The sequence below is a fragment of the Esox lucius genome, chromosome 20, assembly GCF_011004845.1.
Source record: "Esox lucius isolate fEsoLuc1 chromosome 20, fEsoLuc1.pri, whole genome shotgun sequence".
Taxonomy (NCBI): Eukaryota; Metazoa; Chordata; class Actinopteri; order Esociformes; family Esocidae; genus Esox; species Esox lucius.
In genome coordinates, this window is record NC_047588.1 from 13,504,427 (window position 1) to 13,626,322 (window position 121,896).

Consider the following 121,896-nt stretch of genomic DNA (forward strand, 5'->3'; position numbering starts at 1 on the left):
TTCTGCAGCATTTGTTGGAAGGTAAGAAGAGGGAAATCACTACATAGTGTGTACAGCCGAAAACCAGGCACAGCAGATTTCTTGTGTAACCGTCTTTTCTAGTCACCGTCTCACGCCTAGTAAGTCCGTCATAAATAAACAAGGCCGATTTAGCCCCCGCCTCCCTCCAAATCTATTTGAAGATGCGTCATTTAAAAAAATAAATAAATCATCTCAAAGCAATATTTTAATGTTTTGTTTATGCCTTTTTGTCTCACAACTTGTTTCAGAGTACCAAAATGTGATTTTTTTTCCCCCCTCTGTGTTGTGCATAATTGACAATCAAAAGCCATTTCCCATCAAATGATATGAATAGAAAAAAATTAAATCAGTGTTTTTTGCTCCAAGATTAAGAACACTGCTTGGACCTGTTTTCGAAGTGTTTTACAGTTCTGTGCAGTAATACATTTAGGTTGTTCTTGAATTAAACTACATTTTTGTAGATGCTTTCTTTGTTAAAATGGATTTGACTTCATCATCCGGTTCTGAATTAAGTTGAAGGTTTATTACATACTAGAAAGAAAATGTACCATTATGATGACATTGTGCCACTGGTGGGATTATTAACACCAGTGAGAAAAACACTAACAAGAAAGTCTAGGTAAAATTGAATTTTCCACAATGGGAGCCTCCTCAAAAAAACAACAACAGGTGTAGATCAACAGATAAATGCAAGTAGGAGCAAAATAATTTAAGATAAGAAAGTAACAAGAAATACACACACAGTCATAGGAACAACAGATAATAAAGAATAAGGAATACACACAAAATGATGATCTTGCGCCGGTCTAATTAGTGTCTCGCCTCGGTCGAGCAAGGGCCCGCTGCCCGTGGAGGTTCAGGACCTTGGAGAGCACACACCAAGGTAGAACAAGGATGAGAGGTTCTGGAACATTCTCCAGCCCCACCCCTCCAAACCCGCCTCTCATGAAGGCAGATCGGGATGACTACAAGATCAAGACCAAGGCGTGGTAGTGGGTCTACTGGTGCTGCCCCTCTATGGAAGGGACTGACCTGGATTCCAGGTCCTGCTAGGCCGAAGAAGTCGGACAGAACCCGCCCTGCGTATATGACCTGGAGAGGAGGATGATGACACAGACCCAGAAGGTGAGTGGCCACTCTTACCTAAACCTGTGTGATCTTTTCTAGCAGATCGCCCGACAATGACCTTCAATAAGGAGCAGCTGGAGGATGACTTGTATGAATCAGTGCTTGAGACAGGTCCTTATGGCTGATGTTTGACCACATACAGGGAAACGGTTGCTGGCCGCCTACTTCCTGGTACGCAATGGCGTCTGTCTTTTTCCAGACACAGCGGCACTGGCCCACACACCCCCTGGCTGGACACCTAGCGGCCAAGAACACTTGAGAGAGTGAGGGAACAGTTCCATTGCCCCGGAATGGATGTCGGGTTTTTCCTAACCACTGTGCTTCAACACTGTTGTTGCTTACACCTTTGAGCAAGCAACAACAAGCTTTTCTTTTTTTCTTTCAGACAATTTGATCAGCAGCTAATCGTTTTACCAGCTATTTTTGTTTACAGAAGCCCTGCTCTACACCTCGATTTACTATTCTCAGATGGGTGGTTTGAGAGATTCAATGAAACCTTGAAGAGGATGCTGCATCAGGTGACAGCAAAGGACTGCCGTGGCTGGTACCTGATGACCCTGTATATGCTTTTTGCGCTGCTTGAGATTCCCTCCAGCTGGACTGTGTTCTCCCTTTTCTAACTCTTGTATGGATGCCGACTCTGGGGACTGCTCGATGTAGCGAAAGAGGACTGACAAAGAGGACTGACAACAGCTGCCCTTACTAACCGGACTGGTCATAAAGAATGTGCAAACCTGCCATTCATCTTGCATACCTATGCATCCACGACAGCATGGTGCTTTGGACATTGTGCTAATCCATTGTGCTGTCCCAGTTGGACTGGGAGGAGCATCCCGTTATGCTCATCAGCAAGAAGCTCAACCCTGCCGAAACCAGTTACGCAGTCATGGAGAAGGAAGTGCTGGCAATCTATTGGGTCATACATGAGCTGTGTCCCTACCACTACTGGATAGGCATTTCACACTGGCCCATTGACCTCATGGGGGACCTGGTGTTTCTGGCCCTGCAGGACTCAGACAGTTTTTCCCAGATGTGTGCCCTCTGGGCAGCGACCCTGAGCCACTTCCTTTTGCTCTGCCCCTGCTTCACTATATTTTAATGCTGTTTAAGGGAGCAGGACACAGGCACAGGGAGAACAAAGGACTTTAATGAAATAATTAAACTAAAACTGAACTCTACAACAGAAAATAAAGACAGGATATGAAAATCAGAAAAGGTTACACTGTTACGAAATCCAAACAATTACCTACAACACACATGAGGGAAGGGCAAACTTAAATGGGGACAGCGATCAGGAAGATAGATGAGGGCAATAACAAAATTCAACAGGTGTCCATGCTCCAAATGAGAGAGAGAGGGGGACTCACTCAACCTATATACTGTATCAATCAATGAATTTATAAAGCCCTTTTTACAACAGCAGTTGTCACAAAGTGCTTTTACAGAGACACCCGGCCTTAAACCCCAAGGAGCAAACCACAGTAATGTTGAATTTCAGTGGCTAGGAAAAACTCCCTAAGAAGGTCGAAATTTTGGAAGAAACCTAGAGAGGACCCAGGCTCAGAGGGGTGACCAGGCCTCTTCTGGCTGTGCTGGGTGAAATATTACGAGTACAAATTGTAATAATTATTAAATGCATGTGAGCTAAATCCAGAGTCAATTTAAATTTAGACCAAGTCAGAAGCATGACCAGATGGACAAGGACAGGGACAACATGGGGGAGGGAGGAGGTGTCAGCATAGTGGCAGCTGAAATCGTCAGGTATCATCTTGATCTGCAACACAAGCAGGAGGACTTTGGACAGGGACAGCAATGGGCCCCCCAAACCAGGTACTTCGTAGGTGTGGATCAGGACCTCATGTCCTCCTACGGTACCCATCAGGTTGGGACACACCTACTCATTCAAGGGTATTTATTTAGTTTTACTGTTTTCCACATTGTAGAATAATAGTGAGGACATTAAAACTTTGATACAACACAAATGGAATTATGTAGCAACAAAAGAACAGATTCTTTCAAGTAGCCAACATTTGCCTTGATGACAGCTTTTCACGCTCTTTGCATTCTCTCAACCCCCCTGGACTGCAATTCAATTAACAGGTGTGCCGTGTTAAAAGTAAATTTGTGGAATTGCATTCCTTAATGCGTTTGAACTGATTTGTGCTCAAATAAGGAAAGAAAAACAACAGTCCATCATTACTTCAACACATGAAGGTCTGTTGATTTAGAACATTTCAAGAACTTTGAAAGTTTCTTCAACTGCAGGTGTGAAGTCTTATGAGGAAACTAGATCTCATTAGTTTAACCAGAGTTCATCAGGGTCACCAGCCTCTGAAACCAGCAGATAACTGCACCTCAGATTGCAGGCCAAATGAATGCTTCAGAGTTCAGACACTCTCAACACCAACTGTCAATATTAACAGTCTCAACATCAGCTGTTCAGAGGACACTGCGTGAATCAGGCCTTCAAGTTCAAATTGCTGCAAAGAAACCACTACTGAAGGACACTGATAAGAAGAGACTTGCTTTGGCCAAGACACATAAGAAATTGATATTAGACCAGTGGAAATCTGTCCTTTGGTCTGATTAAACCAAAATTGTGATTTTTGGTTTCAACCACTGTGTCTTTGTGAGATAGAATGGGTCAACAGAAGATCTCAGCATGTGTGGTTCCCAGTGCAAAGCATGGACGAGGAGGTGATTTATTTAGAATGCATCTCAACCAGCATGGCTACCACAGCAATGCACCATCTCATCTGGTTTGTGCTTAATGGGACTATCTATTTATTTTTCAACAGGACAATGATCAAAAACACCACCAGGGCTGTGTAAAAAGAAAAGTGGAGCTCTACATCAGATGACCTGGCCTCAAACACTGAGCTTGAACCCAGTTGAGATGGTTTGGGATGAGTTGGACCGCAGAGTAAAGGAAAAGCAGCCAAAAATATACAATGTGTAAGTCAATAAAATCAGTGTATTGATCAAGAATTGAAATACTTTGACAAGACACTGTATGTGTTTCTAATTGTTCTAATCATTAAAACAACTACACCAATACACATCATTATTGTGTGCTGGTGTAAGTCACTTGGATAGGCCCAATAGTTTTTACAAACTATTGTAACCCCTCTGCTCCTCTTCTACTGGAAATGTCCCCCACACTGTCTGCCTCTCCATCATAGGTTCCCAGGGTTTCAGTTGCTTCAAACCCAAGTTCTGGAATGCACATCCCCCACACATTCAACATGCATCAACAGTTCTCTAATTTATAGTTTTCCACAGCGACAAACATGTTAAAACAGGTTCTATGAACAAGAAACTATTTTAGTTTTTGTTAAATTCCAGAAGGAAGACCATTTACCCGAACTTATAGTCTGTTCCATTCACACTTTTTTGGGGGGCACAACACTACACACTACTCTCTTTGTAAAGCGCTATTGTCACCATGTTTTCATGTAGACAACACCGCCATTCAATAACTAAACTTAAATCATCACAGTTCTAAGACTCTTGACACAAAGTTGTCGAGGTATAAACACTAACAAGCATATTTAGACAACAAGCAATCAGGATGTTGGCATGAGTAAAAAGGTCTACAGGTAAGCTCACCTGTGATTTGGAACAATGGATGACAACATCAGAGAGAGAGGAAAAGGAAGAATGAGAGCAGGTGGATGAGTGAGAGGAAGAAATGAAGAATTATCGCTAATGAGATTCACAACACAGGAACTGACCATGTTTTTGTACATGGTGTGACAATGAGGGAGCCATTTCACTGATGAAACTGACTGGAATGAAAAGGTACATTCCTGTAAACTTCTGACTTTTGTGCTGACTAACCCTTTTTCTGTGAATGTATAGTGGGGAGAACAAGTATTTGATACACTGCTGATTTTGCAGGTTTTCCCACTTACAAAGCATGTAGAGGTCTGTCATTTTTATCATAGGTACTCTTTAACTGTGAGTGACGGAGTATAAAACAAAAATCCAGAAAATCACATCTTTAAGTAATTAATTTGCATTTTATTGAATGACATAAGTATTTGATACATCAGAAAAGCAGAACTTAATATTTGGTACAGAAACCTTTGTTTGCAATTACAGAGATCATACGTTTCCTGTAGTTCTTGACCAGGTTTGCACACACTGCAGCAGGGATTTTGACCCACTCTTCCATACAGACCTTCTCCAGATCCTTCAGGTTTCGGGGCTATCACTGAGCAGTACGGACTTTCAGCTCCCTCCAAAGATTTTCTATTGTGTTCAGGTCTGGAGACTTGCTAGGCCACTCCAGGACCTTGAGATGCTTCTTATGGAGCCACACCTTAGTTGCCCTGGCTGTGTGTCTCGGGTTGTTGTCATGCTGGAAGATCCAGCCACGACCCATCTTCAATGCTCTTACTGAGGGAAGGAGGTGGTTGGCCAAGATCTCGCGATACATGGCCCCATCCATCCTCCCCTCAATACGGTGGAGTCGTCCTGTCCCCTTTGCAGAAAAGCATCCCCAAAGAATGATGTTGGGATGGTGTTCTTGGGGTTGTACTCATCCTTCTTCTTCCTCCAAACATGGCGAGTGGAGTTTAGACCAAAAAGCTCTATTTTTGTCTCATTAGACCATATGACCTTCTCTCATTCTTCCTCTGGATCATCCAGATGGTCACTGGCAAACTTCAGACGGGCCTGGACATGCGCTGGCTTGAGCAGGGGGACCTTGCGTGCACTGCAGGATTTTAATCCATGACGGCGTAGTGGGTTACTAATGGTTTTCTTTGAGACTGTGGTCCCAGCTCTCTTCAGGCCATTGACCAGGTCCTGCCGTGTAGTTCTGGGCTGATCCCTCACCTTCCTCACGATCATTGATGCCCCATGAAGTGAGATCTTGCATGAAGCCCCAGGCTGAGGGAGATTGATCGTCATCTTGAACTACTTCCATTTTCTAATAATTGCGCCAACAGTTGTTGCCTTCTCACCAAGCTGCTTGCATATTGTCCTGTAGCCCATCCCAGCCTTGTGCAGGTCTACAATTTTATCCCTGATGTCCTTACACAGCTCTCTGGTCTTGGCCATTGTGGAGGAGGAATAACTTTTTTTTGTTTAGCACAACTTTTACTTCCTTGACGTGCTAATTGAGTCATTCTGGAACATTTATCAGTTCTTAATAACGCAGAATATCTAGTTAATATGAATAATAATTCTAATAATAGAAATAAAATAAAATACATTGTACAGTTTTCAGGGCACCCAATGTGCAGTACATCAAAACAGGTAATGTACATTAGATCATCAAATCAAGTACATTAATTAAAGGAAGAAAAACAAAACAGGTATGTTGACTGAAGAAAGTTCCCCAGTTCAGTTCTTTTGCAGTACTGAACTGGGGAATAGTTATAGCAGTGAGGAGAGAGGATGAATGAGGTCTTTAGAAGCCAGATATTTTGGTGGCTGTGTCCCTAAGGATGTTTATTGACCGCAGATAGTCAAGGCACCTGTTTAATTCTCATTCTATGCACGGGCAATTTCCCTGTCACTGCCTGGGGCATTGATGGTGACCAGATACCAGACAGATGTGCCCTATTCTGGCACTCCAACACCACTTCCAGCATTATCTGATCCCCCATCATGTTCAGAACCGACCTTGCTTAGCTGTTCAGGCAAGCTAAGAGAGGCTGCAAAAGACAAGACAAAAGTTTCAAGTTTCAAGGTTTGTTTGTCAAATGCACCGAACAACACAGCGTCATCCTGCACAATGACATTCTTGTGACATGGCACCCGACAACTACGTAGTTAGAGTTAAGAAGAAAAAATATATATATTTGCAAAAATATAGCCAAACAAAAATTAAAGCAATAATATACATAACACTGTACACTAGCAGCAGTTTAAAAAGAGAACTGTAAACTAGCAGCAATCTGGGTAGTAGAATTGAATATTATGTATATGGCAAGTATGACAATAATATACATAACAATGTAAACTAGCAGCAATTTGGTAGAATTATTCAATATTATAGATACATATAAGTGCAATAAGCTTATGAATGGTTGCATAGAACCCTACAGAATTAAGAAGAAAAATATCTATACAGCAAAAATATAGCAAGAAGATAAAAAAATAATATACATAACACTGTCCACTAGTAGCAGTTTAAAAGAGTACTGTAAACTAGCAACAATATTGGTAGTGGTATAGAAATTATAGATATGGCAAGTCTGGCAATAATATACATAGCAATGTAAACTAGCTGCATTTTTTGAAAGAGTAGGATGGGGGAGTATGAACAGTATGGTAGAAGTATTGAGTATTATAGATGACTGTAATATGCTTAGGAATGTTACATGCAAAGGAATATTCTAATGCCCATTAAATGTACCTGAAAGTTCTGGAATGTTTGTGTGTGATCAGTATGATCATGGATCAGTGTTGTTGGTTGAGGAGCCTTATGGCCTGGAAGTGCGTGCCCCGATGTTCCAGTAGCGTCTAGCAGACGGCAGCAGTGTGAACAGACCATAGCCTGGGTGGCTGTGATCTTTGATGATGTTTCTTGATTTCCTCAGGCATTGTGTATGGTAGATTCCTCGCACAGAAGGAAGATGGCAGCCTATGATGCGCCCCACAGACTTCACCACCCTCTGGAGGGACTTGCGATCCGCCACGGAGCAGCTGCCGAACCAGGTTCAGCCTGAGAGGATACTCTCAGTGGTGCAACTGAAGACACTGGTGAGGGCTGTTACAGAGATGCCAAATTTCTTGAGTCTCCTCAGGAAGTATAGTAATTTTTTACCATACTTTTTTTTTCGAGTTCGCTTGTCTGGTTTAAGTGAGGTAATCCTTGATGAGCACACTGAGAAACTTGAATTCAGAGACTCTCTCCACTTCATCTCCATTGATGTGTTTGTGGGCATGACCCCCCCCCCCTGCCGCTTCCTGAAGTCCACGATCATCTCCTTAGTCTTGCAGACATTGAGAGAGAGGTTGTTGTCCATGTAGCCATGTTCCTTACCTCCTCTCTGTACGCAGTCTCATCATTGTTGGAAATGAGACCCAGGATTGTTGTGTCATCTGCAAATTTGAGGATGATGTTGGAGGCCACGCAGTCATCTGTGAACATGGAGTACCGGAGGGGATTGAGTACCCAGCCCTGGGGGGCTCCAGTTCTCAGGGTCAGTCCAGAGGAGATGAGGTTGCCCATTCTCACCACCTGGTGTCTGCTTCTCAGGAAGTCCAGGATCCAGTTGCAATGGGAGGTGTTAAGTCCCAGGGTCCTGAGCTTAGGAACAAGCTTAGCAGGCACATTAGTGTTGAATGCTGGGCTGTAGTCCACGAACTGCATCCTCATGTATGTGCTGCCTTTTTCCATGTAGGAGAGGACAGTGGGTGTCGTCAGGTCGATGGCATCATCCGTAGATCTGTCCAAGGTATCAGAAAAGGTGGAGTAGATATGTGTTCTGACCAGCCGCTTGAAGCACTTCATGATGGTGGAGGTCAGCAGAGGTCTGTTTGAAGTAGGAGGGGACTACAAACAGAGACAGGGAGAGGTTGAATACGGTGGTGAAAACCTCCGCTAGTTGGTCAGCGCACCCCCTGAGGACACGGCCTGGAATGTCATCCGGCCCTGGTGACTTCTGAGGGTTCACTTTTTTTAAAACTCTCCTCATGGGTACCGTGGTTATGGACCGAGTGTAGTCATCCTGGTCCTCAGCAAGCCTCACCAAAGCAAATGTTTTGGTCGCCTCAAACCATGCACTGTTTAGTCTAAGGTTTGATGGGCCACAGGGATATATACAAATAGGACAGACCTAAGCTTAGACCACAGGCTGTAGACTTTAAACATTATTTAAAAGCTGTGGTTTTATAAGCGTTTTACAGTTCACAAATGCTAACACACATTTCTTGAATATGTACTATATTTTCCCCAAACTTTAAAACACTTCTCAAATCTCACAACTTATTGACAAACCCCAGACTAAATATTATAATATAATATATTATCTGGCATATAAGTGAAACTTTGCCCTAAAAATGTATACAAAAGTAAGAAATACACTGACACTGTAGCACACTGAGAGGAATTGAAGACTATTATAATAAGTTATTAATAAATCAATAACCATCACATATCTCAGAATTCCTCTTGTGAATTTTGCACTTTGGATGGTATTATATTTAGAGAGAATGATGTACAGGAAATACACAAATACCATAATTGTTCATTTTGTGGGTGGGTTTTGCACTGTAATTCACCAACACATAAAATTCTGCCCCATAAGACAAAAGAGAACAAGTCATTGTTTTTGGACAGGTTTAGGGTAATAGTCATAAGAATATTTTTGTACTGTATTCTGCCTCATCATCCTGTATCACACCTTGGCCAGAGATGTGCATCTACTTCGCAGGCTTTATTTTCTGACTCTTTGTATACCTTGAAAAATACATGAATTATTTTTCTTAATATTTCTCAACATATAAGGTTGTTCTCAAACAACCATGATCACAATGGCTAGTTCTTGGGACTCAGAAATCATGTGTGGTCAACCACCCTCAGCTTGTATCTCTAAACAAAAAAACTGAGGAAAGTGAATTTTGCAGAAGTTCTCAAGTTTGTGCGATTTTCCAATTTTATGTGCTGAAGCATATACAGTGGGGAGAAAAAGTATTTGATACACTGCTGATTTTCCTATCATATGTACACTTCAACTGTGAGAGACAGAATCTAAAACAAAAATCCAGAAATTCACATTGTATGATTTTTTTATAATTAATTTGCATTTTATTGCATGACATAAGTATTTGACCACCTACCAACCAGTAAGAATTGCGGCTCTCACAGACCTGTTAGTTTTTCTTTAAGAAGCCCTCCTGTTCTCCACTCATTACCTGTATTAACTGCACCTTTTTAAACTCGTTACCTGTATAACAGACACCTGTTCACACACTTAATCAAACAGACTCCAACCTCTCCAAAATGGCCAAGACCAGAGAGCTGTGTAAGGACATTAGGGATAAAATTGTAGACCTGCACAAGGCTGGGATGGGCTACAGGACAATAGGGAAGCAGCTTGGTGAGAAGGCAACAACTGTTGGCGCAATTATTAGAAAATGGAAGAAGTTCAAGATGACGGTCAATCTCCCTCGGTCTGGGGCTCCATGCAAGATCTCACCTCGTGGGGAATCAATGATCATGAGGAAGGTGAGGGATCACCCCAGAACTACACGGCAGGACCTGGTCAATGGCCTGAAGAGAGCTGGGACCACAGTCTCAAAGAAAACCATTAGTAACACACTACGCCGCCATGGATTCAAATCCTGCAGCGCACGCAAGGTCCCCCTGCTCAAGCCAGCGCATGTCCAGGCCCGTCTGAAGTTTGCCAGAGACCATCTGGATGATCCAGAGGAGGAATGGGAGAAGGTCATATGGTCTAATGAGACAAAAATAGAGCTTTTTGGTCTAAACTCCACTCGCCATGTTTGGAGGAAGAAGAAGGATGAGTACAACCCCAAGAACACCATCCCAACCGTGAAGATTGGAGGTGGAAACATAATTCTTTGGGGATGCTTTTCTGCAAAGGGGACAGGACGACTGCACCATATTGAGGGGAGGATGGATGGGGCCATGTATCGCGAGATCTTGGCCAACAACCTCCTTCCCTCAGTAAGAGCATTGAAGATGGGTCGTGGCTGGGTCTTCCAGCATGACAACGACCCGAAACACACAGCCAGGGCAACTAAGGAGTGGCTCCATAAGAAGCATCTCAAGGTCCTGGAGTGGCCTAGCCAGTCTCCAGACATGAACCCAATAGAAAATCTTTGGAGGGAGCTGAAAGTCCGTATTGCTCAGTGAAAGCCCCGAAACCTGAAGGATCTGGAGAAGGTCTGTATGGAGGAGTGGGTCAAAATCCCTGTTGCAGTGTGTGCAAACCTGGTCAAGAACTACAGGAAACGTATGATCTCTGTAATTGCAAACAAAGGTTTCTGTACCAAATATTAAGTTCTGCTTTTCTGATGTATCAAATACTTATGTCATGCAATAAAATGCAAATTAATTACTTAAAAATCATACAATGTGATTTTCTGGATTTTTGTTTTATACTGCTTTGTAAGTGGGAAAACCTGCAAAATCGGCAGTGTATCAAATACTTGCTCTCCCCACTGTATGTGTCTAATTCTCTTAGGTTCCCAGCTATTTTTCATAGTCACATTCAAACCCAATTTTTCCCTGTCTTTCACCACTTGCTTTCTTGTTTGTTGACTATGAAATGCAACCAGAGTGGGACGCCTAAGAGAATGCACAACAAATTTGGGGTTCCATGAACATATCTGTACTTTTCAAGAATTAACATTGTTTACCCCTTGTAAATTTGGTTAACTTGCTATGTCATGGTTCAGTGAAGTTTTACTTCCCAAGCTTGTATTGACCATTGAGTAACAAGGAAAAGAGTGACACCTAACATGGTTTTCTCACACTGCAATAACTAACATGGAATTAATTAAATATGCTTCAATAATATTCTTGTGTGAAATACAGTTACAGAAGTCTGATAAGACAAGGACATGGAGGATAATTACAACATCAGATACCTTTGACATACTATATTTTAAAATGTCTTCCTTTCTAAAAGCTTGAAAGTTTCCCTCTGCTTTCTGCCAATAAAAGTCTGTTATTTTATTACAGGAGCAACATAAATAAACTTGATTTATATGAGGTCATAAACCAGTGCATCCCATAACCCGCCACTGCTATCTACACACTAATTACAACTCAAATCATAAAAGATCAGAAGAAAATGTAACGTAAAAAAACTCCACATCAAATTAAGCACTATTTTGATGATGACCACAGATGGAATGATACCTTTAAAGTTGCTTTTAATGTTTCAGTAGACATCATGGACATCATGGATTATCATAGCAAATATAGGTGTACAAAAGCTAATTATGATAATTCAAATTTGGACAGGATTAAATGTAACTTCTCTGGTGCCACTTTTTTTTTTTTTAAATGTACCTGTTTGAAAAACAAAATATTACACCTCAATCATGTCAACACGTGCGAGTAAAATTAGATTAGTAAGATTGAGACTAATTTTACCTTCTTTTTTTTAAGTGTGAAAGGTGTGGAAATTATTTTACATGTTCACAGATAAGATCATAATGTAGCTTAAAGTCATAATTTGTTTACCCCTTGAAGTCAACGTTAATGTAATCTTTGGCAGATGCAGGATAGAGATCTAATAGACTCATCCCACTGCTTTTCACTGCCGGTGGAACCAATTCTTCTCAGATAAAGAAGTCACATTAGAGGGATGATCAGACAGAACGTTACATGAAAATCAAACTTGAATATCTGCCATTAAGATCACAAAAAACAACAACAACAACCAGCAGACACACTAAGGAGAACACAAAAGATTTGCAGATTGCAGAGGAAGTTAATCTTCTGTATTGTGTCTAATCCTGTTTAGAGGTGTAAATACCAATCCTATCCTCCACCTACAAAGTACCATTTATTAATCAATCTTTTGTACAAACTCAAGCAAAACATGATGGCTTACTTCAACTCTATGTAAACTATGTCAAATAGGTTGAAGAAGACTAGTCACGTTTCCTGTTGCTTAGACGTTGCATTCATCAACCTTTGGTTAAGTTCCACATCATCAGTCATGTCACTGACTGACAAAACATCTGTCTAAGCATTGAAAGATCTCTCAGGCAATACCAGCAGTGTAATGTACCTTACATTTATGGTGACTTTTAATGCAAGTTAAAGTGGAATTTCAGCCCTTCAACTGTGTGTGTCCACTAAAATGTTATTAAAATAAAAATGTTGTTTGCTGTAAATAAAAAATACCAAGCAAGGCTAGTTTGTTAACTTTTTATTTATTTGATATTTGGAATCATGCACCTACTGTATGTAAAACATGTACACATAGCATTTTGTCACTAAAATGTCACTAAACCTGTGAGAAAATAATTTGTACTTGCAAATCAAAGTCTGTGGCAGTATGAGCTTCACAGCGACGGCAAACGGAGAAACCCATGAGTTGACAGAGCATAGCTTTTTTTGACTGATGAACTGAGTGCTTGGTGTGCGCGTCACATTTTCTTTTAACCAATCTGAGTACATCCTGGAGTGTGCAGCGCCAGTGTTTCAACTCTCGAATCGAAGCAGAGGAGGAAAAATCTGTTGGCTCGGTTGGCTTCTCCTACCTCAGTTTTCAATAGTATAAGCCTTTTCTTATATTCATTGAACTTGACAATGCATTTGTAAAGTGAGAAAAACACACATCTTTGTAGTTGTAAATCTTTTACAAATCTTTTCTAGAAATCTTTTTAGAAATCGTTTCTACAACTACAAAACTAATTACAATTGCAAATATTTTTTATGCCTAAAAGCACGTCACTATGTTACTGTCATAGATTACGTCTCAAATAATAGGTTTGTCAGCTTATTGAAAGTAAAAAATATATGCTATTTAATCGATCTTACCCGTTAGTTCAAAGATTTGATCAACACAGAGCAACTTAATGATCAAAATTAATTGAGCTGCTTAAGCTAACAGCTAACTAGCTAGATAGAACACACTAAACTTCAACTACTGCCATATATGCTAGAATCTGGACTTGAAACCCAAAAAAGGATCATATTATACACTCGCTTCAAGTAAGGCTTGGGCTGATTTCAAGGTTTGAATGTTAACCTAAAAAGCATTACATGAACCTGCTATAACTTATCTTTCAAATAGCTGGAGGCTTTCTCCAGCAGGGTTCCCTTTTGGGAGAAAGATCTGCCGGTCAATGGGAGGGATTCAGACTCAACCACAATAAGACCACACACAGAAAGTCTTAAGATTGGGCCAGGTTTGTGAAGATGAACGGCTTCGTGGCAAAGTGGTAATTGAAATATATTGTGTAGTCTACAGGACAGTTCAGAGGCAGTCTGTAGTCTACAGGAAGGTTCAGAGGCTGTCTGTAGTTTACAGAGAAGCACAGAAAGGTGGTTGTATGTAGTCTACAGGACAAATTGGATGTAGTGTGTAGCTTATTGGACAGATAGTAGGTAGTGTGTAGAAAGCAAAACAAATCTTAGAGAAGATGCCTCCCTCATTATCTCAGAAATGTTGTTAAGATACTGAAGGCAGATACTGATTATTGTTTTGGACATATTCATGAAACAAAATGTAATGAACCAAAACTTAAAGGCAGCAACTAATTCCCTTGTAGCTGCTCCCTATATAATAAGGTGTTTCCCTCTGCCCTAAATGGCAAAACTGAAAGAGTAAACATCTGAGACACATTTGAGATTGCAGTACTGAAAACATTAAAGGTTTTTTCACTGACGCAAAAGTGCCATTGTTTTTGCATACGTGACAGTATGGTCTAATCTTCCTTTTATTTGTCTGTTCTGTTTCCAGTTATCTAAAACAATGATCAGCTGCATGTATCCCACAACAAGGTTACTAGTAATACTTGATTTTTCAGTTTTTCAGCACTTTGGACGTCAGTGGCCTTTCTAGGCATAGGCAGCCTTGCCGGTCACCTAGGGTGCAACCTGCAGGGGGGACCCTACGGTGGCCGAGAAGTGCAAAGCAACATTACAAGAATGAAACACTTTTACAAAGCCCGACACAAAATTACATTTTGGAAAACATTTTTACCTACCATAAAACACAAATACATGGGCTAAACAAATTGACATTTTAGAAAACAAATTAACATTTTAGAAACCAAATTAACAAGATGCAAAACACTTTTACCAGTCCCGAATCAAATTTACAAATGATAGATTCTTCACGGAAAGGGAATGTACCACATACCGGAAGTGACTAGGTGAAAGCGGGTGATAGGTGTTGCTGGTGAGCGCGGTCAATTCGTGTTGTCGTATGAAGTTGAATGAAGTTTGTGGTGACCGAACATGGACTCCGGCCGAGGAATGTTTTGCCCGTTTGTGGCAAACACATAACGCGATTCTGCTTTGCGTGTGGACGTTGTTTGGAGTTTTTAAAGGACGTGGACCAGACGGAAACATTGGAGAAACCGGAGTCACTTGTTAAGTGTAGCAAAAGGCTACCTACCTGAGGACATGTGAATAAAAGTCAGTAGTTATGCTATTGATTTTTCAAGAGGCTACAGTATATATATTATAATTTTTTAAAGAAAATGACAGATCGGTTCGCTAGATAAGACCCTCTTCTTCAGCTGGGGTAGTGCACAGCCCGTCAAAGCTCTTCAAAGACCTTTAGAACGGCATTGATTTGGACTGCAAATCTAGCGAACCGATCTGTCATTTTCTTTAAAAAATTATAATATATATACTCAATCTGAACAATTGCAGTTAAAAAGTATAGGAATTATAATTGTTTTTAGAAAATGATCGATCGTTTTGCTAGATCAGCTGGGATCGTTCACCAGCCCTTTGAAGCTCTTCAAAGACCTTTGGAACGGCATTGATTTGGACTGCAAAAAGTTTGAGTCCATTGAAGTCCACTATTCGAAGAAACATCCAGACATGTTTTCCTCAAAAAACATAATTTCTCTTCCACTGAGGAAAGAAACACATGGATATCTTGGATGGCATTGGGATGAGTAAATTATTAGGACATTTTCATTTTGAGGTGAACTAATCCTGAAAAAGTTGTTAAAGATGCACTTTAAAGTGCAGTTGCTTAATTTGTTTCTATCTTACAGTATACATGTATACTGTATACTATATATGTTATATTATATGTTTTATATTATGAATATAGTGTTCATGTTCAATTTGTGAATTGCTGTTTTAGATAAAGAAACAATAACTTTTGTTTTCTATACTAGAAAGTGTAATAAATACTTTTTACTATGATTCATTTACTTCACACTTAAATTTAATATTTATATTAAATGTAATACACTGCTGCCTGTCTGAACACAATTCAGTGTTTCACCACTAAAGAAAAAAACGTTTTGATAATTTCATAGATGAGCCATTTCTTTTAGTCTCATGTACAGTTCTGATGCAGACTCCCAGTTCTCAGGCTTCTGTAACTGATTGTGTTCCATGGCAGAGTCCAGGTACTCCTGCATGTTTGGGTCCCCACAAGGAGTCATTGACAGGCTAGCCTCAGTAAGGGCATCCAGTTCAGCCTGTTCAATTTGAAATCCACAGTCTCTGGAGCCAAACCTATGTTAAATAGAATACATAATTTAAGTTAATGTTATATTAATACTTTGATCTGTTTATCACCAATGTATCACCTGTGTGGTAAGTAGTAGAGTTCATGGGGCACTCCTCCTGGACATGCTGCTGTTCTGGAAGGGCGAATCCTGTGACTGTTCCACAATTTCACACACTCATCCAGGTCCTTCTGAAGAACGTCACCGAAGCAATACCTCAATAGGCACTGATGCTCATGGCTCCCGTTGAAGTATCCAGCATCTCTAAGGTCTGCAAATAACCAGAACTGAGACCTATAGAAATGGATAAAATGTTCAGTTATACTTTCAAGTATATACATGTTTGAATAATAAAATCAAAGTTTAGTTGTAATGATATTTATGGTCTGTGCATCTTTTGGTCATTCAATTTTCTTTTTCAGAAACAATTACTTTTCCTGAAGGGAAGGATTTGTTTTACATTTTGTATTGATCTTTATTGTGCTCATTTTTCATCACTCATTCCTGAGAAGAAAAATCGAATGACTAAAGATACAATGACCCTTTATGAAGACAACCTTCCCTTTCTAAATATAGACCACCAGGACTCAATACACTGGTTATTCATAGAGGAGCTGTACATGTGGCTGGACGCTCCAGAGTAGTAGTCACTGTGATGGTGGCGTAGGGTACATTGAATTGCAGCCATTATGCCATTCTCAGTGCCGCAATCAGTCCTCAGTCTCATGGGGATGACAAGAGGTTTCGCACACATGACATGAAATAGTGAGCAATCACTGTTGGGTTGTTATTTGTTGGTCCACATTTTAGCCACAATACTTTACGTGAAAATCCATCTATGCATCCCGAAATGGCCAAACCGAATGGCTTAAGTTTGTCATAACCATCTGCGTGCCACATATAGTTAGGTCCCATTGAGTGATAGGTTCTTCTTGTAAACCTTCTAAGTGCTCTGTTCTCACACCCTCGAGGATTAAGCTCCCGGAGGAAATTCATCACATCATCTCTCTTCACTCGAAGATTGTATTTTTGTTTAAGTACTTGCCACATCAAGCGGTAACCAAACAGTTGTCCAGGTCCACGAAGTTCAGATCTGATGGCGTTACGCATGGCGTTTGGAGAGGAATAATCCTACCTGCGGTACAACCCTGCTTCGTTCAGTTTACTTTTAAGAGTCCTCAAGCTGATGTTTACACCATGTAGACTTGACATCATGTCCAGGATTACAGCGTACGAGTGGCCCTCGTTAAAATAGTGAACGCAATGATGCAGTATGTTTGGTGTTTCCGTCTGGTCCACGTCCTTTAAAAACTCCAAACAACGACCACACGCAAAGCAGAACCGCGTTATGCTGTTCATGTGTTTGCCACAAAAAGGGCAATACATTCCTCGGCCGGAGTCCATGTTCGGTCACCACAAACTTCATTCAACTTCATACGACAACACGAATTGACCGCGCTCACCAGCAACACCTATCACCCGCTTTCACCTAGTCACTTCCGGTATGTGGTACATTCCCTTTCCGTGAAGAATCTATTATTTGTAAATTTGTTTCGGGACTGGTAAAAGTGTTTTGCGTCTTGTTAATTTGGTTTCTAAAATGATAATTTGTTTTCTTAAATGTCAATTTGTTTTGTCCTTGGTAAAAGTGTTTAGCCCATGTATTTGTGTTTTATGGTAGGTAAAAATGTTTTCCAAAATGTAATTTTGTGTCGGGCTTTGTAAAAGTGTTTTATTCTTGTAATGTTGCTTTGCACTTCTCGGCCACCGTATTTTATTTGTGAAATATGTTTTTACATACTCACAAATTGTATTTACATTTACATTTGTTTACATATTTACAGATAATGTTTTTATACATTTTTTTTTTTCACATTTACATATCCTTATAAGCTTTTGGGGCTTATTTATGTTGCTTCCTACTAATCAAGTAGTTTACCCACTGGCTCTCTAGTAGCACAAGAATGTCTAGCAAAGCTAACAGGCTTAGCTACCTATGGACACACCAAAAACTTTGTCATATCTAAAACAATTTTCCACTTTATCTTTTGAAGAAAAAATTTATTCTGTCAAAGGGTAGACCAACACATGATCTTACAAATTTACAACAGCGTACGGGTCAGAAGATTACCAGAAATTTCTAAAATGAATAGTATTTAAGAACCGAGTGTGCGGCTGTGTAGTTGCACTGAGGCTAGTAGCAGGTTGTTCTGCTTTCCCTGCCTGCAGTTCTCTACTGCTGACATTGTGTGGTCAAGGGATGTTTATGCTAACATGGAATATCTGCCAACAGCCAAAGCATTGGTGAATTACATCTTCAAATAAATTGTACAAATTGTTTTGTAGCTGTTTTCTGCAAAAGTCAGTTAATCTACTTCCTGATTTTGTAGGCTATATGTGTTTACTGGATTCGACTTGATGTTCTTGAATTGTCAGACAGGCTACTATTTTGCTTCAGCGGTTATTTTGTAATGGGCCACATGATGCATGGCATACCCATGGGGACTAGGCTCTGCTGACATGTTTTGAAAAAAATGCTTATGCAATCGCCCGCTACTCGCGCAGTCAACTGCTTACTTTGCGAGTCATGCAGATGAAACCGGTGATATGTGTTACGGAAAAAATCACTCATTGAAGAAATTAGTTCTTCACAACTTCTTTTTTACAAAGCTAAAATCCTTAGAAATAGGTACAAATAACTGCAACAATACTGTCAGAGAAAACCTTTTTTCTTTTTTTTACAGTAGCAAATGTAACCTTTAGTGGAGGAGGGGCATTTACGTGTGATTGATTGGAGGAAAAGGAGAGACAAAAAGATTGCTTGTTATTTATCATCACTTCTGATGACACAGTAGCTGTCTTTACTGCACCAAAACGAGAGAAGGTTTAGCGAGTTAGCTAACACTAAGGTAAACAGAATGAGAATATTACACTATTCACATACTGTAACTGCGTTTTCTTCACTGCATTCTGATTATTAGATACATAGCAAGCCTACCAGTTTGGTATTTTAGCATCTCATTATTACTTTTTGTTGTTTTAATTTCTTCTTATATTGATTAGCCAGATACAATATGTCCTAATAACTGACACTGAGGCTCTAACAGGAATTAAGTCTAGTGCAGCTTTGATGTAATGATTGGATGATTACAACAAGCTGCACATGTCATTTAATATTTTTAATATTGTTGTAGCAGAAAACCAAATAAAAATTACAATGTGGACACTAGAGGAATGTGTCTATTTGTAAAATCTCTAATATGTATATTAATATGCTATTTAGTTATAACACTGCCAAGTACTCAAACCTGTAAAACAAAATTATAATCTTTGTTTCGTCTCTGCAATTTGTCTCTGCCAATCATGTTTATTTGTTAATAATAAAGTAAAAACTGCCCATTCCAGCTCAAGGGAGAAATCACCATCCAACAAACTACTGTGAGGTAAAATATATATTTAATATTCAACGCCTCCCAAACAAAATTGCCAGCTTCAGAAGTCTTCCGGGTGCAGCCAGCAGGACCCCCACCTCTGCACAGATGTCTTTGGGGCCTCTTCAAGGCAAGTATTTAAGGAATCCTGCAGGAGTAACTGTTTCAATGTCAACCCCTAACTCCTATATCCTAGGATGGTTGCCACTCTGGCTTTGATGGATTCTGTCTCCCTATATCTTGGTCATATAAAAGCCTGTACTGTTCAAACAGTGGCCTTCAGTCAAATGTATGATGGTCATCAGGAGTCTTTTATTCAAAACCCATTGAAGGACTTTCTCCTTCAATGGGTTTTAAATTACAGACAAGTAGTATTTCTGAGAAGTATTCTGACTTGGAATCTGCTAGTCAATCTGGCAAAAGATAATATATTTTCTAACCATCACTGACATTGCTAGTTAATTCTGGAAAATGGAAAGCTACAGTTGTGTTTCTCTGTATGAGATTGTTGGTAAAATGATTCAGTCTATAAGTAAATTAATTTGTAAGTAGAACTGTTAATTGGTTGTTGGTGACTAGTAAATTGATATTGGAACTAATATACAGTAGATATAGAAAGTCTACACAACCCTGTGAAAATGCTAGGTTTTTATGATGTATAAGATTGGGACAAAGACAAATCATGTCAGAACCTTTAATGTGACCTATAATGTGAACAATTCAATTGAAAAACAAACTAAAATCTCAGAGGGGGAAAAATGAAAAATAAAAACCTTCCAATAACCTGGTTGCATACGTGTGATTCCCTCTTATATCTGGGGATGTGGCTGTGTTCAGAATTCACCAATCACATTCAAACTCATGTTGAATAGACGTCATTACACACCTGACATCATTTGAAGAGACTCTGATTAATCACAAATAAAGTTCAGCTGTTCAGCATGGTCCGCAGAGAGCTTCCAAAGCGTCAGATGGATCTCATTGTTGAAAGATATCAGTCAGGAGAAGGGTACAACATTTCCAAAGCATTAGATATACCATGGAACACAGTGAAGACCGTCATCATCAAGTGGAGAAAATATGGCACAACAGAGACATTAACAAGAACTGGACATCCCTCCAAAATTGATGAAAAGACAAGGAGAAAACTGGTCAGGGAGGCTTCCAAGAGGCCTACAGCAACATTCATGGAACTGCAGGAATTTCTGGCAAGTAAGGACAGTGTGCTACATGTGACAACAATCTCCTGTATTCTTCATATGGGCTATGGGGTAGGGTGGCAAGACGGAAGCCTTTTCTTACAAAGAAAAACATCCAAGCCCGGCTGAAGATTGAAAAAACAAACAACAAGTCCCCCAAAAGCACGTGTGAAAATGTGTTATGGTCTGATGAAACCAAGGTTGAACCTTTTGGCCATAATTCCAAAATGAATGTTTGGTGCAAAAACAACACTGCACATCACCCAAAGAACACCATACCCACAGTGAAGCATGGTGGTGGCAGCATCATGCTTTGGGGCTGTTTTTCTTCAGCTGGAACTGGGGCCTTAGTCAGGGTTGAGGGAATTATGAACAGATCCAAATACATGGCAATTTTGGCACAAAACCTTCAGGCGTCCGTTAGACAGCTGAAGATGAAGTTTACCTTTCAGCACGACAACGACCCAAAGAACACATCCAAATCCACAAAAGCATGGCTTCACCAGAAGAAGATTAACATTTTGGAATGTCCCAGTCAGAGCCCAGACCTGAATCCAATTGAACATCTGTGGGGTGATCTGAAGAGGGCTGAGTGCTGTAATGAAATCAAAAGGTGCTTCAACAAAGTATTAGTTTAAGGGTGTGCACACTTATGTAACCAGGTTATTGTGAGTTTTTTATTTTTCCCCCTCAAAGATTTCAGTTTGTTTTCCAATTGAATTGTTCACGTTATATGTCACATTAAAGGTGGAAGATTTATGTTTGTCTCATGCTTTTACATTACAAGAACCTGGCATTATACCAGGGATGTGTAGACTTTTTAATAAAAAAAAAGGCTCATCAGAAGTGGCTGTGTCCTTTCAAACAAGATAATTTTGCTGTGGCATAAAATGTATAGTACTGTTTACCTTACTTACAAAGTTGTGGATTCATGGGTTACATGTTGTTTTCATTCCCTTTGGGTAATATGGTAACAGGATGCATTTTATTTCTACTAATATGTATGTTAACTTTCTTATACATAGCCTGAAAACAAATACAAATTTCAAGTGCTATTGCGCTGCTCAAATTTCTGGATGCATTTAGAATCTTAAATGGATGATGATTCAGTGGGCCATCTTCTATGGCCCCACATCTGAAAGCGACACTTCATGTGGCTCCAAATCTCAAATGTAAAATCCAAATACATAAATTCACCTTTGTTTAGCCAGATATATTTAATATAAATTACCCAAACCCCCTCTCAGCTTATGTGGTGGTAAATGCCACTGTAACAGTAAAATGTAATATAAATTAATTTGTAAAATAAGGGATCATCTGTTATCTCTCATAGTGTTAAATGGCCCCTCAGGTATTAATTTAATACATAAGGTAAACAAACTTATGCTTTTTGTTCACTCATTTCCCAATGAGATAAAATTGTCCTATGACCAACCCTGTTAGGATTAATCCTTGTTACTTTATTTACCATGTGATTATAGGCCGGTACTGTAGTCACTTTATTTACCATTTGAGGTGTACTGTACTGTATTTCCTATAGTTTTTTATCTACCTATGTAAAGTACATTAGTTATTATCTAATTTGTTATCCACAAGTATGTTCTGAAATGTTTTTATATAGTTGAACAGAATGACCTTCCTTCTAACTCCATCTTCCATTACAGAAGAATTATTAACATCTGTTAGACAGACATCAGGATAAGTCATGCATACCATAATGGTCTCTTGTTTTAGCATTTACGTGAACGGATGTCATTACTTCAGAATTTACAATCAACCGGATAAGATATATTTTCTTAAAATGCCATACAACGACCATTTATTTTAATGTTGTCTAGGACGAAATAGTCTTTGACTATTAAATTGACGATGAGGCATATCTACTTAGCGGAACCATAGGTCTGAGAAAGAATGTTACATTATGAGGTGAATACTAAAGACACTAAGGGAGCCATGCCAACTAAAAATATGATACAGTATCAAAAGACCCTTATTCAGAAACCTTCACTTCCTCCATGTTTTGTTGTGATATCGATACACAAGAACCCATAATAACAAACCGAAAAAACTAAAACATTATTATTATGCCGCGACAGTTACCAAAACCACATGTTGACCAGTAAAAATAACTTTGTGCTTTCTTAACTTTCCGTTAAATCGCATTGTTTTACAAAGGATGTGGAATTACAGTTGCCAGAATAACAGCAAAGTAACCGATTGTGTTTTTTTAAGTGGTTTAAAGATAAAACACTTCTGCTGGTGTATAGTTGACAGGCTGACAGATCCCTGTCAAGCACAGTAAGGCGGACAAATACTGCTTCCTGCAATGCTGTACTATACTTGACCTTTTAATGACAGTAACCTTATCAGGTTATAGCAGATTGCAAGCCACAGATCTCAGTATTTAATTCCCACAAGTACAGTTTTCAATAATCATTCCTCAAGTCAGTTGCAGTCTCAACCAAGGACGTCAACAGACTTGGAAAAACGTACTTGAATAGTTGCTGAGATTGTATTTGTTTTTCATTTTTGCAAATGTACCTACAGTATTTTGGATTCAGCCATTGTTTGCTAGAATGACTTGATGACACAAATTATGTTTAAAAATAAATTATGATCCAGAGTAGTGTGAAATGTACTGAAAAATGCAACCTTATAAATTCAGCGTTTTTTTGCTCGTTCTCTAAAAACACCTTGTGTTCTGCCAAAAACACCCTAACACAGAAATGTTTGCAAATTTAGAAAGAGGTCTTCAAAAACACTGTAGTATTTAGAGTATAATATACTATGTTATATACTATATACTATATGGTTTTTGCTTATGATTATACTAGTGTGTTTACTTGTTTGATGGCTATGACAAAGTCTCAGTCAGTATAAACAGAATGTTCTCTTGACTGGGCAGAAATAGGGCCCAGAATAATTTTCTATATTCTTAGCACATACTGTTCTAGGTAGTGAAGGATATGTTAATAACAAAGGATTCATTTAGTTTCAGGTTAAATGTAGCCTGAAATGTTAACCAACTCTTATTAAACCATCCAATACTTACCACCACCAAAGTAAAATGAGCAAAATGGGCTTTTATTTAGAAATTATCTTAGTAGTGGATGCTAATTTGTAATGTGGCCAGACTCAATACAGATCACATACGCATTACTGTAAGGCTGCATTTCATCCAAATCCTATCCTGAGCATTTTGTCAGTTGAGACAGTTTGTGGTTTCCACCTGTGAAATACTGTTAAACATTTGCAACATACTAACTTCTCAATGATTTTACCTCAAGGTTTTTGTGGTCTATAGCTTCAAAGACCCCCGATCGTATTTCACCTTAACTGTAAGTACACAAAAGTGCATTTAAACAGGAAATAGAATGACCTTTTAGATTTGTAAAACAACAATGTCTGCAGAAGGTCTGAAAAAAAGGTAGGTGGAACCTGAATCTTATAATAGAGAAAACTTTGTGTGAACCTGAATCTTATTACAGAAATCTTTCCCTGGTAGAGATACGTGAACAAAATATTTAGTATTTTGAGCAAATGTTGCAGCCTAAACCTGTAGACATCAGAGAACTAAATGACGGCAAGGAAGCAGAATAATAAACAATTACTTATAATAAAACAACTCAATAACAAGTTAACTGTGACATTTGCCTGGAATTAGTTATTTTGTTAAAAAGACAGTGGTCCTTTAACTTGCGTCAGGGCTCCGTATTATATTCCATACATGGGAATCATTTCTCACATTGACTGATCTACGAGAAACGACTATATAAAATTCCTGTCATGTATTCCTCTTTTTTTATTCCACCACTTTATTTTGAATAGTGAATACAAGTGCTGGGTCTATGGACTGTTATCTTGTCATCCGCGTGCGGCCCTAAGATGTATTTGACAGCTTCTCTGACTCCAAGGCTGAGGGTTTTATTGTAGTTTGAGTCTCTCATTGAAATGATTTATGTGGATGGCACAGATGTTGTTCAGATCCAGCTTTTTCATTCAATTACTGAATCCATCTTGCTGTTTTAATTATCCTATGAAAAGCCCATATCCCTCCTCTTCGACTCCTCTCTTCCGCCCATATTAGGCCCCTGATGGTATGGCGAGGTTCTTATCAGGCACTTCTGTCTTCAGAAGTAACTGTGTCAACTTGGCTTTAAGAGTTGGAATTTAAACAGATTTGTGCTACAACTTGGACGTCTTTTAAATAGATGTTACCTAGCACAGGTTAATGGACTGGCATTTGTGATACACTGGAAATAATTGGTGGAAATTAGTGGGATGAAAGTTTTGCTCAATTGTATGTAGCATGACTAGTCCTCCTTAGCCCTACACCTTTTCTTGCTTAATACCTGTGTATTTTGGCTTTTGGGGTAGGGGAATTTTGAAGGTTGTGTCTCTGCTCACTTACATAAAAAAATTATAGTCTATGAAACAACATTTGCACTCTCTTGACAGTCAACCGGTTTACAGTAGGAGTGTTTGTTTGCATAAAAAAAAGTGTTGCCTCTCTCAGTACTAAGCAGTGCACTACTCTCCTGTGAAGATATCTTCTCCTGGTCCTTGGGGTATCAGGTTCCAGGAAGACACTAGCTACATGCCTTCTTTTCTCTGGTGTTTTTGTTTTTCTCTCTTAAGTGGCAGAGCTCTCCACAGCAGACCTCATGCATTTTTATTGCCATCTGGAGGATTCCAACAGGTCTTAACAAGAGGCTTTGCTGTAAAAAATGCTTACCGGGAAGTCGGACGCAATGGAGTCAATGACACTCATTTGACTGGCCAGGACACTGCATGTGTGTGTGGGTGAGTGACAGAGATAGAGGCAATGAGAAACACGGGCAGAAGGAAAGAGGCTAGGGAAGAGAGAGAATTAGAGAGAGAGACCATGTGTCAGTGTTTCAGTACCCCTATTCTCCTCCTTTTCTCCTTCCCTCCCACCCTCCCTTCCCAAAAGAGGGGTTGATGGGTTGTCCCAGACGCTAGCTGACATTTTGTCCCCACTTTGTCCGGATGCTGCATGAAAAATACAGTCAGGCAAGGTGCCAGGAGGAATAACCACTCCCCCAGTGGGCGTCTCTGTGGGGAGTGCAAGGTGAGCAGAACTTGAGCTTGTCATGGCTTGGCGCTCCTGACAAACATAAGTAGATGCTAATGGCAAAATCGTGACAGAGCAGAGTCCCACCACCATATGGCTAATTGCCACAACAATATCTTCTGTGTTATTAATCACGTTTTCATAGCGTGCCATGATAATTGGAATAATTAGAGGGGGAGAAGACACTAGGATGCCTCTGCGACAACATCCCCTGCTCTCCTAAAACACAGTCGCAGAATATGGCCCTCCCCCACCTTCCCCTTTACCTTGTCCTCCCTGGACGCCTTAAAAGCCTTCCCCTTCTTTATCTAATTGTCTTCCCTCCTTTACTCCATCTACCTCTCTCCATCCTCACCTCTTTTCTCATTCCTGTCTCCACCCTTCCTCCTCCTTTATCTCACTAATCGCTCTCTAGTTCCCCATTTCCCTGTGTTGTTTACAGTTTTGCTCTGAGAAATTGAGGGAGTAATTAATGAATACAGTTCTTGCCTGTCATGGAGACCTTGGCTGCTAGCTGTAGGCTGTAGTTAGGGCATCTCAGGTAGCTGAATGAGGCCATGTGCCCTACACACACACACACTCACACATATATAGACAATGGAAGCAAATGCTTTAAACCTTTTTGTCAAGTACACTGCTCTCACATTAGTTCATTATGTTGTACTCGGTGAGGTTTGTACCAGGCCATGATTTACTACAACAAAGAAACATAATATTAATAATAATGAATTACATTTATATAGCGCTTTTCAAGGACCCAAAGATGGCTTACAAAATGAACATGGAACAGAAACAAACAAACAAAAAATGCATCCAGACCCTTCAGTTTAATGTTACTGTAAAACTCTATATGTTTGTGCAGTTGCAGTCTCAAAGTCTCTGCCACCCAAATGGCCATTTAAGTACATAACGACATTGATTCTGACATTGAGTCAAATAATAGGACATCTGTAGCATTACAGATCTTTTTTCATCCTCAATGGCTAAATGTCTGACAAAAAAGGGAGATTCATCGTGTTCCAGTCTTGCTTCCATTGACCTGCACAAACTATGTCATAAAATAATGAGAGGGCTAGGATAGGTACATAAAGATCACGATAGAGAAAGAAAGAGGGAGAGAATGGGATACAGTGGTAGAAAACATCTGATAGAGAAACTTTGCCATTAAAATGTGCTGTATCTGTAGTAATGGTCAAACAAAAACAGCAAACAGTATACAGAGGTTGCTTTGTCAAAGTTATTACCAAATTCAATAATTTGATACTTCAATGACAGCGATAAATGTGTACAGCAGGCCTTTGTTTTAATAATTTGTGCTTTCCAAAATGAGATGTATAGTAAGAGACAGTTATCTCTCCAAAGACAGTACTTGGACAATATTATTGCATACCTACATACATATGACTAAAAAACAATAGTTTTGTATACCAATTCAAATAGTCTCAAAACACTTGAAGAAATCTTGATCATAACTTAAGGTAACTAATTTAACTAATTTAAACAAGCTCTGTCCCAAAGCCTCATGTTAACACAGGTTTCTCACTCAATCTTATTACCTCACTTAACACTTCAAACCATGCTGCCAATGCCAGCTATTTTTTATTAAATTAGGCTGAAACAAAGAAAATGTCAGTCTCTCTGTGACATGATCTGTTTATGGTTGAATAACGGAGGTGTGGGTTATGCAGAATAAGCAGAAAGGGGGTTTAACACAGCTGGAGGGAGGGTCCCAGGCTACTCTTCTCTCCCCTCACTGTTGTATCAGACAGTAATGTCCCTTGAAACGTCAAAAAGCAGCTGCTTCTCTGACCATAAACCAGAGAGCTGGGCCCTTAATTGTTTCCCTGTAGAGTGGGAATTATCCCTACCAAAGCCCTCCCCTGGGATGGAGTGAAAGGGAGAAAATGGAGGACCAAATAGGTGTGGGGAGATTTTGGCGCTGCCACCGGAGGGTGAAGAGTTGAACTGTTAAGTTGAACTGTGCTGTAGAGATTTTCTCTACTGTAGCAATGACATGGTAACCCTGGAAGACAGGGCTAATGGCAATTGAGATACTTTTCTTGGACATCAACACATTTTATTGTGTTACAACATGAAATCCAATTAGATTTAATTCGTTTTTTTTGCCACTGATCAATATCAACACAAAATCGGCAAATTGTCGTAAATTAATTACACATATAAATCAGGAAACAACTGATTGCAAACATGTTCATCCCCTTTGCTGTGACACACCTGAACAAGCTGTGGAGCAACCAAATGTCTTTAGAAGTGACATAATTAGTTGAATAGGGCCCACCTGTGTGCAAGGTGTTTCACCTCATTTCAGGTCAAATCCACCTGTCTCTCGGGGGTCGCAAAGTTGCTTAGTTCCTAACAAAAATGACATAATGTGTGGGCCCGTGTTCCTTTTCCCCATTTAAATTCAAAGAATCATATTGAAACATTTGCTTGTCATCTTTGTCGCTCTTCCCGCTTGAATTTTTGCTTGTTCTCGCATTAAAATGTGTCTGTGGCGCTTCTTCTCCTCCCTCCGTGTGGTACAGTACCAGCGTCGTCTTTTTGACCAGTAATATTCAATGGCTCGTCTGTTTTGCCTGCTCCGAATGAATGAGGTGGCGTGTAGCCAAATTGAAAAACTAATTACGACCGCCTATCATGTTGTGAAGAGGGAGAAAACATTCATTGACTACGTCCATGACACTGTCCACGAGTATGGAGAAACCATACGGACATGGCTTGTCGACAGTAAGTGTCATGTTAACTACGCCTGCCTAAGCGCTTGCTAGCAGGGACACACAAGAAGCCAGTCAACCAACTAGCACAACTACTGTATAGCGCCATATATATGTAGCCATAAATATATCTCCTCAAATGTTTTATTATCATGCTTTATGTCACATCAAATAAGCAAGTATCCTCATGATAATGATATTTATAGTAATATTTTGAAAACCATTTATTAAAAAGTAATGATGTGCATTGCATCATATTTATGTAAACAGCAATTACTTGTATCAGCTCTCATGTCTCACATCACATGCAAAACTCTGGTATAAATCAATGTTTCCGATGATTTGATATTGATACACATTATTTCTGTACAATACAATTGTACTGTGTTTTTAATTTTCAATTCACTTCGGGCAAATAAAAATTAAATCTGGGCCAGTAGATTTCAGACCAACTGGCCCACCAGTGCTGGGGCCAGTGAGAAAAAAGGTTATCGTTGGACCCTGTAGTAAATCCAGAGTAATGTTCTTCTAAAGCACCAATCAGAGGGAGGGTGTAAGAACATTTCCAAGACCTTAAATATCCTCTGGAGCACAGTTAAGTCCCTTATTCAGAAAAGGAGAGAAGACTGCATAACTGTGAATCGGTCTAGCACAGGCCACCAAAACACTTACGGCAAAACTAAAGTTACAGTCTCTAAGAATCTATGATCTGATGAGACCAAAACATAGCTTTTTTTAAGTGCTGTTTGATGCAAGCCTAAAATTGCACATGGTCATGTGAACATCAAACCCCCTACTGCGAAGCATGGTTGTGGCAGCATCTTGCTATGGGGATGCTTCTCAAAAGCAGGGACTGGGTGGCTGGTCTAGATTAAGGGGAGGATGAACAGAGCAAAATACAGAGAGGCTCTTGAAGAAAACCTGATCCAGAGTGCACAGGACCTCAGACTGGGGTGAAAATTAATCTTTCAGCATGAACCAAAGCGCACAGCTAAGACAATGCTGGAATGGCTACGGGACACGTCTATGAATGTCCTTGAGCAACCCAGTCAAAGCCCAGACCTCAATCCAATTGAAAATATCTGGAAAAAGTGGAATGTTTGCTCAGTAAGGTCCCCATTCAACTTGCCTGAACTTATGCAGTTTTGAAGAATGGGCAAAAATTGCTGTGTCCGGATGTGCAAAGCTGGTAAAGACATCCAAATAAACCTTGTTGTATAAGCCTTCCCTCTGTTGCTGAGTTTCATATCTGGGAGATAGGTCTGTGTGTTCAGCATACATATAGATAACACGTGGAAGATGTGCCTCTGTTGCTGAGTTTCATCTCTGGGAGATAGGTCTGTGTGTTCAGCATACATATAGATAACACGTGGAACATGTCCTTCTGTTGCTGAGTTTCATCTCTGGGAGATAGGTCTGTGTGTTCAGCATACATATAGATAACACGTGGAACATGTCCCTCTGTGGCTGAGTTTCATCTCTGGGAGATAGGTCTGTGTGTTCACCATACATATAGATAACGTGGAAGATGTCCCTCTGTGGCTGAGTTTCAGCTCTGGGAGATAGGTCTGTGTGTTCAGCATACATATAGATAACACGTGGAACATGTCCCTCTGTGGCTGAGTTTCATTTCTGGGAGATAGGTCTGTGTGTTCACCATAGATAACACATGGAAGATTTCCCTCTGGCTGAGTTTCATCTCTGGGAGATAGGTCTGTGTGTTCACCATACATATAGATAACGTGGAAGATGTCCCTCTGTGGCTGAGATTTAGCTCTGGGAGATAGGTCTGTGTGTTCAGCATACATATAGATAACACGTGGAACATGTCCCTCTGTGGCTGAGTTTCATTTCTGGGAGATAGGTCTGTGTGTTCACCATAGATAACACATGGAAGATTTCCCTCTGGCTGAGTTTCATCTCTGGGAGATAGGTCTGTGTGTTCACCATACATATAGATAACGTGGAAGATGTCCCTCTGTGGCTGAGATTTAGCTCTGGGAGATAGGTCTGTGTGTTCAGCATACATATAGATAACACGTGGAACATGTCCCTCTGTGGCTGAGTTTCATTTCTGGGAGATAGGTCTGTGTGTTCACCATAGATAACACATGGAAGATTTCCCTCTGGCTGAGTTTCAGCTCTGGGAGATAGGTCTGTGTGTTCAGCATACATATAGATAACACGTGGAACATGTCCCTCTGTGGCTGAGTTTCATTTCTGGGAGATAGGTCTGTGTGTTCACCATAGATAACACATGGAAGATTTCCCTCTGGCTGAGTTTCAGCTCTGGGAGATAGGTCTGTGTGTTCACCATACATATAGATAACATGTGGAAGATGTCCCTCTGTGGCTGAGTTTCAGCTCTGGGATATAGGTCTGTGTGTTCACCATACATATAGATAACATGTGGAAGATGTCCCTCTGTGGCTGAGTTTCAGCTCAGGGAGATAGGTCTGTGTGTTCACCAGTCTTCTCTCTAGAGGTGAGCTCTAGGTTGCTCCCCATATTAGTTTGCTTTCCACTTAATGAGGCAGCAGAGCATGAAGGTCCAAGCACTCCTAAATACTATGTTCATTAAACCAATGGTGCTTAATGATGACAGTAAAGACAGCCACGACCTGCTCTGCTCTGTTCGCTCCTACTGAGGACTGCCATCACAGTTACAGCCAGCCAGCTGGGTGTCAACGCAGGAGGGAGTCCTCCCTGGATGTCACAGGGACACTTAGCCAGGATAAATGACCACTCTGGCAAAGCTAGCCTTTTTTTATCGAGTGATACAGTGAAGTTGTTTGGGAAATTAATTCGTAATAGTTTGGGTATGGTGAGTTTACTTGAGTAGGCTAACTCAAAGTATATTTTTGGAGAAAAAAAAAAATGTTCCTCTTTTGATTAGACATTTTCATAGGATCTTTACATTGCATCTTACAACTTGGAATAGTAATAAGAATTGAGCAATTGCAAGCGAGACTGAAGAAGAACTTTCCACGGCCAAAGCTATTTCATTTCATGGCACAACAATGTTCATTTTTCTTACAATAACTATCAATTGATACAGTAACTATCAAAATTGGTGATGATAACTGACTTTTTGATCAAGTGAAAATACTTTTGATGGTCTATATTACCCCAAAAAGAATGCAAAGATACATACTTCGAAAATCTAACAGAAATAGTAGACCATCCGGAAATGTTTTGGCATTGTCTATTGTGAGCATACCATGGTTTGAGACATATCTTCTCACATACTAATCTGGCATACTATATAGTATGCGATTAGAGATTCCGGCATAATGTGGCAATCTTAGGGCCCGCAACCCCAACCCCCTTAAACCACCAATGGACGATTTGAATGACAACTCAGTAGGAAACGTCCCCAAAGGCACCCCACAGGGTATCTGCAGGTTTCAGGAAGTTACATTTAAGCCTTTTTTTAATGCCAATACGAATTCAATAAGACCAAATTCACAATAACACCCCATGCAAAAAAAACACAAGGGCAGCAATTCGACTGAAGTACCCACTGTTGTTAGAGCAGTAAGCCTACTGCTAACAATAACGTTACTGGTTGTACTTTGCGGGACTGTCGGTAATTGATCGTTTTCACTTGACATCAAGGCATATGGGAACGCCCACTTGACGGGCAAAACAAACTTTCCTTCCATTGCCCACCATCGACAACTTTTCCTAGTTATACCTCAAAATGACTGATATTTGGTCTGGTCTGTTTTCGTCTGCACCGATGCAACCAACTCCAACGGCCTAGCTAACGTTAGTGAGGCTAGCTCCTCTCTTGTTAAACATATAGTGTTAGCTAAGTTATTAAAGTTAATACAAGAGAAAACCGAACCAATAAAATCTTCTCCACAGCAACCCAGGCTGTCAATGGTGGGTCATTGAAACAGTAGGAATGGTTTACCTGACGTTTGGAAAACGTTTATATTATTACCGATACATTTGTTTCTGTGTTATACTGGCTGCACCGACCACCCATAGAAACAACGGTAATTTGGGTAAATTAGCACTAAACCTCGCTTTGACAATGAATAATTTCTTCTCATTTACCTCCCAAACAATTACATTATTGACCCACCATGATGGAATGTACAGATAGCGCTTTCATTTTGGTAGCAGTGTAAGGGTACCAAAGTTCAGATCAGGCAGGGATTTCGCAGTTTTAAACGATGTAAACAACACAGCGGGTGCTGTATATGGGTCAACACGTGTCTAAAACTTGCAGTGTCTTTGCATACCTTTGTTTTTCATGTTCTGAGAGGTTATCTAAACACGCACTGTTGAAGTACAACATTTCACCTGCTTGTACACTAGCTCCTTAGAATTCCCAGTGTTAGCCGCAATGTTTTAAAAATGTTTTGCCCGCCAGGTTGTCAGCAACCCCGTGACTGAAAACTATAAATACGACTAAACAATACTGAGAAATGCCGGGCGTTTGTTGCAGGCTTTTTTATGTTTCTCACGGATTAATTCCCAGAAATGTACGAAGTTTGAAAGACTTCTTGCAAAAAACACAGCTGGCTTCGTTTTCTTTCCCGTTGATAGATTTCAACCGCAAAGTTTCGGTTGTCCAACAACTTCTAATATAATCTGTTTGGCTGGTAATCTAAAAGTTTACCAGCCAAGGTAGGTAATTTAGTTAGTTATATGCCTCACGAACAACCGTGTTGGGAGAAAAGTACCCAATCGTCACGAGTGTCTTGCTGACATCTAACATTCTAGACTGAAACCTTGGTTTCTCACTGCGTGCGTCCAGAGCTAAAATACGTTCAGAGAGAAGCAAATTTGAAGAGGCACTGCCGATATTCAAATCTGCTGTGTGGGAACATTTTGGATTCAGCGTTCAATACGATGACGAAGGGTAAGAAGACCGTAAACAAACTACAGTCTACAAGCATTGCTTTGCCACTGTCGACTACTCGAATGGAAAAACTTCTGACGTGATTCATACCGAAAACGCACAGTACCGTGAACCACAAACCGCGCTACGTACCGAAACGTGGGCCCACTATACCGTTTCATCTTTAAAAGTGACGTATGGATTTGCTTCAGTATTGCTGGTTGAAAATGTACAATACTTTCATAGTATTCATATATATAATTTTTTCTATGGACCAGATTAAGTTTCTAAAGTTACTCTGCATAAAGTCACCGGAACAAAAATGTAATCTTTCCAGTAGTGTTCCGTTTTACCCCACATCATGTTGAAAGAGGTTGTATATTGTAGTCTTTGGACTGCATCAGTGCCCACCTACTGGCAGCCATCACCATGGGCTATGCACTTCATGCAGTTCCCAAAGGACACACTAATGTATCCAAATATATTTACAACAGATGTTGCATTTTATTTTTTATGATAAAAATCATGAAATAATGCGTATTGGAGGTTTGTGTGTGTGTGTCTGTCTCCTAGTGTCTGTGTGTGTTTGTGACCGAGGTCCTTCAAATATAGAAAGAGAAGTACACCATCTACTGGGGGTAAACTGCACTTCACTTTTCAGTTTGAAATGTTAAGTTGTACAATTTTGTGAATACCAGAACTTGGCTTGTATTTATACAAATATAAAAGGAAATGTTTGAAAATGTACTTCGCCTGCTCTGTCATCATGCCATCTGACATGTTTATTCTGCTGCAGATTAAACATTTAGCAGTTGATGTTCAATTAAATATGTGCAAGAGAGGGGAGTGGAGTGGGATGCAAGGGGAAAAGAAACAGAAGATGAGTGGAGAGAAAGAGCAGGGGAGGATTAGGTGAGGAAGAGGGCAAGTGGCGCTTAGGTATACCGATGTGGATGTAGTGAAAGGGAGCGAGAGAGGCGGAGGGGGGAGAGTAACAGGCTAAGTGAGCCCTTTATAAATGAAAGCAGATGCCTGGCATTATGAACTTGTCGGGTCGCAGATGGAGAGTACAGTGATGGAGCGCCCTCCTCCCCCGATCGTGATCACTCACTCACTCGCAGGCTCTCAACTTGTGCATTTCCCCCCTTCTGAAACACAAAAAGAATCACCCCGGAATACAAGAGAGCACGTTGAAGAGGAGGAGGAGGACCTTTCAAGCGAGTGATTAGTGAGTCTAACAAGGCCCTTTTCCGAGAAGAGGGGAGATAAACACTTATTTTTTCCTCCTTTTCATTCCTCCCCAGCTTTTTTAAGCCTGAGCATTGATTGATCTTGGCGTTGGTACATTGTGATTGATTAGATTGGCCGCGGAACATCATCCAACTAACTGTTCTCTCCGACAGGGGAGTTTGTCAGTGCCATTGATCTTGTTGTAAATGAAATGTTCCATTTCCAGCACATTTTATTGTTAAAAGCAGTTCATTAGCTACGCAGAGATTTATCACCAGTCTACGCCAGGCTAGAGAGGGCCATGAAGACGGAAAGGTTCATCTCACTGAGGTCTCGGGTTTCATTACAGAGGGTTGCACTGTGGTACTGAGGGTAGAGAAAGAAGAGTGATTTAAAGTACTTACGCCAAATTGACCTTATTGTACACATTGCTACGAAATCATCGACATAACCAACATCCTCCTTCTCAAAGTTTATAGGAAGAAAAAAATTCAAAATATGATGCTGCGACTGCAAAGTATACTACTGAATGGGGTCTCTCTGGGTCTGTCTCTCACACACACACACTCACCAAAAACACACACAACAACACACACAGCCCAATTAAAAGCTGTCATTTGAAGAAATCTTAGGTGTCCTCCTCACCAGATGTTCCTGGGAACCTGCAGGGTACCGTGGTGCTCTCTCCTCTCTCATTCTGCACTTTGTTTCATCCTAACTGTGAATAGTCTTTTTTAATGCAAGTTGACTCTCTGGGGACCGACTGGCACTCTAAGTCCCAGACACATCAAGGACAAAACTGCACCTCTGTCTGCCTCTGTCAAACCGTCTGTGTGCAGGGACGATTACAAAAGCAAACTTTCCCCACACACGGAGCCACTGGGTTTTCTGCAGAATTACAGTAATCATTTTAAGAGTTGTGAGGAAAAAAAATAGAGAAAAAGCAACGGCTTGTCGAGTAATTTGTAGGCAGGTCTTTTCTGGAACCTGTGTGCATGTGTATTAGAGTGTGAATTTTTGTGAGTGTGCCAATGTATGCCTGTGTGTGTGTGTGTGTATGTGTGTGTTTGTGTGGTTGGATTCACTCAAAATACCTATAGCAAAGTGCAATGTGTTGTGTCAGTCAGGGTATCTTACTGATGAAATGATCAGGGACCAGTTATTAATGGAAAGAACCTCAAGTTCACCAGTGCGGAAGAGGCTACTCCTTTAAAGGCGTGTTGACAATGCTGGGCCTCCTAAGCCCTGGGCTAAACAAGTGTTCACCACTTGCATTTTCTGAATAGGGTTAGCACCACCCTTAGCCTAGAGCTAGCTGGCCCAGCTCTGGAACAAGGTTAGCACTGACTTTTCAGGGCTAGCCCCAGAAACACGGTGACAAAATAACCAGTGTGAAAAAGGGTCAAGAACAATACCATAGAACGTTTATTATCCAATCACAAAATCTGTTCAAATTTGCCTTTAGGTCTCAGTTCGGTCCCCAGCTGATTTCAGAAGATCATTGCTGGCATTGCTGGAGCGGCTGTCTACTTGGACGATATTATCATCAATGGCCCAAATATTGCTGTCCATGATGAACGTCTACAAGCTGCCCCCACATTGCTGAGTCAACACAACCTTATTTAGCTGGTTTTGGTCTTCCTGTCCATGGGAACATATGCAACTGATATACGGTGAGCTCCACAATTTACCACATCACTAACGCTTCCTGGACGTTGCATGCCCATAGGCTCTATCACACCAAGGGTCATCATACACATCCTGGATATGCTCTTTGCTTGCTGGAGACTACCAGCAACTTTGACTATGGCCATCAGTGGGGCTAATGGGGTGCTAGAGTGATTCAATCAAAAATGAAAGGAGGGCTCATCAAGATCAGGGTTGCTCTTTCAATAAGTAAGAGTTGTACTACAGAGTTGCTCACCACTTAACCATGGTAGTCTCTCCTGCCAAGTTAATGCTAGGATAGAAACTAGAGCTGCCCTTTACACATTTTCCATCCCGCTTAAGTGCTTAAATATGGAACACTACAACAAAAGGAAGAGAGCACGGCTGCCTGGAATCAAAGTGATGGACGGGGTCAGAGTGCAACGACCACATTGAGCAGACAAGCTTGGCATTCTTTACATCCATATGTCAGGCAGATGGGCCCATCAACGTTTCAGCTTACTGATGGCTGGCACTGGCATGCCGGCTGACTTCGGGAGGTGCCACCTCCCACATATCCCACTCTGCCATCGACGCCACCCTGAGTGTTTCAGTACTCATGGCACAAGTTCCCTTTTCTCCTTCTGCAGAACAAGGGCCAGGGATGGTTGCTGCAGCACCTGTCCTGCAGCATGTTAGACTGAGCTTCTGCCCTGCCCACCTTCAGGACTGTTTTACCTCTTTTCCGGCTTAGTTTAAAGAGGGTGGGTGAATGTTGTGTTGTGTTCAGCACGGATTGTTTCGTGTAGCATCCAGATTGCAAAGTCTGTGTTATTGACACAGACAAGGTAAATTTGAGGCTTCCCATGCCGGAGAGAAGTGAAATGAGCTGTGCACATGAAAGTGTACTGCAGTTGTGTGTTGTAGCATGATCATGAATGTATAATGAAGGTTATTGCTGTTATATACTCTGTATGACTTCTCCCTGAGCATGTCATGTCACGGGAAAGGCTCATGGCCTTCACAAGATAGCATGGTTCAGAGCGCCAAAAAGAAAGACACAGCATGTATTGTGTTTCACCTGTACTAAAGATTAGGGAGTACTGTACTGATGTATTGTGGCAACTGATGATGTACTGTAAGTACTGTGGAACATGTGCAGTTCAATGTGCAGTGGGATGATTCTTATATTAAAATAACTTATTGTAAGATGGACTCTGTGCGTCGCTAGCCGAAATACAGGAGCCGAACAGTTGCTTTAAATGTGTAATTGTTTTTCACAATTTAGGAAATTCTATATTCACCTTGAGGTAATGAACACATGCACAAAACAAATTAAATAATGGCATGGACATTTTCAGTTCATCAAAACTTGACATAATTGACATGTTTAATTACATGATAATGTTGGACAGACCGTCTTCTGGGTTGCAGCCTCCATATTAGTTTGGATGTACAAATCAACTAGTGCTTGCCCATTCTCATTCATAAACACAGTTATTGTAGTGTAATGAAATGCAAAAAATCATATTAAGAACAGCCCCATTCAGATAAAAGCCATCATTTTGTTCTACAAATAAACAAGTAGTTGATTTGATGTTTTTTGTTCCTAGTTAAAGCTCATATTATTTACCTCGAAGCTTGCGGGTTTAATTTGATTAGACAAGGGACACATTGGCAACACCTAGTTGTGGTGATGTCTTGCAGTACCACGCGTCCTCAGCCATAACAAATGGCACACATGAGCACAGACATAGGCAGCTCCTCGTACGGCTACACTGGAGCCTAGCGTCGCTCTCATCCATATTCATTCCTCAAAATTGGGGACGGTGACATATGGTTGGTACTCCTGTACATCCCCCTGAACGAGAGACACAAATTCAGAATTGGATTTAACACTTGAATTCCCTACTGACCAGCAAGGCTGACACAATTACCATCCTGGAGACGCCACACACACAGACACAGGCCTAATCCAATTACAGCACGACTAGTGTGTGTGTGTGTTTTTAAGCATGGTGGTGTGTGTGTGTGGATTAAGAGAAAAGAGAGTGGGACTGGCACTAAGCAGTCCAGTTGTGGTCAGGTCAAATCTCTCTTCTACTGAGTCATCCTTAATCCCATTTTTTCTTTGCCCATCTCTGTTGTCACCTTCCCCTCTTTCTCTCTAGCTCTCTGTCATATTCTTCTCTGTTTTGTTTTTCTTCTTCTCACTAATAAGCATCAATTTCTTTCATCCATTACTGTTGTACATCTCTGCCTAGCTCCTATTACCAGCGCTCCATTCTCACCAAATATCTGCGTTACTAATCAGCAAACACAATCGTTCAAAAGTTTGGGGTCATTTAGAAATGTACTTTTTTGTCCACTGAAATAACATCAGATTGATCAGAAATACCATGTAGACACTGTAATTGACTCCTGTGGCTGGAAATGGCTGATATGTAATGGAATATGTACATAGGCCAACCATCAGCATCCATCAATCCTGTGTTCCAATGGCATGTTGGGTTTGCTAATCCACTGAATAAAGAAGCCATATAACTGCAATTTTTTAGACCAGTTGAGTATCTGGAGCCTCAACAATAGAGGGTTCTATTACAGGTTAAAAATGGCCAGAAACAAATAACTTTCTTCTGAAACAACTCAATCTATTCATGTTCTGAGAAATGAGAAATTCTGAGATGCAAAGCAAGCAGAATCCCAAGGCCTACCTTATGGACCGAGTTGAGGTGTTTGCATCAAATGCATTTCGTCATCCTTCGGCAGAGTGCTTCCCAACACACCTTTTCTCTTTAAATATTGTGATTAATTCCATATAATGTTTTAACTTGAAGATAGCCCATATGTTACAGCTATCGAACTAATAGTTTCAAATCTTCTTGGCTGTGTTGTTCGGTGCATTTGACAAATAAACCTTAAAACTTGAACTATATAATATAACACTTGAACTAATATATAACACAAGATAGGCCTATCGCCTATCATTGTTCCGAGAAAGATGCATCGAGTATAACTAAATGATCTTTTAATTAGTTGGCTAACATATATACACACTGTTTTTACCAATTAAACTAGCGCTTCATCAGTCACTAAACTGCTTATGCGCGTCTATGTTTTCGCGCATGATGATAACACACTTCAAAAAAACCAAGCATGCAGCCTGTCATAATTATTTTTCACACCTATTCTTTTTCAATTGAAGTAATCCAAAAGTAATCATAAATAAAAAAACAACTGTATCTGTAATCCGATTACAATATTTTAGTTGGTGACGTAACTGATTACAGTTACTGTTTTTTTAATTTAAGATCCATTACTCCCCAACTCTGACCGGAAGGAAGCTTCAGGAAGCATGGGGAGAAATCTCTTCAGATTACCTCAACAAATTGACAACTATGCCAAAGGTCTGCAAGGCTGTAATTGCTGCTGATGGAGAATTATTTGAGAGAAGACACAATTATTCTTTAAATTAAAAAACATTGTCTAACCTTGTCAATTACTATATCCCCTATACGTTTTGCTCTATTTCCTATTCAAACACCCAGGCAGTGATCCTAATGGGCTTCAAGACCACAACCATTGTGCCAGTCGACTGCGTCTAACCTGAATGACTTCCGACCTGTCGCAATTCACCCGCACAATCATGAAGTGCTTCAAAAGACTAGTTGTGGCAAACCTTAAGTCCTGCCTCCTCCCAACACTGTATCCCTACCAGTTTGCTTACCAGTCAAACAGGTCTACAGAGGATGCCATCTCCACAGCTTTACACTCTGCCCTGACCCACCTGGAAAAAACCAACACCTATATGAGAATGCTGTTCATAGACTTTAACTCAGGATTCATCACGGTCATCCCCTCTAGGCTGGTCAACAAATTCCATGACCTGGGGATCAGCCCCTCACTCTGCAACTGGACTTTGGACTTCGTAACCAGGTTAGGTTAGACAGCTTCTTAACCTTTATTTAACCTCACCTCCTTCACCCTCCTGATTCCACAAGGCTGTGTGCTGAGCCCTCTCCTGTACTCCCTCTTCACCTACGACTGCATTCCTATACACCGTTCCAACACCCTCGTCAAGTTTGCAGACGACACCACGGTGGAAGGCCTGATCAGTGACAATGACGAGTCAGCCTACAGGAACGAGGTCAAGCGCCTGGCGGCATGGTTCACTGACAACAACCTGGCCCTCATTGCAAAGAAAACCAAGGAGCCCATTGTGGATTACAGGAAGTCTAAAGGCTGCAGTCTTGCCCTTGGAGTGTGTGTCCTGCTTCAAATTCCTGGTTGTCTACGAGGACCTCACCTGGACCCTCAACCCTGGTCAAAAAGGTGCAGCAGTGCCTGTACTTCTTGAGGAGGCTGAAGAAAGCCTGCCTGTCCTCCAAGATCCTAGTGAACTTTTCAAGAGCATTCTGACTAACTGTGCCACAGTGTGGTTTAGCAGTTGCTCCAAAGCCGAAAGGAAGGTCTTGCAACAGATGGTGAAAACTGCCCAGGACATCACTGGTGCCCAGCTTACTGCCATCGTAGTCCTCCAGCGCAAGTGGTGTCTGCACAGGGCGCGTAGGATTATCAGGGACCCTTCACATCAAGGCCAACTGTTTGCCCTCTTACCATCAGGCAGGCAGTACAGGTCTCTTCATTCCTACACCTGCAGGCCACTTTGATGCCATCTCTGCATCCCGGTTGCAAATGCTACCTTACTACTTCAATTTGCCTCATTTGCACATCTAGAATGCCATTTAGAATTGCCATTTGTACGCCCACAACTATTATCCCACTTGTATCAAACATTACTTAATACATTTTCTGCCCTCCTCTATTAGCCTTAATTGCACATTTAGTTTCACCATTTGTACTGCATTTGACTTCATTGCACATCTATGCATTCCACTTGTAACATACATATACTTATTACTTGTAAATACTTGTACACTTTCTGCCCTCTTCTGTTTGCACTTCTGGTTAGATGCTAACTGCATTTCGTTTGTTCTGTTCTTGTACTGTTCAATGACAGTATAGTTGAATCAAATCTAATGTATATTTTCATTTCAAAACAAGGACATTTCTATGTGACCCCAATCTTTTGGTAGTGTGAAAGGTAGTGTGTGTCTATAAGCGCTCATAGTTAAAACACACACATGCATATTTTAATTTCAAAATGATTTTGAGCATACTGCTGCATTAACTCAACAACAGTATTTTCATGGCTGTAGTTGAGACAAGTTATGCAAGCTAGTCGAGCTACAGCTAACATTTCCCAGTTTGCTAATAGACACAAACAAACATTTAAAATGTTTCATCCAAATGTAATCTGAGAAAGAATATCATATTCAAGCTAACAAAGATATTGAAGTGTGCTGAGGTACAATCATTATGTTCTTTGTTATTTTCAACATGATTGTAAAGGACAACCTTGGATGTCCATTACTGAGGTTTATGTGCGATGGTTTAGCCATTGTTTTCATTTTAATCCTAAAGAATTAAAGCCCTGAGTACCCCTGATTCAGAATTCTTGGGTGCAAGAAATGCACCCTACATTACGTCATCTCACCTGTTGTAATGGATTCTCTTGTTGGGTTCATTTTCTACCTGTATGTACTGTATGTCTGTACTAATAAAGCGTATACAGCTCAGTGTCTGTGAGTACTGAGAGGCAGGTATTAGCCCTGACAGATCACAACGTTAATTGCAAATTGTGTTTCTCATTAGGTGCAGGGGTGACAGGTGTTGTTAGTGTGTTGTGAGTTGTACAGCGCTCTCCTATGACTTGTGCTTACTCCCCCTGTGCCACACCGCCGATCCATGTGCTAATGGCTCCCCTGAGATCTCCCATCAGACCCAAGGCTCAGTGCAGAAAGAGGTCGATTTTAGCTATTCTGTAGCAACCATACGCAAAGTCACAGTGGAATGTGATTTCCCATAGTTCTTTGTGTCAGCAGACTAATGTCTTTTTTCTTATTATTCGTTTTTGTGAAGTAAAAATATATAATAAAAAGTGAATTATGGTTCATGTCAGCATATTATTTGTAAAAGGTATGGACAGAGACACTTCCTGGATTGTTTCTTTGTTTGGACATGCTGGGTGTGGTCTCAGTTACATCTTCCAACTGTAGAACTGACATTGACAATGGTCTCTTTCCTCTTTCAGATGGTACCTAATTGCTATGTTTAATTACATGATGTGGAAGCACTGTATACTTCCTGATATTTAACAAAAATAATAAAACACAATTGTTTACCAGCTGATACGAAATGATAAATAGTGGTCCCAAGTATTTTTCACCGTGCCTATCAATTATATTGGAAAGGCTGTGAATATAATTGCAGAACATATTCTGTAAAAAGTATGTTGAGTTAGTATTTTGATGAGTAGTTCCCTCACATACAAAAACTATCCCTGAGGTTCATACAATGTCCCAAACTGTTTTTAAAAAGTACATGAATCAGTCAGTGGTGGCAGTCTAATCATATGGCTGAATCTACCATATCTACCATTTGGAATATGGCTGATCAATGGATCAGTGGTGGCAGAGACGTCAATCAACCAGATGGCTGAATCGGTGCATCAGTGGTTACTGTGAGGTCCTAGTGAATCAGATGGATGAATCATTGCATCAGTGGTTACTGTGAGGTCCTAGTGAATCAGATGGCTGAATCGGTGCATCAGTGGTTACTGTGAGGTCCTAGTGAATCAGATGGATGAATCGGTGGGTCAGTGGTGGCTGTGAGGTCCTAGTCTAAACAGATGGATGAATCAGTGGGTCAGTGGTGGCTGTGAGGTCCTAGTCTAATCAGATGGATGAATCAGTGGGTCAGTGGTGGCTGTGAGGTCCTAGTCTGATCAGATGGATGAATCAGTGGGTCAGTGGTGTTTGTGAGAGCTCCTCTAATAGAATATCCTGGGCTGATTGTTTTGGTGATTGATAATTATTATTGTTGCTGAGACCCTGGCGTCCCTGTTTGCCTCACGTGTGCTCTGTTTTCCCCGGCTACTAATTACAGCCTGAGGCCCTGTCCCCACACAGCCTGTGTCTGATACGGCCCCCCAGTGCCACCTTTGTCTCCCCCACCACTGCCATTAGCTGCACTTGGCAGCCAGTATTAGCCCAGGTATTAACGCTTCCCCGGCCCACCTGCTGCCCTTATGGGACAGACTCATTGGACCACTGTGTGTATCTGTTCTATAGGGGACTGTGGAGGCACACAGGAGCGCATGGTGTTAATAATAATAATTACCCCCCAGGCACTGTCCCGGTCTCAAAGTACACAGCCCCGCTAACGAAGTGTCTCGGTTGGGGTCCTGTGCACCAATAGGCCATTCCCAAGGGAACGGCATCTCTAGTCCACACAATACACAACACCGCCGGCCCCCATCCCCTGATGCACCCTGCTTTGTTAGACTGACTCTTCCTCAACCACCTCTGCCTCTCTCTACGCTTCCTGGTCTTTCTTTGATGTGTCACCTGAGTGGGTTACACTTGACTTTGTCTCTGTAGCAGACACTCCCCCCCTCCCACTCTCCTCTTGTGAGAGTAACTCTAGGGAGACACCCCGATCTCCTTTGTCATGAGATTGCTCTACCCCTCTGTGTCTTTTTATTTTCCCATTCCCACAGCAGGTCTATCCAGCACCAATTAGCTCATCATTTACACCAACTACTTCAACACCAGCTTCATCACCAGAGTGGTCTTCTTTCTGGCCACTGCAAATTATTTGTTAGGTATATGATTTTGTTTACCGAGATTATTTTTTTTTTGTTTAAGGTATATAATTGTCTATTTACATACTATTTTTAAAAGCATTATATTAACTCAGTTTACTTAGTTTACTTCAGTTTACTTCTGATGGAAAACAGTCAATGGATGGGACAAACCTCTTGTTATAGCAATCTCTCAACCCAAAATTGTTTTAACACTGTGGCCAAAAATGGGTTCTGATAAAACATCCAGTGTTCTCATTTTTGTCAGATTGTTGTGATGGCAAAATCCAAACTAGCTTCTATTTGGGGCTGTTTTCTTGTGCCAGCACAACCCACAGATGAGCTGACCCCAACAGTAATCAGTGACTTATTTGATGCTTTTTCATCAAGGAAAGCTTCAGTAACCTCTTGCTGGTATTAATCAATCAAATGGTATTGATGGCAACATGAACACTTTGTCTGGGAAGTATCAGATGAATGGCGTACAGAGAGGAGTGTTGATTCCCTCCCTTCAATGATTCATTCTGTAGAGATTCAGCGCTTTGCAAATTGATAGAACATTTTGAAAACAGACTAGAGGGATACAAAATATTTATTGTTTATAAATGTATCAATGCAATACAATACAATAGCCAATGTTTTTCTAAAACAGTTGATATTATTATAACAGAATGATTTCATGTTTTGCGATAATAATCGTCCGATACGGATTGCAGCCTGATATACAGTGGGGAGAACAAGTATTTGATACACTGCCAATTTTTCAGGTGTTCCCACTTACAAAGCATGTAGAAGTCTGTAATTTTTATCATAGGTACTCTTCAACTGTGAGTGATGGAATCTAAAACAAAAATCCTGAAAATCACATTGTATGATTTTTAAGTAATTAATTAACATTTTATTGCATGACATAAGTATTTGATACATCAGAAAAGCTGACCTTAATATTTGGTACAGAAACCTTTCTTTGCAATTACAGAGATCATACGTTTCCTGTAGTTCTTGACCAGGTTTGCACACACTGCAGCAGGGATTTATGCCCACTCCTCCATACAGACCTTCTCCTGATCCTTCAGGTTTCGGGACTGTTGCTGGCCAATATGGACTTTCAGCTCCCTCCAAAGATTTTCTATTGGGTTCAGGTCTGGAGACTGGCTAAGCCACTCCAGGACCTTGAGATGCTTCTTACGGAGCCATTTCTTAGTTGTATATATGATGCAGTCGTCCTGTCCCCTTTGCAGAAAAGCATCCCCAAAGAATGATGTTTCCACCTCCATGCTTCACGGTTGGGATGGTGTTCTTGGGGTTGTACTCATCCTTATTCCTCCAAAAAGCTCTATTTTCGTCTCATCAGACCACATGACCTTCTCCCATTCCTCCTCTGGATCATCCAGATGGTCATTGGTAAACTTCAGACGGGCCTGAAAATGTGCTGGCTTGAGCAGGGGGACCTTGCGTGTGCTGCAGGATTTTTATCCATGAGGGCGTAGTGTGTTACTAATGGTTTTCTTTGAGACTGTGTTCCCAGCTCTCTTCAGGTCATTGACCAGGTCCTGCCATGTAGTTCTGGGCTGATCCCTCACCTTCCTCATGATCATTGATGGCCCACGAGGTGAGATCTTGCATGGAGCCCCAGACCGAGGGAGATTGACCGTCATCTTGAACTTCTTCCATTTTCTAAAAATTGCGCCATCAGTTGTTGCCTTCTCACAAAGCTGCTTGCCTATTGTCCTGTAGCCCACCCCAGCCTTGTGCAGGTCTACAATTTAATCCCTAATGTCCTTACACAGCTCTCTGGTCTTGGCCATTGTGGAGAGGTTGGAGTCTGTTTGATTGAGTGTGTGGACAGGTCTTTTATACAGGTAACGAGTTCAAACAGTTGCAGTTAATACAGGTAATGAGGAAAGAACAGGAGGGCTTCTTAATGAAAAACTAACAGGTCTGTGAAAGATGGAATTCTTACTGGTTGGTAGGTGATCAAATACTTATGTCATGCAATAAAATGCAAATTCATTAATTGAAAATCATACAATGTGAATTTCTGGTTGAAGTGTTGAAGTGTACCTATGATAGGAAAATTAGCAGTGTATCAAATACTTGTTCTCCCCACTATATATGCTTCAGCACATAAAATTGGAAAATTGCACGAACTTGAGAATGTTTTTCTGGATTTTTGTTTTAGATTCCGTCTCTCACAGTTGAAGTGAAAAATGACCGACCTCTACATACTTTGTAAGTAAGAATACCTGCAATATTGGCAGTGTATCAAATACTTGTTCTCCCCCCTGTATGGGTGCATCTCCATAATAAATATATATATATTTTTTTTTTTCTAAATATTGGTGGCGAAGTTTGGCATCCATGAATATTCATCACTGTCACTGTATCAACTGCTGTGACTTGAGTTGTAGCAGACAGCCTTTCCATGCATCCACTGCAAATGAATGAAGGTCTTTCTTCATAGCCAGCAGCATTAGCAGTGCACTTAAACTCAAGTCAACACAAAACCCATAGCTAGTTTGCCTCTGAAGCTGAGCAGGGTTGGTTCTACACAGCAAGAAAAGCTTCTTCAAAATTAATAAAAAAAAAAAAACCTGAATCAAGATAAAGAAAACCATCTACCAATGGAGTAAAAGAAATGTGTTTGTAACAAGACAGAAAATGTAGAAAATAAGTGACAACAAAGGGTAAGAAATAAGCAGTGTTCTCTATGGGCGGTAATTGGGACACTGCCGGGTAGGGTGCTGTCTTTTGGATGTTTTGTATTTTTTTTAAAAGACAGCCCTTAAAGGCTTAACATTCTAAGTAAACATTGTCTACAAGTCATTTAGGCAAATACAAGTTTAACTAAGAGTCACCGATGTTTGAATTATGTCCACGTCTGAGTCACCAATGGTTGAATTATGTCCACGTCTGAGTCCCCAATGGTTGAATTATGTCCACGTCTGAGTCACCAATGGTTGAATTATGTCCACGTCTGAGTCCCCAATGGTTGAATTATGTCCACGTCTGAGTCCCCAATGGTTGAATTATGTCCACGTCTGAGTCACCAATGGTTGAATTATGTCCACGTCTGAGTCACCAATGGTTGAATTATGTCCACGTCTGAGTCACCAATGGTTGAATTATGTCCACGTCTGAGTCCCCAATGGAAAGTCCAAGTTGTGTCACAAGTCATTAAATATTGTAACTCCAGTCCAAGTCCTGTTACAACACTGTTGTTATACTGTTACAACACTGTTATACTGTTACAACACTGTTATATTGTTACCACACTAATGTAATACTGTTACAACACTGTTGTTATACTGTTACAACACTACTGTAATACTGTTACAACACTGTTGCATTACTTGAGACTATGAACAATTAATACAAAAAACACACATATTTCTTCAGTTTAGCATTTTGAAGGATGCCATGCAAAATTATTATTTACATTTAGTTTTTGCCATAGTCATAGCATTTCTATGTGTACTACAGTGTTAAATAGTGTTCTCCCCCCAAAAAAACATAATGCTCAGATGAATAATTATGTTTATGTATTTACTTTTGACAAGAGCCATTGACTGTACCTGGAGGCTTCCAGTACTAACCTAATGATATCCTAACTTAAATTGTCTTCAGACTGCATGCGAATACATACATACAACTGAACCTGAACCTCACAATCTCCTATATCTAGGTAACATACTGTAGATATTGATGCATGCTGTAGTATACTATATCTATGGTATATGTAAAATAGCGGGATGGTATATCTGAGGTTCTTCTAAAGTGTCACAATGCCACCCACTTTGATCTATCTTGGAGGTTGGTGCAGCGATGGCTTGTACAATGCACAGATCTGATTGGATGTGACAGGAGATCCCTGAACAAGCCTGAAGTGTCCAGACACATCTTTGTCCCCGTCACACGCAGACAGACACAGCATGCAGTGCCAGCAAGACCACACTCAACACTGTGAAGAGTGTATGTGTGTGTTTGTGTACGTGTGTCTGCCTTAGTGTGTGTACGTGTCGATTAGATTTATGTCAATACTGTACAACGTAAATCATACTTAGGTCTTAATTAAATACGAAGTGGGTGATAGGCATTGTGGCTTTTAAAGGCAATTTCCGATTGAGACGACATATGCAGCATTTACCGTGAATGGTAATCGGCGAATACTGCCATTAAAAGCCAGGCCTTAAACTCTCAATAAGGTGACCTACCGGTACACAATAAAACAGCCTGTGATATTATTTTATTACCCTTGTTGTCACACCTACTGAATGCAGGCTCGGGATTAGAACAAATAGCCATGATCAGGTACGTGTTTAGTTTGGATAGGTCCCCATTACAAAACGTGATGTCGGACTGTTGTTTGACTGCCATGGTGCTTGTAGCTCACTACTTGCCATTCATGGTGTCTCTTCATCACTTCAATCTTCAATAAGCTGTGCAGCACAACAACATTCTATTTAGATTCTCTTCTGGAAAATACTATTTAAACAACCTGGTAAACATGTCTTTCTTAATTCATTATTCTGCTCCCCATCATGATGAAGCCTCTCAATTTAATGAGGCAAATATATATTTCTGCAGTGATTGTCTCTCTCAAAGTATTAAGACTATTAAATGGACACATCTGTTTTTAATTAGGAGCTAAAGTCACCTCAACGCTGCCTTCCATTTTAATGTACTTTGAGCACTGATTCCATCAAGTCTCCCTCTGACAAACAATGCAGTGTTTCTCTGCGGCTCTCTGTAAACAATGGCCTAGAATGAGATAAGGAAAGATGTGATAACGATACCGGTGCAGAAGAAAAACTGTGGTGCACATAAAGCCTTCTCAACTCATTCATTCCATTGTATCTGCGGTGCAGGGTTATGACCAGGCCTGCGCTGACATAAACTATGTAATTGCCCCATCCTTCTTTCTGTAATTCAAGACAATATCATGTCAGTGGGCTCTCCATAGAGAGATAATATTATTGGATATTGCTAAGGCATTGGTTTGGTTCTCGTTGCTAAGCACCTAATAGCATATTTGACAAATTGCATTGCAGATGCAGAAGCACAAAAATCAATACATTTAGATTTGTGGTCTTATCAGTGGTGCATAAGGATCTGTTGATTATTTTGTTGAACAGCCCCCCCCCCCCCCCCGCGAATACCCAATAGGGGTGCCATGATAAAGGTTAGTCTATGAAGCCTGATGTGGGTTTAGAACATGAGGGATATGTGCATACGATTCAGGAAGCCGTGGCCTCGTGGAAGGGAATTGCAGTGTATTGTGGGAGGCTGTTGTAAGCTCCCCTGGCTGGTTGGTTGGGGAGTGAAGCGAGCAGGTGTTAGACTCCAGGAGCTCTCAGAAGCAGGTCCCTGTACAATAACTTTGAATTGGAAGGTAGATCTCATGAGCACCTTTTCGGGAAGGTTAAAGCATTGCTTGTCTTAGCTCCACCTGCCATCTAGTGGAGTAAATGAAACCTTTATGAGAGAGCACAATGGATATTAATATGGCCATTTTAAGCCCTTGAAACATGTCAGTTTGAAAGGCTTTGTTGTGGTGAGGGGTTTCCGTTTCTGCTGCCGACAAAAGTGGACATTATTATGGATGTATGTCTTTGATGTAGGACAGCCACCTGCCGTATAATTGTTATGCTCGGAGTCCAAGGTCAGTGGAATAGGTCCATTATGCTTTACTTCCTGTATCTTGTGTGGTAACCAATGTGTGTTGATAGACAGGCTGAATCCTATAACAGATATAGCCGTATATTTGTCAGAACTTAAATTATCACTTGGCCTGTAGCATTTGTAAGGGTGGACAGATGTATCAATTATCCATACTTTTTTTTTGGGACGTTTATTTTAAATGGCTTGCAAGAGAATTGGCTTTCATGGAGCAAACTCGGTCAGCCCGGATCAATGCAATTGGTGAGCAACTTACCACAAGATTTGCAGGTAGTGAAGGTAGTGATAACAAAACATCGCAGCAAATGAATGTCTTTTTTATGTTGTTTATGTAAGGTCTCTAACAGATGAGCCGTGTTTACAAGTTACAGTACCTCAACAAACGCACAATCAAATACAATAATGCAACAAAGTAATATAAAGGGAACACATTAAAGTAAAAATAAATATATTTCAATTGAAGGGGTCCTTGAAATGCCGTTTTATCCAAAAAACACAATCCCTCAGAGCACCCCTCTGGGTCCTCTTTAGAGTTCTTCATACGTTTTATCCTTACTAGGCTTGAACTTAGGAAGAACTCTAAGTTGTTCCTTACTTCCTGAGGTGTGAAGACTGATAAAATGTGGATTGACTATATTAATTTACTGTATTCTGTATGACTTTAATAGCCTTCTTTGGACTTTTGATTGATCCAAAGGGCAGCACGTTTCAAGGTTTAATAGTATTTCTTGTGGCATTATCCTTGGCAGGTTTAATAACACATGAGGACAAAGCGAAGACACATTTTTTGGAATTTATTTGATGAAATATTTAGAAAAATACCTTTATTGAAGCATTTTTTGCAGCGATTACACCCTCAAATCTTCTTGGGTATGACACAAAAAGTTTGGCACCCATGTATTTGGGGAGTGTCTCCCATTCTTCAGTGCCGATCCTCCAAGCTCTTTAAGGATGGACTGCCATTTTTAGGTCTCTACAGAGATGTTCAATCGGGTTCAAGTTTGGGCTCTGGCTGGGCCACTTAATGACATTTCCAGACTTGTCCTGAATCCACTCCCGAAACATTGTTTTGCCAGTGTTCTTAGGGCTTATATCTTGTTTCAAGTTGAACCTTTGCCGCATTCTGAGGTCCTGAGCGCTCTGAAGCAGATTTTCACTAGTCTCCCAGTTCCTGCTACTGATAAACCTCTCCATGCTGCCACCACCATGCTTCACCATTGGGATGGTATTGTCCTGGTGATATCGGTGCTTGGTTTCCTACAGGTGTGACGCTTGGAATTCAGACCCTATAGTTTAATCTTAGTTTCATCACACCATTGGATGTGCTTTGGAGGACACGTCTCGACATCAACTGTCCCAAGACAGGTGGGAGAGGTCACATTAAAGCAGGGCTGATTTTCATAGGAAATTGGGGAGACAAAGAGGGTTTAAAAACATTGCAATTATTTCCACTAACATCATAATATTCTGTTGTTGAAAATGACAACTACAAGTGGTGTGCAGAGGGCTTATGATATACTACTATTAATGTACTACTACTATTAATTAGTGTGAATATATTTTCCAGACAGTCTTAAATTGTAAACAAGGAGATCTAAGCTTTCAACTGAAATATTGCTGATATAAAATCTGTATGATGCAGTTATCTGACATTATGTATCTATCCAGGAGCTTTAAGATCTAGCAGCTACATTGTGACTGACCACACCTTGTTTGCCCACATTGTAACTGACCACACCTTGATTGACCACATCGTGACTGACCACAACTTGATTGACCACATCGTGACTGACCACAACTTGATTGACCACATCGTGACACACCATGACTGACCACACCATGACTGACCACACCATGATTTACCACATTGTGACTGACCACACCATGATTAACCACATCATGACTGACCACACCTTGATTGATCACACTGATGTTTTCACACTAAATTATTCAGAGGAAATCCAATTAAGCAATATGCTTTCTTTTCTGAAATGCTTTACCAACCTGGGCTCTCTGAATTAGATGCTTTATTATTTTGTGTTGATGGAGGAACGCCGTGAATTTATATCCCACATATTTACAGAAAATGACATCCCACCATCTTCTACTCAGTTGCTGATATTCCCTGCATTACCCTTCACTTCCACTGAAGGTCAGTATAACATCTCCTATTGAAATATAACTTTTTGTACACTTGGATTGCATGGTTTGGGTATTTCCTAACAAGAGATTGGAGTTACGCTGACAAATAATACACAGACAAATAAGCACCTGCTCTTTTGTTTCCCAGATTTTTTGGCATGTTTGTTTTGGTATTACATGCAATTGTGTGGATTGTCATGGTACTTAAGTTGTTTTAGACCAAGAATTCAAACAATGTTTCATGTGTTTCACTTCAACAATGGTGAGCATATCCTTTAAGATTTTATTCAGCCCGGTTGAAACAACAATAGATAATTAACCGGACAGGATCCAGCTGCTTCAGAATTTATGTAAATATCCTTCCTCCCTTATTGGGACACCAAAAGTTCTAATCAAGAGGGAACATGGCTGTCACTGAGACAGAAACATAGATCATTTGCCTCTGTTTTGAATGAGAATGTATTTGATTCTTTTAATATAATGTATTTAATTATTTTCATAGACTACAGTGTTAATCCTTCTCTGTGATGTACATGCCAGTAGGTTTGTGGGTGATGAGGATTAGATGGCGCATGAGATCTCATGGTTCAAATCATGGGACACTGCTTTTGTCTGAGGTAGGACTGAGCTATTACATCAACGGTTGTCGTGCTATGCACTGCATGCCTGCATTGTACCCTAATAATGTGTCATTATTTGGAAGTCAAACAGAATACAGTCGCAGTTTGTTAGAGAGCAGAGAGTGGTCAAATCCTGACAGGGCTACAGCCTGCAGGTCTGCACCAGCCACCAGTCCAAACCGAGGCATAATGTTCATTGGCAAGAACAAGTAGTCACTGTGTCGTGCCATGACAAATACTGTGAGGTTGCAGCACAGTGAGAGGGAAAGGAACTGGAAGACAGTCAACGATGAGCTCTTTGTCAATGTTCTGCCAGGCTTGGTTACTAAAAAGATTCACTGTATTCCTATAATGCTGTGATTTTAGCATGGTTGCTTGGATTCTTAATAGTCTGACATGCCATTGCACTTTCCAAGTTTCTCATATTTTTATCTTTAACTTTAAAAAGAAATGTACATTCACAAATGTTTTATGAAACACATGGTGCACGCTGGTCGATGACAAAATCACATTTGAATGTGTGTTCCTTCAAGCTCCTCTTGAGATAAGCACCACTTCTCATTGTATAGTGGAGAGGGAGGAGAGAGGGAGAGGGAGGCTGTTCACAGAATAGACTGGCAATTCCCTGGAAATGCAAGTCACTTGCTAAACTGATAAGCAGCGATCTATCTATACACTTCTTTATGTGGAAACTGAAAAGGCCTGTTGGTTAGTACTAGAATTAGGTCTATGACCGCTCTGTGTGTGTGTGGGCCATTTTCTCCGAATACTCTTTCTAGCCTTTAGGCTGGTGCCCTGGTCATGATCGTAGCGGTCTGCAGAGTAGCGCTTTGCACTAAGTGCTCTAAAAGAGCATCACTTCACTTGCTTTCCACAAAGGGGGCCCATTGAGCGAGCGCAATTCACCCTGGGACCTGCAGTTTAGTGACTGGCAGAGCATTAAATATTCAACATGAAAAGATAGAGGTAGAAGGTATCTCTGACATAGTGATCTTTCTAATGTAGGCCTACAGTTTGTTCAACCGCCTCTGGATATTCCTAGATATCGTGGTGCACAGGCTTTTGCTTCATACGATCCAACAGCCCTTAAAAGCAAAGGTGAATAGAAACCAAAGCACAATAATTCAGATTGAGTTCAGCAGCTAATCAACGTGCAACATCGGTTTAAAGTGCTCGACTCTATAGACTTGGTTTAGAGTGCTTCTCCGGCAGTTAAAACGTAAGGTATTTCAAGGCAAGCATGCCATGGCTTGTAGGACAGATTTTGTTCCAGAAAAGAAGGCCTGTTCAGGCGCTAGTTTCATGGCCATCTGCCTCCACTTGGTCACCAAGACCATAGGGAGACTTGCTTCTCAGACCAAGCCAAAAACCTGGTACATTTCAGACCATCACACTCAAACGTTAACAGTTGTGCGCAGTGGGCACTTAATGCAATTAAATCAAATGGAACAAACACATACACTCAACCTGATAGTCTGTTTGCCCTGAAGGTAGTTAATTTATTAATCAATGAATTACTCAACAAATATCTGGATCTAGACAAGATATGAGCCTTCAGCAAAGTTACAAAGCAGATTTATTCCAAACCCTCATATTTCTTGTTTATGAGGAATGTGTCCTCACTGGTTGTTGACATGATCCTTGGGGCCCTGTCTTCTGTCTGTGGTGCGAATGATACTAGCCAGACAACATTTGTCATGGGCATTCAGAATGGCATTCGAATGGAATCCCTCCCACTCCCAGCTCTTCTCTAAGCTTTAATGAGTTAGGTTTTACTGGTTTTTATACATCCTGCACTGTAGTCAGGTTTAATAGTAATACAAAAAAACTTTACATTTGATTTATTGCCTCTGAGTAGAGGCTGAACTGCCATGAATCCAAAACTCTCAAAACAAGGACTATATGGGTCTATACTTGCAAACATGACAAAAATCTTAAACTCAAACGTATCCTCCAACCAATCAAGATTTTTCTTTAGCATGAATGTGAGGAAAGCTAAATGTTACCTGTTCCCTTAAAGTAACCTGGCACAACAAGCCCTCTACCACACAGTTGCTAATTATTTCCTTGAACATATTAGCCGATCCACAGTGTGGTTTTCGTCCGGGCCGTGGAACACTGGACCAGCTCTATACCCTCTACGGGGTGTTGGAGGGTTCATGGGAGTTTGCCCAACCAATCCACATGTGTTTTGTGGATTTGGAGAAGGCATTCGACTGTGTCCCTCGCGGCATCTTGTGGAGGGTGCTTCGGGAATATGGGGTCCTGGGTCCTTTGCTAAGGGCTGTCAGGTCCCTGTACGACCGAAGCAGGAGCTTGGTCCGCATTGCCGGCAGTAAGTCAGACTTGTTCCCAGTGCATGTTGGACTCCGGCAGGGCTGCCCTTTGTCGCCGGTTCTGTTCGTAATTTTTATGGACAGAATTTCTAGGCGCAGCCAGGGGCCGGGGGGTGTCAGGTTTGGGGACCACACAATTTCATCTCTGCTCTTTGCGGATGATGTTGTCGTGTTGGCCCCTTCTAACCAGGACCTTCAGCATGCACTGGGACGGTTTGCAGCCGAGTGTGAAGCGGTGGGGATGAGAATCAGCACCTCCAAATCCGAGGCCATGGTCCTCAGTCGGAAAAGGGTGGCTTGCCCACTTCAGGTTGGTGGAGAGTGCCTGCCTCAAGTGGAGGAGTTTAAGTATCTAGGGGTCTTGTTCACGAGTGAGGGAAGGATGGAACGGGAGATTGACAGACGGATCGGTGCAGCTTCTGCAGTAATGCAGTCGATGTATCGGTCTGTCGTGGTGAAGAAAGAGCTGAGCCGCAAGGCGAAGCTCTCGATTTACCAGTCAATCTACGTTCCTACTCTCACCTATGGTCATGAGCTTTGGGTCATGACCGAAAGGACAAGATCCCGGATACAGGCGGCCGAAATGAGCTTTCTCCGCAGGGTGGCTGGGCGATCCCTTAGAGATAGGGTGAGAAGCTCGGTCACCCGGGAGGAGCTCAGAGTAGAGCCGCTGCTCCTCCACATCGAGAGGGGTCAGCTGAGGTGGCTTGGGCATCTGTTTCGGATGCCTCCGCAACGCCTTCCTGGGAAGGTGTTCCGGTCCCGTCCCACCGGGAAGAGACCCCGGGGAAGACCTAGGACACGCTGGAGGGACTATGTCTCCCGGCTGGCCTGGGAACGCCTCGGTGTCCTCCCGGAAGAGCTAGAGGAAGTGTCTGGGGAGAGGGAGGTCTGGGCATCCCTGCTTAGACTGCTGCCCCCGCGACCCGGCCCCGGATAAGCGGAAGAAGATGGATGGATGGATATTAGCCGATCCAAGATGTTAAATCCTAAGGGGCCAGTTTCGTGGATACAGCTTAAACCTAATCTTTGAAAAAAAAAAAGAAAAACAAGCAACTTACTGTCAAATGGTATTACATATTTTTATTAACCTCTTGCTACGCAAGTGAATTATTATTTTTAATTGACCAATCTCAAATTTCTGCTATAGCAATTGGTTATGAACACATGCATGTAATTTGTTTTCTGTGACAGAGGCATAAGCTAAGTTGGCCATCAATAAAGTATGTGAAGTATACAAATGCATGACCTAGCGTAAGTAGCTCTGCATTAGTGTCTGCTAAATTACCTAAAACGAAATGTAAGATGTTAAATGCCTAGTGTTAGTCAACTAGCATGTGGGCAAGATAATGCGTCCTGCTCTTGGACATGCAGCTCCGGAAGAAATTAAAAGACCACTGCACCTTTTTCTTTCCTTTCCAAAAATGCTGAAGAGGACATTTTTGAGTGAGGAACAGAAGTGTTCAATTTGCAGTGGTCTCTTAATTAGAACCCTTCTGTTCTTCACTTAAAACCTTCCTTTTCCACTTTCTTGGAAAAGAAAGAAAAATGTGCAGTGGTCTCTTAATTTTTCCCAGAGCTGTATATGATGACATGCAGGGTTTTCTTATGCTGCATGATGCTTGCTGCATCAAGATAGAAGTTGTAACTACTAATTGGACAGGTTGATAAATTAATAATGAAAAACATTAAAATACTAAAACATGCAAAAATAAAACTTGTAGTTGATACTTTGTGATTAGGAGATGAGTCAACTACGTGTCTAGGTGGAGAAAAATCTATTATTCAAAGCTAAGATAGCCCAAAGGATCGATCACTGGCAGGTATACACGCACATGGTTGGTGTTGTCCTTTTTTCCGTTTGTGCTGTTCTCATTGCCAGATACTGTATGTTGAAAACATAGTGAGTTGATTAGAAAAACACAGATTTTAGTAGTATGGCTGCATGTTTGAAGAATTTTACAGTGCAAATTCCACAAAGGGTTAAATAGGGTGTAAACAAGGTACTAAACAACCAAAGGCATGTTTCAACTTGAGCCAAGAACCTGCCGTGTTAATACATGACCAGAGTTACATCTCAATAGAGGTAGTGCCTTTTACTTTAAAATCATTTTAAGGGGGCCAGCCAGTGCTAAATTAATACAGCAGGACAATTTACCCTAGAATATTTTGAAATGTTTTATATGTTTATACACATATTTAGAAAAAAGGTTCATCCTCAATCTATTAAACATTCATTGTGTTGCTGTACTCCAGCTGAACTTATACCTTTTGAGGTACTAGTAGGAATGTCACAGAGATGGGCATTAAAAGTGTCTGGACATTGATGAAAACAATTGAGGGACAAATAGGAGATTGCGTGAATGTTTGCATGAGCTATCAGCTGTGTGCATGCATGTTGTGTGTGTTTTTGTTTATTCTATAATTGTGAGGTCCAAAAGTCCTGGGATATCCAGACCCTGCAGCCTGTCCATCCTGATTTTATTAATACATGACAAACAGAAAACAGCAGAGTAGAATGTTCATGATAGTTCATACTATGTCATTGAATTTGTCACCAGACACTATATCAACTAATTGAAGTGATTTATTCGGGAGGTTTGGAGACTTCACAGATGAGAACAAAACAGGTATTCAGTTCTTCCTGCAGAAAAAGGTTAACAACAGTTATACAACAACTGTCACAGCACTGATGTTCAAGAACAACTTTTTGTCCCAGTGTGGGCCCAGTTAAAACACTGGTGGGTGAAGAATGAGATGCAGGAGTGTGGATGGGTGACTTTGGTTAACCAGGAGCAACTGTTTGAGCACTGTGGAGAGAATGAACTTGTTGGGAAAGGCAGGTTAAGAAGGATGGATGTGAGGAAGAGTGCCTCTTTCCTTAGCATACATCCCCTTGGTTGACATATAGCAATGAGGCACAGTTATATAACGAACAATATGTCATGAATGGGGAGCTAGTTTGTCACCATGACAGTTTGAGAAGCTTTCTTACTTAATCCTTTCACATGGAATGGTGAAATTACACTTAGAACATTATTACTCACTCCATAGTTCCACCTCGTAGCAGTTGCTGGTTGGGTTTGAGACTGGACTGCCACCCTTAGACCACACATTGTAACTTGCATTCTTCCCTTCTTCTGTTTTGTTTTAAAGGTCACTTCATAGTGACACCCCAATTTCACAGACAAAAGTTATTTCCTTTACAAAATAAATTGTATTTCTCAAGAGTACAATAATAAAATGATGCACATTGCAAAAAAAGGTAACAGAACTCCATATATACTGTGAATATACTATTTTGTCAGACGAGAATAATATCGTAAACAGCAATCCATTTCCTTGTTTCTGTCCAGCTTTCCTTCTCCCTGTTTTATATTACATTCACAGCTCTAGTTTCTGATTCTTCAGAAACCTGTAAAATTGTGCTTAAAAATCCTTGGACCACTCAGAGCGGCTCTCCTAGGGTCAACCCTTGGGGTCCGTCTGGAATAAGTGCACTGAGTCTCTACAACAGATCACTGCTTTAAGACAGTCTTATGGCAGTTCCAATAGGCCCACCTAGGGAAGATGCTCCCCAGGCCCACCTAGGAAAGATGCTCCCCAGGCCCACCTAGGGAAGATGCTCCCCAGGCCCACCTAGGGAAGATGCTCCCCAGGCCGTCCTAGGAAAGATGCTCCCCAGGCCCACCTAGGGAAGATGCTCCCCAGGCCCACCTAGGGAAGATGCTCCCCAGGCCCACCTAGGGAAGATGCTCCCCAGGCCCACCTAGGGAAGATGCTCCCCAGGCCCACCTAGGGAAGATGCTCCCCAGGCCCACCTAGGGAAGATGCTCCCCAGGCCCACCTAGGGAAGATGCTCCCCAGGCCCACCCAGGGAAGATGCTCCCCAGGCCCACCTAGGGAAGATGCTCCCCAGGCCGTCCTAGGAAAGATGCTCCCCAGGCCGTCCTAGGAAAGATGCTCCCCAGGCCGTCCTAGGAAAGATGCTCCCCAGGCCCACCTAGGAAGACGCTCCCCAGGCAGTCCTAGGGAAGACGCTCCCCAGGCCGTCCTAGGGAAGACCCTCCCCAGGCCGTCCTAGGGAAGACGCTCCCCAGGCCGTCCTAGGGAAGACCCTCCCCAGGCCGTCCTAGGGAAGACGCTCCCCAGGCCGTCCTAGGGAAGACGCTCCCCAGGCCGTCCTAGGGAAGACGCTCCCCAGGCCGTCCTAGGGAAGACGCTCCCCAGGCCCTCCTAGTTGACCCTCAGCATCTTGCTGCCGGACGGTGAGGTGTGCAGGAGGGGTTAAGGGTTTAAGGGAAATGGGAATGTGGCGTGTTGGAAAAGGAATGTTTACTAGAACCATACTACTGTAGTTAGGTGTGGGACTGCAGCAGGGACAGGGAGTATGTATGGCACTAGGATTTGGGGTACGTGTGTCTCTGGGGTTGGGGGAAATGTGTGGCACTAGGATGAGCCTTCAGTTTTCATCCCCAAATATCTCGTCCTCCCCCGTAGCAGTCTCTGGAATGGCCTCCAGACTGCCCGGTCGGGCCCTAGATTCAGAGCCAGCCGTACTTCCTGATGGCCCATCTTTACTGAGGTTACAGGTCAGGGCAGCGTAGTGGATCTGCTTCAGGTTCTCTTGGACCTCACTCCGGGCGTGCTTCAGCAGGTCTGCCTGGCCCTGGAGGAGAAGCAGGGACATGAACATTATGGCAATGTTTAGACTTAAACAGAAACACAAAGGCAGCTTGTGTCTTTATAATAAAGGATGTAGCCTAGCCACAATCACCAGGCACCAATTAAATTCATCTGGGACCATGTACAAACGATCGGCCCAAGCGCCCATAAGGTATATCCTAATTACAGCATGGAAATACCATAAATAAATATGTAAAAGGTAATTCCTCCATAATTATCCAGCGCATTGACACAGGGGTTACATGAAGAGCAGAAAGGCAAATACATCAGGCTGAGTGTATGCAATTCAATTGGCACAGACGTAGGCCCCTTATTAATTAACCGAAATCCTATTCAAACCTAGCTAACCTATGTCCCCTCAGTAAACAAACCCTCAATCTATTGAATATCAGCAGCCCTATGGAATCTTGGCTCTGAAGTTGTTAGCTCTGAAGTTGCAGCTTTATTTAAAACAGTAAAACAAACAACACCAAGTGAAATGTTTTCTGTGACCATGGAGATGAGTGGGCGTGGCTTTGCTAAGACAGGGTTGACATGACGGTCAAACACACACAAATAAACAATTCTAAAATTAGAAAAAAACACCAAAAACCAATTAATTTTGTCGGAGGAAGAGGCCAATCTGACGATGAATGTACACACACGCTGGCCTAATGGCTTTGTTGGATCTGTTTTATTGTTTTCCCTTCTGTTCTCTAGCGTCTTTCAGTTTTTAGTTTATTGTTACATATGTCATTGTCACATAGGGTGGGTGGTTCTCTGGTTGGGTTGGATGAGGGGTCGGATGAGGAGTTGAGGGCTGGGAGAGGGGGTGGCGATTGGGCTCTTTATTTCTGGGAAATAGGGGAGATTATCTGGGAAGGCTGAGATGTGAGGTCATTGGTAGAATGGCGGTTCACTGTGGGTGTATGCATGTGTTATTAAAAGTAAATAAATAGAATGCCATTTATGAACTGAAATGTTGCGTGCTTGCTAGTTTTGAAGTAGTTATGACTGTGAAGTGGTATTACAGTACTAATGGTAGTTTTGAAGTAGTTAAGTTTTTGAGCTTTTTAAACATTTTGTTTCAACATTATGCAGTGATTTTAGTCTAAAAAGCTTGCATATCACCATAGAAATGTAACAATCTTTACAGTTCAAGAAGTAATATTAGCGACATGCTGGGTTAGAGCCACCTCAGTTGATGAAGCCTTCATGTCAACATAGTTTTAACGGTTCAAGGTTAATGGAAAATACAGATATTTCAAGTCTATGGGGCTTCACATTTAAAACAGTTTCTTTTAACAAAATAAAAAAAGCACAGAACTGTCAAAAACAGACCCTAACCTTGAGAATGGTGATGTTCCAGGTGAAGTTCTCCACAGCCTTAGTTAGCTTTCTGCCCTTCAGGCCTTCCTTCACTGCCATTTCATGGAGGTTCTCATGGAACTCCATTGCTGGGGAAGTAAGGGTCAGTGGTCATGAGTTTATGCTCTGTATTTACACAAATCGGTCACAAAGATTAGCATCGACGTCGGGTGGTCAATGTCATCACCACTGGAAAGGAAAACCCTGGAGCATCCACAAGTAGTCCATTTCTACGAAATGAAAAGGAAAATCCCCAACAAACTGCTATGACTATAAGAAGCCTCTACAACCTTCACCTGTCTTCAGTGTACAGTCTGTACATGTTCATATTGGCCAAGCGCCTTTGTAATGCGGTGCTTGAAAACACAGAAAACGTTGAAAAAGTCGAGAAATGATGGAGGAAGCAAAGCTTGTGAGGTAAAGATGAGTAAGACATGTTTTTCTTCTTGAGAGGGAAAGAAGAGACTTAACATGACGTCCCCTCACTGTGGATTAGCGTCAAGGCTCTGAACAGTGAAGTTATTTGTCTCCTGAGGAGCTACGAGCATGCACTTCTCCCTTCTCTCTCTCTCCCCAGCGGAGCCCTGCACTAGGTTAGCATACACAGACAAGCAGTGGCGCATGTTTGATTTAAGTCAGGTTGCAGTGGAGTTCCCAACATCAGAGCAACAGCTGTGACTGTCAGAATGTTAAGGTGCTTCTTAACCAGAGCTTAGAATACTACTAGCAGCTTCACCAGAATCAGCTGTAGGCAAACGCACACAACAGTCAGACTGAGCATGCTCCGATTTATTGCAGTGCTCTATCGGCTCTGGGTCGGTTCCCAGCCCTGTTGGTGTTGTTTCCATGGCAACACCAGATCCCCCTACTTTTGTGTTATATATGTGGTGGGTTTGGTTTGGATGGTTGTCAATGACTCTAAAAAGCTCTGCGATATTGGCACTCCAGGAGCAAATGCCTGAATTAGATGTAGAGAACATATTGCCCTGATTAAGGCTCAGCTACTATTTGGATTGTACCCCCAGAAAGGATATTTTGGACATTGAGGTTCTTGTAAGTGGAACGTACATAGTGCTAATAATTTGTTAACCTAGCCTCTCTGATTTGGCATCTGCATGACTTCCCCTCACCCTCTGACCCTCAGGTGGTGTGCTGCTGCAATAGCAGGTCAACCATGTTGTACTCATGAAACATGACTGTGCCAGGCACACGAACGCACACACACACGCGCACAGCAGGGGTTGCTTAGCGACAGTGTAAAGTCAACACGTGAGTGCGTGTTTGTAGAAATTCTCTGCATGCTTATGCTTGCTGACAGAATGCATATTCTCAGTCACCTCTGACAGTCCATGGATGAGCATTTTGAGCAGCAGGTGAGCCAATGAAAAAAACAAGGACCATCTTATTCTGATGGTGTAATATTCTTCTTTGCCTGAAGCTCAAAAACCATTGAATAAGAACCCCATTGGAAGCATTCATGAAAACGTTTCCACATCATGCAGTACCCTAGGCTAAATCCCAGTGGGTTAATACAACGCTGCCTGCCATCCATCCATCCATCCATCCATCCATACATTGTATGACTGCCCTCTGTGTACTAGCTTTAGCAGGAATTGATTTAATTGTAAGATGCAACATTCTTCATTCACTGCCCCATGTCCTCCTGAAGAATTTGATTAATTTGACCTGATAAAGATCACCTGCTCTATTTAACGGTCAGGCTGTTAATAGGTTTAATCCATTCATAATATGATCCCTATTTTCTTGCTTCTACAGTCTAATAAGGTTAACTAGATGTTAACTTTTGAAACCACAGTAAAAACAGACCACAGACTAGGTTTGTCTTTCGGGATTTTACTATTCAGTTGTGGGAGATGTTTGTCTCTATGTGAGTATTGCATTTGATCTTTTTATTTCAGAGAGTGAGTATTATTTATTGTTATGTACAGTGCCTTCAGGGGGCTTGCTCAGTCTGAGAGTTTATAATGGATATTCTGAACTCCAGCAGCTGTTGCTGTCCAGAAGGAATACACTTTGTATTGCATCGAGTCATTTCATACAAACCAACACAACCCCACCCACATTAGCCCTCAGACTAAATTGTAGTAGTATAGCTAAGAATTTTACTTAGTTTACCATGTGCTCTTTCCCATTGTGTTAATGGTTGAATCTTGCCCAGTAGTTTTTATCTAGTGCATGGTAATTACCAGAAGCCTTGGGCAGCTAATGTGTACAGTATACCCATGATAAGCCTGTTTAGCTGTAATGGCTTGTGCGCCCACATTGAATAATACAATGATATAATAGGGTAAGCATACTCTACCCTTTAAGCCCACTTCCCTCTTTGGATTCAAATAAAATAAAGCTTTTGCGATGTTTAAAGTATCTACCAATATATCTGCCTTTTACTTTTTAATTGTAAGCAAGTAAGATTTGCCATTAATAAGTTATGCATGTCCAAGTGCTACTACTTCCTGACAGATAATTTAGAAGCTGCAAAAAAACCTGTGTGAAGAAAACACCCAGATATAAATGTTTTGCAAGTAAGGCTGATTAATGGATTGATTGAGAAATTAACTAAGGGGGCAATAATTTTTCCCACAGAATTGGTGTTATATTTCAAAAAATATAATTTAAGCATTGAATTTTGTGCTTACTCAGGTTTCTCTTCATATAAAAATGTGTATGAATATCTGAAACCATTCAGTGTGACAAATAAGCAACAATAGAGGGAATCAGGAAAGGGATTACATTATGTTATAGCACTACATTATATTATAATAAGGATACATGTGATAACCACAATAAAAAAAAAAAAGATAAATGCAACAACAAATCGATTGTGTTGATATTACAGATTCACTTTCAGATAAAAGGTGAACGATGCCAGAGGCTAGACTGGTGGAAAGTAGTGTATGACCCAAGTAGTCCAAAGCATGGGAAAAGCTAAATCGGAGAAGTAAAACAAAATAAAAGGTTGACTTGTGTATTAATGAAAGTTAGCACCACCAATCTGGTGGGCTAGTGTGCATGGAATTTGTTTACAGCTGAGCAGCGCCTGGGAGCTAAACATTCATTACGTAACTGCTGGATCATGCCTTTGTAGTTAGAAATCCTACTTTCTAGTTGAATTCCAACTAGAACAATAGCTAATTACAACTCATTAAGATAACACGAACAACGCCAAACCAAAGTAGATTCAAAGTTTGTTTTAACATGTATTGACAATCATAAAAATTTTGAGCAAATGTCAAAGTTGCTGCAAGTTTAGGATGTCTCCAGAATTTCAAATGTATATCCAACGTTTTTAAGGTTGCAATAATGTAGTTATTTAGAATGTAAGCTTATAAATATAATTTTAATGCTGAATAAAATATTTAACACAATCTTGAAATTGACTTATTTGGTTCAGTCCAGACTTTTCAATTTTTTTTATAAAATATATCTTTATCTGACATAAAAAAGAGTAAGTAAACGTATACAAATTAAATGAGAGAAGAAAAAAAAAATAGAAAAAGGTTTAATGTATGGTACCCAAATGAGCTTTCAGGTTGTTTTGATACAAAATTAAAAATGCTAATTAACACATTTTGACTACAAATGGGTCTATTCCAAAAATAAATTGTCAGTGATTATGAATCCCTGTTAAATTATAGCATTTCTGTATTTCTGTACTTTTAGAATTATTATTGGTAAATAAATCAAGTATTTCAGCATTCATTACAAAGGGTAAATAGCCATTCATGTCACCTAAAAAGGATTACCTTCAGATAATAGATAGAATAGGGTAAATGCTACAGATCTAGTGGGCACCAACAGTGAACAAACAGAGCACAGTTCTGCATATCCCTGTTTGATAGATGAAGACATTATTTTATTCTCTTTCAGCTGCATTTATTTAGGCAGTTTACATCTTAACTTTCAGACCACCAATGGCTAATGTCTCCACTCTTGGCAGCAGCTATAGTACAGGTTATGTATAGGGATAGGGAGGTATAGGGAGGAATACTAAAAAGAGATGTGGGAAGCCTTTCATTTGCAACACGCCCCTTTGATGAGCCAAGACAACAGACTATGAATATTTTATGTGTCATCCATCAGGAAACCAATAAACCCCAGCTCTGACCGTCTGTATTTTTTCCTTAAGCAATCCAAGAAAGTTACTCCATGATGAATGAAATATCTACAATGCTTATATTGAAATCAAGGCTGAAATGCATCCTTATCTATTAAGAACACAGACATCCTTGAGTATGATTTGATACATACTGTGGTAATAAATATGCACTAAATATATACTTTTACATAATTATTTTTTAGGGGTTTTCCCAGATTTGTGATGTTCTATTATACCTACCACCCTGTCTTTTTGCAGCCACTCAACAGGTTCTATAATTTGGAGATGATGACGTCTTCCTCCTAGGCCTCCATTCTGCCTTTCCCCTTCAATGCAGGTCCAACCAGTCAGTCAGATCAGGCTGTGACGATACGTTCACCCGTCTGACGAACTGTTTGCCGCCCCCCCCACACCACCACCCTGAGCGTTGCTTAGCCGATACACATCGCTTCATGGAGCTCCAGAAAACACATCAGCCTTCGGCACAGTCAAGGCTTCAACCCAGTGAGCTAGACTGTTGTGTGTCTTGGAAGCCTACACACGATTTGACACATTTTTCTTGGTTTTTGGAAGACCAGTCCAATTGTTGACGGAGCATAAAGATATGGTGTGTTTACAACTAAATCTTTAAGTCAACACATTATGCACGACCACAAGGCCATACTCACAAAAGGTTCTTGCCAGAGAAGCTGGATAAACAGTGCTAAACACAGACATCCTATGCACCAGCTACAGAACCGTAGGCAAAAGGGGATGAGATGATATGATGAAGCTGCTGTTTTCATATTAAAGTTCCATTTATAAATTCCTAGCTCAGAACATTGTTTTCCAATCAGTTGCTTAGAGAAACACCCTCTTCCATCCTCTGTGGTAAATTATTCTCTTGGATGTGTTGTTAGACAGGCTGGATCTCTTTCTACCCATCTTGCGGTACGGTTCCTGATGGGCAGACGGCTACAGTCTGTCTTTGATGTTGTTCTGTTCAGAACCTGGGTGTTCACCACCTCCACTGCAACACGCCTAATTACAGGAGCAGTGAGACTGATGCCATAAGAGTAATTAAAACCAGGCGGGACCAAAGCAGAATCTAAAAGCAGGACAGCAGCCAGGTCAAAGAAATGAGCCCTGAATCAAATGGTAAGAACTTCAGTAAAAGGGACCAGTACAATCAGTCCTCCTTTGTCAGCCTCTCTCTGTGGCTACTTCAGAGAGGGGGATTACTGGTAGAAATGGAATGAGGGAAGATCTGAGGGACATTGGATCTTTGCACCAAATAGCCTTTTTTGGGCTTTTCCTGCCAAACATTTACCTCTTCATCTCTTTCTCTCTCTTACCTGCTTTCTGGGCGAGTAGTATTCGCTCGTAAACATTGTCAGAGTTCTCCAGCAGACTTCTGCTGGTCTGGATCATCTGTCAGGAGAGGCGGAAGCAGACATTAGTCCATTTGATCCTCATATTCCCTTTACAGCAGCCTGACTTCCTGGGGTGGTGAGCAATATTTATTTTAGTAGCCAAGTATCTATCCGATGTGGGGAAAAGAAGCCATGGCTAAGGAGCAGGAGTTGTGCTTAGCCACTGTGAAAACTCTGAAATGGAAGGAGCAGTATGTATAAGGGCATATTAATGAAGGTTGCAAGACAACCAGCGTATTATAATAAATGCATGTCACAAAGTAAGACTCCAGTCTTGTTACAGAGCTGTGATTTCAAGAGTGTTAAATCAAGATTAGGCAATTACCGTGGCTGGCTTACTACGGGCATCAGTTGTAAATATTATAGGCTTTGTTCTGAGCCATAGTACTACCTAATCTGTGGAGTACAGCTGGGCTGCAAATGGATACATTTAGCTCCCTGACTGACTTGCAGCCATAATTAATTGTACAAACTCTTGTGACCTCCAGACTGTATTGCAATTCTCATAGTGGCTTTTATCAGGGAGAGAGGGGCCGGGAAATCCATTTGCACATCTAATGCCTGACATAGCATCCAAAAATACATCCCTGTTCCATCCCACATGGACGGGTGTGGGGGTGTTTCAGGAGGTTAATGATGCGTGTGTTTACTGTCACGGAGCCTGGTAAATAACCAGTGAAGCTGTACATACGAAAACGACCATCTGGATCTTTCTCCTTCATTGTGGTCTCATAGAAGAGGTCTCTTAACGCGATTCTGGGGTCAGAGGGCACAGTCGTGACCGCCTTCGACTTGAATTAGGGCAGCGGGAGCCGGTTCGTGTCTGCTGCTCTGGGGGGTGATTGACTTGTACATTCCTTCAGTGACTTAAGAGCACTGCAAGGTAATAAAAGCAGGTTTTGTACTAGTGCCAAGGCGGACCTTGCCAAGCTAGGGATTGGCAGCGTGGGCAGCAGTTACAGCAGAGCTCCATGTGCCAAGTCAATGTCAGTCGACCGGTGACCCAACAACGTGGCCCAGAGATCGATCCCTGTTGCTGTGCCAACTTTCCAGTCACTAGGAATCAAAGGGAGGGTGTAGGAGCTCTGAGAGCAATGTGACAGGAGCAGCACTGTGGTTGACAGCCAGTCCTCTGAAAACCCCAGAACCATGTGCACCACTACAGGCAGGCAAAGATGGAGATATCAAACAATGCCTCCAGCCCCATACAACCATGTGACAAACAAAAAAAAATCTTTGGAAATTGTTCTTTGGTGACCCAATTTCAACAACGAGTAAAATACAGCAATAGGCCATTTACACAGATGAAACAATCACAATTGACAACGTGGCCTATTTTTGGAGGTCAGCGTCAAACAGTTTACGAGAGCTACCCAGAGCATGGTCGATAAGGCACATTGCGAAAACGCTAATACACATTGCAAAAACGCTGAGGCGCATTGCGAAAACGCTGAGGCGCATTGCGAATAAGCTAAGGAAAGATGACGGGTGCACGAACAAGAGTGTGGCAGGGTGGGTTACAGTCCACAGCTGCAGTAACAGGGCAGGAGGCTGTCAGCCACACTGTGATTACCTCACTAATGGGTGAAGAAATTACAGGCCTGGTGACAGGCACAGCATTATGTGGAGATATTTATAGTGGATGGAGGTAAGCTGCTGGATTCCACCCTGGCATTGGCTCACTAAATACGGGCTATGAGTGTTTATGCATTTAATGGTGCTACAGTGATGTTTTACAAACCTTAAAATAAATGCATATTAAATAAACTACTAATAGTCTTAGTAAAGAGTTTTGAAATATTAGCACTTCCCTCTAGATTTGGTAAAATAATATAATCAATACATTTAAAACAGGAACAGCATCTGGAATGAACATCCATATAAAAAATATTATTTTAAACACAGTCAACTAATTATGTAGACTATTACAACAAGAGACAAGCATTTGAGATAAGGTATAAATTTGATATGCTAGCTATAGGGGATTTAATCCACCAGCTTGTAGCCCCATTAATATGCGGTAACATAAATGTGACATGAATTGAACATTTAGAGTTTAGAGTAGATGACTGGCTGAAGATGGGGTATAGGTCACACAAGGTGAGATTGAGGCTGAAAATATTTATAAGGACATCTTCAAAGTGCAGAGTGCTTGGGAGCCTTTCAGGGCAATCTACCACAAATCCTGTATGTGCTAACAATTTCAGGGCTATAGTGTTACACGTGGCTCAGGGTTTGCTGGGATATCCCACACCGGAAGCTGACTGGAAGCAAAGGCAGTCCATAAACGGAAATGGATTGCAAGTGTCTGGAAAGATTCTGTAAAGATGAACGGCCTAAGATCCCTCACAATGTGTTTTTCAAACTCGTCCAAAATTCCAGGAACAGGCTAAGTGGCATTGTCTCCAGGAAGGGTGCACTGAGCACTGAAAACAAGGATGGGGGAATATAATTGAACGTGTGATTTTTGTTGTTTCCCTTGAACCATGGCATTAAGTAATTCAGCTGACAGGCAAAACCAGAGTGACATACAGTAGAACACACTATCACATAGGAACCCCATCAGCATCAAACCCACAACTCTGGCAGTGCATCTTGCCATGAAACTACCAAGTCAGCTATACAAGATTACTCTTATCAAGGTGCCAATCATTTTGAAAGTGACTCTGCCGTGTATCTTGTCAGCCCAGCCCAAGGCTTAACTCCTGAACCAAACTGTGCTTCACTAACCCCTGTCCACAGCTGTCACTGAGACACTTAAGTGAAATAATGCATCCTTTCACAGGCTTATCCTTTCACAGGTTAATTAGCACATTACCAGTTCTTAAGTCTGTGGGATTTCTTAAGTCTGGAGAATAACACATTATGAACACATTAAGTAAATTACATTTCATGCTATGTTAATGATGTACCGATGCATACATTGGCCTATGACTTGTTTCTCCACATTAGGCATTATAACCCTCACCAATACGTCGCCATGTAATATTCTTTGTGCATTGCGCATTACAAATATCATTGTGTACCACAGAAAACAGCTGTAAAATTAAAATATGAATATTTCTGCATTAGTATATTCATACATATTTACCCTTACATTCCCTTACATACACCTTTAATTTAAGCCATGGTTTTAACCAACCTTTAGAGACAGATATTGAAGAAGTGCATGGTGACATTACTGGAACATTTGGCTGCCAATGGCTGTTTATCAATTCGCTAAGAACGTACTTGTGTCCTTCAGAAGAACGTTCTTGCCAAGTGTCCTTGAGAGAATGGTCTTGCAAGAACGCGAGGACAGAGAACGCATCTACCTAGATTGAGATGCATGTGTACTTGGCTATTGTGCAATACTGTATGCTCAGCTGGGCGCAGATCATTTGGGCAGCCACATGAAAACACTGGCTTTATCAGCGCAACATTTAATACCCTACTAAATACATTACTTAATACAATTAAAACTAGTGTTTATCATTTCATTCATTTTATAGAATGTGTACTAAAATGTTATTTAATGTTAAAAGTGTTATGATGCCCTTGTGTGAATTGCCTTGTCTGTACCTCTCTATACAGATGTATATTTGTGTACCGTTTACCTGAAAATTAAAAGTAAAAACTTACAGTTGTGGAGCTTTTCCTGCTCTCCTGACATCTTGAAATTAATTCTGGGATATCAGACACGTTCTCGCAACCCATGCATCCTCGATAAAAGAGGCATTTTATGCGTTCTTGGTAACTTGCGTTCTTTGGATTGGAACCATACTTGGGCCATGACGTCACACAAGTTCACATTTATAAAAATAAATGTATTTGTGATGTTAATTGTTGCAATAAATTAAGTCAACTCCAATTACTTTGAGCACCATTGGTTGTCCACCTCCAATGATTCACCCATGCTAACCTTTCTGTAAAATGTGTAGTAGTTATTCTTTCAAAGGTTTACAATAATGACAATAATATTAATATTTCTAACTCTGTGTAGTAAAATTTCCAGTGTGACTTTGTAACCATTAACATTACTACTATCACAATATGCTCCATAAAAACAAAACAAAAGACAATACATCGTTGTTCTTGCTCTTCAATGAGGTCCTGCCATTCCAGTGCGCTCTCCTAAATATAAACATGCACACTTCCAGTGTGGTTAAGGTTAGGAATGGAGTTAGAAAATTAAATGTTAATCTCCTGTGATTCCAACTCACAAGCATTGGGGTCAGTGGCCACCAACAGGAAACTGCACTAAACACGTATCCAACATGAGTCTGCCCTGATTCATCCTTATGTTGGCAACCATTACTATTATAATAAATCAGAAATTAGCACTAATATGGAAAGAACATTTTATTTTTATGTAATTGATATCTTAGCAGAATTAAATAATGGCCTTATTCAGTACTGTGTTCAGCAGTGCTGATGTTTAAAAAAACTGTTTGTCCTTAGCCAACTACCGTAGCGCTTGTTGACAAGAGCTCGAAAAGTTAACTAGCTAGCAAAATATGGTTATGCAGTATGCAATATGCAGGCATCTGCTAAAGCCAACCTCTACTAAAGCCAACTTCTGTTAGCAACACTTGCCAACTTTATTTGATTGACAGGTTTTATGCAACTTAAAAATGCTAGCAATGGCATACTGATTTACTCTGCTGCCAAATGAGCAATGAGGAAACAAAATAGCAACATGAAGCACTGCGGTTGCATTTGAGTTTTGGCAGTCTTCCTCCTGCATAATAAAACATGAACACATTAATGCAATAGCTTATTTAAAACTAATGTATACGCATTAAGGTAAAGGAATTGTACAGTCCATTTGCATTTCATTGATTTCATTGATTCACTCAGACTTCCATAAGTCAGTCCATCATCGACATTGATTCCGTTATTGAACTTAGCCCTGCCCTATTACCTAACACCCCCTCCCATGCCCCCCCCCCCCCAAAAAATACATACCTTCGAAAATTATTTATTGAAGTATTGCGCATTCAATAAAAGACATGATTAATGTACTCCTCACCATGTCGTAGGTGTTGACAAGCTTCTTCAGGACCTCTGGTAACAGGCCCTGCGGCTCCATGTTGGGGTACTGATCTCTGAGGTTGAACACCAGGAGTGGCTTGTTGTCAGCCCCCATCAGCCGGGAAGACAGGGCCAGGATGCACTGCTTCAGGTTGGCCACCGCCGAGAGGCCACACAGCTCCTTGAAGGGAACTATAGCATTCTGCAGAGGGGGCATGAACACTTGGGTTGGTGTCTGTGTGATGATAGACTACAGATGAAGCATGCGGTTGTAAGGACATTGAAGAGAACACTGTACAAAGAGGGAGATAAAAACCTGAGTTGGTTGCTACGGACTAGAGGCAGCATATTGCATTACATACACTCAGTTGGCACTTCATTAGGTACACCTGTGTTGTATCCAGTTAGACCCCTTTTGCCTCCAGAACAGTCAGAATTCTTGGCTGCATTGATTCAATGAGATGCTGGGAGAAAAAAAAAAAAAAATCAGCAGGCCAGGCATCGTTTTTCCAATCTTAAATCGTCTAGCTTTAGTTATCGCGTGCCCCCTGTGGCCTCATCAAGGTAACGGCCGTGGAATTCGTCATGGTCTTCTGCTGCTGTAGCCCATCAATGCTAAGGTTCCACGTGATGGGCATTCAGAGATGCCCTTCTGAACACCACGGTTTTATCAAGTGGTTACTTGTGGATACTCTCCTATGACCACTCTTATTAAAAAGGTGTTTTTCACTCACAAAATTGCCACTCACTGGATGTTTATGTTCACCACAACATTCTCGGTCAACTCCAGAGGCTGTAATGCATGAAAATCCCAGGTGGTCAGCTGTTTCTGAGATGCCGATAACAACTACCAAAACTGTGGACAAAATCGCTTAAATCAAACATCTTCCTCTTCTGAATGCTTGGTCGAACAACAACTAAACCTTTAGACTATGTCTGCCTGCTTTGTATATTAAGTTGCGGCCACATGATTTGTTGTTTGGCTGATTGCATTAACAAGCTGGTATACCTGTCACAGAGTGTAAGTGAAAGATGTTTTAGCCTGTTTTAAAGTTCAAGTTATTATTTTTTATTTTTTTCAAAATTTCAAACAACTCATTGCTGTGACAAGGTTTGCTTGAGTAAATATCTCATTCATCTAGTTAAAAGAAAAGACAATTGATCTCTTAAATGATTTATTTCCATTTATGTCCTTTTACTAATAAATGGGCTAGAAGCAGGAGTACTCACAGAACACCCTGTGCCAGGAAGTGTTTAAGAGCATGTGTTACATTTACAAACTTCTGTGTTCTGTGGTTTTTGTTAGTCACACAACCTTCCTGTGAATGGCCCAATTTAAACACTGCCTAAACAACAGGGAGGATCAACTGTGAATGAAAGAATGCCCAAGATATCTTAGTCTCAGGGCCGTGGCTTGTTATTACACTAAATGACTGAAATGTAAACACAGCTACCAGAATAAACCCTAACGGGCACACAGAATGAAATAACCAACGGTACCAGAATGGACCAAGCTCAAAGTGGGGGGGGCAATTAAGAATGAAATATCCTTTTACTATTCTGCTTCATTGGCAAACAGTTGTATCAACCATTTCCACCTTTTTAAAGGAGCACATTGACATGGTGGATATGTTACATTTGACATATAACTGGAGGTTAAATTGGATGGGGGCTCGGCTCCTGCACATCAGATCAACAGGAGACGTAGGGGGAGCTGAGCTACCATACTTCCACTGGCCAGGAGTTTAACATTAGATACAAGTTACAGCTGTACACTACGTTTGCCAGCTGCTCTAACATACAACCCAGACATCATGAGGTAATAGTTAAGTTCCCCTGCCAAACAAAAGTAGGGCTCCCATACTTCCCAAATCCAAATTTAACCCGGTATAACACAATATTTGTAACACAATAATAACTATTTTTCAACAAGCTATGAACACAATGAGCCAGGGTTTTTAAGGACAAACCATGTAAACATACACTCACCTAAAGAATTATTAGGAACACCATACTAATACTGTGTTTGACCCCTTTTCACCTTCAGAACTGCCTTAATTCTACATGGCATTGATTCAACAAGGTGCTGAAAGCATTCCTAAGAAATGTTGGCCCATATTGATAGGATAGCACCTTGCAGTTGATGGAGATTTGTGGGATGCACATCCAGGGCACAAAGCTCCCGTTCCACCACATCCCAAAGATGCTCTATTGGGTTGAGATCTGGTGACTGTGGGGGCCATTTCAGTACAGTGAACTCATTGTCATGTTCAAGAAACCAATTTGAAATGATTCGAGCTTTATGACATGGTGCATTATCCTGCTGGAAATAGCCATCAGAGGATGGGTACATGGTGGTTATAAAGGGATGGACATGGTCAAAAACAATGCTCAGATAGGCCGTGGCATTTAAACGATGCCCAATTGGCACGAAGGGGCCTAAAGTGTGCCAAGAAAACATCCCCCACACCATTACACCACCACCAACTGCCTGCACAGTGGTAACAAGGCATGATGGATCCATGTTCTCATTCGGTTTACGCCAAATTCTGACTCTACCATCTGAATGTCTCAACAGAAATTGAGACTCATCAGACCAGGCAACATTCTTCCAGTCTTCAACTGTCCAATTTTGGTGAGCTCGTGCAAATTGTAGCCTCTTTTTCCTATTTGTAGTGGAGATGAGTGGTACCCGGTGGGGTCTTCTGCTGTTGTAGCCCATCCGCCTCAAGGTTGTGCGTGTTGTGGCTTCACAAATGCTTTGCTGCATACCTCGGTTGTAACGAGTGGTTATTTCAGTCAAAGTTGCTCTTCTATCAGCTTGAATCAGTCGGCCCATTCTCCTCTGACCTCTAGCATCAACAAGGCATTTTCGCCCACAGGACTGCCGCATACTGGATGTTTTTCCCTTTTCACACCTTTCTTTGTAAACCCTAAAAATGGTTGTGCGTGCAAATCCCAGTAACTGAGCAGATTGTGAAATACTCAGACCGGCCCGTCTGGCACCAACAACCATGCCACGCTCAAAATAGCTTAAATCACCTTTCTTTCCCATTCTGACATTCAGTTTGGAGTTCAGGAGATTGTCTTGACCTAAATGCATTGAAGCAACTGCCATGTGATTGGTTGATTAGATAATTGCATTAATGAGAAATTGAACAGGTGTTCCTAATAATCCTTTAGGTGAGTGTATAATTCACTAAATAAAAACAGTAAAACAACTATTAATGTAAAACAACAGTAAAACAACTATTCTGTACCATTAACTGCCTCCTCGTTATTATCTTATGTTCTGTTTTCTTAAATAATGTACTGTATATGTCAGTTACCACAGTCCTTGACTAAAATAAATAGTGTACATTCCGGTCACAAATATGGTTATGTGCACCCATATTTTGACATGCTTGAACACTGATCAACATGTAAAATTTGGGGTTCTGAACAAGCTCATACAAAATATATTTGGGATAGATGGAGTATTAAACCTGTAGCTAATAAAATATAGTATGACATTCATACAGTACCACACCTGTAATTATCAAACCAGTCTTTCAGCCTTCCCTCTTTAAGAACCACTGGCTGAGGAATAGACTAGGACAAACCCACAGCAGCTGAAATTAATAATTTGCCAACTGATTACAGGCACTATTCAAATCACTGTGTCTGAAGAAAACAATACTACTCAACTATGAAGACCAACGTCAACCAAGAGCCTAACCACCAAACAACTGACTAGTTGAGTAAATGGACACAGCACGAAGGCAACTGCATAAAAATTGGTACCCTTAAATGTTGGGACTAAACATGCTGTAATTTCTAAATGGTTCATTTGATACCGATGACAATACCATGCTTCAACCCAAAATACTTGTGGATTTGATTGTATATAAACATACATATATTTGTGCATATATTGCGTAGAACAGGCATGCTCTTTTCGTCTCAAAATCTCAGTGCTTGAATGGGGATATCAGGAGACTGCATCTGAGCTTTGAAGTCTCCTGAAGTCGGTCTTTACTGTTGCACAATACACAGGGATTAGATGCAATCTGATAATAGCAAGCGGTCTGGTGGATTTGTTTTGTTGTGCCAAAATAGGCTTTTCAGAGGCTACACAGCCCTTGGAGTAGATCTGCCATGGTTAACTCGGGAGGGGAGAGAGTTTATTTTTTGTCATTTCATTACAAAAACATTCCCATGCCTGCAGCAGATGAGTAAATTAACTTGATTTACATGACTCATTCATGACTTCATGAACATTCCCTGCAAAAACAGCTCACTCTAAGATGAGAATGAACTGAGTTTAAAAAAAAATCCTCCTTACCTGCATGTTTTCTCTAAGGTCTGTTGCTTCTCTTAGTGGCAGTGTGGCTGTCTTGAAGACATCATCCACGGCCTTGATCAGCAGCACCCTCATGGTGGCATACTCCCGATTTCTTTTGCCCTTGCGCACCGAAAGCCCCCTCTTGTGAGCCTTGCCACCGCCCCTTCTGTTGGTGATGGCCACATGCACAAACAGCCAGGCATGGGGAAGTATTTCCCCTGTTAACGACTGTAACGGTACGTGGCGAAATCCTGCCTGGAGACACTCAAAGGGGATAGTGTACTGGCCAATGAACTCATCGCCGATGTAGTCATCATCCAGCACCACAAAGCGCACCATGGCCAGCTCAGGGAGGTTAATCTGAAACTCAAAGCTTTCGTCAAACAGGGGGTTCTCCCCATTCTGAGTGACAGTTTTAGTCCTTTGCTCAGCACAATCAGCAGGGATACCATGGATCTCCACATAGACATAAGGGTCAACAACATCTCCTTTGGCACCTGAGCCTTTGGGTTTGGGGAAGTTTTGTCCACTTATAATTTTAATGTGCAAGAGCTGAGGAGAAACTCCAGGCACTGAGTGCTTAGTGTTGGCACTGAAATAGGACACCTGCTCCCTCATGATAGCCGGACGCAGTACATACCCACAGCTCCCATTCTGACGGAACCAGCCAATGTTGAGGTCCATCATTAGGCCAGGGGTTTGGTAGTTCATCGCCACAATCTGGCAACCACATTTCCAGAAGTCCTGAGGGTTCATGTTACTGGAGTCGATCCGCATTGGACTAGGGTATACCCGCGCCAAGAACTTTTTGTTGTAATTGACAAAGTCACCTGGGAAGTCACTGGCACAGCGACCGGCAAAGACCTCATTAAACGAGCAAAGTTCCCAGTGTCTCTGTTTTTGGAAAGCTGTTGGGAAGTCTTTGAACTCAATTGATTTACACAATGTCACCAGGTCAGAAAGGTCTTTGGACAGTTGGAACTTTTTCTGTGGGACGCTCGGTTGTTCGGCAGATTCAATATTAATTTTTTGGGACATCTCTGCTCCTTCATCCTCATCTGTCACTTCACCCTCGGAGCTAGTGCAGGTTGTACCCAGCTTCTTCCCCTTTACTAGAATTTTATACCTGAGGTCTGAAGGCGAGGGGAGATAGCTGTCCTCAGGTTTGGGTGGATCTGTGTAGATCTTATCCCCAATAATCTTTTTTAAATGCTGAAACATGACTCTCTGCTGTTTTAAGGAACAGTGGTTTTCCAGACACAATATGAGAGGAAAGTCAGAAGCAACAAAGGCGTATTTGTTGATAACTTCACAGACACTGCGAAAAACTATCTGTGAGGTCATTGTGTGGCCAGTGTAAATGACAGGCTCATTATCTGGTCCATCCCAGACATCTAGTTCAACACTACGGCAACCCATCTTGAGGGCACGGATGTATCCTGTAATGTCAGAGGGACCTCTGAACTGATCCTCAATTAGGTATGTGTTGTGGGAAGCGTTGATGAAATAGTGCGACAAGGGCTGACTCATGTCCTGGCACACAGTTTTTTGTTCAGGGTCAAATATGTGGCACTCGGGTGACATGAGGTAATTGGTAAACCCATCAAGGGAGAGCCAGCCCTTGAGCTGTCCTTCCTTGGAAGGTTCGTAGCTCTGAATGACCTCCAGGCTCGTGTCTTCACTTACTTGTGCCATACCCTGCTCAGCCTCCAGAAACATCATTAAGTCCTTGGTATCTAGAAATTCCTTATTGCTAGAGAACTGGACGAGAAGGAAATAGATTTCTGGTCTTGTGCACAGGTCATGAAAGACTTCAATGAACTCCTCCTTAGTAACATCACTTCCCACCTTATCTTTAGATTTGTGAAACTCCTTGAACTTGAGTTCAATCTTAACATTTTTTAGTCCAGGGTTTAGGTTTTTAATTAGCTGCACTGCAGCACATAGACTGATGTGCTTGCTGTTGTTGGCATCAGCCTGATTAAAAAGATCACCAAGCCAGGAGCAGCGCATTTTGTTTTGGTTGCTCTCAATCATATTCAAAGTGAGTTTCCCATAGGATATTAGGTACCTAAGCCCGGTCACCCATATGTTAGCCACATCGGCAGAGTTCGCAACCAGGTCCAAAGACTCGTAGTTTTCCCCGTAGATGACGGAGAATGCACAGTCCTCTGAGATCTGATCATATATTCCATTGGTCCTAAAGGTTTCTGTGTTCTTGCCTGTACGCACCTCTTTGATAGACTTGACATCAATTTTGGCTTTCTCTGACTCTTTTTTTGAGGGTTCCCATCTAAGAGACTGCATGTCAGCGTCCAGAAGGAAGTAGCGGTGGTAAATGCGGGAGTTGGAGCGCACCTTTTTCAGTTCAGAGCCATCTACCATGGCATTGATGCAGTCGCTCGCACTGCTTATCTTCTTCTCAGTAGGCATACTGCTGAATGAAACAGTCTTCTTTCTCTCTTTCCGCTGCCTTGAGCCATCCTGTTGACAAGACAAAAAGATGAATCAAGTATCAAAATAAGGCACTTTAGAGGTGATTTTCTTTTGCTAAATACATTTTCAAACTATTCAGAGCTGGATGCAAAAGATGGAATTTAGGATTTTGGTACTTATTTTTAAGTTATTACTAACTTCTTTAAAATGTAACTGTAATCATTTGAATTAAGGAATTATAATTATTTTCATAGAATAAAAAAGACCAAGAGAACCACAGAGAAATTATTTGTAAAAAGGGAGCTTTGTGAAGTTTAATACATAACACTGAAATAGATTCAAATAATGCATTATGACAGCAGGCTGATTCTCTTTGCCGTTACTGGTGACAGTTGGCCTTTACAGTAGAGACACATGAATGTCTCCTTTTTTCCCCTACCTCTCAATGCCCAAGGGAAGAGAACTATCAAACTAAACTTGGCTCAATTAAGAAAATAATTACACCATTTCTGTGAAGTACACGCAGTTAAACTCAACTTTTCTGAAGCATGGCCGAACGACCAATGACAGGAATCGTCTGAATACAGGATATAATTGGAAGGGCTTAAGGCTCTCATAATGTGCTACAATGATCTAGAGGGAGTCACCACTGACTATATGAACACCATCTTGGTCTATGTCCCTTCCTATTAGTATTCAATATTTTATATATTTAAATCTTTGGGAAAAGCATGAAGTCAAATTAAACCCTCTAAGGAATATTGTCAAGTTTTCCTAGTTTCTTAAAATAACTGACCATGGATAAAAATATGACTGCTATATTGTTTTAGGGTGCATACCGTACCATCGTTCCCACAGACACCTCAGAGGTCAAAGACATCATTTTTGCATTAGTCCCTCTTGGCTTCCCCCAAACCTTACATTGTTCCCTAACAACTACAGGTGCATCTAAAAAAATATTAACTTTTTCTTTCTTTCTGTAATTCAAAACAACAACAACACACATATATATATATATATTTATTTATTCTAGATTCATTAAACAAAATTAAACATTTCAAGCCTTTTTTGTTTCAATCTTGATGATTACGGCTTTCAAAAAAATCTGCAATCCAGAAATTTCAACCTGAAGTAACTCCCTGAGCCTTCAGTACACACAACCACAATCACAGGGAAGACTGCTGACTTGGCAGTTGTCCAGAAGACACTCATTGACACCCTCCATGAGGAGGGTAAGCCACAGAAGGTGCTGCTGAAAGGGCTGGCTGTTCGCAGAGTGCTGTACCAAAGCATATGGAAAGTTGACTGGATGGGAAACGTGTGGTAGGTAAAGGTGCACAAGCAACAGGGATAACCACAGCCTTGAGAGGATTGTTAAGCAAAGCTGATTCAAGAACTTGGGGGAGCTTCACAAGGAGTGGACTGAGGATGGAGTCGGTGCATCAAGTGCCACCACACACAGACGTGTCCAGGAAATGGTCTACAAGTGTTGCATTCCTAGTGTCCAGCCATTCCTGAACCAGAGACAACGTCAGAAGTGTTTTACCTGGTAAAGGAGAAAAAGAGCACTTCAGAGTCCTCTTTTCATATGAAAGTACATTTTGCATTTCCTTTGGAAACCAAGGTCCAAGAGCCTGGAGGAAGAGTGGAGAGGCACAGAATCCAAGTTGTCTGAAATCCAGTGTGAAGTTTCCACAGTCAGTGATGAATTGTGGTGCTGTTGTTTTGCTGGTGTTGGTCCACTGTGTTTTACCAAATCCAGAGTCAATACAGCCGTGTACCTAGAGATTTTAGAGCACTTCATGCTTCCATCTGCTGACAAGCTTAATGGAGATGCTGATTTCCTTTTCCAGCAGGACTTGGCAACTGCCCACAGTGTGAAGGAACTGGATTCTGACCCAATTTAGATTCATTCCAAATAGTAAATGAATTAATTTAATAAATGATTTAAATATGTAAAGAGAGTATTACAATTACAGTACAAGTATCAAAGATAAAAGATCTCCAGAGATTCAAGATGTTTGCAAGAGCAAAGATGCAGACAGAAGGAAAGTAAATACAAGAGCCCTTCCCCAAACCCCGCTTTGGTTTTGAGGTAGTCTGGCTAACCTAGGAATCACAAGTGCTGAAGAACAGACCCCCTTATCATCTAGGGACACATTCCAATCTATGCCTCCTGACACCATATTGTAAAACAGTGTGATCTACTCAGGGGTTTAGCATAGGGTGATGAAGGCATAACCTTAGGTTCTGTAGTCAGACCAGAGATAAACTTTTGTAACATTAACATTCTGATTAAAGAACATGACCAGACACACAGAGTATAGACAAGAAAAGGAAAATTGAGGACATCATTATAGATGGCTGTTCTAAATACTGAAGAATCATCGAATATGTAAATATTGACTTGATTGGTCAGCCAACTCGCCTGACCTGAACCCCATAGATTATGTGGTTTTGTCAAGAGGAAAATGAGAGACCAGACCCAAAAACAACAAAACAGACGAGCCAAAGTCTGCTATCAAAGCAACCTGGGCTTCCATAACACCATGCCACGCCGCATTGATGCAGTAATTTGTGCGAAAGGAGCCCCGACCAAGTATTGAGTGCATAAATAAACATACTTAGGAAACCTTTGCAGGAGTTTTGAGTTAATTAGCTGATTAGAGCTCTTCTCACATCAACATTTCTGTATTAAAAAATTTTTATTCAAATATTTTGAGATACTGGATTTTTTAATTCCATGAGCTAGAAGCCGTAATCATCGAGAAACAAAAAAAGGCTTGAAATGTTTCACTGTATGTGCAATGAATCTAGAATATATGAAGGTGTCACTTGTTGATTTGAATTATGGGGATTTTTTTGGATGAACCTGTGAACACGGTACATTTAGAGGAACTCTTTCAGGAAGTGTGTAGCACAGTGTAAGGTTCTGTCCCAGTTAGTGTGTTAGGGGTGGACCACAAGGATAAGAAAGAATACCACCAACATGTAGTTCTATCTGGTGAACATCAGTGGGATAAACAGTCCCTGTTTTATTCAAGCAATACATAATAATATTAATAGAATATAATATAATACAATATATATCTATATATAGGGGTACCCGTCAAAAGTTTGGACACGCCTACTCATTTAAGGGCATTTCCTTATTTTTACTACAACCCTGTTTCCAAATAAAGTTGCTGTTGTAATATGTGCATTTAATGGCGCCTTCACAGATGTTCACGTCATCCATGACAATGTACACTAATGTACCCCCAAACCATCATGGACGCTGTCCATGTTTCCCAAAAATAATTTCTAATTTTCATTTGTCAGACCACAGGACATGTTTTCCATCTTAAATGAGCTCGACCCCAGAGAAGGCAACTACGGATCTGGATCTTGTTTATATCTGGTTTCTTCTTTGCATGGCAGTTTTAACTTGCATTTGTGGATGCAGCGACGTAGCGTTGGTTTTCCTGAGCCCATGCAGTGATGTCCACCTACAGAATGTCTGTTTTTAAAACAGTGCCGCCAGGGGGCCCAATGATCATGGCCTCCAATGTTGGTTTTCGGCCTTGACTCTTGCATACAGAGATTTCTCCGGATTCTCTAAATCTTTTAAATTATATTATGTACTGTAGATGAGATCCCTAAACTCTTTCCAATTTTAAATTGAGAAATGTTATTCTTAAAATGCCAGTATGCACTCCTGACAACGTCTGGGCATGCTCGTGATGAGACGGTGGATGGTGTTCTGGGGGTTCTCCTCCCAGACCTGGATCAGGGCATCAGTGAACTCCTGGACACTCTGTGGCGCTACTTGGTGGTGTCGGGTGCACAGATACAAAATGTCCCAGAAGATGCAGTCTGTTTCTGACAGTTTGGTCAAAAACAGGCACATCACTAGCCCACTGGAGGAAATTTCTAGGACTCTTTCAGTGCTCCTCCTGTTCCTCCTCGCATAAAGGCTCTCCTCATGTAATGGCCTGTCTCCTGGTATCTCCTCCCTGTTCTTGACAGTGTACTGGGAGAAACAGCAAACCTTCCTGTGACGGCACGTATGGATGGGCCATCCTGGAGGAGCTGGACTACCTGTGCAACCTGAATGGGCTGCAGGTACCACCTCATGTTACCAGTAGTGACAAGGACACTAACAACAAAACTAGAGAAGAATCAGTTAAGTAGGATAAGGAGAGCGCAACTGTCAGTGGCCACCCCCTGCAAAACCATTCCCTTTTTGGGGGTTGTCTTGCTTTTGCCTCTCCAGTGCACCTGTTGTCCCTTTCATTTGCACCAAACCAGATGACACTGATTCATAATCGCTTAGGCTTCCTAACTGGACAGATTGATATCCTGGAAGTTTAATTGGCTTGTTGTTATACTGCAATGATTACGTGATCCCTTCATATTTCTGACCAGGGTAGTTTGTTTGCTGCAAGTTTAAACTTGAGCCAAAAAAAGATTGTCCAGATGAACATAATTAATTTGTTTGATTTAGAGCAGGGCTTCACAACCCTTTGTCTGGAGGGTTACCACCCTATAGGTTCTGTCCAAACCCAACTGTGACTAACCTGATTTAGCTTTTGATAAAGCTAGAATAATTATTAGAGTCAGGTGTGCCAATTAGTGGAAAATAGCTTTGGACATGGTGCTTTCTGACCGTTACTGCCTATTTGCCTGCATTTCTCCTGTATATAGGAAAAGTCAAGGAAGGAACAGGGTGTTCCTTTTAAAACTGAAAATGTATTTTAGGCTACGGATACAGTGTTTCCTCGCACGTCCTGCCTGCCCAGAAGCCACTTTATAAGCACTAAGGAACCAGATCATGGCTAACAGTCTGCTCTAATGAAGATATTGCCGCAGCACAAACAAGACGCAATCTACACACTCCATTGTTAAGAAATTGCTAAACAAAGATTAACCCGTAATAAATTTTTTCAGTTGCAGTAAAAAATTACTTTGCCTATTAATAACAAAAAAAGATACATTCAATTGGGTCTTGCTTATTTTGCATACTGCTACAGGAGGAGCCTTTTGAAGGGTCTCAGAGAAAGCCAAAATGCAAGACTGAACAAAATCTATGTGATCTGGACAAGAATGTCTGGGGAAGTTTTCATTTGTGTTGACCTTTAGGTGTGGCTGCCTGTTACAGTGGTAGGTGCCTGGTTCCTGTTGTACGACCAATGGCATCCAGACAAGGCATCCTCCTCAGGATTTCCTCTTGCGTTTAGTGAGGACTTGCTTTGGCTCCCCAACCAACAAAATAACAAATAAGCCCCTCTATGCATGAATGATGGTTTTGTTATTTGCTAGTGGGAACAGGTCTTTTTCCATTACTCATGGATACATTCAGATTAAAGCTCAATGATCAAAATATGGCCAACATAGTTTTTTTATGATGAATGGAAACAATCCTAAATAATCCTAAACTTAGACCCTATTAATAATCTAAGGAGTTTACGTTCCACCATGAAAGAAAACATTTACTGACATTAAAACTTGAAAAGGAAAAGTCACTATAAATCAGTGTTTTTTTTTTCCAAGCAGAACTCTGACCTGTGTAATGTTGAGAGAAAACATTTTCTGAGGATGTTCTTCTGTGCATATTGTGTTCTCCCTTCCCTCTGCCTACCTGATGACCATAATGCTGGTGCCAAACACAGGTCACTTTCCCCTTGCAGTGCGCAAGGCCAGGGTGGCTCGATGTAACAGACTAACAGCTAGCTTAAAGTGGAAAATTGCAATGGATCAATGGCTGAAACACACTGTTCCTAACAGCAGCACCGCCAGCTCATGTGAAGTTGTAGGAAAAAAATACATCCAAGTACTGTCAATTTCATGAACAATGTGTTCTTTTTGGTTTAACCTTCAAATTTATAGTGCCGGTTCAGCCACTGTGTTTATTCTGCAGTGAGGTACTCTTAAATAATAGCATGACACCAGCTCATTTACAATGGCACTTTAATACAAAAGCATCGTTCAGTATGTGGGTTATACAGCCCAGTTTTTCCACAGAAAGTAATCAGAATTTAGGCCATAATTAGAAATTAATGAGCACATTTTGCTCTGCAAGAAGTTAAAAGGAAACACTACAGGTGAGGACATATTCAACACAGGTGAGGACATATTCAACACAGGTGAGGACATATTCAACACAGATGGAAATCCTGTGTTGTAGCATCAATGACAGAGAGTGAAGGAACTAATTGCATTACGGCCAGCTACTGCTACACACTGATGTATGCTGACCTTCCAGAGGGAAAATGCTAGAGGCATTTTGAGCCACGGCCCAAAGGGCTTTTTGTCTGACCATTCACACCCCTTGTGGCTATGTTCGAGTACAAGGACTAGGCGGCTGGCTTGGCTTATATAGCTGATGTGTTTGAACTGAATTTAACTCTGCAAGGTCAAGAACCTAACATTCTAAATATGCATGGGCGGAATCATGAAAAATAACTGTGGAAGAGAAAATGTCAAGAATAAAATGTGTTTCCAGCAGCTTGACACCTACCTTTCCACATGTGTTGTTGTCAAAGCTCCAATAGTACAAATGATAAGGCAAGATCCAAACTCAACAGGAGTTGAACTCATCTACTTTCACATTGAAAACAAGACTGTCAAAAGACTGTCAAACTTGACTGAGTTCATAATCCCTTCATTGACATTACCAACAAAAACATTCCAACCAGACTGCAGAGAAATCTTCTGCCAGTGTCCTCAGACCGTGGCATAACGATGAGGTACTCTGAAAAAGAACTCCGTCCCGGGTTGATGTGGAGAAGGGCCCTCGTTTGGGGAAACATGCACTAAATAAATGGCTACCCTTTGGCTCTACATCTTTGTGAAGTGACATTTTCATCCCTGGTGCTAATCAAGACCAATCAGAGGAACAGACTGGTGTTGGACAAAAGCCTGATTGCAGCTGTTGCCACACTGCCCCCAAGTCTAAGTGAGCTAAGAAAAGACGCAGGTCAGGTTGCTTATTGGTTGGTGAGAACCCATGTGCCACACACAACAATTCTATTGATATGGGTTACATTTTTGGTTCTGGCTAATACTGATGTTATGCTAAACATGTCTACCAATCTAGGAATCACACTGGTCATACTCTCATTAGGGGGTAGAGCAGGTGAAGGTATTTTAGGTGAACAGTAATCAACAGAGTGTGGGGACCTCGGTTATAAATCATACAGTACTTTTTGTTCTCAGAGGACACCAAACTCATCTGCATTTCTTTACAGAAGATGAGGACACAGGCGCCTCCTGGTAGAGTGGGGTATGTAAAATACATCTTCTTAGCAATGTGTGATTCAAATCAATATACATGCCGTCACTGAAATCAAAAGACAATATCAGGTATGTACCAGACCTACTACATGTTATTCCTCAAAAGCTTAGACCTGGAGTTCCATTCATTGTACACATATCTTGGGCATATATTGTTTGGGTGTTCCTGAGAACAACAGTTCAAAATCGTTTGATGAAGCTGATAACATTGATAATCCGGCACAGTGGCTTGGGGAGATTTGGAGAGGATGCTTTGTTTTTGTGCATTACTGTGAGTGGGTGTAGGTCCAGATTCCCAGAAACCCTGCAGGGCTCTGTATTCCCTAATGGACTGAAACCCCCTTTACTGGTTCAATGAGCAGTTTACAAAAGTCAGTATCAGAAAAATGCACGGGGGAGCCATTACGGTCCAGAGCCAGTGCATCGCATAGTGCCTGCAGTCTTATTACACGCGAGACCAACCACAACTACTGAATAATGACCAACACAAGCCTACATATAAATACACTAAATACAATAGGACTATTGCTACAAACAGCTGACTAAAAAACATAATTTACATGACCATGAAATCTAATCACATTAATCATTAAAGTCCAGAGGTGCAGATAGAACAACAGCTAAATGTTTAACTTGAAATCTTGAATTTCACACGGAAAACTGATTTTGTTCATGTTTTGCACTTTTGTTAGTATCAACAAACCTACAAAAGGAATATTTGCATTGTCAATGACACATGAGCCCAGACTGAGGACTGACATCCCATTTTTCTTTTTGGTAAGAAATACAAGTTATCATATTAATCACTTTGGGGGAAAAGTGCATTAGAGGATTTTCAGGCCTCCTCTGGGAACTTGTTATGGGTATTTGAACTACTCTTGAGCTACACAAGTAGCACACCTAATTCAACTAATTTTTAAGCCCTTGATTAGTGAATCTACGGTGCTAGGTCAAGGCTACAGATCAGATGGGGAACTTCTTGGGCTGACATCCCATATAATAATAATTATTATGAATTGTACAAAATGCTTTATTTGGAGGTCTAAAAACAGATTCTGAAGAATCTACAGTGCAGACTGTATTTGAACAGGGACACCAGGATCTGAACTCCAGCACACTGGAAATGAAATGATCATTGTGTACGAAGTTACAATGCAGACTGTCAGATTTAATTAGGGTATTTACATCCACAAACTGTGAACCATGAAAAAAATACAGCCATGTTATCCCCACATTTTTGGGACCAAAGATAAATGAACAATTGACTACTCACCCATTCCTTGGTCAGGTGTGCATTGTTAGTTTGTGCACAAAAGCACAAACAAAAAAGCCTAGAGGTGATTTTAGGTGAGGCATTTCCATTTGGAGTTTACTCTTCTTTGTTTCTCATGTTGAGAGAAGTGTAAAAACCAATAAAGCAGGCCAACATGAGGCTGAAAATAAATTGAGGAGTTAGGTGTTTCATTTGTATGGTATTTTTTTCTGGTTCTTTAATCAGCACATTAACAGTTTACATAATCGTAAAAGGGTTTTCTAATGATCATTTACCCTTTGAAAATTATAAACTTGGATTAGCAAAGAATGTGTCTTCGGAACACAGGACTGACGGTTGCTGATAATGGGCTCTTGTAAACCTATGTAGAAATTCCATTGAAAATCAGCTGTTTCCAGCTACAATAGTCATTTACAACATTAACAATGACTACAGTGTATTCATGTTATTTTAATAGACAAAGAAATTCATTTTCTTTCAGAAAACGGATGCATGCCCCACCACAACCACTAGGAAAGTAGGGGAAACACTGATTTAAGTACGAACAAGTTGAATGAAATGTGATAAATATAACATCATCAGGCATTGCAGCAGAAGACCTCAGCGGAAACCACACATAGGATGGACAGGGCAGATAACTCAAAAGGGCACAAAAAAAACGGACTAAATGATCAGTCTAGAGCCCTGATTTTTCCTACATGAGTGTTGATGTTGAGCCTGTTTTAGGTGAACCATATGGAACAACGTGTAAAAAAAACAGAACTGTACATCTATCCCCTGCTGAATGTTGCACCCCTAAGGAAACTGACAACTTCCCAGCTGTTCGCTCTGTCAGAATATGAGTCAAATATACCGTAAGAGCAAAAACTAGCACATAAGGCACAGAGTGGTTTTCCTGAATTATGTCTACCTGAACTGACTGATTAGGTTTAAAACCATGTTCCTGTGTTTCCATGGTCTTGCAGAAATTAATATTTAGATGTACACTTTAGCTACAGATCAGGTGTCACAAAATCTAGGGGTAAAATTAAAACACATTCTGCTGTCTTGCCTGTAGGAAACAAAACACATATGGCCTATTTAAGGACCTATTTAAGGATGCATTTGAAAGTGTTATATGCAATATGCATGTTTCTGTTTAAAGGAAATTCATTGGGGAGGGAATTGAATATGACAAGGTACACTTGTTATGGTAATTATCATAAGCCGGGTTCTTTACTACTGCATCTCTAATGTTGCCCATTTCAGTGTGTTGACAGAAACCTTAAAACTCTATGGACACATTTACTGGCCACGTCATGCAAAGACACACTTGCAGATTTTTAGCAGAAATTAGCTTGTTGGGTGGTAACCATATTTTCATATCATCCATCTGTCGTTCATCGACAATAAAAGCAGGGGGGAAAAGTACACTGGGCAACTACAGCCAGAATGTATATTGATAAATGTACAGGGTGTCAAAAATGTTATACTTTCAAAAACACTACAGCTCTGGTGGGGCAGTACTTCCTGCTCTGGCATAGTCTCTTCCAACCCAGGTTTATCAAAACATTTTCTTGGTACACTGGATACTGCTAGCTATCTAGTTTTATGGATTGAAGTCGCATTTGGATGCAAAGTAGTTAATTCAATATATTTGTACCTTCCTTCATGCTAAACCAATAGTGGCTATGGGAATTGACTGGAAGTTTAGAATGCAAGACTTTACTTGTCTAATTGTTTAAACATTGGTATTTTTGGCACCGGGTTAGCGTTAATAGGGATAACAGTGAAAGTAGCCTGATTGGATGGGGTGCATCAATGGTTCTAAAACCTCTTGTGACCCCCGGCGGCTAAATAATTGTGTTGTCGCCTTGAACTCACTCACCTGAATGAAGCAATCAAGAGCTTGATTATTAGTTGATAACTAGATTCAGTTATCCCATCTCTAGTATAGATCATGGAGAATTTTTACAGTAGGTCAAGGTTGAATGTTCCATTGCATTACTGTGTATGTTTGTGACAGTGGCGTTGGAAATTATTCAGGCCCCTTCACTATCTCCACATTTTCTTTTGTCATAGATTGAATGTAGAAATGATTAAATACTTATTTTACCATCAATGTACACACAACAATCCCTAATGACCAAGCAATGTATTCACTTATAAGTATAAGGTGAATATAACTTGTAGCCAGATTTGCGTTGGGTGATCCATTTTCTTATAGAGTAAACAGGTAGAAATAACAATTGTCGTCACCTCATCGGGTACTAAGGACTAAAGACCATGTCTCGCTCAATGCATATTGGAGTGAAACGAGAGGTGACATACTGCAGGAAGTCTGGTTTTATAGGTCGGTCCAGTGCCATGAAGTCAGAAAAACATAACTGATGGGAAGCAATTAAAAAGATCTAACACTGGCACAAAACAATTCTAATATCATCAGCAACAGCACTTCTGACAGAAAGCACATTAGTGTCAGGGGTCTAGCCAAAGTACTGCATGCGTTTGTTGTGCATTCTTGTTGCAATGGTGAATAGAACATACATACACATATATATATATATATATTTATATATATAGTTGTTCAATTTAAATGTTTTAATGTAGTAGTCTACACTGTACGTGGAACAGCGTAGGGTCCCTAGAAGAGTTTTGAGAACCAGTGGTACAGTATAAAGGGCCAATCAGGGTGACAAATCAGACATGCTTTACAACACAGCGACAGTCAATCAGAAGACTAGTGTTGCAGCAGCAGGGAATCGAGCGGGCCCCTAAGGCTATCAAAGGACAAATCCAGATAGATTTAGTTGCAGGCAATCCCAGATGAGCTCTATACAGTGTGATTTGAGTGATGACCTTTTCATGCCACTATGTGGACAGATGGGTAGTCAGAGCAGCAATCAATACAAAGGTCTAAATCACCAGTGTGAGAGGAAGCTAGCCAACGTCAGACAATGCATCTTCCTAAAGGTTACAGCTGTTTAATCATCTGACCTGAATAAAATAGGTATTATGCTAATCACTTCAGGGCAATACCTAATATGAAAAAAACAAAAGTCGGCTTTAGGGTTGTTCTCACAACTAATTGAAATTTGAAGTGTCAATTATGTTTATAAACAGACACACCTTAGGTATATAACAAAAAACTAGTAGTTTGATGTTTTAAGCCACTGTTTTAATAAGAAAAAAAGTCAATATGAAATAAGATACAAATAAGTAAAGAGGAATATTGACAAGACATCCAGAACATAAAAACCTGTTCACGACCAGACTCACTTCAGCCACTATAACCTCACTCCCAACGTTTCTCCTGATGTTACCAAATACTGAAAGGCTACAAAAGCACCGTGCTCTAACCATGAGAACTGAAATCCAAGTATAACTGAAACATTTTGTTTAACTTGCAAACCAGAAAAATTTGTCAATTAAAAAGCACACCTCTGAAAAGTAGCTTATATTTCAGGACCGCAGACAGCAACCAATATCCAACACAGGAAATAGGATATCAGAATGTTGGCGAATGTACCAGTACCTCACCTAGAAGACTGGTGGGGAGCGGAGTACTACAGAGACAGATGTCTGGCACGGCAGAAGGCTCTCAGATAAGAGAAAATACCATTGAATTTGGATCAGGTGGGCCTAGCTTTAATGGGGTGGATCAGGTGGGCCTAGCTCTAATGGGGTGGATCAGGTGGGCCTAGCTCTAATGGGGTGGATAAGGTGCGCCTAGCTCTAATGGGGTGGAGCTCTGTGGCAAAACATTCAAAGCACTTTGGTTTGGTTTAGATAGGAAGAAAGATGTACACACTTCAAAATCATTAACTAGCAATCTGGCACACAAGTCTGTAGAAATGGTAGAATGGATTGTAAATAGGCACTCTGCACAAACAAAGGTGCAAAATCTTGGCCAATCCAAGACGGTGAAGCTCTAATAAAAAATAAAAAAAGTAGTATTTTCCCAGTTGGTATTATAATAAAGCCTAGTGCGAAACAACATAAAAAAGCACAATTGTAGCCAAAGATCTTGCCTAAATAATAATGTATCTGTACTGTCTGTGGCACACCTGCCTTATCAGAAGACCCACCATGAGTCCCAGTGACCATTGAGCCAGTCCTGACTTCAGCCGTTCATCTTCCAAACGGAAGTGTGGAAGACAGAAGTGGTTGTATACCAGACAGATTCACAGTCCTCTCCCCAGTTTAATCAAAAGGGGAGGAAAACATTCACCAACATCTTGACAATATAGTTAGAAACATATAAACCACTCCATAAAAGATAGACCACCTGAACTGGAAAAAGATAATCTGCACTACTTCTGAATCTTGTATCTAGACCAATTATTTATTTTACTGTGGACAATTGGAAACAAAAAGAATTAAGAAAACCGAGGCCTGAATGTTGTTTGGTTGAGCATTTATCAGCGACATGCTCTCAGCTGTGGTTTTGGAAATAACGCACAGAAGAGAAATTATAGTAAGTCTAGCTGGTAAAACGTGTTAACATTCAAATGTTGCTACAGCCTGTAAAGCAGAAAATGCTGGTTGGGCACAGTTATATGGCCCAAATTAAAAAATGTCGATGGCAGCAGTATACATTCTGGTATAAACATGTTTAACTGCAATAAAATAACACATGCATTTCCTGAAACAAGCCCCACATTTCAGGATCTGGCTTCCCAGAATCATCTGCTATAACATTATTCCTCGTTTTTGTCCTGATGCTGCTGACGATAGGCTCTCAGTAGTACTATACTGTATTTCTTATAGGCTATTGCACATTAGTTTGTGTTGAGTACAGGCCTGGAAAAGATCAACAAATGTTCATATATTTCAGTGTAATAGGGTCTAATGATTGTCCCAACAAGCAGCTTCTATCCCACGTCATATTATTCTTTAGGGTGTATATGAACACATTTTCCATGTTGCTGAAAAGCTGTCAGTATCTCTTTAACCAATGGTCAGGGGGGATTCAAGTTTCTCATTATTGAACTGTTTCAAGATTTGGCCATTGTCCATAACATATCCAATCACCTTTACAGGTTGTTCTAAGCTGATAAAATATTTGACTCAAAGCAACCCTATATCATCCTCAGTCAACCCGTAAGTAACCATTAAGACAACTATAAGCAGTATGACAGTTTTAATTAAATCTACTGTAAACACACACTGTGGCCCCTTCGCCCTTCAGCTAAGAAATACCACAACTCTTTCAGTCTACGTTCCTGCCCAGTCTGTATGTGCATGCATATTACTATTCTCAGAAAGTCTCTTCCTTTCACTCTAAACCACATCCTCTCATCACTGCAGAAAAACAATTCTACTTTAGCAGACCAGTGCTTTAACTTTCATTTTAATATACATAGCCACACTCATTTCCGCAAGTTAGCCAAGCATACACACTGCTCAAAAATTAAAAAAAAGGGAACACCACACATCAGGTCTCGATGAACAAAACATATTGTTCAGGACAATGCCAGGCCTCATGTGACCAGGCAAATGCTGGATGACTGTCCAGGAGCTCACTGATGCCCTGATCCAGGTCTGGGAGGAGATCCCCCAGGACACCATCCATTGTCTCATCAGGATCATGCCCAGGCGTTGTTGGGAGTGCATATAGGCACGTGGGGGCCACACACACTAGTGAGACACAATGAATTGTGTGATGAAATTTACGCAAGTGGTACAACCAATCGATTGGTGATCTGGTTTGCATTGACCATTATGTCATTTTGTTCTCAACGAATTACACAATGTACAGTAAAGATGTATCTTACTGTGCAGCTTTATTCTAGTGGGAATATGTAGGAAACTGTGTGAATTCTGGTGATTGTAGTGAAGGTGGCTAAAAGGCATCGGAGTCAATGAGATTTCATTATGAATGGCTCCAACATACTTTTATTCCACACGCACCCAAATGTCAGTTATGAAGATGAGATGCTACGGTAACAGCACAGTGCAGAGCAGACCAAAACAACAAAAAAACATCCCTACTTTAGAGTACTTTATTAATGCATATTAATTCAGACACTACCATTTAAAAGTTTGGGGTCACTTAGACATTTCTTTGCTTTCCATGAAAACGGAAAAATGAATAGGAAATAATCATTGAAAAGGTTAAAAATAATGATTTCGAATTGAAATAATAATTATGTTGTTCAAACTTTGCTTTCCTCAAATAAGCCTTCATTTGCTGCAACTACAGCTTTGCAGACCTTTGGCATTCTAGCTGTCAATTTCTTGAAGTAATCTGAAGAGATTTCAACCCATGCTACCTGAAGCACCGCCCACAAGTTGGATTGGCTTGAAGGGCACTTCATACGTACCATATAGTCAAGCTGCTCCCACAAGAGATCAATAATGATGCCCTGTACATATCTCCTCCTTTACCACCACTAAAGCAACCCCAGACCATCACATTGCCTCCACCATGCTTGACAGATGTCGTCAAGCACTCCTCCAGCATCTTTTCATTTGGTCTGTGTCTCTCAAATGTTTTCCATGATCCGAACATCTAAAACCTAGATTTTTATGTCCAAAAACCTTTTTTCTTTTCAACTCTGCCTAGAGGGCCAGCATCCCAGTCACTTCTTCACTGTTGAGGTGTTTTGTGGGTGCTATTTAATGAAGCTGCCAGTTGAGGACCTGTGATGCATCAGTTTCTCAAACTACAAACAAATATATTTGCTGTCTTGCTCCGTTCTGCACCAGGGTCTCCCACTCCTTTTTCTATTCTGGTTAGCAAAAGTTTGCTCTGTTCTGTGAAGGGAGTCGTACAGTGTTGTATGAGAGCTTTAGTTTATTGGTAATTTCTCACATGGAATAGCCTTTATTTGAGAACAAAAATATACTGACAAGTTTCAAAAGAAAGTTATTTGTTTCTGGCCATTTTGAGCCTGTAAACAAACCCACAAATGCCAATGGGCCTCTGTATGCCTATGTAGATATTCCATTAAAGAAATCAGCCGTTTCCAGCAACAATTGTAGTTTACAACATTAACATTGTCTACAATGTATTTCTGATCAAGTTGATGTTATTTTAATGGAAAAAAGTGATTTCCTTTTGAAAACAAGGACATTTCTAAACGACCCCAAACTGTTTAACAGAAAATATAGCACAGCTCATGTACAATAAGGACATAGGGAATTTATGATGACTATGTTTTCAGCACGGATATTTTCCATAATTCATCTCATCTTCATCCGCTTATCCGGTATCGGGTCGCGGGGGCAGCAGCTCCAGCAGGGGACCCCAAACTTCCCTTTCTCGAGCCACATTTGTCAGCTCTAACTGGGGGATCCCGAGGCATTCCCAGGCCAGTGTCGAAATATAATCTCTCCACCTAGTCCTGGGCCTACACCCTCCGAGCTGGACATGCCTGGAACACCTTCCTAGGGAGACATCCTGTGGGCATCCTTACCAGAACCACCTCAACTGGCTCCTTTCGACGCAAAGGAGCAGCGGCTCTACTCAGAGTTCCTCACGGATGGCTGAGCTTCTCACCCTATCCCTAAGGGAGAAACCAGCCACCCTTCTGAGAAAACCCATTTCAGCCGCTTGTACTCACGATCTTGTTCTTTCAGTCATGACCCAGCCTTCATGACCATAGGTGAGGGTAGAAACGAAAATTTACCGGTATATCGAGAGCTTTGCCTTCCGACTCAGCTCTCTTTTCGTCACAACGGTGCGGTAAAACAAATGCAATACCGCCCCCGCCGCTCCGATTCTCCGGCCATCTCCCGCTCCATTGTCCCCTCACTCGCGAACAAGACCCCGAGATACTTGAACTCCTTTACTTGGAGTAAGGCCTCATTCCCTACCCGGAGAAGGCACTCCATCGGTTACCTGCTGAGAACCATGGCCTCAGATTTAGAGGTGCTAATCCTCATCCCAACCGCTTCGCACTCGGCTGCGAACCGGTCCAGTGAGTGCTGAAGGTCACAGACCGATGATGCCATCAGGACCACATCATTCGCAAAAAGCAGCGATTTTCTATAATTGTTTTTGCTATTTGTCAGTACTACAGACAATTAAAGCTCTACCTCAACAAAGTTATCGTTCTCCTAAATATATTTGCATGCACCTCCAATTTTCAACTTCCGCGTGCTCCTTGTAAAGACTGTCAGCATAGACCCCTGGCTTGAGCTCCTTGCAGTTAGTCATTGTTCTATTCTATTTTACATTAATGTAATCCTCTTGACAGAAAATGACAGCCAAGATGTAGTAATAGACAAAAATGCTATTGAGGATTACTTATTATGGTACAGTGTTGCTTGAAAGTATGTGAACCCCTTGTGCAATTAGAGATTTCCTACTGTTCACCATGAAATATTTTTTAATCAGAACCACTCTTTATCTGACATAACAGGTTCATACAGAAGAAAAACAAAATAAAAAAGAAATTAGAGGAAGCACAAAAATAAGTGAATCCAAAGTTACATTGGTTAAATCAAGTAAGTACAACCCCGTCTCCAAAAAAGTGAGGACGCTTTGCAAAATGTGCAAAATAAAATGAAAAACAGAATGAAATGATGTGCAAATCATTTATTCGTGTACTTAATTGAAAATAGTGCTAAGACAACACATCAGATGTTGAAACTGAGAAATGTTATTATTTCTTTAAGAATATGCCAACTTGGAGCTTCAAAAAAGCTGAGACAGGAGCAACAAAAGTCTGGAAAAGTTCTGTAATGCAAAAAAAACACTGGTGGAACATCTCACACATAATTAGGTAAATAAATGGGAAAGTGTTCACCACTCTGTGAAAGACCGCACAGGCAAATAGTGCAACAATTCAAGAATAACGTTTCTCATTGTAAAATTGCAAAGAGTTTGGGGATCTAATCTACTGTACATATCATTAAAAGATTCAGGGAATCCAAAGAAATTTCTGTACGCAAGGTACACGGCCAAAAACCAATATTAGTTGTCTGTGCTCTTCGGGTCCTCAAGCGGCACTGCATTAAAAAATGTAAGTTTAAACTCTACCATGGAAAGAAAACATATATACCGATCAGCCATAACATTATGACCGCCTACCTAATATTGTGTAGGTTCCACTTTTGCCGCCAAAACAGCCCTGACCCGTCGAGGCATGGCCTCCACTAGACCTCTGAAGGTCTGCTGTGGCATCCGGCACCAAGACGTTAGCAGCAGATCAGATCCAATCCATGGATTGGACCCGTTTGTCCAGCACATCCTACAGATGCTTGATTGGCTTGAGATCTGGGGAATTTGGAGGCCAATTCAACACCTTGAACTCGTTGTTGTGTTCCTCAAACCATTCCTGAAATATTTTTGCATTATGGCAGGGTGCATTATTCTGCTGAAAGAGGCCAATGCCATCAGGGAATACCGTTGCCATGAAAGGGTGCACATGGCCTAGTTGTCTAGCCATCACAATTTGGCCCTTGTCAAAGACGCTCAGATCCTTACGCTTGCCCATTTTTCCTGCTTCTAACACAACAACTTTGAGGCCAGAATGTTCACTCGCTGCCCAATATATCCCCACCACTGACAGGTGCCATGATATCAAGATTATCAGTGTTACTCACTTCACTTCTCAGTGGCCATAATGTTATGGCTGATCAATGTATAAACAAGATCCAGAAAAGCCGCCGCCTTCTCTGGCCTCAAGCACATTTAAGATGAAGTGGAAACTGTCCTGTGGTCTGACAAATCAGAAATTATTTTTGGGAATCATGCATTCCCGCATTCTCCAGGCTAAAGAGGAGACGGACCATCTGGCTTGTTATCAGGGCAAAGTTCAAAAGACAGCTTTTAATATGTTGTCTTTGTACTATTTTCAATTAAAAATAAGGATAAATGATTGGCACATTATTGCATTGTTGTTTTGTGGGGGGGTTTTGTGCATTTACTCAGCGCCCCAAAATTTTTGGAAACCGGGTTGTAGAATCAGGTAGGTAAATAATTGGGAACCAAATTAACCAATCAATGGAGAGATCTGTAGGAATGATTTTGGGCAGGATTCTGATAAATACAGAAAAATCCTGTTCAGTTTGGTGTTACTCACACAGGAAACATCAGAAAGAGAGTAGTGAGAGCACATCAGTCTGGGGAAAGCTACACAACCATATCAAAAAGATGAGGTCCATTAGTCCACTGTGAGGCAAATCATTTACAATATTGTAAAATCATTTACAATGATATACATAATGTAAACTAGCAGCAATTTTAAAGAGTGTAGAATGGGAAATATGAATAATATGGGTAGAATAATTGAATATTATAAATATACCTATGATAAATGGTACACATAGACCCAGGATGGTTGTGTCGTCCGCAAACTTAAGGATGACGTTAGAGCTGTGTGTGCCCATGCAGTCATGCATGAACAGGGATTACAGGAGGGGACCGAGTACACAGCCCTGGGGGGCTCCGGTGCTCAGTGTCAGTGCAGAGAAGGTGAGGTTGCCCATTCTCCCACCTGGGGTTTGACCGTAAGGAAGTCAAAGAGCATTGTTGTGTTAGGTCTTCTTTTTTATTATCATTGGGAAATATTAGGCTAGGTGGAAATAACTAATGTTTTCAAGAACAATGTGTTTTCTTTAGCACGGTTGAATTTTAATGTTTAAATGCTCACATCCTAACTAGAGAGAGGATTACATTGTCGACTTGAGTTTACAACCACACGTTATGTTGCATTTTGCTCGTCAGCTATGATGAAAAATGTTAATGTATTGTTGTCATTTATTTGCATTATGCTACTTAAGAATAGGAATGTGGGGAATAGAGTGGAATAGAGTCCTTTTTAAGGCACCATCCACATCAACCTGTTGTCAATGTCATTTAGAAGAGAAATCACTACAATAGGAGATACTCTTAAGACAAAATGGTCTGATGATTAAATGAAATGTAGTAGTCCTCCTTGAGAACAATTTAGTAATTAATTGATAATTCAAACTTCTGTATATTTAAATTAACTTGTTCCAGTGTTTTTTGTATTGACATCTTGAAATTCTGCATTGAAAATTTGGATTTGAAGTTAGCAGTGTTACAGTTATCCATTTAGGCAAATAATAAAACTGGCAACATCTAACAGTTTCATGTCTCGTGTTTCCCGTATGGACAGAATGCCAATTGACAAATATTGCCACAGTGTGTGCCAAGATGAAACCTCTGCTCTAAAATAATTGGATGGTGGAACTTGAAACCAGCCAACCAGAAAATCAAGGCCAAAATATGTAGGCACTCTTGAAAGTCAAGATAATCCTTCTTCAAATAAATCTTTATATGGTTGGTAGGAATAGGCATTTAGGATCAAATGTGGATTCAAGCTTGCAGCTGCATAGTCTCCTTGGAAACCAGACTTCCCTAAACATGCAGCCTCATAAGCAAAAAAGGGGTGAAAATCTGCAAGAAATCACTTGCATCTCAAAATACATTTAAGGGCAAAGGAACTTGTTTTGAATGTTGCTTAAGAAAGGCACAGTGGCTCTGAGTAATCCAGGGTCTCCATTGCTAATATCGCTGCAGCATGGGTTCAATTCCGGCCACTGCCATTTCAGCAACCTCCTCTAACATTCCCAGTGTCCCGTCCTATATCATAAAATGCCCTAAAAATGTAATATAGAAATGGAGCAACCATGACAGAATTCAAACCATAGTTGGTTTTGGGTTGTGGTTTAATGTGTCTGTTTCTTGGGTGGGTCTTTACTAATCGGTAACAACAAACATGGCAGTAATGGGAAGTGAAAGTGATATAGCTAAGCTAGCTTTGCAATTTTTAAGTTCAAGACTTCTCCCCTCCTGACTCACTCATCATCGCAAGACAGCTAATTTATTCTGTGTAGGCTAAAGCAGCAGTAAGCACACAGTTGCAGTCTGTAGTTCAAGCAGGCTGATATGTCCCTCTCAAATCACAATTATGCCAAGATAGTAAGAACCAGTGTCGGGTGTGTTTAATGAGACACCCTCTGAAAAGCAGCTTGCAACTTTATTTTTAGTTTCCTCTCCTCATGAAATGTCACCATGGAAACAACACTAACAGCCAAATTAACAAACTATTTTACTCATATTGGATACAGGTTAGGGAGAGGCTTGATATTTAACTGATTATATTAAATAAAATAGCTATAAAGAAAAAGGGTCTCAGGTTGGACAGTTCACCAAGAAGAGGCTAGTGGTCATTGAATTGTATCTTTATATCCTGTCTATCGGCTCGGTTTGCAGAACAAACAATGAAGAACATAAATGAGAACTGCTAATTGATATGTATAAATGGGTATGTGTAATGTAACAACAAATCAGAAACCCTTGTCACTAAAATGACATTCTTCTGACCTGTGATGTGAGACCTATAAATATGATAGCTTCACATGTAATCTTTAGATTTTTCCTATAGTAGCTCTTTACCAACTTCTTTTGGTAAATAAAGCACAAAAGAACTGGCAAAGAAAAACAACACAGCCTCAATAAAAGCCTCATCTGATGAAATGTTTACCAAACCAATGTTTTCAGAAGCAGCAATGGCACTGATTTAATCTGTAAACTGTGGGTGACTACAGGAATCGGTAAATCTTTTCCCGAATTGGGAACAAGCTACCCAATAAGCTACCAGGCATGCAAAATAGGTCAACATTGAGCACATTCATCTCAGATGTTTTGGCATTCAGGTTCAAAAAGTAATATTATGATTCTGTGGTAAATGTATAAAATGTTTTGCTCACATCAAGAGAAAAAGGTGATTGAATTCAAAAGGTCATGTCAGAGTAGCCAGAATTCCGCCAAATAGTCCAGACATTAAACAAAGAGAACTCCCATTAGCTGACAACTCATAAGTTAGGCCTAGGTCCTGGATCAGTCATTCGGAATGGTAAATGAAAAACTGCAATCACATTCTTTCCAATTCCACCTGACTATTAAATAGTATTACCTATAAAATGTTTGTATTGTAAATGTGTGTTTGTGTGTATGCGTGTGGGCGAGGTTGCTAAATCAATGTGCATAACAAAAACACCACCAAGTGTTAGATCAAATATGCATTTATTATCCTAACCATATTGCCAACCAAATCTATTTGTGCTTGTATGCCGTTTAAAAGCTGTATACAAACGATTTACCTTAATAATGCTGCTCCTGCGTGGAATTCCTGGCTTGGAATCCAATCCGACAGAGGCGTTGTTGGTCGTTTCAAGCCCGGAGCTGACAGGTACAGCGAAGGATCCGGAGCCAACCATGTCTGCCGTTATCCCACAGTCTCCGTTCAAGACCGATACTTCGCAATGCGCCTTCCCGTCTATCTCATCACTGACCACGGCCACCGTACCCCCAGTATTCGATGGAGACAAGCCGTCGTTTCCTCCAAACTCCGCCATAGACACTCCAATCACAAAGACAGACCAAGCGTAGCTGCTAGCGTAGCTGTCAAGCTGCTGGGTAGGCGTCCCACTTGTTACGATTGCAACACTTGTATTGTTTTTAATTTCCTGATTGACTTGCTGGAAAGCTACAGTACGTAGTTATAACATCTGAACATAACGGTCCATATCATGGACAGTATTTGACTGGTACAGTACTAGTTAATTGATGTCACAATGATGCATTGTGATTGTGCTCTGTAAAACAAAACACCCAGCGTCATTAACACGAGACACTGGCTAACAGTAACACTAATGGGTTGTTTAAAACTGTTCAATGCCATACTATTGGCATGCACACAAGATATCTAGCTAGTTCGTGTTACTTTGAATACTAGGGTAGCTTGCTTGACTGGCTACTTAACGTTATACATTCAAACATTGCAATCGCATTTAAGGAATGTAACTTAATTAAAGTACTGTGGCGAAACCTACACTGCACTTCACAGTGTAGATAGCTATCTAATATAACGTTAGCTAGCGGCCGGTAACTACAGCCAAGCGAGCAAAATGTGGTTTACAATGGATGCAACAACTAAATTGTCTAATTTTAAAGAATTAACTATGACCAAGTAAAATATCTAGTTGGTTAGCTAGACAGTCAACAAGTTAGCAATACTAACAAAGCAGCTGCTGGTTTGTTAGCTCTAGTTCTTTTGTTGTGCTATATTGTATTTTTAACTGAATTTCTTTTCCCAGTCATTAGCCTGCATTTGATCAAGTTCCCGTTGGCTAGTTAACTAATCTGGCAGCTAAAACTGAAGCCCCATGCCTGCGTAATGACATGTTAACACACTTGCCTTTTGGTTAGTTAAGTTTTGTTGGACTAGAGAGCAAAGTTCCATTATGATGTGTACTACAATCCAGTTGCAACAATGACACGACGATCGTTCGGTCCACGCATCATCACCAGTTACTTGGTTAAGCTAGACCTGTGTGTGTTGAGCAACGTAAATTGAATCTGAGATTTAACTTCAAAATAAAAGTCCCCAGTTAGAACTGACGCAGACAGTGGAATCTTGCCATATGGAATAGATAATGGTTGGAATGTTGTTACGTAATTAATTCAACGGCCAACTGTGTCCACAAAGTACTGTACATTAGCCTCTCTACCAACTCTATGCAGTGAATAATTAAACTCTCTGGGGTGAGTTAAACATGGTCCATGTTCCACCTCTTAATCAGGCCTCTTTAAGACAAGCAATATCTAACAAAAGTCTAATATTACAACAGTTCATCAAGAACCATGACCTGCAACTTTTTAGCCTGACCGAATGTGGTACAAAAAACAGAAACTAAATGTCTACCTGGTTCCAACTATCTAGATAAGGCCCATGCCCATCGCAGGGTGGTGGTCCAGAAAGATTGCTTTGAGCTGAAAAGGTTGCTTTACCCAGCTAGCTTATCATTTGAGTGCATTACTTTTACATTGAAGCCTCTCATTGTGATACATATCCATCGCCCTTCTCTTTTACTATTGAGTTTTCTGAGCCGATAAAATCTTTGTGTCCTACGCTCTCCAGTTTTGTTAACTTTGGTAATTTGAACATTCACATAGATTCAACAAAGTGTTTTTCTGCTACTTCTTGAACCTGCTTGTTTGTCTTAACCTGGTACAGCACGTTAAGGTCCCCACACACAATCATGGAGATAACTTGACCTCATCATCACAGGAGAAGTCCCTTCCTCAGACCTGGATGTACGTGAGCTAGTTGTGTCTAACCAAAAAAAAAATGTCAGTAACTACTCCTCCACTTCAGGTTCGCCCCAAGCAGACAATTAAATTCAGAAACATCAAGTGCCTTGACAGGTCTGTCTTCCAGGAGTCAGTACAGCCTGGCCTACAAGCTAAACATCCTTGGCCCTGGAAAATCACATTAATTATCATACGTTAAGTATCATTCCAATGGTCCCCCCATTGTTCAGAGGAGCTGGGCAGCATGAAGACACACAAAGTAGAATGTTTGTGGAGAAACAATGGCTTAACTGTAGATCTACCGGCTTTTAAATACCGCCAGACTTGTTGTTTCAAATCTTTTTGCTCTAATTTTAAATAATCCATGATTGATAATGGCAGAGTAAATCCCGGGACCTTGTTCTCCACCATCAAAAACTTCCTCCAACCCATAGACTCCAGCCCTCCCACAGCAGCTATCAAACTGCGCAACATATTTGCTTGGTTTCTTAAGGATAAAATCAACAACATCAAAGAGAGAACTATCCCCCAACCATAACCCCACTATGGCTCCTACCTAATCAGCTCCTTCATAAGTGACTTTGCTCTGGTGACGCCTGCTGCTGTTAAAAATTAAAACTACAAGTGCCCCCCTTGACCCCATTTACAACATGTCTATTCAAAACATGCTCAGCTGCTTTTATTAACTAATTTGTTTAACAAGTCCCTCAAAACTGGGCAGGTACAGTCACTTTTCAACATGGCAGCCAACACCCCTTTTGCTCAAGAAACCACCCCTTGATCCAGACCTCCTTTCAAACTACAGATACATTTCCAAATTCCCATTGTGCTGGATCATATAATCTAATCAAAATGTATATGTTGTGGTTACTACAGCCTTGCAGTGAAAACCAAAGCAATTTCAATCATGTAATAAATATAAATAAAACAAACACATACAAAATAATTGAAAATAATAAACGTGAACCTTTTTTATTAGACTATTATTTTTTGAAAGGCCTGGATGTGCCAAGGCAAATACCCCTGTGTGCCACTCTTGGCATGCACACCTTGGAGCTGCGTGCCCTAAAGAGTGGGTATAGGAAGTGGGCAATTTGGTGGTTGAACTATTTACTTTACCACAGACAATAGTACTGTAAGGTAACATTTAGCATTTGCAAGGAGATTAGAATAGTATTGCTTGCGTGTAGTGTTCAGTGCCTCTTTACAAGCAGTTTTATTAAATAATAGAGTCTAGGCAGGCGCAATTGGGTTTGTTTTTCTCCATCTTCTCTCAGATGTCATAGGACAGAGCATTAAACCATAGTGCAAACCATGTAAAAGGAGATCTCAGATTTTTTTTTATGTGGCAATGGTGTCAAAAACAGTGCAGTCCCTGAATATACTGTTCAACTGCCATTTCAAATAAGGTTGCAGATGTAGGGGGTAAATGATCAGATAATGCTTCTGTAAATGAGAAAAGGGTGGTAGATGTCTGATTCTGGAAACATGTCAGGCTGTTTTTACACAGGGCTGGCATTTGGATGGGCTGTCATGAGAAGGGCCATAGTGGTCAGATTAGCCCAAGTCAGCTGAGGTCAGCTCATTAAAATCTAAAACCAAATGAGTCACTGATGTGGGATTCATCTATGTGTATGTAAAATCACTCGAGTAGAAAATAACTAGATGCAGAATTAATCTCAGTGACTACCGTAGTTTTACAGTCCCTCAAAAATCAGCCATTTGGTTTGAGATGGCAGTAGGCCATCTGAAAACCAAAGGAAAGCCAAGGGAATGTTGCCTGGTTCAGTATCTTGTAATGATTTAGTTGTTAACAAATCTCTGTCAAGCAGGAAACATTTTTATATAAACAATGAAATCAGCTAGACAGGTGGCTTTATCACTGTCAAACCGTATGCTAAAAAGTGCTACATTAACCATTGCCCTTAGGAGAAAGCTGTGGGAAGAATTGAGGTGTTGCTATGGACGGCAGTATGCTTGGCGTTGTTCCATTATGTCCAATGGGCCTGTGAATGGCTTGGGTGCAGATCAGTCTACCTAGATGCTGCCCTTAGGAGGGAAGAATTGGAGCATGGCGTGAGGGACAGTGTTTGGCTGTTCACCAGTCTCTATGGGATTCCTCTGGATTATGGTCTGGAGAAGCATCTGGATTGTCTCAAAGAAATGGAAGTCAGTGTGCTGTTCCTTTTGTCAGTATTGGGCTGGCTTCCCAGTGACATCCTTTAGTGTCTGGGTGAAGTTGGGGACTGTCTCTTTGTAGAGATGGACATATAGAAACTCCAAGCTTGGAGTCAGATGGTGGGCAAGAAGCATATTGAGCCATTGTGCACAGTATGAAGATGTATAGTTAGGGTGGTGGCAGTGTGGAAGGGGAAATTTTACAGTTATGGTGTTAGGTAAGGTAGTGGACTGAGTTGGGTTGAGTGGATGAGGTTAACTGTAAACTGTTTTTTTGTGTTGATTATAAAAATATTAATTATTGTACTCAGCTGTATATTTTGTAACTTTCCAACCTCGTAAAGCATTATTTATCTTGACTCTACTATTGTTATCCAGTTCTTCTGTTTCAATGGGGAACCTTTATTTTGAAGTTTCCACTTACGACGCTAATGTTCAGGGCACACAGGTCTAAGCTAGTTTTAATTCAGTTAGTTAGCCTGTGGTCATTGACTATGCCAAACTGTCAGTTAATTTGCAACAGAAATATATTTTGATTTGCTGCACTTTGTTAACTTTTTTTTGGCTAATCTTTTATGTTTAAATTATGATCCTTAGTTTCTATATCAATCTTTTGACCTATCAATTATTATATATACCCACTGATTCTTAAGGGATAGCAGTTATGTCACATGAGCTCAGTTTACTGTACCCCATCAGAAAGCAAATATAAGGTTGTTAAAGCAATCAAGCAGATAGTGTTGAAGGTTTAGAGAAATCCTTATGTTTCAGTCCCCTAAACAAATATGTAAATGTATGTATGTAACGTACACTCACCTAAAGGATTATTAGGAACACCATACTAATATTGCCTTCAGAACTGCCTTAATTCTACGTGGCATTGATTCAACAAGGTGCTGAAAGCATTCTTTAGAAATGTTGGCCCATATTGATAGGATAGCATCTTGCAGTTGATGGAGATTTGTGGGATGCACATCCAGGGCACGAAGCTCCCGTTCCACCACATCCCAAAGATGCTCTATTGGGTTGAGATCTGGTGACTGTGGGGGCCATTTCAGTAAAGTGAACTCATTGTCATGTTCAAGAAACCAATTTGAAATGATTCAAGCTTTGTGACATGGTGCATTATCCTGCTGGAAGTAGCCATCAGAGGATGGGTACATGGTGGTCATAAAGGGATGGACATGGTCAGAAACAATGCTCAGGTAGGCCGTGGCATTTAAACGATGCCCAGTTGGCACTAAGGGGCCTAAAGTGTGCCAAGAAAACATCCCCCACACCATTACACCACCACCACCAGCTTGCACAGTGGTAACAAGGCATGATGGATCCATGTTCTCATTCTGTTTACACCAAATTCTGACTCTACCATCTGAATGTCTCAACAGAAATCGAGACTCATCAGACCAGGCAACATTCTTCCAGTCTTCAACTGTCCAATTTTGGTGAGCTTGTGCAAATTGTAGCCTCTTTTTCCTATTTGTAGTGGAGATGAGTGGTACCCGGTGGGGTCTTCTGCTGTTGTAGCCCAAACGCCTCAAGGTTGTGCGTGTTGTGGCTTCACAAATGCTTTGCTGCATACCTCGGTTGTAACAAGTGGTTATTTCAGTCAAAGTTCCTCTTCTATCAGTTTGAATCAGTCGGCCCATTCTCCTCTGAACTCTAGCATCAACAAGGCATTTTTGCCCACAGGACTGCCGCGTACTGGATGTTTTTCCCTTTTCACACCATTTTTTATAAACCTTAGAAATGGTTGTGCGTGAAAATCCCAGTAACTGAGCATGTTGTGAAATACTCAGACCGGCCCGTCTGGCACCAACAACCATGCCACACTCAAAATTGCTTAAATCACCTTTCTTTCCCATTCTGACATTCAGTTTGGAGTTCAGGAGATTGTCTTGACCAGGACCACACCCCTAAATGCATTGAAGCAACTGCCATGTGATCGGTTGATTAGATAATTGCATTAATGAGAAATTGAACAGGTGTTCCTAATAATCCTTTAGGTGAGTGTATGTGCACACAAGCCATATACCAAAAAATTACGAAGCACAAGAATAAAGATCGGCTTTTGAACAAGTGTGCTATCGATCACCCACTGAACCCTCAGCTTTCATTATCAAGAACCCTGTAAAAGCCAGTGACTACAGGAAGGCCTAATAATATTGCAGCTGTAGGGCCAGAGCACTTCCTGGTGGACATAGGGCACTGTGGATAGAGCAATCCCTGGTGAACATAGAGCATTGTGGACAGAGTGCTCCCTGGTGAACATAGGGCATTGTGGACAGAGTGCTCCCTGGTGGACATAGGGCATTGTGGACAGAGTGAGATGATTTTCTTCTCCCAACCCAGGAGAAGCATGCAGTACCCTGCACGTTATGGCTGACACAGAGCACCAACATTCTATTACTTCATACAATCTGACCCCAACAAGACTAGCCAAACTACCCGATGCTAGATCTAGTCTTCTGCCTACACAGACCATTATAGCAGATTTATTCAAGTCGTGCACAGCGACCTCCGGAGACTGACGGTTTTTTGTTCTACCTCATCTTTAACTGCGCCCACCCATTTTGTGTCCCAGGTCTAAATAAGTCCCTCACAAGGTTGTAATGAAAAAAAAAGAGTGTAACTGACTATGAGGTTCAGAGTTGAGTTTGAGGGCATTAGAATATAGATAGTGTGCTAGTACTATGAATCTTTCCAAAACAAAGTTTTAAAAACAAAGGATTGGGAGGGAGCAGACATATCCAATGTCTGACCATTGTCCCCTGCACTGTGCCAGTTATTAATCATAACTAGCTCCCCGTAAATCAAGAGAGCAACACTACTGAGTCTAACACTACTCTACTTTTCATGGCAAGCTGCTGGAGGTGGCTGGCTTTGTGAAAACTTGTGATAACCTTAGCTAGCTCCTACTAATTCAAATACTGTGATTAGTTGGCAAACTAGTCTATGTCGGATAAAACATTAAAGTGTTTGTAACATTGAAACACTCATCACTGGTACACAAAATGTATCTAGATGTCAGTTGACCCTTGCTTATCAAAGAATCTAACAAAATTAACAGATTTATTGTTTAAGGTTTAGGTTATTATTTTAGTTTTTTGGCAAATAGTCAAACAAATAGTCCTAAAGATGGCAGCACAATGCTGTGAGGTCTTAGATCTACAAACTGCCATGATCAGGATGTGAAACTCACATTGTGCAATGACACAACAGGCCTTTTAAGTGTAACTGGGCACAGTTAGTGACAAATGTTCTTAGAATTCCTAGTATATGCCATTTCCCTATAGTGGACTGCAACATTTTGGCTTAAGTTGGTAGTAATACATTTTCATTGTAATAAAAATCTAAATAAGTTTCTTGAATGATTATATAACCTGCACGGAATGGCATGTTGAGTGTGTTGTTCAGGTGTTGGCGCAACATGGGTGTGTTTCCAATTGAGTCATACCAAATATCAGACTGAAAGGAAAAAGTTGACTTTCGTTTTGCCACCATCTATTGATTGCCTCCAGGTAGTCCCACACTCAGTTTACAATGCTGTCTCTATCCCCTTGTTGATCCCACTCCAACCAACACTTCTATTCTCGACATTTCATTTCTTACACAGATCAAGCAGATCCACTAAAGCCTACAGGTTTTCTTGCTGCAACACCTTTAAGTCCACTTCCTGTTTGTTTCTGAATCACAGAGGAAATCCTTGAATTTCTCCATAACTTTCAATTCAGGAATCTGGAGTGCAGCTGGCATCATCTAACACTTGTTCCCTTCACTGCTGGACTTATGATAGTATTGCCCATATCCTTTCCAGGTTGGCTTCAGGGAAAAAACTAAAACAAAAGCAGAACCTGCAAATGCTGCTGTACCATGGGTGTGGAAAGAAGTGAGGCCTTCAGTCAATGAACAATCTGCATTGGATTGGGTTAGGCTCACACTATTCATGCATTAAGCCTCCACTTCCCTCGCTGTTCAACATACTGATGTGGACATCTCCGAATCTGCAGCAGGCCTAAACATATATAACTTGGCAGCAAATGTAGCACTCCATCCCCATGTACTTTACAGAGCCAAGCATGAGTAAAAAAACATTCTAATTCTCCACAGCTCTCTCCTCCTCTCACTAACCAGATGCTGCTGGCCATCTAGCCCAACAACCAGACCACCCTGCAGATGAGCCGGATTTACTACACTCCATGTGTACTTTGTTGACCTAAGACAGATCCATCTAAATCAAGTAAAAGTTATATATTCCTTTCACATCTATAGCTAATCACAAAACACCATGACTTTAAGGTAGTTAGTCGAAAATGTACAATGCATCAGTATTTGTTGCATACGGTTGGGCTGCCTGGCTACTACGGGGCCCTGCAGACATCCCCTGGCGAGATGTTGAGGACAGGCAGAGAACAGTTGCACACACACTGTTATCACTATTTGTTGTCCCCTGTTATCGCCCTTGTTTCTCTATCCTGAGTAAGCTGGACGAGGCCAAGTCTGATGGCAATTGACCCTCCTGATTAAAAAACATTTGCTAAGGGGACAAGAGTGGGAACCCATGCTCGGAGAACACGTCGTACCACCACCTGTTCCTGCAGCTCTTAGTATAGTTTCTTAGTATAGGCTGAGCTCATCTGTTGCAGTGGGCTGTGGTGAACCCTTCACTTCTGTCCATGTATGTTAGGCTCGTCTGTAATAATATGTCATCCATTTTTCTGGTTCAAGATTTACTCCTATGTTTTTATTAGAGAGGTAAATCATTGTTACAACTGGCAGATTTGCTTATATAAGACTATCAGACCTGCTTTGTGCCATTTGTCCTCTTTTTGACTTTTTGTTGTGACAATTAAGAAATGAAACAATACCTGGAATAAACCAGAAACACCAGCCACTTTATTCAGTTGTTGCCTTGCTTATTTTATCCATCTGTCCTGCTTCTTTTAATTGGAGTATGAATGGTCACCCTAACCATTTAATTATGTACTGGAAGGTGCATGCAATACAACTGCCTACATGACTGCAAACTGTTCTAACTACTGAACTGAACTACAATATCTTATTTAACACCAATGTACCAGTTCCACATTAGTCCCAGGTGTTGTAAAGGAAGATGTTTGATGTTTTCTTTTGTTAACACAGTATAGCAAGCCTGTCAAGCTATAGTCTTCTTATTTGGCAACAGATCAGGAGCTTCTGGTATTCTGAAGGTATGTGTAGTTTTCACGTGTTCCATCGCTAACGGTCATACACAAATCTCATAGGGATCAAACTCCTTTCCTGTTTAGACATTATTGGCTTAGAAATCCACCCCAACAGCATCTGGCAAGTTGCCTCTGTCTGTGTGATGGGTGCATTTCACCACTCGTTTGCTAATAATGATCTTGTAAGATGACAGAAATAGTTTCAAAGGAGAGGGAGATGTTTAGGTGTTTTTTGATAGTAGAAATAAGAGCGAGACTGATGAATTTCTGTCAGGAATTGAACCCTGATCTCCACCAAGGAGCCATATATGTGTTATTGGTATGAAATAGTGTCAGTAGGCTAGTGATTGATCAGACTCTGGTACATTCCTCTTTTGTTAAGTAAATGTGCAAGGGACAGACATGCTAATACAGGCAAATTCTCTCAGAAGCAGTCTCTTGCAGATCAATTTTGATTTATTCACATGGTTTAATCTTCACATCCAATTTAGCATTGTCTCTATAAAAAAATTACAATTTAAATAACAAATAAAATCCCACACAAAGCTAAATACAGAATTATTTGACAGATTTTAACAGAATTCTACAAAAAATATCACACTTATTTTGTAAGGCTCCCCTAAGAGTTTATTAACCCTTATTTTTACCAGGTAAATTGACAAAAAACATAGTGTAGAACGTTCCTTATTGCACATTTCTTTTTCTTTTTTACAAGTAGGAAGAGCTTGGCTGCCATAGAACGTAAACCCTCCTTTTGGTCAACAGAGCCCTCTGGTGGTGGATGTCTGATGGTGGCTTTTTGTACCTTTTTTCCTCATCTGACAATTGTAAATCATTAAAGGATGTTGAGCTTTGGGTTTGTTCATTACTTAATGACAATGTGATTGGAGAAAGAAATACATGTAAGTTCACAAATGCAATCAATATTTAAGCTGCAAGCAGCATTTAGTGGGTTTCAGCATGGAGCTACTACGAGCCAGATGGTACATGTCTGTCAGTAGGACATATATCCAATGAATGCCCGTATCTGCAAACAGATACGGGCATTTCCTTATTACTAGTATCTTGACGCGGACACATGGAAAAATCATTCAAATATAAACTAAACTCACAACCTTGATCATTTATACCAAATGCAATCACATTTAAGATTGGTCATTTAAAACTATAGAAGTAGTGTATGATGCTTTTAACACAAATTCAGAATAGCTGAAAAAACATCACAGCTGAGTTAATGGGTCCTAATTGCAAAAACGTTCCTTAGGAAGATTTGGACCTATAAACCCCTCATCAGGAGTTTACGTGGACATTGTTTTCTTTGATTTATTTTTCTATCAAACACGACAACAAGCAAACTTATCTACAAACATTGTATTTGTTAGCCAACATTAGCTAACGTTAACCTGCTGATTGATCCTACTCTTTAGAAAGAGTTCGAACGCAAAACTTTCTGCATTTTATACCCCAAGAAAAATTGTTGGAAAGAAAGACTGAACAGCATTGGTTGTAGCCGAACACTCAAAATATGGCTGACCATTAGCAGCGTTTCAATAAAAAAAAGTTTCAAAAGCAACAAAAAAAGAAGCACTGCAAACAATGGAGGCAGTCTAGTCAAAATGAGGGGTGGTTGATAGCAAAATTAAATTGGAGTTTTGTTTTTCTCGAAAGAAAAAATGTGACTCAATTACAAAATATTTGATTGCAAAATTGTATTTTACTTTGAAGCCTCGTTTTTGCTTTCAGAAAAAAAAAATTGATTGAAAAGAAAAACGTTTTACTCTCGACAAAAAGACACAAATGTACCTCCATACCTATGGTAAATTAACAGTTCTGATGGACATTCCAGACATCTGATAGACAACTGTAGCATTGTGTTCTATGTTAAAGTGGCCTTTCATCGTCCCCAGCAGACAATGTAATGATCATGCTGTTCAGTCAGCTTCTTCACATGCCACAGCTGTTAGATGGATGGGTTGTTTTGGTGAAGGATAAATGCTCACAAACAGGGATGTAAACAAATTAATGCACAGAATACATTATTTGTGTCTATGTAACATTTTTAATTCAGCTCAAGAAAAATGAAATTTAACTCTTTACACATTGTGATAACATTTTTGTTTTGTGTACATTTAATTAATTAATTGATTGAATTTCATTAGATGTTGTCAAAGATTCATAAAGATGTTGAAATCAGCAAAAATGTATGTCTAATGTCTTGTGTTTTTAACAGAGCGACAGTGAAAATGAAGATCTCATTGGTGATAGGACATTTCAGTATTGCACTGAAAGAAGCAGATGAATCAAGGAAAGGAAACAGCAGAGCGTTTATTCAAGGTTTTCGTCTATTAGACCATTTTGTAGAGCAGTGGACTTATTTCTTTCCGACTGGGATGATCTCGGTGGGGCACCGACAGAGGGCAGGACACCAGGCGTTCACTGATGGATTGTTGCACCCATTGGCTTTCACCAGGGCTGCACAATTTCTGTACTTGTTTATATAAGGACAGGGATCAGCTGAAATGACACGAGAAGCAAGATTGTAAAATGCATTGTATTTGCAGATATGTTTATTGTATGTGCATTGGGAAAGCAACCAAAAATTCAACTAGCTCAGATCCTTGAGCTGAAATGGTGAATCTGTTACTGGGTCCTTAAAAAAGTCATTTGTGGGCACTTAATGACATACAGCTCCGGAAAAAATTAAGAGACCGATGGACCTTTTTCTTTCCTTTCCCAAAAAGTCGCAGTGGTCTCTTAATTTGAACCCTTCTGTTCCTCACTTAACTTTTTGGGACTTTTTTGGAAAGGAAAGAAAAAGGTGCAGTGGTCTCTTAATTTTTTCCGGAGCTGTATATATAATGTACACTGATTCTTGAGAACATGTTTTTGACCTTTTTTGTCAAAAACAAAATTGCTGAGTCATATTGAGTTTTGACAGCATGCATGATGTTTTTGTAATATGTAATGCTTACTGCAAAGATTATTTTCACAGGAGTTGGGACAGTCAGCACATGGAGTTCCTTCCTTGTATGGAGGCACTCCTTTGAAGTTTCCACTGTAAACCAAAATGTTGAAATTATTACAAGACAATACCTTCCTTCTACCAGATGCATTTGTTATTGTAAAACTGTACGCAGGTGTTAGGTGCATTTGGGTGTGATTTGCACAACATACGATCTGTAATATTGGCATCCGAAGAAGTAAAGTGAACCAGGACACAAGGCCACACCACAACCAATCTTGTATGAAGTGTTCCAAACCACCTGTATGATAAGCAGCAGTTCAGTGTTATCAGACTTTCATGGGCAAGTAACTTGTCAGTAACTAAACAACTCTGACTACCATACAATATAACCAACCCACTCTTCCTTTTGCGTACATATAACACAGGTTCACACAATGTCGTGCTATGCATACGCCAAAGTGCTTTTGTGCGTGCAGTTGAGACGCGACCTCCTCCCATTAATAATAATGGTGGTCAATAAAATCGTTTCATTGACACGCACCAACTGAAACCTATTTGACGTTACCATCATCGAGGCACGGATTTCCCGAAGAGTGACTAATCGTTTAAAAGCCTTAGATTAACTTTTTTCTTGAAAGAACATAAAAGGGTAAAGGTAAAACTTTAATATCGCATGTATTCACCATTGTTCTTAATTGGAGGAGATCACGTCTGAACTGCACGCAAAAAAGTACTTTGGCGTGTGTAAACCAGTGTTATATGTACGCAAAGGGAAGAGAGTGGGTTGATATAACACAATGGTCCATGACAACATACTGCCCTCAAACTTAACAAAGCCAGTTTCACACCCATTTTTTTCTTTATTGTCCTTCAATCCGGGACTGATTTAGACATATGGGACACCAGGTGGGTGCTATTAATGATGAGGTAGAACAGAAAACCACCAGGCTCCTAGGGTTTCTTTGCAGTCCTCCAAGATACACTGTGTGTACCATAGACTGGTGCGTACATGTATCGGCCGGCCAGGCCTGTGCGGATCGTTACATTTCTACGTTTTGTCCGAGTTTTGTTTTCTGTTTCTTTGTTCAGTTTAGTCTCGTTGGTGAATTGCTTTTGTCTGTATCTAGTCTGCCCCCTGGTTATGTGAAAGTACAACATGATGGCTAACATTACTACCAAAATACATTTACGACTGTTAACGATCTATTATTCAAATAGATTTATGCTATTATGTGTTAACAGTAATTACCAAAAATAAATGTGTAAAAGGGTAGGAATCTGCATTAATGTGCACGTGTGTTCGTCCCAATGTAATTAGCATTATACTCCTCGCTCAGCCTGTCTTCCCTTATCTCCTTAAAACCCACTGTCGTGGTACAGATTCGAGGGCTAATCGGTTTTCAAAAGGAATGAGGAGACAGGTGGAACGTTCTCGGATGGACAGGCAGGAAACAAGCGCGGGGAGAACGGAGGACATTTAAAAAATGAAATATAACTGACAGGAACAAAAACAAAGCAAAACACGAAACAACGTTACACAGGGTAAAACCAATACAAAGACCGACAGGATACAATGGGGAAGCATTGCCATTTGAATGTAATCAACTTAGTGGAACTTTTTCGCAAATTGTATGTTTATCCAAAACCTCTACTGTCGCCAGGATGTAAACGTCAGTGCCTGGAGTTGGCTGAAAGTTTGAATGGAACGGAATTCTATGGTCAGATCAGATATCTTGTCTTGAGGAGATTAGGAAAGTGATGGCAAGAGGAAGGTTTTAATGATAAAACGTTCTCAACATACCACCTCATCTGTGAATTATTGGGAAAAGGTTATTATGGCGTATGCATGTATAGCTGCCAACTGTCTCACTTGATAGATGAGGTAACCGCTGATGGCAGCAGTAGAATTAATTCTGAAGTGTACAAAAACATATGATCGTGTACATACATATACAGTGAAGGAAAAAAGTATTTTATCCTCTGCCGATTTTGTACGTTTGCCCACTGACAAAGAAATGATCAGTCTGTAATTTTTATGGTAGAATACATAACTGTGAGAGGCTAACAACAAAAACGTCCAGAAAAACGATTGTCAAAAATTTTATGAATTGATTTTCATTTTTATAAGTGAGATAAGTATTCAACCCCTCTGCAAAACATGACTTAGTTCATGGTGGCAAAACCCTTGTTGGCAATCACAGTGGAGATTGCCAACAATCTCCTCTGTGGCTGGAATGGGCTACGTCTTGTAGCCCATTCCAGCCTTGTGTAGCTCCACAATCTTGTCCCTGACATCCTTGGACAGCTCTTTGGTCTTGGCCCTGGTGGAATCTGATTGATTTATTGCTTCTGTGGGCAGGTGTCTTTTATACAGGTGACAAACTGAGATTAGGAGCACTCCCTTTAAGAGTGTGCTCCTAATCTCAGCTCATTACCTGTATAAAAGACACCTGGGAGCCAGAAATCTTTCTGACTGAGAGGGAATCAAATACTTATTTCACTCATTAAAATGCAAATCAATTTATAACTCTGCGATTGCATTTCAGAAGTTTAACAGGCTAAAAAGTGGAAAGTTCAGCCAACACAATCTGGAGATTTACAGTATTTAACATGCCTTGTATTTGCCTGGTTGAGACTCATGGCAAATAGACCTCAAAACAAACAATAACTATTATGCTGCCATACTGGCCTTGCTGAGCAACTTAGGATCTTTCCCACCTTTTTCACAGTCGACTAGTCATGAACTTCAGGCAGTTTATGCAATGGATACGCAACCAAATACTAAACTAATTTGCTAAAAGTGCACGATGTAGTAATCTTTCAAAATACTTTAACCGTTGTCAAATTATAACAATGTCATATAAATTTATCAATATTAGTGCACATTACTGAAATAAATGTTCCTTGTTTCCAAAACCATACTGAAAGCAATTCAAACAGATCATTGGAGCGCTTGGCACAATTCCCCTGCTCAAGTACACCTCTTTACTATAATTAATTAGCAATAATGTAGTTATTGTCTATGAATAGGCTATGATAAATGTTACCTGCGTGTAGTGACCAATGGGTTGACCGTTTTTTGAACCATTTGGATAAGTGTAATCTTTGACCTCACTGTGCCAGGCTCTGATGACGTCAGTCCAATCCTTAGAACCGGAGGTGAAAAACAGGTTTTCACCCATTTCATAATCTGTTCATATGTAAAACAGACATGGAAAATGTCACTAAATACCAGTGTCTTTAAATTGTATAATTTCAGATAACAACAAATATACAATACCAGGTGGGCTACGATAGATAAGAAATGATTACATTCATAAAATATTTGTGGTAGAGACGAGATGTGTGGTCCCTTGTAGCTGAGTTGGTGGAGCTTAGTGCTTGCAACACTAGGGTTGTGGGTGGTACATGTCTGCTGAGCTAAGTTGAATGTTATCTATGACCAACCCAAATATCTGTGCTAATCTCACATTGACAATATTGCAATTAAAGCCTGGAGTCACTGAGATCACAGGGAGGAATGAGAGGGTACCATACCACCAAGCATGCGGCTGCTGGGTGGGCCGTGGGCCATGGCGCAGGTGTCAATCCAAGCCTGAGCACTGGTTGCGGCCTCAGTGCTCCAGTTCTGCAGGTGAAAAACCAGACTCAGCATGTAGACTACTTCACATAAATCTCTGACTGATGAATTTGTGAGCTATATTACATTATGTCTCCAATAAATGGAGAAAAATGTATATGTGACGCTTCCTGTCTGAAACTCTTGATCGGTAACTCCAGTGTATATTTAACATTGGTCATTATCTTTCTGGAAGGTTCTGAAATTATTCTTCCAGTGTCTGGCATGAAGCAGACTGAAGCAGGCCATCCTCTAGGATTTCCCTTGTGCTCATCTGCATCCAGTATCTTTCTAATGGAAAACTCCCCAGTCTTTGCTCATATCATGACCCAGCCACTATCTTCTTCAACCGTTGGTTGGTAGTTACTCAGTGATTTGTTAGTGCCTTGTTGTCAGTTTTGGACTATTGTTATTCTGTGTTTTTACATACACATATAAATACATTTTTAGTTTTCACATTTTGGTCATTATTGTAGAAGTTTTGAACTGTAGAAGTTAAATTGCCTCCAGGTGACATACATTTCAACCAATTGTATTATTCTGCATGACAGTTTACCCACCCTCTGAGGAAAAATCCATTGGAAAAACAAGTCCAACGTATGATGTGATTTGTTAAATCAACTTATTGCTGAGTTTATTTAGCTTAATTAGCCTGAAGATATTAGGGGAATACGTAAGCAACAAGTATATACTATTAGTTTTGCAACACTTTGTATGTATTCAAACCCCCGAAAAATTTGTTCATTCACAACTGAACTGAGTAACAAATGGTGTTTTGAAATTTCATTCTGTTTCATATTTTATTTTAAAACACTGAAACTCAAAATCTGTTACTGTTAGTAGCCCAATGCAATATACTGCTCACGCCCTACACATTCATGTTTGGTACCGCCACCTCTTGCTGCAATAACAGCTTTAAAACTACTGCAGCAAAGGGGTTGAATACTTACAGTATGCAAGCATATTTCATTTTTGTCTTTACAAATATTATTTGGAAGCTTTGTGTGTCAGTTTTACAAACATATTAAACAGAGTGTGATTTCAATTGGTTATGAGTTTGAATACTTTTGCAAAAGTCTTAAATATATCATTCCCACCTCATACGGAAACTGAATTTGAAAATGTCAAAAGGGGGCCACTATTTTCTGAAAAACATCCTAGGTATTTGTTAGACAATGGAAAGTATATTTCTTTAAAGCTTACCATCTTGACCATGTCACTAGCAGTTGGAAAAACAGCTCTTCGAAAGGCATTGTGCTCGTTAAGGATTTCAGCCTGAACATCTGGGCTGTCTGGGCAAAGGTCTACAAAAACAGACACAGTCATTTATTACTTTATGAGGTTATACACAGATATAATACACTATTAAAAAGTAAACATAACTTAATCTATTATAATATCACATGTAAATTGCTCATTATATCAGCATCTATTTACTACTGTAGTTTCCAACTGTGTCTCTGTCCACACATACATGCATCTAACTGTCTCCATCATGAAGAATACATAACTCGTACCATTTTAGTGTTCACAGGAAATGTTCCCATAAACCCACATTTACTCCTATACTCTTTCTCAACCTCCTATGACTATGACTCACACAAACCTGATAAAACAGACAATATTAAGATAATACTATTTGCAAGGCGTTGTACTTACGTGGCTGTGGAAACATTGGTGGGTGGATTGAGGGAAAGAATGAAAAAGTTCAAAAGATTCAGATTGATCTGTGTTTCAAATGTATTTCTATGCAGATTACATAATATGTTGTTTTCTTTTCAGTCATTCACATTAATACTTACCACATTGCATGCAGAGAACACCTTATGCAGTGTGAGGATGCCAAACAATATTGCAAACATTGTGCATAAAATCTTAAGAGATTCAATCTACAGAAATACAGTAGAAAATACATTAGAAAAACAATTTACATGATCAATACCCTGTCTTACTGTTTTGCCGTTGTTAGAAACTTTGAAATTATGATTATGTAGTTAGTATTTACACTTTTTAAGTTTAATGCATAAACATAATACAACTGATATTCAACTGAGTAATCAATAGATTGTAATTTGCAGATACTTTAACTATAAAAAATGTAATATGGCATATACTCTCTAATTCTTGAGTTTGAAAAGAAATTGTACATACATAGGTCTTCAGTGGTTGGAGTGATGTGGATGCTGTTTTTATATGCCCAACTCACTCCAGTCTATAGTTATGGCTACAACAAGCTCACTTTGTCTTTCAGAATTAATGAGGGTCAATATTACTCAACTGATGCTGAACAATAATATGTCCACAAACCAGCATTTAGGAAAGCCGACAGAAGTAAATATGTAACCTGTAAACCCATGGGTGTTTCTTCAGAATGTATACCTCTGCAAAGAATTGAGAAGGCCACTTTATGTACTTAAGCAAATAAATGAACAATGATGTAGACAGCATGAGATTTCCCCCTTAACTCAATGTATGTTTCGCCAATATTGAAATTAGGTACCACACAATGGCAACTACAGCTCCAGAGTTTGCTTTAGGAGTTTCAAACCTATATTAAGATGTTGCTTTAGAGGCCTGTCCAATAAGTATGTATGGGCCACACTTGTATAACAGTTCAATGTTTATGACCAAATCCTGTTATAAACCCAGTCAGTATAGGAGGATTTAGCCATTGAATAGTAGTTTTATAGTTAATCATGTGATGCCATTTCTTTAGAATTGAAATCCTTGACTGAGATAACAAATCCTTGACTGGATATATAACCCCTTATTGTGGCTGTTCAGAAAAGCAACTGTAGGTCAATCATAATCAATATCATATTTGCTAAATGTTAAGATACTGTCCAGAGGTCAAAGAGAATGTGTGATTGACTTGAGAAGAGTATTCCGCATATTTGTCTCTGTCAATAACGCGCGTGATGCTGGGTGTATATGTTGCCTTAATTATCATAGTTGGATATTACTCAATATATTTTAGAAATGTAGATCTATTTTGCCAGAGCAGCACTTATTCATCCTGGGGTCCACAAAAAAACACAAAACATGAGTGGTCAAACGTATATATAGAATAATTGTTCATTTATTTTTCATACAAACAATACAACTCATGTCTAGTCATGGAACCCGAAGTGCCGTAAGATTCACTAAATTGTTTGTTTTAAGGTGATTTTTCTGTTTGCTTGAATATAAAGATGGTGAGAATGTGATTAAGGATTTGAATAATATTGTGTGTGGAGGTGAATTCGTTTTGGATATAGAAACTGTTAAAAGACACATTCCTTCTCAGTATATACTGTATGTGGGTCTCTTTTTAAGAAGGGGGACCGGAGGGTGTGTTCCAACTACAGGGGGATCACACTTCTCAGCCTCTTCGGGAAAGTCTATGCCAGGGTTCTGGAGAGGAGAATACGGCCGATAGTAGAACCTCGGATTCAGGAGGAACAGTGTGGTTTTCGTCCGGGCCGTGGAACACTGGACCAGCTCTATACCCTCTACAGGGTGTTGGAGGGTTCATGGGAGTTTGCCCAACCAATCCACATGTGTTTTGTGGATTTGGAGAAGGCATTCGACTGTGTCCCTCGCGGCATCTTGTGGAGGGTGCTTGGGGAATATGGGGTCCTGGGTCCTTTGCTAAGGGCTGTCAGGTCCCTGTACAACCGAAGCAGGAGCTTGGTCCGCATTGCCGGCAGTAAGTCAGACTTGTTCCCAGTGCATGTTGGACTCCGGCAGGGCTGCCCTTTGTCACCGGTTCTGTTCGTAATTTTTATGGACAGAATTTCTAGGCGCAGCCAGGGGCCGGAGGGTGTCAGGTTTGGGGACCACACAATTTCGTCTCTGCTCTTTGCAGATGATGTTGTCGTGTTGGCCCCTTCTAACCAGGACCTGCAGCATGCGCTGGGACGGTTTGCAGCCGAGTGTGAAGCGGTGGGGATGAAAATCAGTACCTCCAAATCCGAGGCCATGGTCCTCAGTCGGAAAAGGGTGGCTTGCCCACTTCAGGTTGGTGGAGAGTGCCTGCCTCAAGTGGAGGAGTTTAAGTATCTAGGGGTCTTGTTCACGAGTGAGGGAAGGATGGAACGGGAGATTGACAGACGGATCGGTGCAGCTTCTGCAGTAATGCAGTCGATGTATCGGTCTGTCGTGGTGAAGAAAGAGCTGAGCCGCAAGGCGAAGCTCTCGATTTACCAGTCAATCTACGTTCCTACTCTCACCTATGGTCATGAGCTTTGCGACCCGGCCCCGGATAAGCGGAAGAAGATGGTATGGTATGGTATGGGTTTCTGAGCTGTATGTTATCTGAGGATAAAGGCAATTTGGAATCCTGAACATAAGTGTTTGGTTCTTTAAGAATCTCCCCACCGAACGGGGCATCAGGAGAGGACACGTTGTTATGACTCGTTGTGGTTTTTTATTTAAACTGATTGATTTTCCACAAACAGCTAATTAGTCCACAAATAGCAGGTTATAAACCTGTAGAAATACAAAGGCTATAGTATAAACAACAACATTAGCCACATACATAATATACCAAATTCTGAACATACTAATATGAATAGAATATACATTTCAATATAGTCAGTATTATAAATATTATAATATACTTAGTGTTTAAAAATGACTAAACACAGCACATTTCTCTAAACACAGAAATATACATCAATGTAAAACACATTAAATGTACAGCAATGTCAATGTTACATATTGAACTAATAGCCCAAAACCACAAAGGTGTATATTGGTCTAAAGTGAATACAGTGAGTGTAGTTGCTGTGCATAGCAATCCATTACCAAAGTAAAGCGATTGACTACATTACCCATTCAGCACCGCAACCAGGAAGTAACTCGTGTGACAGTAAAACGCTCCAATTTCAAACATTTACTAGAATATAGTCAAGGATATATCGAGCTGACAGCGTTGAACATCAGACCGCAAATAAGGTTATCAGCGTGACCTACGTAACAGTTATCAAGTATACAAGCCGCACATACATAACCGCAGCACAGTAGTAGCGCAACAGACAAACAAACCTAAAACGTAGCTCAATGTAGAGAAACAACAGCTTACCGGTGGCGCATCTCTCCTGACGAGACATGTCAAAACCAATGCTCGCTCCCGCTTATAGCCCGTGCTTATTCAATACTGGAGTTGAAACGCGGATTTTACTGGTCCACGTTTCAACTCTTGACTGGCCCGTGCTCTAATCAGGTAAGTGAACCTCCCACCTAGTTACCTGCGTTACATTGCTGTTGAACACCCGCTACAATAAGTATTTCTCATAAAACACGAAGCGATCCTGTTATTCTCTTCTCAACCCTGTAACGTCTGCTCCATGTGGCACAGTTGCTCCCCTTCCTCTCCGGCGCTCCACCTCACCAGTGAACTAACCACCATCAGGAAACTGATGGCAGCAGCACCCCCTGAGGACACACATGTTTCCAGTCACTGTTGTGTTTATACTTCCTGCACCTCAGGTATTAACTGTCTTGGTGAAGTTTTTTCTTCCAACTAAACTACATAAAGACTAAGAGAATCGTTCTTGTTCTTTTGGATTATTTTCCCTTTTTGCCTCACTTTACACACTCGCTACACTCACACCATCACAGAATAATCCGTCCACCCAAGACATTTTTCTTTGTGTTCTTTTTTTTCCCTCCACACCACTCGTCCCGGGATGAGCCAGGGTGGCCATGATGGAGGGTCCAGGCTCCTTGGACGGGCTCCAAAGCTAGAGGATAGATTCCATGCCATAAGGGACAGATCGCCGGGTTATTAACAGCTTTGGGTGAGATGATGTCTCACTTGGCAGCACGGTCGGGGGGTAGAGTCCTGTTGAGCCTGCCCGGGAGGCGGCACCTCCTCCGGCCGACCGTGTGGAGTCTAGTCGAGACCAGGAAACGTAACTCCGGAGAGCCTTGGCAGAGCAACACGACAGCAATCCGGGGGTTGTCGTGGTTTCATTCTACAATGCGAATTGTATTTCGGGGACCAGCTGGTCTCCGACTACGAGGAGGTGAACGTGAT

The 121,896-nt window shown here is 40.8% G+C and overlaps 2 protein-coding genes across 3 annotated transcripts; both read right to left on the reverse strand.

The window, feature by feature from the left end:
• Positions 1-57,539: 57,539 nt before the first annotated feature.
• On the reverse strand, positions 57,540-101,133 carry LOC105021871 (inactive phospholipase C-like protein 2). Its single transcript, XM_029115708.2, has 6 exons — positions 99,916-101,133; positions 75,870-78,353; positions 71,544-71,747; positions 66,455-66,530; positions 60,983-61,092; positions 57,540-59,639 (listed from the first exon to the last, which is right to left on the reverse strand). The coding sequence occupies exons 1-6, from the start codon at positions 100,168-100,170 to the stop codon at positions 59,433-59,435; spliced, it is 3,336 nt and encodes a 1,111-aa protein (XP_028971541.2). The 5' UTR covers positions 100,171-101,133; the 3' UTR covers positions 57,540-59,432.
• Positions 101,134-111,595: 10,462 nt separating this feature from the next.
• On the reverse strand, positions 111,596-121,250 carry LOC105021870 (cysteine-rich venom protein). 2 transcript variants are annotated; one of them, XM_029115908.2, is made up of 9 exons: positions 120,940-121,250; positions 117,677-117,763; positions 117,534-117,537; positions 117,078-117,178; positions 115,793-115,883; positions 115,303-115,445; positions 112,465-112,553; positions 112,263-112,345; positions 111,596-111,804 (listed from the first exon to the last, which is right to left on the reverse strand). In XM_029115908.2, exons 2-9 carry the CDS (start codon positions 117,734-117,736, stop codon positions 111,662-111,664), a joined length of 714 nt encoding a protein of 237 aa, XP_028971741.1. In that variant the 5' UTR covers positions 117,737-117,763; positions 120,940-121,250; the 3' UTR covers positions 111,596-111,661. The 2 variants fall into 2 exon arrangements, with proteins under 2 accessions (XP_028971741.1, XP_010888150.1); XM_010889848.4 differs by lacking the exon at positions 120,940-121,250 and adding an exon at positions 118,026-118,116.
• Between the last annotated feature and the right edge of the window lie 646 nt (positions 121,251-121,896).

What these genes read in the sequence shown, in the direction of transcription:
- LOC105021870 (XM_029115908.2), bottom strand. Translation starts at nt 117,736, where the DNA reads ATGTTTGCAATATTGTTTGGCATCCTCACACTGCATAAGGTGTTCTCT. An exon ending in CAGCAGCCGCATGCTTGGTG is followed by an intron (nt 115,446 to 115,792) that starts GTATGGTACCCT and finishes ACATATGAACAG; the next exon opens with ATTATGAAATGGGTGAAAAC. An exon ending in CCATTGGTCACTACACGCAG is followed by an intron (nt 112,554 to 115,302) that starts GTAACATTTATC and finishes CTTATCATACAG; the next exon opens with GTGGTTTGGAACACTTCATA.
- LOC105021871 (XM_029115708.2), bottom strand. Translation starts at nt 100,170, where the DNA reads ATGGCGGAGTTTGGAGGAAACGACGGCTTGTCTCCATCGAATACTGGG. An exon ending in GCAGGAGCAGCATTATTAAG is followed by an intron (nt 78,354 to 99,915) that starts GTAAATCGTTTG and finishes TCTTGTCAACAG; the next exon opens with GATGGCTCAAGGCAGCGGAA. An exon ending in GGAACATCACCATTCTCAAG is followed by an intron (nt 59,640 to 60,982) that starts GTTAGGGTCTGT and finishes CTTCTCCTCCAG; the next exon opens with GGCCAGGCAGACCTGCTGAA.